This window comes from Neovison vison, chromosome 12 (genome assembly GCF_020171115.1).
Source record: "Neovison vison isolate M4711 chromosome 12, ASM_NN_V1, whole genome shotgun sequence".
Classification (NCBI taxonomy): Eukaryota; Metazoa; Chordata; class Mammalia; order Carnivora; family Mustelidae; genus Neogale; species Neogale vison.
This window is the reverse complement of record NC_058102.1, coordinates 7,486,815-7,630,993: the sequence shown is the minus strand read 5'-3', so window position 1 is coordinate 7,630,993 and position 144,179 is coordinate 7,486,815. Positions and strand designations below refer to the sequence as shown.

The following is a 144,179-nucleotide window of genomic DNA, read 5'->3' as shown; positions in this document are numbered from 1 at the left end:
GGTGATTATCAGCATACCGCCAATTTGTTTCAGCCATGCCTGCCTACTTATTTTATTTTAAATATTTTATGTATTTATTTGACAGAGATCACAAGTAAGCAGAGGAGCAGGCAGAGAGGAGGAAGCAGGCTCCCTGCCGAGCAGAGAGCCCAATGTGGGGCTTGATCCCAGGACCCCGAGATCATGACCTGAGCCGAAGGCAGAGGCTTAACCCACTGAGCCACCCAGGCACCCCTGCCTACTAATTTTAAAGCAAATCTCAGGACACATTCCAGTTCACTCTTAGACTTCTGCATGTATCTCTGATAGATAAGGATTCAATCTTTTAGTAGATTTTAGTTGTTTTTCTATGATGGTGTTTTTTAAACATAACCACAGTGTAATTATCACACCTAAAAATAATTAGCATTCTATTATGTGGTCACAGGTGTTCACATTTTCTTCACTATCCCATACATGATCTCTTTTTAAACTTGGTTGGTTACAATCAGGATCCAAATAGGTCCATATATTGCATTGGTCTGATATGTCTCTTTAGACTATTGATCTATAACATTCCCTATCTTCACCCTTATCCTCTCCTCCTTTAAAGTTTTTTTTCTTTTTTAAGATTTTATTTATTTATTTGACAGACAGAGATCAGAGAGTAGACAGAGATCAGAGAGTAGGCAGAGAGGCCGGCAGAGAGAGAAAGCAGGTCTCTGCTGAGCAGAGAGCCTGATGTGGGGCTTGATCCCAGGACCCTGGGATCATGACCTGAGCTGGAGGCAGAGGCTTTAACCCACTGAGCCACCAGGCACCCTTAAAGGTTTTTTTAAAGAAACCAAATCACAGGTACGTGGGTGGCTCAGTTGATTAAGTGTCTGCCCAGGGCTCAGGTCATGATCTCAGACTCCTGGGATGGAGCCCCATGTCCAACTCCCTGCTCAGAGGGGAATCTGCTTCTCCTTCTGCCTCTGCCCTTCCTCCCTGCTCATGCCCGCAGCCACTCTGTCTCTCTCTCAAATAAATAAAATGTTTTAAAAAAAGAAGAAAGAAACCAAATCATTTGTCTTTTAGAAGTTCCCATATCCTGGGTTTTGCTGATGACACGATGGTGTCATGAACTTCCCACGGTGTCACGTAAGGTCTGGTTGTCTCTCTGTGTGACTGCTCTGCTATCTTCAGCCAGATCCTTCCAGTATAAAGGTCCCCGCTAGCCTTTCACCCGTCACCCCCTCAACATTGCAGCCCCAGTCAGTGGTGAAGAGAAATCCTCATGAGGGGCAGGACCTGGAGACTATTTCATTGTTTACATGGTCTGAGCTTAGAAGTAACTGGAAATTGGACTCCTGTGCAACATAGGCCTGGAAGATGGGTGACAGGAGATCTGGGGAAGGGGTTCCGGGAATGGACTCCTCAGCATGGGCTCTGTGGGCGTTTCTGGGTCCCATGAGCATGTGAATGCTCTCCGAAGGCCGTCTGCCACAGACAAGGCTCTCAGGAATCAGGAGGACAAATGACACATTCTGTGGATGTCAGTCAGCCTCTCTCCCTGGCCACGCTGGTGTTTCTCCACTGGGTCTGCGTGGCAGTGATCGGGGACATGAACCAAACAAATAGCAAGGACGTCCCCTTCTCAAACTGACCTGGCTAGTGCATTCCTCAGTGTTTCTCCTCCCAACAGCAGAGACCAACCCTGATGTCCTCTGCCCCCTGCCCCCGTACAAAGGACCAACCAGCCACCTGTTGGACTCCTCAGAAGGAGATAGCAGTTTGCCCTCACTGGAAGAAATATGCATTCTGGATAAGGTTTATCCTCCCTGCCTGCAGTGTTTCTGCCAGCGCCACCGTCCATGGACTTTTGGAACGCCTTAGGCACTCTCGTGGTGTTCCACACAACAATACTTATGATCAAGGGGATCATTTCCTAGCAGCAGAATTGCAGCTGTGAGCATGTGTGCATAGAATGCCCTAATTTTTTCTAAAGATTTTATTTATTTATTAGAGAGAGAGAGAGAAAGGGTGAGTTGGGGGAGAGCGGAAGGGAGAGGGACAAGCAGACTCCCCACAAGCACAGAGCCCGACGAGGGGCTCAATCCTATGACCCTGAGATCATGACCTGAGCCAATATCAAGAGGCAGATGCTTAACCAACTGAGCCAGTCAGGTACCCCCAGAATTCACTAATATGACTGTGTACCCCATCACACAGAACCAGCTGGCCTGATAGAATGGCAGAATGGCCCCTACTGATGCCTGTTCTGGCATCCGTCGAAAACTCCCCGAGAGGATGGTGTCTGTCTTACACGATACTCTGGACCTGTGAACTAGGCACGGTGCCGTTCAAAATTCTGGAACAGGAGTGGCTGTGCGCATCACTACATCTGCTTCTCATTCCTCCTCCCACAACTTTCAGCTGGATGGGAGGTCTTAGCTCCCAAGGGAGGAGAGCGAACATCAGGGGACGTGGCTAGGGCTCCGCTGAATTAGAGTATGGACATTTCGCATTTCTCAGTTGGTGAACAAAGAGCTTACTCTGCTAGCCCGGATGACTCACCTCAGTTGCCAGACCAAACTGTTGGTTATAGCGCGGGCAGCAAAGCGACGTCCGGAACCTAGAGGATCCCACGTGGCACCTCTTATTACTTGCATGTGCAGGATTAAAAATTAATGGGATATCAAAGGAACCCTGATAAATCAGAACCCCTGAGAACTCAGAGCTTTGAAAAATGAAGTTTGGATGGGGCGCCTGGGTGGCTCAGTGGGTTAAAGCCTCTGCCTTTGGCTTGGGTCATGATCTCAGGGTCCTGGGATAGAGGCGAGCATTGGGCTCTCTGATCAGTGGGGAGCCTGCTTCCCCCTTCTTTCTATCTGCCTGCTTCTCTGCTTACTTGTGATCTCTGTCTGTCAAATAAATAAATAAAATCTTTAAAAAAAAAATATTCACCACCACTTTGTGAACAGCTACAGACCTGCTACGGAACACTGGGGCACTTCCCACCACAGCTGTGTCCTTTAGAGATCATCCTAGCGTTCTATCAGACCAGCAGCTCAAGATTGGGATGTGGGATGTGCTAGGATCAGTGTCAAAGTGATTGAGATTCTTTAGGACTATATTGTGATAGAAAGCAGGAGAGCTAACGTAGCCCTGGGGTAACACAGGGAATGTGGCCTGCTGTTCATCACAGATGAATACAATTTGCTTTTCAGTCACCATTGAAAACTGTGCATTTGCCAGATTAATAGCTGGTACCGAGTACCAGAGGCTGTGTTGTTGTATTACAGTAAAAACGCTGCGTCTGGCACAGCAGCTGTGATTAGAGTTACCGTTTGGTCAAGTTATGGTAGTCCACTGTCATGATCCATCTGGCTTTTGCAAGGGCTAGTCCCGTGAATTAAACATGATCCTAATCTTTTCCATTCCACCCAGGCTGTAGGAATGCTTCTGATGTGCTGTGTTGACCAAAAGAAGGACTCAGACAGTTTCAGGGACTTCTACCTGGTCTTTCCAAACACAGGGGTTCTTACTGTCTAGGTCAAGGAATAAATGGGTGGGTTCTGCTGGCCGATAAGTAGATCCATTCTGATCGCTCCAAGATTTGGGAAATGGCGAGAGGACCATTAACTCCATTTACTGCCAGCTTCCAAATGCCCCGGGGCGGCGATGGCACTTGGGTCTCCTGGGATCGACATCAACTCAAACCTGTATCTAAGAGCCGTCGAAAAAGCTGGGCATTCCTCTGTTCATTTATTCTGATAAGTGACTAAAAGTCTTTTTGGAGAAGTTGGGGAGCCTCTGGTGTATATACTTGTTGTGACCCTACAGGGTCCTTCCTAGAGGAACCCTGGCCTGCTCTTCCCTTGATGGGTTCCGCTGTAAGAACCAGTTCCTGTCCACCCAATAGGTGAGAAATGTAGATTTTCCAACCTCATAGCTGACCTCAGCCATCTGCCAAAGCCATCCATCACCACAGATCTCTGTGCTAAAGGCCATCTGATTGCCTGCCATTCGCATTTTCTTCCCTATGATGGTCATTGTGTCTGTCTTGCCTCTGATGACGAAATGCTACCCCCGGCCTCTGCTAGTCAGACTCCTATCATCCATACTGACATTGAGGAGCCCAGGACCACAGCGGCATTTCCTTTGTCGGCCCAGGCCCACAGCACGGCTACTGCTGTTCTTCTGCAGTGCTGACCTCTGACTCTGAGCTGCTTCAGTGAAGACAGTGTCTTCCAGAGATGGTAGCCTGCCGATTCTTGGGTTTTGCATAATAAATCCATTTTTTAAAAAGATTATTTATTTATTTGACAGAGACACAGCAAGAGAGGGAACACAAGCAGGGGGAGTTGGAGAGGGAGAAGCAGGCTTCCCGAGAAGCAGGGAGCCTGATACGGGGCTCGATCCTAGGACGCTGGGATCATGACCTGAGCCGAAGGCAGACACTTAATAACTGAGCCACCCAGGTGCCCCACATAATAAATCCATTCTAAAATACCTCCCTCAGCTTTTTGAGGCTTCTCTCCACTCTGCCCAGGCAAGTCCAACATTTCTACCCAATTTACTGTAAGATGTCTTTGTTCCAAGCTTTGAGGGGCTGTTCTGGAGACTGTTAGAACTGGAGTTCCAGGAATCCTTGCCAGAATACTAAATCCTGAATCGCGAGAGTGTTTCCCAGATCAGTAAAGTCTCCCCTTACAGCGTTATAACCCACCCCTCCCTGATCCATTGCTCTCCAGACATGTTCCCAGGCATGGCCTTGTTCCTTCTGGAACAGATTAGCGATGTCCTGAAGCTCTTTTGTAAGACTTGACTCTGGTTTTTGGTCCGGAAACCTTGAGGGCAGGAAAGGGCAGACCTCAAAGAGGGCAGGTATCCTTATACAAGACAATTGCATCTAGTGAGGCCTTTAGGAGGTCTCCAGGTAATGGAGGCTGTGTTCCTCTCACGAAAGAGAGGGGCCTGGTGCTGTTGTCCTACGTGGTGAATCTGGGTATTTAGGATTCTCTGCTGAATCTGCTCCATTGTCACATCCCGGTCTTAGAGCTCCACTCCCTCCCTCCCCAGTCCCTAGCAGAGAGACTTGCAGGAACTGTGAATTTTATAAGTAAAACGTGGGGTCTGATTTCAGCATTGTCTGTTCTCTGGCTGCAGGAGATGAGGGTCTCTTTAGACACTACCATGAGGATTTCTGGTTTTCTTTCTTTTTTTTTTTTTTTTGGTGGGCAGCAAAGCAAGGTTCATGGAGCCATAGCAAAGTTGTAGTACAAAGCTCTCAAGGAGGAAGGGGCCCCAAGGGGGTTGCCCAGATTTCTGGTTTTCATATCGTGCTTTGAGTTGCTAGTGGACTGAGTTGAGCCCATTATTTTCTTCCTTCTGGGCTTTAATGGCCGTTAAGACAGTCAACCAGCTTCATAATCCTTATAATGACCATTGCCCTCTTGTTTTTCAAGTTATTGATTTGTCTTGGGCTCTGGCGAATCTTCTCCCTGTACCCCATTCTAACCTACCCAAAGTTAAGAGTCCTGCTAACGCACGGGTACGGCACCCTTGGGACGCTCCCATCCCACGTAACATCAATAACACTGTCCCTCCACACCTGGAGGACACGTGATCCGGTTCCAAAATCCCATTCGGAGAGCTTACTTCCTGGAACCACATCTGGTAACCTCTTATTTTAGATCCCATCAAATGCAGACCCTTAAGCAGGGATTTGAGGGCAGACAGTTTATTTTGTGAAAATGATCCCAGGAGGTCCCAGTAGAGGGTAGCATACAGGGTGTGGTTGATATATGGGTACAGGAACGTGCCATTACCCCTGTGAGCAACCAGGACCCCGTCTCAGGCTCCCTTTAGGAGGTGTGCAGGGCTTTCCTCTGGACTGTTTCTCTCTAGGCGTAAGGAAGCCCGGCATTTGTCCAGTAATGCCCACCTCCCAAGGTGGATGCTGCTGAGGGCTGCTCTTAGGACTGTTCATTTCCTGGCATTTACATAGTGTCCGCGATCAGACTGGACATGTTCCCTGTGATCAGAGAATGTGCTTCGGGCCGAGAGTCTTGGGTGCTTGCCCTGGGAAACCTTGGGGTGCTCAGGAACGATGAGTGCTTCAAGGACCTGATCAGGTTCTGCCAGTGCTGAAGTCTAGGTCCCAGGCCCCGGAGGGCCCCTCCCCTGGGTTGTCACACAGCCCACAGGCCCTGCATGATCTGCCCTTGCCTACCCCACCGTCCTCATTTTGTGTGCTCTCCTTTTCACTCGTGCTGATCTGTTTCTCTGTTCATGAATCCCTTTATTTGTTTCTAGGCAGGAAAACGGGAACCAAACTGGTTATTTTGACCCGGAGAAACTAATGTAGGAGATTAGCTAAACAGATATTGAAAGACTGGAAAGGCAGGAGAGGAACACTGAGACCGAGACAGGAGACAAGGCCAGGCTGTGCTGCGTGACGACCTTGAGGGAACAAGGGAGAAAGTATTTGGGGAACCACCCAGACAGCATCTTGGCCGTGCATGGCCTATGAACGGTTCCTGTTTTCCCTTCTTGTTTCCGTTCTATCTTCGACTTTATTCTACAAGCATTTTACTCACCAGAGCTGTCCAGTCCCTGTGCCCAGAGTAGGCCATGCAGGGATGCATGCCTGACCTGTGTCTCCAAAGAACCATCTGATCTTGCCCTGAACAAGACTTGAACCTTGTGGATATGGATTTTGGGAATCTTGGTTTACCCTCTGCTCTGTTGACATTGAGCTTCGCTGTGAGCTCAGACAAGCCATGCAGTACCATACCACAGGGCCTTTGCCTGTGACACCTGTGATGTCCCTGTGCCCTGGTACATGGCTTCTCCTGTTCCTTCTTCCTGTCGTACCAAACTCCCACTCCTCCTCAAGACCTAACTGAACTATCCCTCCTTCTTTCCCTATGCAGGACTGTGGCTTCATCTGTGGAATTTACATATGCGCACACACATCTATTAGACCTTGTATTACAACTTTTTTTTTTTAATCTGTTTTTCTCCTGGGGCGCCTGGGTGGCTCAGTAGGTTAAGCCTTGGCCTTCGGCTCAGGTCATGGTCTCAGGGTCCTGGGATCGAGCCCCGCATCAGGCTCTCTGCTCAGCAGGGAGTCTGCTTCCCTCTCTCACTCTGCCTGCCTCTCTGCCTGCTATGATCTCTCTCTCTCTGTCAAATAAATAAATAAAATCTTTAAAAAAAAAATGTTTTTCTCCTACCCAGAGTATGACCTCCTTTGGGGCCTCATTCATCCCTGTATCTTCATTCATTCATGCAATGAATCTTTTTTGAGTCCCTGACTATCCCAGGCGTGGGAGCAGCTCCGTCAATGTCTGCTGGAGGGATGAATGAACTGGTGTGTGGTTGCTATCCCGATGGGTGCTATGTTGCTAGGTGACAGCCTTTAGTGATGATTAGCGAGAAGGGGGAGAAAAGGCTATTGAGTGAGATGAGAGTAGACACAGCTTCCTACTGGATCGGGGAGACTTCGTGGTCCACGGAAAGGCCACACTTGGCCCTGCCAGTGTGGCAGGGGTGAGGCAGGGCTTCTGACCGTGGGTGGAGAGAGAAGGGACAGGGGGAGGCTTTCCAGGATACGCACGTCATCTGAAAAATTCCTATGAGGCTATCTTTCCTTCCTCCTTCACATAGGGAATCACTGCAGTAAAAGTTTTCTTTTTTCTTTCTTTCTTTGAGAGAGAGCAAGCAAGCATGAGAGGGGAGAAGGTCAGACTCCCCATGGAGCTGGGAGCCCGATGGGGGACTTGATCCCTGGAGTCCAGGATCATGTCCTGAGCCGAAGGCAGTTGCTTAACCAACTGAGCCACCCAGGCGCCCTGCATTAAAAGTTTTCTTAATGAGAGTAAAGAGGAAACTGAATGGGACGGCTTCTGCGCAAGCGTCCGCACAGATGACAGCAGGAGCCGGTCAGGACCGTGTGAGTGAGAGAAGTGGGCTGGGAGACCGTGGCTGTGTCTGGAGCGGCGGCTGCTCGGCACAAAGGGATGGCCACCCACAGGATGTGTCAGATCCACGGTGCAAGATCTTTGACATTTTCAGGAGAGGCCACCAGGCCAGCTTGTACTGTGAAGTCTCCTGATTTTTCAGTATCGAAAAAAACCCGAGATTTTACAAAGCCAGGAGTTTTTGGCTCCGTTGTCGTCTGGCCTAATCTGGATCTTTCCTACGAGACCCAGCCTGGAGAGCACCTTCCTGGGGAGCATTTCCGTCATATCACTGGTTCAGGAGTCTCTCCGCTCGGCAGCTTCTGCAGCATGCCCGCCGGGTTCAGTGCCTCCCTAGCTCTGTTCTTGCCCCCATGACCTCTGTCCACAGCCGGCTCCCCCTCTAGTCTGGGAGCACTCTGAGGGTAGTAAGAGTGCTGTGTGTGTCTCTGCATTTGGCACATGAAAGAACAAGACATGTGCGTAAGTGAAGCCTATGGGGGAACAGGCCTTAGGTAAGTGAAAGACAGCGTGTGGATTTGGTAGACAAGTGGGTAGGGTACCGAAGGCTGAGCTAGGACCTTAGAGTCAGAGCTGAATTTAGTAGAAAGAAGCATCCCTAACCATGAGTTGGGAGGCCTGGAGGAAGGTAATGAGCTCACCATCCCTCAAGGTATCTGAACAGAGATGAGCTGATGGGCCACTGAAGATGCTGGAAAGAGGGGAGCTTTACGGGGTGACAAGCTGCGCTGGATGGTTACCTGTTCCCTCCGCTTCCGTCATATCACTGATTTGTGTTCCGTAGAGCGAGATTGAACAAACCGTTAACCCAGGCCATAGAGGCATTCAGGTGGTTGGGAGCTGAGCCTGTGCCTCCAGGCAGACCTGATTTTGAATCTGGGCTCTACCACTTTGCTGCGCCAAAGTGGGCAAGATGCTCACCCTCTCTGAGCCCAAGTGACTTAGTGTCTATGGCCCTGGAATGCTTTCTTCACTTCTTCCCCGCAGGGCTCTGACCCACGCAGCAGAGACAAAGGCTACCTCCGAAATGGACAGCAGGCACTCAGTGACAGCTAGCAGTGAAGGTAAAGGTGGCTCCTGGTTAAAGCCATTCTTCAAACGCCCTGGGAAGGTGGGGTGTTGTCCTACCCCACAGTGAGTCCAATACCACCAGGGTCTTTTCCTGTTTTGTAAAAGAAAACCACTGGGAAGCACCAGAAGAAGCTGTTAGCTTACCTCTGAAGGCTAATGCTTTTGGAAAAATCCCCATCCTTAGGCATCAGAATCACTTCCAGTAGGGAGATGCCCACACTCCAAGGGGCATATGGAATCCGAGTAGATCAGAGAACCTGCCGATTTGGGTCTTCTCTCTCCACACTCCGGGCCAGAGAGTCACTGAGATGAAGGGTGGGTGGGATCACCTCCATTATTTAAATCATTTCTTACTCGGTCTCCCTTCTCTGCATCTGCCAAGCCCATACACCAGAATCCTCATCTGTTACTTTACTCTTATGAACCTGGGCAAACCAGAACGTAACCCAGGGCTTTGGTTAGTTGTGCTGAGAACTTGACTTAGGCCTGGACCTCGGTCCAGCCTTCCTCCTCTCCCTGCTTGCAATGAAGACAGCTGGGTCCCCAGTGCATCCCAGCAGGTAGAAGTAGGCAAGCTGCAAGAGTGTGGGACCAGCCACCTGCACGTTGCTCACTCATCACAGGCAGAACAGAAAGGGAATGGGCACCTGCCAGTCATTTTAAAGTGATACCACTTACCATAAAGTGATTGTCGAGCTCTAACCCTCACGTTAGCCCCTCTACCCATCAGGGAGAGCAAGCAAGGGAGAGAAGGAAAGGCTAGAATTGTCCATTGTGGGCATTTGCATGGAAGCACCCTCTTTATGGTGGCTTAAAACACTTCTGGCCACACACACTTGCTAGGAGACCACCCACGTGGAGGGTTTAGTGCAGTTCCTGGCACGTGGTGAGCCTTCAAAACAGTTAATTTCAGGGGCATCGGCCAGGCTCAGTCAGGGGAGCCTGTGACTCTTAATCTTGGGGTTGTGAGTTCAGGCCCCGTGTTAGGTATAGAGATAACTGAAAAATGATAAAATCTTGTAAAAATGTTAATTGTAGGGCACCTGGGTGGCTCAAGTGGTTAAGTGTCCGACTCTTGATTTCAGCTCAGGTCATGATCTCAGGGTTGTGAGATCGATCCCCACATTGGGCTCTACGCTGCCCCTCTCCGCCCTCAAAAAAATAATAAAAATGTTAATTGTAGCAAATAACAGTAGCCAACAACAAAAATAATAAATACACAGAATAAAAATATTAACAGTATGAAAATAGTATGATATAAAGAGTTACCAAAGTCGGACTTCACTCCAGGTGTTGGGTGCTATTAGAATCTGCTGAAACTACAATACTCCTATGATTCTACTGATGTGCATGTATTGAGTTCTTACTGTATATGTATGATTATGTCCCTGATGTTCATTTTATAGATAAGAAAAATGAAGCTTAGTGGTGCCTGGGTGGCTCAGTGGGTTAAGCCGCTGCCTTCGGCTCGGGTCATGATCTCAGGGTCCTGGGATCGAGTCCTGAGTCGGGCTCTCTGCTCATCAGGGAGCCTGCTTCCCTCTCTCTCTCTGCCTGCCTCTCCGTCTACTTGTGATTTCTCTGTCAAATAAATAAATAAAATCTTAAAAAAAAAGAAAAAGAAAAATGAAGCTTAGGGAAAGTTAAATAAGTAGCCAGACATACTGCTAGTGAATTTACAAACCCATGTAATCTGGCTCGAGAACCATTCTCTTGAGTATTATGCTCGACTTAGTCACTGATGTTGGGTCATTTCACTTATCCAAATAATGGTTGGTAACTGATCATTCCAATAATTGGTAACTCTGGAACCCAGCCAGAAGAGGTGTACCTAGCTTAAGTTTTTTTTTTCTTTTTAAGATTGTATTTATTTCGGGGCGCCTGGGTGGCTCAGGGGGTTAAGCCTCTACCTTCGGCTCGGGTCATGATTTTACAGCCCTGGGATCGAGCCCCGCATCAGGCTCTCTGCTCTGTGGGGAGACTGCTTCCTCCTTTCTCTCTGCCTCCCTCTCTGCTTACTTGTGATCTCTCTCTCTGCCAAATAAATAAATAAATAAAATCTTTAAAAAAAAAAAAAAGATTGTATTTATTTATTTGACACAGAGAGAGACAGTGAGAGAGGGAACACAAGCAGGGGAAGTGGGAGAGGGAGAAGCAGGCTTCCTGCAGAGTAGGGAGCCTACTGCGGGGCTCCATCCCAAGATCCTGGGATAATGGCTTGAGCCAAAGGCAGACGCTTAATGACTGAGCCACCCAGGGGCCCCTAGCTAGCTTCATCTTGAATCGGAATCAGGAACTGGTGCAGAAACTGGGTAATAATGCATTGATCCAGGTGACAGCAACGCCCAGGGCGGGTATGGGCTGCAGGCATGGCCAGATGGCCCAGGGTAGACACGGCTCTCCCATTTCTTGTCTCTGCTTGTCCCTCTTTCTCTTTGCATGTTTGTTTCATTCCCTTTGGCCACAGCCAGACCATCTCTACCTGATGGGAAAGGCAGATCACAACCTAAAAGAAGAACCCTGTCCCTCCTAGTGTCCCTACAGCAAGGTAGGCTACACACCCATTTGACCGGTCACTCCGGACAGGAGATGGAGCGCCACTATTGTCCAAACCTTGACTATGGGCTCAGCCCCACAGTTAGGTGATGGTCAAGGCCCTGTGGGCGGGCATCCCACCGTGGGATGTGCTGGGTCGGTTTGGCAGTGGAAAGAGAGGTGTTAGGAAAACAAAAGCAGGCCTCCACTATAGGGAGGTCTACAACTAACAGAATATTTCAACGCAGTGCGGTAGGTATTGGGTGTTGTAGGTTTGGACTGTAGGGACCTGTCATTTCTCGCTGGGGTTGAAAGAAGCCTGTCTGGCTGGTGTGGCCTGGCACCTAGGGCTAGGTGGCTGAACAGCATCCAGGGTCGCTCCCCTGCTCCCTGGGGGCCCGCCTCCCCGGGAGTCCCCAGCTGCCCTAGCTCAACACAGTGCCAAAGGCAATGGATGGGACATCAGCAAGCAAGCCGTGGAGAGCAGCCGGGGTTAAAGATCACCCCTGGGCTCATGGCTGAACCTCTCCTTGGACGCACCGTGCCCCTCCTTCTAATTCCCCCTCTTCCTGCTGGCCGTTTCTGCATTTGCAGGGAGGAAGACAAAAGAGAAAGAACTGGATGTAGACAGGGAAGCATGACCCTTGACAGACACAGAGTGGTCATTTCCCTGTGGATTTTTTTGAGGGGGAGGGGATTTCATGGTCAGAGTTCACAAAATGCCAAACACAACCTCAAACTCCTGCCACTTAAGCCAGCCTGGGTGGGTTGGTGTCAGGAGACCAAACTGCTGCACGGTTGCCTTGGCAACCAAATTTGTTAGTGATAAAACCTCAGAGCCACAGCGGAGGGAAAGCTACAATCTACAACACTTTCACGGATTTATCTAGTCAAGCAAAATCCCGGGTGAGGAGGGGCTCTCTGGGAAGGAGCTAGGTGATTCCCTTTGATAAGAGGACCTGGGGGTGCTGAGAGCATCCATTCACCAGTGCAGCAAAGAAATAACCCCTGTGGGGTGCCTGGGTGGCTCAGTGGGTTAAGCCTGCCTTTGGCTCTTAGGATCCTGAGATCGAGGCCTGGGATTGGGTTCTCTGCTCAGCAGGGAGACTGCTTCCTCCTCTCTCTCTGCCAGCCTCTCTGCCTACTTGTGATCTCTCTCTCTCTGTGTCAAATAAATAAATAAAATCTTAAAAAAAAGAAAGAAAGAAAGAAAGAAAGACCCTTATGACCGCATGAGCTCCTGCCTAGAGTGGCAGAGCCCTTCACTCTGGAGCACTGGGGATGCCAGAGTTTTGTCGGTTCTGGACTGACCGCTTCCCGGGGTACAGGCAAGACTTGGGGCCTTTCTGCACTAGAATCGAGTGCTATGCCCTCGTGGGCTTGCTGGGTCACAATGACCAGAACGATCTCTACCCTTTGGGTGTTTGTTCCCTGTTTTTTTCATCAGACCTCTGCTGTCTTCTGTTTCATGCTCTGGGACTCTCCATCCCTCCCACAGCTCTCCTCACCTGTCCACTTTTTAAATAAAAAAGAGCTCTGTAGGGCTGTCCGGGTGTCTCAGTCAGTGAAGAGTCTGCTTCAGCTCAGGTCGTGATCTCAGGGTCCTGGGATCGAGCCCCACATCGGGCTCCTTGCTCAGTGGGGAGTCTGCTTCTCCCTCTTTCTCTGCCCTTCCCGCCTGCTTGTGCTCTCTCTCTCTTAGATAAGTAAATAAATAATCTTTTTTTAAAATGCTCTATAACATGGGAATGGGGAATCACTTATAATCACAACCGTTTGATTCAATGATTTTTTTGTGCAGTGCTGGATAACATTGTCCCTATAATTTTTTTTATCTGTCCAGGAAGCAGATGAACATTAACCTCCAATATGGGAAGCCTCTTTCCCATCTGTCCCTGCCCACATCTGACGTCAATTCTGCTCTGTGTCATTGCAAGGGAAAAAGATCCTGCCTGGGCTGAATTCTAACATTGGCTGTGCGTAGGTCACAGCCATCAACTAATGTGCTGCCATGTGGTTTGGGATAAGCCCACCATACGTGTGGACCCCAGAAATTCTCCCCCAAATGTTCTGGCCCCTAATTCAGATTATTATGGCAGCTGTGATTTCTTTCCCTAAAACTTATTTTTTTTATGTCTTGGTTTTCATTGTAAAGCTAATATTATATTGCAAGGGACACCTGGGTGGCTCAGTTGGTTAAGCAGCTGCCTTCGGCTCAGGTCATGATCCCAGCGTCCTGGGATCGAGTCCCACATCGGGCTCCTTGCTCAGCAGGGAGCCTGCTTCTCCCTCTGCCTCTGCCTGCCATTCTGTCTGCCTGTGCTCGCTCTCTCTCCCTCTCTCTCTCTGATAAATAAATAAAATGTTTAAAAAATATATTATATTGCAAAATTTGGTAACAGAGCTGTAAACTTTTCTGTATTTCCTTAAGAGACTTTCTTTCCCTTTAATTGGTATATATTTTTTTAAGATTTATTTATTTATTTGAGAGAGAGAGAGTGTCCATGCATACCCATGGGGGGAGGAGTCACAGAGGGAGAGGGAGAGAGAATCCCAGGAGGAATCCTGGCTGAATGAGGAGCCCAGCAGGGGGGCTTGATCTCATGACTCTGAGATCTTGACTGAGGCAAAATCAAGAGTCGGATGCTTAAACCCATGGCACCACCCAGGTGCAGGGTATTTCATTTTTTTAAATATGATTGCAATCATATCATATATGTAATTTTATACTTTTTTTGCACTTGACATTTCATAAAAGCATTTTACTTAGAAAAATAAAAGAAAGTAAGCCTTTTTGCAAAACAAGCTTTTACATACATAAACACATGTAATGGTGACCACTTTGGGTTCACAACCACACTTATATTTTTTTATTTGTATTTTTATTTTTTTAAGATTTTATTTATTTATTTGAGAGAGAATGAGAAAGAGAGAGAGAGCATGAGATGGGGGAGGGTCAGAGGGAGAAGCAGACTCCCTGCTGAGCAGGGAGCAGGATGCAGGACTCTATCCTGGGACTCTAGGATCACGATTGTGACCTGAGCCGAAGGCAGTCGCTTAACCAACTGAACCACCCAGGCACATATTTTTATTTTTTAAAGACTTTATTTATTTACTTATTTATTTAATTGACACAGAGAGACACAGCGAGAAAGGGAACACAAGCAGGGGGAGAGAGAGGGGGAAAAGCAGGCTTCCCGCCAAGCAGGCAGGCAGCCCCATGCGGGGCTCAATCCCACGATCCTGGGACCATGGCCTGTGTAGAAGGCAGACACTTAACCAAATGAGCCACCCAGGCACCCCTCAATGTAATAATTTAATTTTTAACATAGATGTGAAGGGTTTACTAAACAGAAATTATAAGGCAATGGAAGCAACCAAAAGTTAACAATTAGAGAATGGCTAATTACATAATAGTACATACACTATCTTGACTGCACACAGAGGAGCTATTACAAATGAGAATCATAGGGACAATGTTGCAACATGAAAAACCACCACTGCTACATGATATGGAAAAAGCAGAACTAGAAATTTCATGTACCCCTATAATGTTTGCTACAATGCTGCAATGCTTGGCACCCAAAAACTATTCAATAAATGGTTGATAGTATTAATTTTTGTCATAATGTTAAAAAAAAAAAACAAAACTAAATGTATGCCTATGGAGAAGAGCATCAAGGGACCACACCAAAAATAATTGATTTTTGTGCTGAAGGGGTGGGATTTTGTTCGTATTCTCTTCCTTTTTTTTTTTTTAACAAATTATATTTTCTAAAGAAAAATTTGATAGTGCAAAGCCAAGAACCCCATACAAAATAGAATAAAAAAATGGACAGAAGGGGGGGGCTTAGTGGGTTAAAGCCTCTGCCTTCTGTTCAGGTCATGTTCCCAGGGTCCTGGGATCGAGCCCCACATCAGGCTCTCTGCTCAGCGGGGAGTCTGCTTCCTCCTCTCTGTCTCTGCCTGCCTCTCTGCCTACTTGTGATCTCTGTCTGTCAAATAAATAAAAATAAAATTTTAAAAAATGGACAGAGGATAGACAAGTGCTTCTCATAATGAAAAAAATAAATGAATCAAACAAATGGAGAAATGTTCAGTCTCCCTCATAATGAGAGAAACGTACGTCATAATTAGCCTGACACATCCTTCTACATCTGTCAGATTGGCAAAGTCCAAAGAATTTGATAACGCCACTGTGTTGCAAGAAGGTAGGGAAACAGGTGCTCTGATACCTTGCTTGTGAAACTGTAAGATGGTACAAGTCGCAGTTAGCAATCTGGCACTATGTATTAAAACTTAAAATGGACATGTCCTTGAGGCACTAATTGTCCTTCTAGGAATCGGTCCTATGACCTACTTACATGTATGCAAAATAATGTGAAACAGTCTCTATATTGCAGCATTGATATAATATCAAATTCTTGGAAATAATCCAGATGTCTCCTAAAAGGAGATGTGTATAAATAGTTCACGTGAGAGGTACCTGGCTGGCTCAGTTGGTAGAATGCATGATTCTTAATCTCAGGGTTGTGAGTTCAAGCCCCAGGTTGATTGTAGAGATTACTTAAAAATAAATAAGTAGGGGCGCCTGGGTGGCTCAGTTGGTTAAGCAGCTGCCTTCGGCTAAGGTCATGATCCCAGTGTCCTGGGATCGAGTCCCACATCGGGCTCCTTGCTCAGCAGGGAGCCTGCTTCTCCCTCTGTCTCTGCCTGCCACTCTGTCTGCCTGTGCTCGCTCTCGCTCCCTCTCTCTCTCTGACAAATAAATATATATAAATAAATAAGTAGGGGCGCCTGGGTGGCTCAGTGGGTTAAGCCTCTGCCTTCAGCTCAGGTCATGGTCTCAGGGTCCTGGGATCAAGTCCCGCATCGGGCTCTCTGCTCAGCAGGGAGCCTGCTTCCCCCTTTCTCTCTGCCTGCTGCTCTGCCTACTTGTTATCCCTCCCTCTCTGTCAAATAAATAAATAAAATCTTTAATAAATAAATAGTTCAAAAGAAGGAGTCTTCTGTAGGCTTTTAAAAAGGGGCTAAGTGTATTACCGTGAACAGGATTCAATATATTGTGTTAGTAAGTACCTGGAGCGAGGTGTAGAACAGTGTATCCAGGATGTTTCCCTTCATGTAAATAAGAAAGGAGAGCGTCTGTTACACACTGACTATCCCCACAAAGATGCACAGAAGTTTCCGCAGTGGCACCTGGTGTGGAGGGTGGGATAGGGGTTGCTAAGAACCAGTGAGAAGGAGGCTTTGCATTTAAACCTTTTTTATACCTCTTGGATTTGGAACTTTGTACACATAACAAAACACTAACTAAATAAAATAATGTTTTTTTTGTTTTTATCTAAAAAGATGCGAGAATGTTATCACTATTTTAGAACTCAATAAAATCATAGCCCTTTGGGGGCACCTGAATGGCTTAGTTGGTTGAGCCTCCAGCTCTTAGTTTTGGCTCAGGTCATGATCTTGGGGTTCTGGGATCCCCCCAGTCAGGCTCCACACTTGGCAGGGAGTCTGCTTAAGGATTCTCTCTCCCTTTCCCTCTGCCTCTTGCTCTGCTTGCTTTTTCTATGTCTCTCTCCCTCACTCGCTTTCTCAAATAAATAAATAAATAACCACCCCCCCCAAAGATTATTTATTTATTTATTTATCTGATAGACAGAGATCACAAGTAGGCAGAGAGGCAGGCAGAGAAAGAGAGGGAGATGCAGGCTTCCCGCCAAGCAGAGAGCCTGATGCGGACCTCTATCCCAGGACCATGACCTCAGCTGAAGGCAGAGGCTTTAACCCTCTGAGCCACCCAGGCGCCCCAATAAATAAATACTTTAAAAAAAGAAACCCTCATAGCTCAGGGCACCTGGGTGGCTCAGTAGGCTGACCCTCTGCCTTCAGCTCGGGGTTCCAGTCGAAGACAGAGGGGAGCTTGCTTCCCCCTCTCTCTCTGCCTGCTTCTCTGCCTACTTGTGATCTATCGCTCTGTCAAGTAAATAAAATCTAAAAAAAACCAAAAACTCATAGCTCTACAAGGTTTCTTAATTCAGACTTGCAGTGGACACCTGGATCCCTGCGATGGAAGTGGGAGGGTCTTTTTTTTTTTTTTTTAAAGATTGTATTTTTTTATTTGACAGACAGAGATCACAGGCAGAGAGAGGAAGGGAAGCACGCTCCCTGCTGAGCAGAGAGCCGGATACGGGGCTCCATTCCAGGACCCTGGGATCAGGGCCTGAGCTGAGGGCAGAGGCTTTAACCCACTGAGCCTCCCAGGCGCCCCGGAAGTGGAAGAGTCTTGAGGTCTCAGTTCTGATCCTGCCTCTGCCTCAATGGGCGCAGTGATGGGTTTCTTTGTGAGCCTGCCTTTCTCATCAGTGGAGTTGGATTAGGTAATCCTTAGAGTGACTTTTGCCCTGTGAGTACCTTTGAAAATATTTTATAGTTTACGGAAAAGAAGATACCATGCTCAAACATTTGCTAAAGTGAACGTTTTATTGAAGTAAAGTGCACGAACTTACAGTGTACAGCCTGACAAACGAACAGGCACCTGAGACACCCAGCACCTGGTGGATGGTAGGACGTCACTAGGACTCCTGCAGACCCCTCCCAGGCCACCACCATGCTCCAAGGCCACCATTATCCGGACCCCATGGGTTAAGTTAGTCTGGCCAAGGACAGTTCCAGGCAAATCATTCCGGCACCCTACAACTGTTTGCACTTTTCTTCCCAGTCTTTTCAAAATGTAAATCCCCACGAAGTTTGCCAGAATCTAGTCGACACCCCCGTGTGCTTTCATCCACTGCCGATTCTTTGCCATTTCGAACCTCATGGTAAGTAACCATTAATACTGTTTTCCTTTCTGCTGCCCTTCATGATGTTAAAGGAAAAATGCCATTTCAGATGTTTCTAGACAAATCACACGCAAGCAAAGTAAACACGTGGGTGAACTGCCTGGAATTCACTCTCATCAGATAAGGGAAAAATCCAGGCTGTCTTCTGGTGTCTGCACTCACATAGCCTGGGGCGTGTGTCCTGCTCCCTGGGCTGTGGCTCCCCGGCCCTGCATTCGCTGGGTGGAACCTGGGGGTTAGCTGGCTTCCGGGGCGCTCCAGCTTTTGCGGAGAGGGGAGAGGCAGGAGGACCCGGAGCCCCAGGCCAGAGAGGGGGCCTGCCCTCCCTGCTGCCCCCACAGCGAGTGTGAATGAGTGACTTTCAAGTCAGATTCCCCAGTTTCCAACTTGGCTGCCATGTTGTAACTTCTCCCTGTACGTCCACCTCGCTTCTGTTGCAGTGTCTAAGGCCAATGGATATTTTTAAAAAGTTTGCCTGCGAGGACACAAAGCTGCAACCCTGGGCTTGAATGGAATGGATGGGATCTGGGGACTAGGGGGCGTGTTTCCGAGCCCCTGCCTGCTCCCCCACCCCACCCCCACTGCCAGGAGCTGGTGTCATTAGTGATTTATGGCCAGCGGGGCCCAGCTGTTGGGGTGGCCAGGGCAGCTGCTCAAGGTTAAGCGGGACTTCTGTGCGGGATACCAGCCCTGGGATGGCCCAGTGCAGTTGTTCCCTCTCGGGGTCAAGGGGGTGATCATGTTGCCAGGCTGGAAGCCAGGACAAGCTGAGGGAAGGCTGCAGGCTCCCCGCCCCCAACCACACTCACCCCCCCTACAGCTGAGGCCCAAAGCTCTGCTCTCAGTCTGAACCCTCCTGGTGGCCCGTTTGATTCCGGGCTGGCTGACCTGAACGGATGTTTAGGCGCCTGGCCCAGCCCTGTGGGAACCTGGTTTGTGGGAGCTGCTCCCCATTGCTGGAGCTGCCCCCACTGTCACCGAACACGGGCATACATCAGGGCAAGGGCTGAGAGCCAGAGGGGACATCCAGCTCTTCCTAGAACCCCGACTGTGCCCAGGCCCCATGCCACATGCTTTACTTGCATGTTCTGATCTAACTCGCAACAAGCCAGTGAGGTTGATTTTACTAATATTTTACTAATGCTTCCCTCCGGAAAACCAAGGTTCAGAGAGGTTAAGGAAACTGACCAAGCTCACACAGCTGGCTGTCTCTCTCTGGGGCTTGAACTTCTCTCTCTCTCTTTTTTAAAATGAGAATTTATTGCTATTATTCAACATTTTAGTTATTGATTTTTTTTTTTTTTTTTACGTAAACTCAGTGCTCCACGTGGGACTTGAACTCGTGACCCTGAGACTGAGACTCGAGTGCTCTCTAGACTGAGCCCACCACCGTCAGGCAGTTTGCACAGGCTAGTATTTATTCAGTCTCCTCCTCTACCTAAGGCCATCCGGGCTCTCCGCACTTGGGAGTGGAGGAGGCAGGCTCAGTGTCTTTCCTAATGCCACTTGGGCAATGAGCAGCAGAGTTGAGATTGTCCCGGGTGTGCGGGATACCAAACTCCATGCTCGTTTTCCCACTGTTTCAACCTAACTACACCTCCCCCCTGCTTCGGGGAGGCTTCCTAAGAGCCCACCGTTGACGTTTCGGCTAAAGGTGCAGGCCGACTCCTGCCCATTCTGCTGCCTTTGACAAACTTGATCTCCCTTTTCCAGAACACTCTCCTCTCTTGGTCTGAGCTGGTCCACACTACATGGGTTCCTTTTACTCCATTGGCTGTTCCTACTTAGCCTCATTTCCTAAAGCCCCCTCCTTTCCCTTCCTCCGATGAGCAAGAGGTTCAGGACTCCTTCCTGAATTTTCTTTTTTTTTTTTTAAGATTTTATTTATTTATTTGACAGAGAGAGATCACAAGTAGGCAGAGAGACAGGCAGAGAGAGAGAGGAAGGGAAGCAGGCTCCCTGCTGAGCAGAGAGCCCGATGTGGGGCTCGATCCCAGGACCCTGAGATCATGACCTGAGCCGAAGGCAGCGGCTTAACCCACTGAGCCACCCAGGTGCCCCATCCTTCCTGAATTTTCTTATCCCTCTATGCATCTTTCCAGTGAAAGATCAGCCCACCCCCACCCGCAGCTCCATAACTTATGACTTACTTCTCTTCATTCCTTTTAATGCCACGTTTTGTTTATCCACTCATCTATATTATTTTTAGGGGGGTGGTGAGGGTCGGAGGGAGATAGAGAAATCTTAACCAGGCTCCAGGCCCAGCACAGAGCCCAATAAGGGGCTCAATCTCATGACCTGGAGATCATGACTTGAGTGGAAAGTAAGAGTGGGATGCTTAACCCACTAAGCCCCCCAGACACCCCTATCCATTCATCTGTTGATGGATATTCGTGTTGTTTCTACTTTTTAGCTATTATGAACAATGCTGCTAAGAATATTCATGTATAGGGGCACCTGGGTGGCTCAGTGGGTTAAAGCCTCTGCCTTCAGCTCATGTCATGATTCCAGGGTCCTGGAATCGAGCCCTGCATCGGGCTCTCTGCTCAGCGGGGAATCTACTTCCCCCTCTCTCTCTGCCTGTCTCTCTGCCTACTTGTGATCTCTCTGTCAAATAAATAAATAAATAAGTCTTTAATTAAAAAAAAAAAAGGAGAGAATATTCATGTGTAAAATTTTGTGAGGACTGATATTTTCATTTCTCTTGAATATATACCTAGAAGTGGAATTCCTGGGTCATGTGGCAAGTCCATGGTGTGTGTGTGTGTGTGTATATATTTTTAATTCAGGGAGTATGTTTTATTTTATTTTTTTCAAGTTATCTCTATACCCAGTGTGGGGCTTGAACTCGCAACCCTGAGATCAAGAGTGACACATTCTACTGACAGCCAACCAGGTGCCCCAGCAACTCTTATGTTTAACTTCTGGAAGAACCACCCAACTGTTTTACACAGCGCTGCACCATTTTACATTCCTACCATCAGTCTGTGAAGGTTGCAATTCGTCCACATACCACCAACACTTGTTTGTCTGATTATAGCCATCCTAGCCATCCTGGTGGGTGTGAAGTGGTATCTCATTGTGTTGTTGGTTTTTTTTTTTTTAAGATTTTATTTATTGGGGCGCCTGGGTGGCTTGGTGGGTTGGGCCGCTGCCTTCGGCTCAGGTCATGATCTCGGGGTCCTGGGATCGAGTCCCGCATCGGGCTCTCTGCTCAGCAGGGAGCCTGCTTCCTCCTCTCTCTGTCTACTTGTAATCTCTCTCTGTCAAATAAATAAATAAAATCTTTTAAAAAAAAAAAAGATTTTATTTATTTATTTGAGAGAATGAGAGAGAGAGAGCATGAGAGGAGAGAGGTAAGCAGGAGAAGCAGACTCCCTGCTGAGCAGGGAGCCTGATATGTGACTTAATCCCTGGACTCCAGGTTCATGACCTGAGCCAAACGCAGTGCTTAACCAACTGAGCCATCCAGGCGTCCCTTGTTTTGTTTTGTTTTTAAGATTTTCATTGTGGTTTTGATTGGCATTTCCCTAATGTTGAGAATGCTTGTGCTCATTGTCGATTTGTACATCTTCCTTTTTTTTTTTTTTTTAAAGATTTTTTTACTTTTTAGTAATCTCTACACCCAGTGTGGGGCTTGAACTCACAACCCTGAGATCAAGAGTTGCACACGCACTGACTGAGCCAGTCAGGTGCCATTGTACGTCTTCTTTAGAGAAATATCTACTCAAATCCTTTGTTCATTTTGAAATTAAATCATTTGGCTTATTATTGAGTTATAAATGTTCTTTATATATTCTGGATACAAGAGATACAATTTTTTTTCCCATTTGGTGGGATATCTTTTCACTTTCTTGATGGTGTCCTTTAGAACATAAGTTTTACATTTTTTATGAAGTCCACTTTATTTGCTTTTCTTTGATTCTTTTGCTCTTAATGTCATATCTAAGAAACTGTTTCCTAACCTGAGGTCATGAAGATGTCCTCCTATATTTTCTTCTGAGAGTTCTTTTTTTAGTTTTAGCCCTTACATTTAGGTTTATGACCCATTCTGAGTTAATTGCTCCGTGCAGTATGAGGTAAGGGTCAAACTTCAATATTTTGCATGTGCATGTCCATTTGTCCTAGCCCAGTTGTCCTAGAACCATTTCCTTTTTTTTTTTTTAAGATTTTATTTATTTATTTGATAGAGACAGAAAGAGCACAAGCAGGGGGAGGGGCACCAGGAGAGGGAGAAACAGACACCCGCTGAGCAGGGACCCCAACATAAGGTATGATTTGGAGACTCCAGGCTCCTGATCTGAGCCAAAGACAGACGCTTAACCAACTGAGCCACCCAGGTGCCCTGGATTATTTTCTTAATTTCATTTTTGGGGGCGCCTGGGTGGCTCAGTGGGGTAAAGCCTCTGCCTTCGGCTCAGGTCATGATCCCAGGGTCCTGGGATCGAGTCCCGCATCGGGCTCTCTGCTCAGCAGGGAGCCTGCTTCCTCCTCTCTCTCTGCCTGCCTCTCTGCCTACTTGCGATCTCTGTCTGTCAAATAAATATAAAAAATCTTTAAAAAAAAAAAATTTCATTTTTGGAATGTTCCTTGCTGGCATATGGAAATACAATTGATTTTCATATATTGATCTGGTATCCTACAACCTTGTGAAACTCATTTATTAGTTCTAATAGTTTTTTCATGGGTTCCTTAGGATTTTCTATATATGAGATCGTCTCATATGTAAAAAGAGAATAGTTTTTACTTATTTCATTCTAATCTGGGTAACTTTTATTTCTTTTTCTCACCTGATTACCCTAGCTAGAACCTCCAAAACAATGTTACAGAGAAGTGGTGAGGGGTGCCCGGGTGGCTCAGTGGGCTAAGCCTCTGCCCTTGGCTCAGGTCAGGATATCAAGGTCCTGGGTTGGGCTCTGTGCTCAGCAGGGAGCCTGCTTCCCCCTCTCTCTCTGCCTGCCTCTCTGCCTACCTGTGATCTCTCTCCCTCTCTGTGTCAAATAAATAAATAAAATCTTCAAAAAAAAAAAAGAGAGAGAGAGAGAAGTGGTGACAGTGGACATCTTTGTCTTCTTAATCTTAGGGGAACATCATTCAGTTTTTCACCATTGAGTTTGATGTCAGCTAGGGGTTTTTCATAGATTCCCTTATTCAGGTTGTGGAAGTTCCCTTCTATTCTTAGTTTGTTGAGTATTTTTGTCATGAAATGGGTGTTGGCTTTTATCAAATGGTTTTTTCTGAATCTACTGAGATGATCATATGGGGGGGGGTTTTGCCTTTTATTCTATTATGTTAATTGATTTTGAGTATGTGTTAAGGTCCCTAAGACCACCTTCAGAATCGATGACTCACAAGAAGAACTCATAGGACTCAGCATATAGTCATACTCACAACTAAGTTTTATTATAGTGAAAGGATACAGAGCAAAATCAGCAAAGGGAAGCAGCACATGGGGCAAAGTCCAGAGGAAATCAGCCCCAAGCTTCCAGAGTCCTCTCCCAATAGAGTCAACGTAGGAACCGCCTAGTTCCTCCAACAAGTCACGACAGAGTGAGTGAAATGTTGTCTGCCAGGGAAGTTCATTCGACGATTTCATTGGCCAAGATTTTTAATAGGGGCGGGCCATGTAGGCACCCTCTGCTTAGCATGTGCCAAAATTCTGACTCTGGAAGGAAAGCAGGTATTTAACATGTACCACACTGTTTGTACAAACAGTGTAGTCACAGTGAACCACTCTTACCAGTCCTGAAATCCATGTTCCCAGATGCCGGCTAAGGGCCAGCCTCCTAAGCAGGTACTTCTAAGGAAAGAAGTCTCAAGCTCATGGTGTTAACTCTCTTCTGCAGAAGACATTAAACCAGCCTCGTACTCCTGGGATAGGCCCCACTTAATCATGACGTATAACCCTTTTTATATATTGTTGAATTCAGTTTCCAGTATTTTGTTCAGGATTTTTGCATCTAAGTTCATAAATGATATTACTCCGTATTTTTCTTTTCTTGTGATCCCCTTGCTTGGTTTTGGTATCTGAGTAATAATGGCCTCATACAATGATTGGGAAGTGCTCCTTCCTCTTCCATTTCTTGGAAGGGTTTGTGGAAGACTGGTGTATGAGTTTCCTATTGCTGCTGTAAAAAATTACCACAAACTTAGCGGCTTTTTTTTTTAAGGATTTCTTTCTTTCTTTCTTTGACAGACACCAAGAAAGGGAACACAGGAGAGGGAGAAGCACACTTCCTGCTGAGCAGGGAGCCCAATGTGGGGCTCAATCCCAGGACCCTGGGATCCTGACCTGAGCCGAAGTCAGACACTTAACCGCCTGAGCCACCCAGGCACCCCAAACTTATTGGTTTAAAATAACACATATGTATTCTTTTACATTCCTGGAGATTTAAAATCCAAAATGAGTCCAAAGAGCTAACATCAAGGTGTAGCAGCTCTGGTTCCTTCTGGATGCTCTAGGAGAGAATTTATTCCTTTCCTCTTTCAGTTTCTAGAAGCTGGTTATTGCTGTTTCCTCCATTCTCAATGCTAGCCGAGAAGTAGGTTCTCTTTTGGGCTCTGCTTCCTTCCTCACATGGTGCTCTAACTCTGACTCTTCCATCCTCCTCTAAGGACCTTTGGGATAACGTTGGGCCCATTCCAATAATCCAAAATGATCCTACCAATTCAAGATTCTTAATTACATCTGCCATGTGAATTAGCATTCTTAGGCTCTTCAGATTAAGACATGGGTATCTTGGGGCACCTGGGTGGCTCAGTAGGTTAAAGCCTCTGCCTTGGGCTCTGGCCATGATCCCAGGGTCCTGGGATCCAGCCCCACATCAGGCTCTTTGCTCAGCGGGGAGCCTGCTTCCTCCTCTCTCTCTGCCTGCCTCTCTGCCTACTTGTGATCTGTCAAATAAATAAATAAATAAAATTTAAAAAAAAAAAAAGACATGGGTATCTTTGGAGGACCATTCTTCAACCTACCACAATTAGTTTAATTCTTTGAATGTTTGGTACAATTCACCAATGAAGCTATCTGGGACTGGGCTTTTCTTTGTGGGATTTTTTTTTTTTTTAAGATTTTATTTATTTATTTGACAGAGGGAGAGACAGAGATCACAAGTAGGCAGAGAGGCAGGCAGAGAGTGAGAAGGAAGTAGGCTCCCCACTGAGCAGAGAGCCCAATGTGGGCCTGGATCCCAGGACCTTGAGATCATGACCTGAGCTGAAGGCAGAGACTTAACCCAATGAGCCACATAGGCGCGCCTGTGGGATGTTTTTAATTATTAATTTGATGTCTTTACTGTTACAGACCTATTTATAGTTTCAGTTTCTTCTTCAGTCAGTTTTTTTTTTAAAGATTTTATTTATTTATTTATTTGACAGACAGAGATCACAAGTAGGCAGAGAGGCAGGTAGAGAGAGGGGGGTGGAGGGAAGCAAGCTTCCTGCTGAGCAGAGAGCCCGATGCGGGGCTCAATCCCAGGACCCCGAGATCATGACCCGAGCTGAAGGCAGAGGCTTTAACCCACTGAGCCACCCAAGTGCCCCTTCAGTCAGTTTTTTTTGTGTTTTCCTAGAATTTATCCATTTCATTTAAAATCTCTAATTTGTTGGAGGAAAGTTGTTCATAATATCCTCCTTTCCCCCTTTTTTTTGTATTCAGCTTTATTGAGATATAATTAACAAATAAAATCTTACACATTTAAGGTGTAGAGCTTGACAATTTGATAGATGTATACCCTGGGAAACGATTACCACAGTCAGGTTAACATATCCATCACCTCTGAGAGTTGCCCCTTTTGTGTGTGTCCTAAAGACACTTACAGTCTACACTTCTAGCAGATTTCAAGTATACAACACAGTGTTATTAACTGTAGCCACCATGCTATACAGTATCCCCAGCGTTTATTCATCTTATAACTGAAAGCTTGTGCCCTCTGAGCAGCATTTCCCTATATACTTTCCTTTTATAATCTTTTTTATTTCTCTAAGTTTTGTGTCTATGTCCCCTCATTTGTTTCTGAATTTTGTAATTTTAATCTCCTCTCCTTTTTCTGGGTCAGTCTAACCAAAAGGTTATTACTTCTGTTGATCTTTTCAAAGAACCAACTTTGAGTTTCATTGATTTTCTCCTTGTTTTTTTCTCTTTTTTAAAAAAGATTTTATTTATTTATTTGACAGAGAGATAGAGGGAACACAAGTAGACAGAGCGACAGATAGAAGGAGAGGGAGAAGCAGGCTCTCCATTGAGCAGGGAGCCCAATGTGGGGCTCAGTCCCAGGATCCCGCGATCATGACCTGAGCTGAAGGCAGCCACTTAACCGACTGAGCCATCCAGGTGCCCCTGGTTTTTTTTCTCTTCTTTACTTCATTTATTTCTGCTCTGACATTTATTATTTCCTTCCTGCTTCTCACTTTGGGTTTAGTGTGCTTTTCCCCCTCTACTTTCTTTTTTTTTTTTTTTTAAAGATTTTATTTATTTATTTGACAGAGAGAGATCACAAGTAGGCAGAGGCAGGCAGAGAGAGAGGAGGAAGCAGGCTCCCCGCTGAGCAGAGAGCCCGATGCGGGACTCCATCCCAGGACCCTGAGACCATGACCCGAGCTGAAGGCAGAGGCTTAACCCACTGAGCCACCCCGGTGCTCCAGTCTAGGTCTTTTAAATGGCTTCATGAGATTCCAGAGTCTGGCTATTCCTTAAATTTTAAATACCCTCTTATCTACAGTTGTTTTCCAATTTGTTACTGTTACAAACAATGCCAGCCCTCCAGGTGTATCTTTGTGTGCTCATGGGAGTCTCTAAAATAGACTCCTAGTGGTGAAATTGTTAGGTTGTATTACTTTTTAATTGGAAACAATGTTATTACAAAATAAGAAAGGGACCATGGGATGGAAAATGGGGCTGACACCACAGACACATTCTAGAAGATTCTCACGTGTGGGGAAGTTTAGCCTTGGGGTAGCAAGATGATACTGAATAATAAACTAGAATTATCATTTATTAAGAGCTAATCATGTGCCTGGCTCTCCACTTCCTTACATGCAAATCCATATCTCATCTTCATAAAAATGCTCTACTATATGGTCTCCCATTATGTTAGCGCCCAGGAAAGAGACACTGTGTTAAAATAAATTGCCGGGGTGCCTGGGTGGCTCAGTGGGTTAAGCCTCTGCCTTCGGCTCAGGTCATGATCTCAGGGTCCTGGGATCAAGCCCCGCATCAGGCTCTCTGCTCCACGGGGAGCCTGCTTCCTCCTCTCTCTCTCTGCCTGCCTCTCTGCCTCCCTGTGATCTCTGTCTGTCAAATAAATAAATAAAATCTTTAAAAAAAAATAATAAAATAAAATAAAATAAATTGCCAACAAAAGTCACGTGGCTCGTAAGGGTATAGTCTGGATTTGCACCTGGGAATCTTGACTCCCTTTTTAAGTGTAAGCCCTGTATCTGGTTGTTGAAGAGCTGGGAGTCTGGAGACACTATTGGTGGGAATGGGTCAAAGGCAGACCAAGAACACAGTGTCTACTTCCTAGGTGAGAATAGCTCTGAATAGCTCTGGGAGCTTTTGTTTGTTTGTTTGTTTTTAATTAAGTATTTATTTATATGACACACAGAGAGCACAAGCACAGGGAACAGCAGGCAGAGGATGAGGGAGAAGCAGGCTCCCTGCAGAGCAAGGAGCCTGATGTAGGACTTGATCCCAGGACTCTGGGATCATGACCTGAGTTGAAGGCAGACATTTAACGGACTGAGCCGTCCAGATGCCCAGCTCTGAGAGTTTTGAAATTAATTAGCACCCATGATGCCTTGAAATTAATAATTTTTTAAAAATCTACATATACTCATGCATTGTCAGTTGCTTTATAATTAACAGCCTCTATCATTTTTTCCATTTAATATACCTTTTAGATGGACATGTTATCCAGGATAAAAACCACATCTCTCCCCGTCCTGCATTAACTGTGGCCCCGTGTCTAAGCTCTTGTGGGTGGGATATTAAGTAGAGATGCTGTCTGGTGGCTTCTAGGAACAGAGAGTAAGAGACTGTGGGTGTCCCCTTTGCCTCCTCCTTCATCTCTCCCCAAACTTCTGCCATGCACTATAGATACTATCTTGGTGCTCGAGGACAGAGGCCACCCATTATCAAAGGGGCATGGGCCAGAGAGCTAACAGCAGCCTGAACAAGGAATTCAATGTAGCTGAGCTTCTATTCCTGCCCCTAGCTGCATGCATCTAGTATTTTCTATTCTATTCTAACTCCTTAAAATGAAAAATCGGAAAAAAAAAAAAAACGAAAAAACGAAAAATTGGCTGTAACCCACTTGACTTCACAACACATTCATGGGTCATCAGCTCCAGCAGCCCTTGGAAGGCAAGTTCCAAACAAGGCAGGAATATTGGAGAACTAGTTGGGAAAATTCTGTCTTCCTGTGTTTTGGGTGCTGTTTGCTGCTTTTTAGATCTTACTGGAGGGGGGCACAGGCTGAAGTTCCCCAATCTTTGGCAGAGATAGAAAGAAAGATACTCCACTGGTGGTTCATAGTCCAAGTTGTCCAAGAGTTCCAGAGCGTGGAGATGACTTTCACAGCTGAAAGAAGCCATCGGTTTTGGTATTTCAAACCTGAGCAGCTATAGGGAGTGGCACGGGAGCAGTAGCAAGAGATTAGACTAACTTTCTCCCAGAGGCCATGAGCCTGAAGGCAAAAACAGGATTAAAGGATGCTGCTTTCCCACCCTATTTCAGGAGGAATGAAGATGGCTGCCATTAGGCTCAACGCAGAGGCTCATTTGTAAGAAACCCAAGTACCCAGGCTTAAAAGTTTTATCTAGATGAGATCTCTGGCTGTGGTCATTTGCACTTGAAGCAAATAGCCTGAAAGCCATTTAAGTGTTTGAAAGAATTATATCTGCAAAGAAACCACTAGCTCGGCTTGCAAACATCTGTGACACTCACCCCTTGATTCTATGCAGGACACCAGAAAGAAGAGCTAGCGGCTGTCACATGAAGTCCACACAGGAACTAATTCTACTCTCAGAGAAGGGACTCTTCCCTGTCCCCACTCAGAAGACACTATGGATTGCAGTAGACCATCATCTGCTGTGTGTTTCATAGCCTTTAATTTTCAGAAGGGTCGTTTGGGTGTGTATGTGGGATTATCTTGTTCCTACGCCACTGACGTGTATTTAAATGAGAGTTCGACTTTAGTTTGTAAGTTGCACCGACTTCTGGAGCTTGTGAATGGTTACAGACTTTGAGCGGGGTGCAGTGAGATTTGGGGGTTCTCTACTGGGCACAGGTGAGTGTGCTCTATATATGGAAAGAAGGAAGTATATAGGGTGACCATGGGTCATACTGCCCAAACTGGAACACTTCTTTATATTATCTCTTCATATATTAATGTAAGTATGCACGCATGTTTATTTTAATCGTGTTATTGAGGTATACTCGGCAAATTAAAAAATTGCACATATTTCAGTATACAAATTGAAGAGTTTTGATGTTTGTGTATGTCCATGAAACTGTCTCCACGATGAAGATAAGAAACATATCTGTACCCCTTCCCAAAACTCCTTGTGTCCCTTGGTAAACTTTCTCTCCTGGCTCTACCTGTACCCCACCTCTCCAGGCAACTACCGATCTCTCTCTGTCACCGTTTGTTAGCCTGCATTTTTTAGAATATTATGTAAATTTTACATAGATCTATATATAAACACTGTATACTCTTTTTTTGTCTGGCTTCTTTCATGCAGCATAATTGAGATTCATTTTTGTTGTATTCTCAGCAGTTTATTCCTTTATATTGCTGAGCAGTGGTTTTTTCTTACTTTTTTTCATTTAAATTCAATTAATTAACATATAATGTATTATTGGCTTCAGAGGTAGAGAACAGTGACTCATCAGTCTTGTATAATACCCAGTGCTCTTTACCTACGTCACGTGCCCTCCTCAGTGCCCATCCCCCAGTGACCCCATCCCCCACCCCTCCAGCAACCCTCAGTTTGTTTCCTGTGATTAAGAGTCTCTTGTGGTTTCTCTGATTTTGTCTTGTTTTATTTTTTCCTCTCTCCCCCTATGATCCTGTTTTGTTTCTTAAATTCCACATATGAATGAGATCATATGATCATTGTTTTTCTTTGATTGACTTACTTCGCTTAGTATAATACCCTCTACTTCCATTCCCTCCATTGCAAATAGCAAGATTTCCTTTTTTTTTTTGATGGCTGAGTCGTACTCCAGCTGAGTCGTGTTCTACTGTGCGGCTGTACCAGTTTGTTTATCCAGTCACCTGCTGGGGTACCATCCTCCGGTTTCCAGTTTCCACAGTAAAGCTGCTCTGAATAGTCAGTATTTGTATGGACATTTATGCCTTCTTTTCTCTTTGTAAATACCTCAAGTTTTGGTTTTTCCCTTTTCTTTTGTTATGGTAAAATATACATATCATAAAATTCACCATTTTAACCATTTTTAAGTGTTTGGTGGCATTAAGTACATTCACATTATTGTGCTCTTGTAGCCATTCCCAGAATTTTTCATCATCCCAAATAGAAACTCTGTACCCTTGGGCACCTGGGTGGCTCAGTGGGTTAAAGCCTCTGCCTTTGGCTCAGGTCATGATCCCAGGGTCCTGGGATCGAGCCCGGCATCACCGTATGGGGTTCTCTGGTCAGCAGGGAGCCTGCTTTCCTTCCTCTGTCTCTGCCTGCCTCACTGCCTACTTGTGATCTCTGTTTGTCAAATAAATAAATAAAATCTTAAACAAACAAACCTCTGTACCCATTAAATACAAGCAGAACCATACAGTATCTGTCCTTTGTGTCTGGTTTCTTTCCCTAAGCATAATGTTTTCAAGGTTCATCTATGTTGTAGCATGAATTAGTACTTCATTCTTTTTTATGGCTGAATAATACTCCATTGCACATATATTCTACATTTTGTTTATCTATCAATTGGTCATGGACAATTGGTCATTTCCCTCTTTTGGCTATTATGAAAAATGCTGCTATGAATATGGGTGTAGAAGTAATCTGTGTCCCTGCTTTCAATTCTTTTGGGTATGTACCTAGGATAGAATTTCTGGATCATATATTTCTATGTTGAATTTTTTGAGGAATGACCAGTTTTTCTCCCTTTTTTCACTTTTGAGTGAAAAGGAATGTTGTCAATAATTATGTGGGATAACAGTGTAAATCATGACTATCCTGTGCAAATCAAAATGTACAATCATCTTTCATATGCATGGACAAAGGGGTAGGACATGGCAGAGAAAAGTATTGGTTTCCCAATCTATGTTTTCCACTTTCTGTAAAATTTAGGTTTGCACATGACCACTCAGAATGAAGGCCATATTTCCAAGGTTGCCTTGCAGCAATGTGTAACTGTGTAAACTACATTCTGGCCAAGGGGATATGTAATGGCAGGTGCAGTTTCTGGGGAGAGCTCTTATTTATTATTTTTTAAAGATTTTATTTATTTATTTGACAGATCGAGATCCCAAGTAGGCAGAGAGGCAGGCAGGCAGAGAGAGAGGGGGAAGCAGGCTCCCTGCCAAGCAGAGAGCCCGATGCGGGGCTTGATCCCAGGACCCTGAGACCATGACCCAAGCCAAAGGCAGAGACTTGAACCCATTGAGCCACCCAGGCGCTCTTACAGGGGAGAGCTCTTACAGGGAGGGGCATGCCCCCTTCTCTCATTTCTTCCTTTTCCAGGCTAAAGTGGAAATGTGATGGCTGCTAGTCCTTGGAGCAGAGATAACTTGGGAAAGGAAAATGCATGCACAAGGCAGGGCAAGAAGGTGGAAGGAAGGAGGCTGGGCCTCTGATGCCCGCTGGAGTCCCTAACACCAGTCCTGGGCCACCTGCCTCTGGACTTTTACTGGAGAAAGAAATAAATTCTTTTTTTTTTTTTTAAGATTTTATTTATATATTTGACAGAGAGATCACAAGTAGGCAGAGAGGCAGGCGGGGGGGGGGGGGGAAGCAGGCTCCCTGCTGAGCAGAGAGCCCGATGTGGGACTCAATCCCAGGACCCTGAGATCATGACCTGAGCAGAAGGCAGAGGCTTGACCCACTGAGTCACCCAGGTGCCCTAGAAAGAGAGAAATCCTTGTTTTATTTGTTTCAAGGTTTTCTACTCTTAATTTTCCCAAATACTCTTATCTTAGTAACTAGTCCGAGATTGTTTTAAGGGTCTAAATGTTAACTGATCATAGAGTAAGTGTGGAAATCCAACTCAGTCTCTGGCTTTCTTTGCTTTGTTCCACTCCAGGCTATCCTGAGTTTCCTCACCCTTCACACGTCTTCTGTGCCTTTTCTCCTTGGCTTTTTGCTCCCACTTTCATGGCAAAAAAAGCCCCTCAGCATCGACACTCAGAGCCCACTCCCTGCAGCCGCTTGTTCTCCCCAGCACCCAGGGACCTGCTGGCCTTCCTTGGCCCTGCAGCCGCAGAAGCAGAGGCGCCCGGTTCCTCCTCACCTCCTATGCCTCTGGCCCTGTAGCCTTTCCCTGCTGGCTCTTCGCCGCAATTCCTCAGTCTCCTCAAACCACCACCTGCTTCCCTGTCACACTCAGAGAACTTGGGCATCGGGGCCCCAGGACGGGCAGCTAGGGCAAGCCTATGGGCCAGAGGGCTGGTAGTGCTCGTGATTGACATGGGATCCAGATGAAGCTCTCCCACGATCATGCCAGTCTCCGCAGCTCAGACATCACCTTCTCGTTGCCGCCTTGCCCCACTCCCCCCCAACCCCCACCCCCCGCCCGCAAACCTCTGCCTTTCAGAAGCGTGGAGCCTCCTGGTGCTTCTTATCTCTTCCTCCTTCTCAGCCTCACCTTAATCATGCTACATTTCCTACAGGCAGTGGGCCCCACTTTTTTTCTTTTTACTACCTCTCCGGCATCTTTGACTCCTGGGCACCCAGTCCCCCACCTCCTGCCTCCTCTAGGGCAGGAGTCAGCAAACTTTTCTATAAAGGGCAAGATAACAAATATTTCAGGCTCTGCTGGCCTTTCTTCCTTTGTAGCTAGAAAACTCTACGAAGACAATCAGTAAATGAATGGGTGGGATTAGGTTCCAATAAATTTTGATTTACAAAAACCCCCGGCAGCAGGCCTCTGTAGTTCGCTGCCCCCTGCTCTGGGGCATTGTTTCACGAATTATTCCTGACTCCTCCTGGATTTTAATTTCTTCCTCTATGCCAGTTTCTTCTTCACAATCTGCAAACAGGTTCAAATTTCTGCATCTGAATGGGGAAATCCCTGAAAGGGGAGGAAGAGTTGGGGCAAGGGAACTCAGGACAGTTTGTGGCTGAATTTAAAGAAGGCAAGAGACTGAACGTGATTTCAGTGAACCTCTATCAGGAGCAAGTCCTTGTTTGTGGAATCTAAAAAACAAAACAAATGCACTAACACACAAAAAGCAATATAGACCCATAAATACAGAGAACGATCTGGTGGTTGGCAGAGGCAAGGAGAGTGAAGACGTAGGCAGAAGCGGGGCAAGGGAGTGGGAGGTACAGGCTTCCAGTAATGGAACCGATAATTCACAGGGATGAAAGGTTCAGCATAAGGAATATAGTCAGTGGTATGGTATAGTGTTGCGTGGCGACAGATGGTCCCTACATTTGTAGTGAGCACAGTATAACATACAGACTATATTGTAACCCTGAAATTAAGGTAACGTTGTGCATCAACCATACTTTTAATAGAAGACAGAGGGGTGTCTATCCGGGAGGCTCTGTCAGTTAAGGGTCTGATTTTGGCTCAGGTCTTGATCTCAGGGTCCCAGGATTGAGTCTTGCACTGGGCTCTGCACTTAGCAGAGCAAGGAGTCTGCTTCTCCCTCTTCCTCTGCCCTTCCCCCATCTGTGCATTCTAGCTCTCTCTCAAATAAGTAAATAAAATCTTTTTAAAAATAAAAGAGAGAGAGAGAAAAGGAAAGAAAGAGAACTTAATTCTCACATCTAAATCATAAAAATGGTAAGAAACCAGCTCTTTTACCAACCAGAGTAGTTTCCAGGCCACACTAAAGACCTGGGTCTCATAGGGTTAGGTTTGCCCGTCAGAAATGGGAAGTACAAAATAACAATGTCTTAAACAAGATAAATAAAAGCTGAGAGACACAGCCTTCGGAGGGAATGGGTCTCCACAATGTCAGGGATCCTGGCTCCTTCTGTCCTTTTGCTGCACTATTCGTACCCACCATTCCCAAGGTCACCTCATGGTACAAAATGGCTGCTTGAATTCCAGCCGCTAGTTCTCTTTTTCTAGTCAGCAGGCAGAAGAAAAAGGTAAAGAGGTGAGCCCTTCCCACAGTGGGGGACAGCCTCTATAATGGTGCCCGGTTTTCCCTTCCTCCCAGTATTCACATCTTTGTGTAATCCTCTCTCCCCAAGCCTTGACTAGACTTACTTGCTTGTACGGAATAGACTACAGAAGTAGTAGGATGTTACTTTCAAGATGAGTCCAGGGGTGCCTGGGTGGCTCAGTGGGTTAAAGCCTCTATCTTCAGCTCAGGTCATGATCTCAGGGTACTGGGATTGAGCCCGGCATTGGGCTCTCTGCTCAGCAGGGAGCCTACTTCCTCCTCTCTCTGCCTACTTGTGATCTCTCTCTGTGTCAAACAAATAAAATAAAATTTAAAAAAAAAAAAAAAAAGATGAGTCCATAAAAAAATGGTGGCTCTGTCTTGGGTGTTTTCTTTCACTCTCTCTCTCTCTCTTTTTTTAAGATTTTATTTATTTCTTTGACAGACAGAGATCACAAATAGGCAGAGAGGCAGGCAGAGAGAGAGAGGAGGAAACAGGCTCTCCGTGGAGCAGAGAGCCCAACACGGGGCCGGATCCCAAGACCCTGGGACAACGACCCGAGCCGAAGGCAGAGGCTTTAACCCACTGAGCCACACAGGCGCCCCCTCTTTCGCCATCTCTTGATGGCCCACTTTGGGGCATTCCAGCTGCTACGTCATGAGGCAGCCCTGCACAGAGCCCCATGTTAGTAAATTTGGAAATGGATCCTTCCTTTGTGACCTCAAGAGCCACATGAGTGAGCTCAGAAGCAAACCCTCCTCGTGGAGCCTTTAGGTGATGGCAGCCCCCGCTGATACCTTGATTACAGCCTCGCCCGAAAGAACCACGCTGCCGGATTCCTAACCCACAGAAACTTCAAGAAACTAATGTCTGTTGTTTTCAGGCACTTAGCTTTGGGGTAGTTTTTTTATGCAGCAATGGATGATTACAACATCCCTTTTTATTTTTTTTTTATTTTTTTTTAAAAGATTTTATTTATTTGACAGAGAGAGATCACAAGTAGACAGAGAGGCAGGCAGAGAGAGAGGGAAGCAGGCTCCCTGCTGAGCAGAGAGCCCGATGCGGGACTCGATCCCAGGACCCTGAGATCATGACCTGAGCCGAAGGCAGCGGCCTAACCCACTGAGCCACCCAGGCCTTCACCAAACCTAGGGACATCCGATTGGTTGAAACTTACTCTATGACCACACCTAGTTGCAAGTGGTGCTGGAGATCTAGTCTTTAGGGGGAGGGTGGCCAAGGCCTGGCTCAAAATGGAGAGTTCTACAGAAAGAAGAAATATTGGAGGCTACCTACAGTCTCTGCCAACCCCTAGAACATGACAGTGACCAGAGGAATGGGTTGAGATGATTAGCTTAAGCAAATTCTAGAACTAATCACTCACTAGGAAAATGACTTTTTCATTCTGGGGTCAGAGTCCCAAGATTCTCATAGGCTGCCTGGGGAGGTACAAAGACCCAAACAAAACCAGGTTTCTGGCTGGAAGAAGGAAGGGGGACCTGAACACTGGGAAATTAACAAACAGCATCCTCCCAGACGGAATATAAAAGGTGATGACTTTCTTCTCACTCTCCATGATCTCCAGAGGAGACAGAGACAACAGACTGATACCACTTTGCCCTACAATCTCTTTATCCAGCCCAGACCCCACTCTCAGGTTGAGAGCCCACATACCCAACTTGCTTGCTGCCATCAGCTCACGGTCCTTCCACATGTCCCCCTGTGTGCATTTGTCAGGGCTACTCCCGCAGAATACCATGGGCTGAGAGGCTTAAACAACAGAAATTTATTTTCTCACAGTTGTGGAGGCTAGAAGTCCAAGATCAAGGTGTTGGCAGGTTTGATGTCTTTTGAGAGTGCTCCATTTTGCAGGGAACCACTCCGAACAGTTTTCATAACATCACATGTATGTTGCTGTTGGTTTTCTACACCCAAAACCGGGTCTCCAGCTCTCTGGACACCCACTGGGTGTCCAACAATTCTATTCAATTCTGACACTAACCACCCAGAGTTAGCATCAGATGCCATGAATTAAGGGTTGGGTCCCCTGAGAGAGCGCCCCTACTTCAGAAGCCAATCACGGGGTGCCTGGATGGCTCAGTGGGTTATTGCTTCTGCCTTTGGCTCAGGTTATGATCCCAGGGTCCTGGGACATGGGATCGAGGCCTGCATGGGACTCTCTGCTCAGCAGGGAGCCTGCATCTGCCCCTGCCCCCCTGCCTGACTCTCGGCTTACTCGTGATCTCTCTCTGTCAAATGAATAAATAAAAATAAAACCTTAAAAAAAAAAAAAAGGAGACAATCACAATTCCCAGGCCGCCTTTACTTTTTGTTTGAGGCTATAAATTGGGGGTTCCCACGACCCCCTCCTCAGGTTCAGTAAATTGCTAGAATGGCTCAGGTAGGAAGGCCGCTTTACATCCTGTTACCTGTTTGTTATGAAGGATGCGGCTCAGGGACAGGCAAATGGGAGAAGTGCATACGGCAGATGTAGGAGGACCGCCTGGAAGCTTCCATGCCCTGTCTGGGTGTGCTACCTTCCCAGCACCTTGACGTGTTTGCCAATCCAGAAGCTCTACAAGCCTCATAGTTTAGCATTTTTATGGAAATTCCGTCACAGAGGCATGACTGATTAAATTATTGGACTATTGAGATTAACTCACTCTCCAATCCCTTCCTCCTCCCCAGGGGTGGGGGATGGGGTAGACCTGAAAGTTCCAACGGTCCAATCACAGGGTTGGATCCTTGGGCAGGGGAGGATCCTAAGGCTATCTAGGGGCTTGGGGTGCGCCAAGAATCACCTCATTTGCATAAACACAGGTGTGGTTGAAAGGGGCTAATTGTGAATAACAAAAGAGGGTCTTCTCACCTCATCACTCAGGAAATTCCAAGGATTTTAGGAGCTCTGTGCCAGGAACTGGGGACAAAGACCAAATACATATTTCTTATTTCAGAGTAACCCAATTGCCTTCTCTGTGTCCTCAAAACAGGGCTTTTTTTTTTTTTTTTTTTTTCCTGTGTACCCGAATCCCTGGTATCTGTTTCTCTTATTAGAACACTAGTCATATAAGATTAGGGCCCCACCCTACAGTCTCATTTTAACTTAATCACCTCTTTGAAGATCTTGTCTCCCAATATAGCTACGTTCTGAGATACAGGGAATAAGGACTTTCTGAATTTTGGGAGGGACACTGTTGAGCCCATAATATCGTCTTTATTTATTTATTTATTTTAAAAGATTTATTTATTTATTTATTTGACAGACAGAGATCACAAGTAGGCAGAGAGGCAGGTAGAGAGAGAGAGGCGAAGCAGGCTCCCTGCCAAGCAGGGAGCCCTATGTGGGGCTTGATCCCAGGACCCCGAGATCATGACTTGAGCCGAAAGCAGAGGCTTTAACCCACTGAGCCACCCAGGCGCCCCTATGATCTTTTTTTAAAAAAGTTTTTTTAAAAATATTTTATTTATTTGACAGAAAGAGATCACAAGTAGGCAGAGAGGCAGGCAGAGAGAGAGGAGGAAGCAGGCTCCCCGCTGAGCAGAGAGCCCAATGCGGTGCTTGGATCCCAGGACCCTGAGATCGTGACCTGAGCCACCTAGGCGCCCCAATTCCTTTTTTTAAATTTAATTTAATTTAATTTTTTTCAGTGTTCCAAAATTCATTGTTTGTGCACCACAACCAGTGCTCCATGCAATACGTGCGCTCCACAATACCCACCACCAGGCTCACACCCCCTACCCCCGCCAAAACCCTCCAGAAATCTTCACCTGCATTTGTTCACAGACTCATTCAGCAAACATATGTAGGGATGGCACGCACAGCCTGGTCGGGAATAGAGAGAGTGGTGTTGGAGGGCCGGGGCCTGAGATGTGGGGATCTGAGCATCTTTTTTTTTTTAAAGATTTTTTTTATTTATTTGACAGAGAGAGATCACAAGTAGACAGAGAGGCAGGCAGAGGGAGAGGAGGAAGCAGGCTCCCTGCTGAGCCGAGAGCCCGATGCGGGACTCGATCCCAAGACCCTGAGATCATGACCCGAGCTGAAGGCAGCGGCTTAACCCACTGAGCCACCCAGGCGCCCCGGATCTGAGCATCTTAAAGGTAGAGGAGGAAGACCCAGAAAATGAGCCAAAAGGAGAAAAGGCCTCCCCTTCCTGGTCTGTGGCCGCCTCCCCTTTCCCCCCCAACCCCGTTCCCCTCTCACTTCTCTGGTTCTTCTTCGAGCCTTCTCTGTAAGTGAGACCCTTTCTCTCTTTGAGCCCCCCTCTGCCCCTTGAGACTCCCCATCTCCATCCCTCCTTGGCAGGAGAGCAGTGCCGTACCAGCTCGCTTCTGGCGCATTCCCATTGGATGTCAGTGGAGCCTTCCTCTGCTTGGGCATCTACTGCTTTCCAAGACGACTGGGAGCAAGAGGGAGCTCCGAGCTCTCACAGGGCTGTAACGTGGTAGGCATTTCCTCTTCAGTTTGAAAGCTCTGTATCAGAAGGAACTGTAGCTGTTTTGTTCCTCAGTTACCAAAGTGCAAACTCACCTTATCACCATAGAATTTCTTTTCTTCCAACTCCATACTGTCCAGCTGTATGAAAAACGCAATTTCCTCCTATTGATAGGATTTTACCCTGTTCTTGAGAAGTGATAAAGATTTCCTAGTCTTTTGGCCCCAACAATGCGTATGCTCTCCTCCTGGGGATTATTTTTCCTAAAAATAATTGTGTGAAAATGCCCCCATCTAAGCTACCAGGGAGGAATGACCCCATTAAGAACTAGATCTTCTCTGATTCTCTAGTTTCTCCTCTAATCTTGGGAGGGTTTGCTCCCTTCTGCCGTACTACTGAAACTGGAAGAAGGGAAAGGCACCAGATGGATACGGGTAGGGGCATTTGGGTAGTGGGGACGGGAACGAGTTGTCTTCGGAAGCTTTGTCTTTGCTCTGTGAGGTAGGAAGTGAGGCCATCTACTGAGAGTGAAAGAGGAAGGTGAGGGGAGCACACAGCTCAGCCAAAGAAGGTTAGCAATCGTCCTGAGGAGAGTGGGCAAGAGAGCTGGCTGGAGATGCTCGGTAATGTTCTCAGCATTGTTGAAGGCTCAGGGAGAGAAGTGACCTTGAATTTTAAGTTATACCAGTTTGTGTCTGCCCTGTATGGCTGCCTGCTACATCATTGCCTCCACTCCCTATCTCCTTCCATTAACCAGTCAGTCAACCACCAACCTCATAGATTCAATGGCCTAAATATTCCTCAAACCCATTTTCTGTCCCCATACAACAGCTTCCTCACTGTACTCTCTGGTCCTCTTCTCTCTATCAGGGTGACTTTCCAAAATGCTTTCCAAATTCTCAAATTTTATTGTGTCACTCCCCTACTTACAGCCCTCTAACGGTTCCTTGTCCCCCATGGGCTTCATTCTAAGAGCAGTAGGAGGACTTTGGAGGGCTTTGAGCTGTAGAGTGACATGATTCAGTTTAGATTTCTGGAAGTTCACTCTGGCTGTTGTGTGGAGAATGGGTCTGAAATGGAGCAAGAGTAGAAGCAGGGAAACCAGTGAAGTCTTGTAATATGGACGAAATAGTGGCTTAGACCATGTGCTGGGAATGGGGATGGAAGTAAGTGGAGGGATCTGAGACATGTTTTGTTTTGTTTCATTTTTTAAGGTTTTATTTATTTATTTGACAGAGGGAGAGACACAGGGAGAGAAGGAACACAAGCAGGGGAAGTGGGAAAGTGTGAAGCAGGCTTCCCGCTGAGCAGGCACATTGCGGGGCTGGATCCCAGGACCTTGGAATCTTGACCTGAGCTGAAGGCAGCCACTTAAGGACTGAGCCACCCAGGTGCCCCGAGACACATTTTTAAAATAGGATTGATCACCTTCGCCAACAGTTTGGATGTAGAGTGCACGGGAGAGGGAAGTGTTATAAAAACCCTCTACTCCTAGGGACTGCCTAATTCCTTGGCTACTGGTACCCTTCACCCTTCCCTTCTCATGACCATGCCTCTCCAATTTTCATGGCTCTGCATTCACTGACAGCTCCTTAAATGGGTGTGCTTTTCCAAGGTCCATGACCTTCTTCCATTCCGTCTTTATTAGTTCCTTTACCCTTTAGCTGCAACTCTGAACTATATGTTGACATTTTCCATGCCTACATCCCTGTTCTTGACCCATTATCATGCCCCATGTCAGTATTTCTATCCGGAATAGGCGCCTAAATTTAACATGTCCAAAATGGAACCTGTTCTTTGGCCATCAAGTATGCCCCCAATTCTGTACTCTTGACCTCAATGCTTTCACCGTTTCCCCAAACATTCCTCACTATGTACTAGCATGTCATCATCTTCACCTTTCTCTCCATTCCCCCTAGATGCTGTGAGCCAACAAAGTCCATGGTCTTCAAATATGCATCCCATTCACTGTTTCCATCCATTTCCAAAGCCACTGATTTATTCAACCCTTCATTATCTTTTGCTTGGACTATTCTGACCTCCACAAACTACTCCTTCTCTAGCTTTTATCCTCCAGGTTTCTGATGCTTACAATTAATATTTCCCCAGGGTTGTTCCACATATGGCTTGGTCAAAGTTCAGGTGATATCACCAGAAACCATTCTTCTACCTCCTTCCTGCTCTGCTTCCTCTGTGTGCTGACTCCATTCCTTCATTCTTACGTTCCATTCTCTTCATGCTGCCAGAACTCTGACCTTTCTCATTCAAGTCCACATTAAAGACCTAAAATGGAGCCTCACTGGCTCTGACTGGCCATGTGTGTGTCGCGAACCTCCACTTGAACAAATCGGTGTTTAAGAGTGCAGTATGTTCTCATTGGCTTAGGATGAGGTCACATGCACCCTTGGTAAGGGGGTAGAAGTTTCTCCCAAAGCATAATGGTTGAGTCAAGAAAGATTGGTTCCCTAAAAGCAAAACCAGGGTACCATGATCACAAGAAGGCAGATGTGATGCTGGGCATCATCTGCTCCAAGGTTCCTCTTCCCCTCTCCTTTTTCTTGTTGGGTGGTACCACCCCCAATTTAGCCACTTGAGGTAATCCTTGGCACATCCATTAAGTCCCACCAAATCCCAAATCCAATCCACTTTTCCTTTCTGTCCCCAACAATCCATTGTTAGAAACTATCCTATATGTTCTTAAGTATTTGTTTCCTCCAACACTTAACAGGTTTCCCTGGCCTTTTAACTTTGGATTTTGCCACATGATATGCCCTGGCCAATGGGATATGAGCATACGGGAACTTTGTCACACTCATCCAGAGGTTTGTTTTTTTTTTTTTTTTTTTTTAATATTTTTATTTATTTATTTGACAGACACGGGCCACAAATAGGCAGAGAGGCAGGCAGAGAGAGAGGGAGGCAGGCTCCCCGCTTAGCAGAGAGCCCGATGTGGGGCTCGATCCCAGGACCCTGAGATCACGACCTGAGCCGAAGGCAGCGGCTTAACCCACTGAGCCACCCAGGCGCCCCCTCATCCAGAGTTTTAAATGCAGATGTGGGGTTCGGCTGGGGTACTTCTGCTCTAGTCCCTCACTGTAAAAAAAGGTCCCAGACAGTGGCTATTGCTTCAGCCTGGACTCCAAAATGAAAAGATACGGGTAGCTGAGTCTAGCAGAAAGATAATCAACCTGAACCTATTATATGAACAAAAAAATAAGTATAGATTGCCATAAGCAGTAAAATTTTAAAGCTGTTTCTTATGCAGCATAACTTAGAGGAAGCTAAGTTGTGCACAGACTTTGTACATAGACTTCAGTTCAGGTCCGTAATATTTCTACCTGGATCACTGCACCCAATCTTTCCTGACTCTCGCTGCAACTTCCTCCTAGTTATCTTCCTGTCTCCTGGCCTCCTCCCGTCTATTCTCCACTTTGCTGTCACAGGGATCTTTCTACAGGGCAAATCTGACTACATGATTTCCTATCTCTCCACTATTTTCAGGATAAAATTCAAACTCCTTGAACCCAGCTTTTCAAGAACGTCTCTGGATCTCCGGCCGTATCTACCTTCCTTCCTCGCGCATCTACCCCTGGCCCCAGTCTCACTGAACCCCTTTGCAGTGACTAAAGTCATGATTTTAAGGTAGCAGGAACTTTACCCACCCTGCTGGCCCTGCCTGTTACTCATTGAGGGGCCACTCAGTTGTCACATCTTCTACGGAGGAACCCCCTGCCCAAAGTAGATTTAAGTCTCCTTTCCCTCCTCTGTGTTCCCACAGTGCCCTGTGCCCCCCTCCCCTTCTCATGAGGCTCATTAATCTCACTCTTTCCTGGCCCCAAAGTTCCACGAGGTCAAGGACAGGGTCTGGTTTGTCTCTGTGTTGCGTGGGCTTGGTGGTATCTTGCACAAAGCGTCTGGTGATGCTTGAAAGATAACTAAAGGCAAGAATGAATGCACGTGTTGGATACTCTGCTACCTATTCCTCCAAGATTCTACTTCCGCTACCAAGATTCCCCAATCTTCCAAACTGCTGCCGGACTTATCTTCCTATAAACGAGATTTGATCATTTGATTTCCCTGCTGAAAAATGTCTCTACTGGCTCCTCTTTTTTTTTTTTTTTTAAATTTATTTATTTGACAGACGGAGATCACAAGCAGGCAGAGAGGCAGCTGGAGAGAGAGAGAGAGGAGGAAGCAGGCTCCGTGCGTCCTCTCTGCGGAGCAGAGAGCCCGATGCGGGTCTCGATTGCAGGACCCTGGGATCATGACCCGAGCTGAAGGCAGAGGCTTTAACCCACTGAGCCCCCCAGGCACCCCTCCTGGTTCTTCTTTGTTCTTACTCCATCATGATCTAGTTTCTATCCACTCCTTTGACCTTGGGCACTATTCAAATACCGATGAGGCCCAAATTCCAGCCCAGAACGCTCTCTACTTTTAGATATAAAACTGCCTATTTTACTTACCTACTCCTGTGTCTTGGAGAGACCTTAAACTAGAGGAGTCAGATGCCCGTTTTCCTCCTCGAATCTTCTTCCTCTCCCTCTCAGTAAATAGCATTGTCCACCACTGAGTTGCCCAAACCTGGCAGCTGGGAGTCGCCTTTAAGAAGTGGGTTAAGGGCACCTGGGTGGCTCAGTGGGTTAAAGCCTCTGCCTTCGGCTCAGGTCATGATCTCAGGGCCCTGGGATCGATCCCTGAATCGGGCTCTCTGCTCAGTGGGGAGCCTGCTTCCTCCTCTCTCTCTCTGCCTGCCTCTCTGCCTACTTGTGATCTCTGTCTGTCTGTCAAATAAATAAATAAAATCTTAAAAAAAGAGAAGTGGGTTAAGAGGGGCCCCTGGGTGGCTTGATCAGTTAAGCAACCCACTCTTGGTTGGTTGGCTGGATCTCAGGGTCCTAAGATCGAGCCCTGTGTGAGGCTCCACACTCAGCCGGGAGACTGCTTGGGATTCTTTCCCTCTCCCTCTGCCCCTCCTCCCACTTTCTTTCTCTCTCTCTTTCTGTTTCAGGAATAAATAAAATAAATCTTTAAAGAGAAAGAGAGAGAGAGAGAGAGAGAGATGGGTTAAGAGCTCGAGTGTGGCAGACAGATAAATGGCTTCAAAGGCTGGTCTACCGCGTAGTGCGTGTGTGTCCGCAAGCAAGTTCCTCTCAGACTTGAAATCTGCAGACGCTTGTCATGGCCACACCCTCCTCCCCAGGTCACTGAACGACGGAATCACTCCAAGTGCTGGGCGAGTACTACTGCCGTGTAAGTACTTACCAAATATTCGTCTTTTTTAAAAAAGAATTATTTATTTATTTATTTGACAGAGAGAGATCACAAGCAGGCAGAGAGGCAGGCAGAGAGAGAGGAGGAAGCAGGCTCCCTGCTGAGCAGAGAGCCCAATGCGGGACTTGATCCCGGGACCCTGAGATCATGACCTGAGCCGAAGGCAGCGGCTTAACCCACTGAGCCACCCAGGCGCCCCTCAAACATTGGTCTTTGCTATGATAATGACCCTCCCCCTCCTTCAGCCATCATCCAACCACTAACTTTGTAGATTCTACATTCTCAACGTCTCTTGAATCTGTCCCATCCTTTCTGTCCCCACTGCCGCCCTCCAAAGCCAGCCTCTGGTCCTCTCTTGTCTAATGACGACCGGAGCTTCCTCACTAGTCTTCTTGACTCCACTCCTGCCCTCGTTCGATCCTTTCTCTGTAGTCCTAGTGTGGCTTTTTCTGAAAACAGACTCAGCTCGTGTCGACTTCCGGCTGAGCAGAACTTCTTTCAGTTCCTCAAATGGACAGAACTCGACTCTCCCTCCACAAATGCCGTTTCCTCTGCCGGGACCTCTGCTCTCTGCCAGCCACCTCCACGGGCTGCCTCCCTCTTCTCGTCGTTCTGCTTCCCACACAAATGTCAGGCTGCCTGCTCACCTCTGAGGGCTGTGGCTCAATGTCCCCTGTCCTAGCAGTCATCACATGTTACCACAATGATGGCTTTAGTGACCGTCTCCTGTCACTGGACTGGGAGCACCACAAGGCAGGGTCTCTATGTGGGTCACCACCATATCTCTAGGAATTAGCACAGGTCTGCTCCATAATAGAAACTCCATACATTTTTAAATTATCTAAGTGACTTTTTTTTATTTTTAAAGATTTTTGATTATTATTATTTTTTATTTGACAGAGATCACAAGTAGGCAGAGAGGCAGGCAGAGATAGAGAGAGAGAGGGAAGCAGGCTCCCCGCTGAGCAGAGAGCCCGATACAGGGCTCAATCCCAGGACTCCGAGATCATGACCTGAGCGGAAGGCAGAGGCTCAATCCACTGAGCCACCCAGGTGCCCCCCTCTAACTTACTTTTAATAGGTAATACATGTGGGGTGCCTGGGTGGCTCAGTGGGTTAAGCCTCTGCCTGGAGCTCAGGTCATGATCCCAGGGTCCTAAGATCAAACCCCATGTTGGGCTCGCTGCTCTATGCGGAGCCTACTTCTCCCTCTCTCCTCTGCTCATGCTCTCTCTCACACTCTCTCTTTCTAATAAGTAAATAAGTCTTTTTTTTTTTTAAGATTTTATTTGTTTATTTGACAGACAGAGCTCACAAGTAGACAGAGAGGCAGGCAGAGAGAGAGAGAGAGAGGGAAGCAGGCTCCCTGCTGAGCAGAGAGCCCGATGTGGGACTCGATCCGAGGACCCTGAGATCATGACCTGAGCCGAAGGCAGCGGCTTAACCCACTGAGCCACCCAGGCGCCCATCTAATAAGTAAATAAGTCTTTAAAAAAAAATAATACATGTAACTAGTAGAAAATTCAAAAGGTACAAAGGAACATACAGTAAAAAATATCTCCTTCCGCCCTCATTCCCCAAACATCCACTATTCCTATTTTCTTGAGGATCCTTCCAAGATATTCTATGCAAATACAAGTATATATGCATATTCACTATGGTTTTGGTAGTATATTATACACCATATAGGACACCTGCCTATTATTTCTCTTAATATATCTTGCGGGATGCCTGGGTGGCTCATTCAGTTAATCGTCTGCCTTTGTCTCAGGTTGTGATCCCAAGGTCTTGGGACCGAGTCCCACATGGGGCTCCTTGCTTGACGAGGAGCCTGCTTCTCCTTCTGCCTTCCTCTCCCCCTGCTTGTGGTCTCTCTCTCTGACAAATAAATAAAATCATATTTAAAAAAAGAAAAAGAAAACAACGTACCTTGGAAGACAGTCCTTTTCAGTCTACATAAAACTTTTTAAAAAATCTGCGTTAGGGGTGCCTGGTTGGCTCTTGGGTTAAGCCTCTGCCTTCAGCTCTGCCTTGATCTCAGGGTTCTGGGATCGAGCCCTGCATTGGGCTCTCTGCTCAGTGGGGAGCCTGCTTCCCCCACTCTCTCTCTGCCTGCCTCTCTGCCTACTTGAGATCTCTATCTCTGTTAAATAAATAAAATCTTTTTTTTTTTTTTTAAAGATTTTATTTATTTATTTGACAGAGAGAGATTACAAGTAGGCAGAGAGGCAGGCAGAGAGAGAGAGGAGGGAGCAGGCTCCCTGCTGAGCAGAGAGCCCGATGCGGGACTCGATCCCAGGACCCCGAGATCGTGACCCGAGCCGAAGGCAGTGGCTTAACCCACTGAGCCACCCAGGCGCCCCTAAATAAATAAAATCTTAAAAAAAAAAAAAAATCTGCATTAGTGTTCCCTTGTAAATTTGTATCATAAATTACTTAAACAGGGGCACCTGGGTGGCTCAGTGGGTTAAGCCACTGCCTTCAGCATGGGTCATGGTCTCAGGGTCCTGGGATCGAGCCCCACATCGGGCTCTGCTTAGCAGGGAGCCTGCTTCCCCCTGCCTCTCTGCCTACTTGTGATCTCTCCCCTTCTGTCAAATAAATAGATAAAATAAATAAATAAATTACGTAAACAGTCCTCAGCCACTGGGGATTGAAGCTGTTTTCAATCTTTTGTTCTTATAAACAGTGTTACCCCGACTATCCTTGACTGGGTCATTCACACATGAGCCCTGATTCCCCCTCTCCCTCTGCCCCTCCCCACCACTCATGTTTTTTTTTTTCTCTCTCTCTCAAATAAATAAATAAAATCTTAAAAATAAATAAATATATAAGTAAATAAAATTAAGAAATCTGACAATACCAAATGTTGTCAGTCAAGTGGGATGACAGGAACTCTCAAGCACTTCTGGCGGGAGTGTGAATTGGTTAAGCTGCTCAGAAAACCTGGGACTGTTGAATCCCTAAATCCCAGAAATTCCAATCCTAGGACTTACACATCTTGAGAGAGCCTTGCCCATGTACTTCAGTTCAGGGCAGAACTATTCCTCATAGAATAAAAATGAAAAGCCTTCAAAGGTCCATCCATAGTAAAATGGAAAAATAAATTGTGATTTATTAAGACAGTGCAAAACTCTACAGCAACAGAACCAGCAAATCACACCTTCAGGCAGCAGCATGGCCTAACAACGTGGAGCTGAACAAATACGTCACAAAAGAAGAGAATGGTTTCCTTTATGTAAAGGTGAAAAATGGACAAAACTATTCTACAGTGTCTGGTGATGCGCACACAGGAGGGAAAACTATATTAGAAAGGGAAGGAAACGGTGGTGACTGAAGTCAGTGTAGTGATTCTGCTTCTGAGAAGCAATGGATATGCAATAGGAGAGGCCACAGCAGCGATGGGCAGAGCTGCTAACAATCGGCTAGATTTCATTTCGTGGCCTGCCTGATGATTACACACTTGTTGGCTTTGTCTTTAAAATGTGTATATAAGGGTACCTGGGTCGCTCAGTGGGTTAAGCCACTGCCTTTGGCTCAGGTCACGGTCTTAGGGTCCTGGGATCGAGCCCCACATTGGGCTCTCTGCTCAGCAGGAAGCCTGCTTCCCTTCCTCTCTCTCTGCCTGCTCCTCTGCCTGCTTGTGATCTGTCTGTCCAATAAATAAATAAAACCTTTAATTTAAAAAAATTTGTGGCTTAGGGGCGCCTGGGTGGCTCAGTGGGTTAAAGCCTCTGCCTTCAGCTCAGGTCACGATCCCGGGGTCCTGGGATCGAGCCCCGCTTCGGGCTCTCTGCTCAGCAGGGAGCCTGCTTCCTTCTCTCTCTCTCTGCCTACTTGTGATCTCTGTCTGTCAAATAAATAAAACCTTTTAAAAAAAAATTTGTGGCTTAAACAATACAGACATTCATTATTTCACAGTTTATACAAGTTAGGAGTCCAGGCATTGCTTAGGTGGGTCCTCAGCTCAGGGTCTCCCAGGGCTGCCATCACGATGCCGTCTGGGCTGTGTTTCATCTGGAGGCTTGAATGGGGAAGAATCTGCTTCCGCGCTCATTCATAGGATTGGCAGAATTCATTTCCTTGTAGTGGTATGACTGAGGGCCCCAGCTTTGTTGTTGGCTATTGGCCTGTAGTTCCTAGAGACCACTCACAGTTTCTTGCCATTTGGCTTCCTCAACATGGCTGCCTACTCCATCAAGCCAGCAAGGAGAACCTCTTACTCTGATTCTCTAATAGGCTAAGTCTTGATGGAGTCTCATATGACACAACATGATCTGGGAGTGATATCCTATCACCTTTCCCACTGCTATTGGTTAGAAGAAGTCATAGATTCTACCCACACATAAGGGGAGGGGATTACACAGAGGCAGGAACATCAGGAGGGGGGAATTTGGGGGAATCACCTTAGGGTTTGTCAGCCACCACTGTTTATTGTTTGATGAGGTTTTTCATCCACTTTCTCTCCTATTTTTTTCCCCTTAACCACATGCAAAAGCTCTGTGGATTAAATAAATTAACCCTTTGTTTACCAAACCACCAACTCTTTTTAAATTTTTACGTATTGATTTTTTTAAAGATTTTATTTATTTGAAAGAGAAAATGAGAGAGAAAGAGAGAGCGAGCGAGAGCAAGAGCACAAGAGAGGGGAGGGTCAGAGGGAGAAGCAGACTCCCTGCTGAGCACAGAGCCCAATTCAGCACTTGATCCTGGAACTCCAGGATCATGGCCTGAGCTGAAGGCAGTCGCTTAGCCAACTGAGCCACCCAGGCACCCTATTTGTTGATTTTTTAAAAAATAATCTCTATACCCAATGTGGGCCTCGAGCTCACAAATCTTGAAATTGTTCTTTGATTTATGCCAAGAGCAGTCAGAATAGTAGTGCAAAGAATAAACCTGCAATGAGGCCGCTGGTCGGAGGTCAAGGCAAGTATTCTACTGATGTCTGATGCAGATGCACCTGAAGTCCATGGGGAGGAGATGTTTTTCAGATTGGCGGTGTGTGGAAACTGGGTTTGCTACATTGTATGCCTGTAATGACCTCAATACCCCAGGACATCAGTTGTCACCAGGTGATGTCACACGTTTAGCTCCCCAGTAAGCCACAACACCAGATCACCTGTGCCCATAGTGTAGGGTCTGGGCTTTATGGCATTTTCTGTGCCTCCCTTTACCTATGCCTGGATTACAGGGACAATGGGTTTTTCAATTGTTTCATGTTGGACTTTTTGTTTTTGTTTGCTTTTTTGTTTGGTTTGGTTTGGTTTGGTTTACCAGGATAGCCGCTCTCAGTCATTCAAGACTCCACTCCCGGGCGCCTGGGTGGCTCAGTGGGTTAAGCCGCTGCCTTCGGCTCAGGTCATGATCTCAGGGTCCTGGGATCGAGTCCCGCATCGGGCTCTCTGCTCAGCAGGGAGCCTGCTTCCTCCTCTCTCTCTGCCTGCCTCTCTGCCTACTTGTGATCTCTTTCTGTCAAGTAAATAAATAAAATCTTAAAAAAAAAAAAGACTCCACTCCCAAGCTGTCTCCTAGAAGGACACCGGAATTTCCAGGCCAAGGTCGTTGTATCATCATCTTTGTGTAAATTGTAATTGTGAGTATTGTAATTGATTCTGTATTTACATTCCTGTCTCTTTCACTCAATAGCAATACCCTCCAGGGCAAGGACTACATCTGATTTCCCTATAGATCTGTATGTCCATCCGTCCGGGGGAGATGTCCGTATGGGTGTCCCACAAGCACATTACCATGTCCAAAGCTGAACACATCTAAAGCACCTGACTGAGTGCTCATATAACACCCAAGACTCTATCATTGCCTCTTGAATATTAGATTATAATTTCCTGTTTATGAGACTATCTCTACCACTAGACAGTGAGAAACTGAGGGCAGAAATTGTGTGAATTTTATTTAATTTTGCATTGCTGGAGCCCAGCACAGTGCCTCCATATAGGAGCTATTCAGTAAATGTTCAATGATCTGAACTGGATATCTCTATCTTCAGGACAAGGTACCGTGGGAGTATCTAGGAAATTCTTAGGACACATTTGTTACGTTAGATTCTAGGAAAGATGCTTCTCCCAAAGCCCTCTGCCCGCCCTCCTTCTCTGGCAGGCTTAGATTAACAGTGAGAGCCAATAGTTTGTCACATAGCAACAATAGTAAAGAATGAGCTACCGCCGAATAGAGCAGACGCTTGCCTGCCGCAGAGAGCAGAGCAGAGCTATTTTGAGATCCTTTAGGTAGAGTCACAGTCTGATAGGCCCACACATTGTGGCGATAGTTACCATCAGCTTAGGGGTACGAGGCATTGAAAACATCTGATTTGCATGTCTGTCTTTTCTGCCATCCTTTGAAGAACGCTTTTAGAATATAAAGGACCAAATTTTAGGTCACGGTTTTCTTTTCTTGAAGTCAATCAGATTTTTATTTTTAATACTGCTAACCTATTTTAATATTCCAATGAATTGCTGTCATTCTAATTTGTAGATCAAACGACCACAAGTTCCAAATAAAAAGCAGGTCTCAGTCCAGCCTTCCCAACATGGCACACATGGTCCTTTGTGGCCTGGCCAGGCCACTCTTTCAGCATCCTCTGCTGCCTGGGTCCTCTCATTAGCATGTGCTCCAGCCTCCGTAAGCAGCACCCAGGCACCGATGTGACAAAGTATTTCGCTCATGAATTATCCATCCTGTTTGCCTTAAGAGAGCCTCCACTACTCTGTCTGGTAACTACTGATCCAACGAGGTTTCTCTCCAACTGGATGGTGTGCCCAGCGGGTGAGAATAGTGTCTCTTCCATCTTGGAATCCACAGTTCCCAGCAAAGTGCTGGGCACAGAGAAGATGCTCAGGAAAGGCTGGTTCAGGGTGTCAAGACTGCAGGTTCTTGCTCACTGGTAGTTAGGCTCTGCTAGCCCACTTCAGTCCTTATGGTGGGGCACCATGCCTAACGACATGGAAAGTTACAAAATCTATGGCTGCTTTTATGGCTTTGGCACTCTGTGTTCTAATTTTACAGAAAAGATTTTTGTGATGGGGCGCCTGGGTGGCTCAGTCGTGTCTGACATCTTGATCTCAGCTCAGGTCCTCATCTTAGGGTCATGAGTTCAAGCCCCACGTTGTGCCCCGCATTGGGCACGGAGCATACTTTAAAAAAAAAAAAATTGTGAATGTGTGTGTTTGAGTATGGGTTTATATAGAGAATTTCCTTCTTCCTTTATTCATTCATTCAACAGACATTCATTGGCTTTGAATCCTGCAGCAGCTCCTGTGCTAGGTACCAGAGGCATGAGAAAGCGTGAGACCCACTTTCTGCCCTGAGGGTTAAGTGGTAAGAGGCCTGTATGGGCTGTTGGAAAACCTGAGTTCAAGACTTCCCTTTGGGCACCTGGGTGGCTCAGTGGGTTAAGCCGCTGCCTTCGGCTCGGGTCATGATCTCGGGGTCCTGGGATCGAGTCCCGCATCGGGCTCTCTGCTCGGCAGGGAGCCTGCTTCCCTCTCTCTCTCTCTCTCTGCCTGCCTCTCCATCTACTTGTGATTTCTCTCTGTCAAATAAATAAATAAAATCTTAAAAAAAAAAAAAAAAGACTTCCCTTTGCCTCAGTTTGGGGTCTCATGAAGGACATTTTATTTGCTTTAGAGCCTTGGTTTCCTAGATCATTAATGAATACAAGCACTTATTCTCCTTCTGTTATAAAAATCTGTTATAAAGAATCCAAGATATTCATGATTCCAGGAGAGAGGAAGATTGGCCGGTACCCGATGCACAGGTGAGATAGACTGTCTTTTTCAGGGCCAGATAGATGGTGTCCTTGTCGCTGCAGCAGAAAAGAAGGTTGGGCAAGGAGGCCGACTCACTGAGACCAGCCTGGCAAATCAGGGGTGTCTATTCATTTGTTCAAGACGGTTGAGTTGAATTCCTACCATGCATTAGGTCCTGAGTTAGGAGCCGGGAGAGAGAGAGATGGACAACATGGTCACCCTACCGGCTGTCACCGGGAAAGGCCAATAAGGACTATAACACAGGGCGAAACACAGGCAATTCGGAAGTATAGGATTCTTGCCATGGGATGGCATCTGCAGTCAGGATTTGAGGGCATCAGGAAGGCCATTACAGGAAAAGGGATGTGTAAGTTGAGACCTGGAAGGTGATTGGGAATTAGGTGGCAAAAAGGGGGGTAGGGTAGTGACTGTTTCAGACAGAAGGAATATCTGTGAAGAGAAAACACATCACAAGCAGCACAGAAGTGATTCCGTTTTGCTGCAAGGAGGGAGTTTGAGAGAAATGGGGCAGGTAGACAAGGGCCATTTCTTACACCTTACAAAGAAACACATTTCTTTGCTAATGGCAAAGAGGAATCATTTAGGCTTTTTTTCTTTTTTAAGATTTTATTTATTTATTTGACAGAGGGAAAGAGAAATCAAGAGTAGGCAGAGGCAGGCAGAGAGAGAGGAAGGGAAGCAGGCTCCCCGCTGAGCAGAGAGCCCAATGCGGAGCTCTATCCCAGGACCCTGATATCTTGACCTGAGCCGAAGGCAGAGGCTTAACCCATTGAGCCACCCAAGCGCCACCCCCGCCTTTTTAAGAAATTTTATTTATTTGAGAGAAAGACACACAGTGAGAACGGGAACACAAGCAGGAGGAGTGGGAGAGGGAGAAGTGGGCTTTCCGCAGAGCAGGGATCCTGACGTGGTGCTCAGGATCCCAGGACCTTGGGATCATGACCTAAGCCGAAGGCAGACGCTTAACGACTGAGCCACCCAGGCGCCCCCCCCAAAAAATATTTTTTTTTTAAGATTTTATTTATTTATTTGACAGAGAGAAATCACAAGCAGACGGAGAGGCAGGCAGAGAGAGAGAGAGAGGGAAGCAGGCTCCCTGCTGAGCAGAGAGCCCGATTCGGGACTCGATCCCAGGACCCTGAGATCATGACCTGAGCCGAAGGCAGCGGCCTAACCCACTGAGCCACGCAGGCGCCCCCAAAAAATAGATTTTGAGAGAGAGAGAGAGAGAGTGCGTGGGTGAGAGTGTGCATAGCAGGGAGGGGCAGAGGGAGAGGAGCAGAGAATCCCAAGCAGACTCCAAGCTGAGCCTGGAGCCTGACACCAGACTCTATCTCATGATGCTACGATCATGACTTGAGCCGAGATGAAGAGTGCGACCCGTAACTGACTGAGCCACCCAGGCGCCCTGCTTTTAACCATTTTTAAGTGCACAGTTTAATGGCATTAGGTCCATTCACACACCTATGCAACCATCACCACCATCCGGCTCCAGAATTTTCTAATTTCACCAAACTGAAACTCTCTACCTGTTAAATGGCATCTTCCCATTCTTTTCAGCCCCTGGCAACCACCATTCTTTCTGTCTCTGTGAATCTGAGTACTTTCATAAGCGTATATAAGTGGGATCATAATCCATAGTTGGGGTTTCTCATCGTTGTTACTGTTTTTAACATTCACTTAGAGACCGGCTGGGCCTGTTGGTTTATTAACCTTTGGGAGTGGGGAGAGGAACTATTATAATGCTGCAAGAAATGTTCTCATGGGGCGCCTGCGTGGCTCAGTGGGTTAATGCCTCTGCCTTCAGCTCGGGTCATGATCCCAGGGTCCTGGGATCAAGCCCCACGTTGGGCTCTCTGCTCAGTGGGGAGCCTCCTTCCCTTCCTCTCTCTCTGCCTGCCTCTCTGCCTACTTGTGATCTCTGTCTGTCAAATAAATAAAATCTTAAAAAAAATGTTTTCATATCCATCTCTGTACACTTGCAGAATTCATCCTAGAGATATTGGGATTTTCAAAATCTTTAAGTGTAATACTATGAACCTAAAACATGTGTTCCAAGCTCTTTCCCCATTAACATTGTATATAAACACCAATTCTCCACATCCTTGCCAATATTGGCTACTAAAATTTTTTTCTTTTCTTTTTTTTTTTTTAAAGATTTTATTTATTTGACAGAGAGAGATTACAAGTAGGCAGAGAGGCAGGCAGAGAGAGAGAGGAGGAAGCAGGCTCCCTGCTGAGCAGAGAGCCCGATGCGGGACTCGATCCCAGGACCCTGAGCCGAAGGCAGTGGCTTAACCCACTGAGGCACCCAGGCGCCCCCTAAAATTTTTTTCAAGAACAGATTTTATTAAATGTATGATATAGATAAAAATGTGTTCTCGTAAACGCTGACAACATTTTGGAAGAGTGTGTAAATCAATAATTACTTGCAATGGATATGCAGCCACTTTCACAGCCAGTCCCCACTCCTATTTGCAGAAGGAACCCAAGTTCCTGAGGCATTCTTCCCTTGATGACAAGTGCTCTAAACAAACTCTGTTGGGTCACACCTAGAATAGCACTTTTTTTTTTTTTAATTTTATTTATTTATTTGACAGACAGAGATCACAAGTACGCAGAGAGGCAGGCAGAGAGAGAGAGAGGAGGAAGCAGGCTCCCTGCTGAGCAGAGAGCCTGATGCAGGGCTCAATCCCAGGACCCTGAGATCATGACCTGAGCCAAAGGCAGAGGCTTTAACCCACTGAGCCACCCAGGTGCCCCTAGAATAGCCCTTTTTAATCTAATTTTAGAATGAATGACTGGAGGGGCGCCTGGGTGGCTCAGTGGGTTAAAGCCTCTGCCTTCAGCTCAGGTCATGATCTCAGGGTCCTGGGATTGAGCCCCGCATCGGGCTCTCTGCTCAGCAGGGAGCCTGCTTCCCCCTTTCTCTGCCTGCTGCTCTGCCAACTTGTGATCTCTGTCAAATAACTAAATAAAATCTTTAAAAAAAAATGAATGAATGACTGGAAACAGCTAAGGTGACACTATGTATCAGACATTGCGGGTAAACATTATTCCTAAATTATCATGTTTAATCTTCACAGTAAAGTAGGTCCAATCAAGAAATCCATTTTACAGATTGGGAGCCTGCCCACCTCACACAGCTGGTAAGTGACACAGCCAGAATTTAACCCCAGGCCTGGTAGCCTTCAGTGCCCATGTTCTTACCTCCCAGTCTCTGCTCTCTTCTGTGGCTCCCTTTCCCACCCCCCTCGCACCTACTAGTTTGTGACTAACAATTCCTTCTTCATGCACACCCTTAATCCACACATAGCACTGCACAACTGGGGCAAATTTTCATTTGGTTAAGGTATATATAATCCAGGGTGATCATTCCATTTTGCTTTTTTGAAACTGTCTGAAGTCTCATTTTTTAAAAAAAGATTTCATTTATTTATTTGACAGAGAGAGACATCACAAGTAGGTAGAGAGGCAGGCAGGGGCGGGGAAGGGGAAGAGCAGGCTCCCTGAGAACCCTATGTGGGGCTCAATCCCAGGACCCTGAGATCATAACCTGAGCCACCCAGGCACCTCCCACCCTTTTTTTTAAAGATTTTATTTGACAGAAAGTCAGCGAGAGAGGGAACACAAGCAGGGGAAGCGGGAGAGGGAGAAGCAGGAGTCCCATCGAGCAGGGGGCCCAAGGCCGGGCAGATGCTTAACAACTGACCAACCCAGGAGCCACTGAAGTCTCATCTTGATTGCATTCGTGGGACCCTTGCTCATTTCTCCAGCCCTCTTCAATGCTGCTGATTTCCAGGTCCTGGGTGAACACCGCGAGGCACAAATCCCGGGAAGGAGCAGGAGGCATGAGAACTCTGTTTACTGTGGAGCCTTCCCTCTGGGCATGTCCATGTCTCCTGATTCTCCTTTTTGCAGAATTTTCTCATGAGATGGTCCTCAGATCTTCTTGGATAGGCTTCCTTTACCTAGTCCTAAGGTACTTTTGGCCAGGCAGGCCAGTTATGTTTGAATGCTGCTTAAATTCAGGTTGGATCCTTGGCAAAACGAGGCAAATCTTTTTCCGAAGGTCAGAAACTCTTCAAAAAGTTGGGTGAGCAACCTTCCAGAAGAAAACTACCAGTGAAGTTTCCAGGTGTTGTCCACATCTCTTTCCTATGTCCTCTTTACTGCAAAGGTGGGTATAAACTATCAGAAATAACTGAATCATTCCTGAAGGCCCATTTTGACCTTAGTCGCACATGCCGAATCCATCCAAAAACAACTTTCTTAAAGCACCTTTTCAATTTACCTGCTTTTCTACTTTGATTGTGGTGAATTAGGCCTGAACTTCACAGGACAGAGCTCATCGTTGTTGGTAACCCGAGTTGCTCCACGGATATCTTCTCTGCTAGCTTCTCACTCTCACCATTCACTTTAAAGAGCAAACCACCACCACCACCAAAGTGAATTCAACAATAAGCACACACCAACTAAGGAGCAATGAGATTTGAAATATGTGAAAAAGCTTTTAACTATCTCCATAGATACTGGTTTGGGGGTTTCCTTGGGGAACACTAACAACCTTGCCACCTCCTCAAGTACCAATTTACCCAAGGCCAAACACAGCGGAATCCCATAATGTGTAGGAATGTGAAAGCATGCTGGCGAGGCCCTCCTCTGCAAAACTATGTTTTGCACACACTTTATTTATATTCAAGAATTTTCCTCCGTAGTTACATTTTGCTTTTGTCCAGGCTTAGATTATCTTTAGCACATTACGTTTTTGCCCTTTTCCGTATCTGCATGATCTTTAAGGCACTACCTAAACGTACCTCTTTTATTGAACTAGCCTACTGGGGGTGGGTGAAAAGTACCAGCATAAAATGTCCTCAGATCTCAGCTGTATTCAGAAAAATAATTCGTCTTCCTTGGTGAAAGAGGTACCTGGTAGGGGCAAGTGGACACGTGGTAGGCTAGAAGCGAATTTAGGTCTGGTCCTACAGCGTCTTCCCACCACTGTGATTTTTGTTTCCTGATTATCAAAATAATATATGCTTATTGTAAAACAAAGTGTAAAATTTGGAGAAAAGGGAAACAATTCATAATCAGTGTGAATTTTTGGATGTGAACCATTCCCTCTGGGAGAGAGATGGAGAGAGGACGCACTGGGTCTCTCACCAGAAACACTGGCCGACGACGGGGTACCCCCTGCCTGGTTCAATCCACTGGGGTTCGGAAGACTGGCCGCCCGAGGACCCGGGACGCAGGGCCATCCCCACGGCGCTCCTATTCGGCCACCTGCGCTGTGACCTGGCGCCTTCCCCAGTGCAGCTCCCGGGCTCCGTCACTCCCCGTTCCCACCGGTCCCCTACGCAGAGACCCAACCCAGGGACCTTCCCCCGCAAGTGTCCACCGACTGAAAATAGATCCCAGTCGGCCCCCGAGCCCCCCCCCTCCTGCCGCCAAGTCCTCCCCTTTAAAGGGAGCCACCGGGTGACGCCGGGGGAGTTTGCGGAAGCGCCAACCGTGTTGGGGCCTTGGGCGGATCCCGTGATTGGAACGGGCCCCGCCCCCGGGTCCTCTTCCCCCATTGTGTGAGCGGCTCGGGCCCAGGCCCCGCCCCCTCGCCACCTCCCTCCGGAGGCCCAACCCCTCCCCTTTTTTTCACCCCCCCTTGGCTCATTTCCGGCCGCCGCTGCTACCGCTAGCCTGTAAGGAGGATTCGGCAGAGGGAAGAAACAACAGCCGCCATCTTGTTTGTGTGCTAGGCTGGGGGGGAGAGAGGGCGAGAGGGAGCGGGCGAGAGTGGGCAAGCGGGACGCCGGGCTGAGTGCGAACTGCGGGAGCCAGAGTGCGGAGGCGAGCCGGGCCGAAGAGAGGCGGCAGGGGCCGAGACAGTGGCAGGGGGCCCGGGGCGCACGGGCTGAGGCGACCCCAGCCCCCTCCCGTCCGCACACACCCCCACCGCGGCCCGGCAGCCGGGCCGGCGTCGACGCCTAGGGGGGACCATTACATAACCCCGCGCCCCGCGGCGCCTTCGCCCGCCGCCGAGGGCGGCCCCGAGCGGAGCCCCGGGGGGCGGGCGCTCCCGGCACCTGGCCGCCGGGGGTGGGGGCCGTAGCGGCGGCCGTATTTATTTCTGTGCCGCGGGAGAGGAGGGCGAAGGAGGAGAGCGCGGCGCGAGGAGAGGCCGCCTGCGCCGCCCGCCGGAGCGGGGCCTCCTCGGTGGGCTCGGCGTCGGCGCGGGCGGGCGGCGCTGCTCGGCCCGGCCCCCTCGGCCCTCTGGACCAGCGAGCTCCGCGCCCGGCGTCCTCGCCGCGCCTCCGCCGCCCGCCGCGCGATGTGAGGCGGCGGCGCCAGCCTGGCTCTCGGCTCGGGCGAGCTCTCTGCGGCCATTAGGGGCCGGTGCGGCGGCGGCGCGGAGCGCGGCGGCAGGAGGAGGGCTCGGAGGGTGGGGGCGCAGGTCCGGGAGGGGGCACCGGGAGGAGGTGAGTGTCTCTCGTCGCCTCCTCCTCTCCCCCCTTTTCGCCCCCGCCTCCTTGTGGCGATGAGAAGGAGGAGGACAGCGCCGAGGAGGAAGAGGCTGATGGCGGCGGCGGAGCTCCGAGAGACCTCGGCTGGGCAGGGGCCGGCCGTGGCGGGCCGGGGACTGCGCCTCTAGAGCCGCGAGTTCTCGGGAATTCGCCGCAGCGGACGCGCTCGGCGGATTTGTGTTCCTGTGCCCTCCTCCGGGCCTGGGCCCAGGCCCGGCCCCTCGCACTTGCCCCTACCTTTATCGAGTCGGCATCCCTCTCCAGCCACCGCGACCCAGCGAAGAGAAAAAGGAACTTCCCCCACCCCTTTCGGGGGCCGGCGGAGCCCCCCGAGCCCACCCCAGGGAACGGGGCGGGGAGCCCTGGCCCAAGAAGAGATTTCCCGAGGATTCTCGTTTTCCTCGCCTGTATCTCCGAAAGAATTAAAAATGGCCGAGAATGTGGTGGAACCGGGGCCGCCTTCAGCCAAGCGGCCTAAACTCTCATCTCCGGCCCTCTCGGCGTCGGCCAGCGATGGCACAGGTTAGTCCCGGGAGCCCTGGCCTTCCACATCCCCCTTAATCTTTTTTTGCTCCGTGCACCCTTCTTCTTCCATATTTTCTTCCTTTTTCTTTCTTCTTAGTTCTCAGCTTCTTCATTAATTTCAAAGGTGTTTGAATGAGCTGGTCGAAGACGTCCAGTAGCCCAACCATTTTCTTTGCTTCCTAATACATTCGTTGCAACACTATGTCATATAGATGTGTGTTCTGGAATTAGAGCTCTTGAGTGGTGCTATGGAAATAGCCTTTATTGTTGCTCCCATGCAGTTTAATTTTTGAAATGCCAGTACATTTGTGTGTAAGGGCTTTTTTAATGCAATTTTGCTTTGAATTTTTTGTTGTTGAGAAATGAGGAATTGCGAATCCTTTCTCCTCTATTGCACTTACTCTGTTTTCTCTACTTTCCACTCTTCCTTTTCAAGGTTTTCTCCTTTTTGAACAGGATTTTCCGTTGAGGATGAGAGTATAAAAAAAAAATCTCGATTTTATTTATGTGTATGTGTGACCCAAGATTTCAGGTTTGACATTAGGTTTAACGTCAAACCTGAAATTTGGTTCGAATTATTTTACCTCCCATTCCTAGCTCCCCCCCCTTTTTTTATTTGCCTTAAGAATCAATATGGAGCGCAGTTCATTTTACATCTTCCATTTCTTTGGTGTGAGACTAAAATGTCTGAAACTCTGGGGTTTTAGGTTGGGGGAGAGCAGAGGCATTTTCTTTGCAGTTTGTACTCACTTTCGGCGCGGGGGGGGGGGGCAGTGGAGATAACCAATTGTGTGAAGTTATGTACTTGGAAATCAAAATTAGGAGTTGTAAGGGTCCCAGTCATGAACTGCAAACGTAAACTGATCGTACAAAAGTTTCAAATGTGCATTAGGTTCTGTATTAGTGTGGTTTTGCTTTTTTATGTTTTAAACATACTTGGGGAATCCATATTTCAGCTTAAAAAAGCTCAGCCATTCTTAACTTCACTCAGTTGTGGACCAACTCTTTTGTCAAGGGAAATTCAGGGAGACTTCCCTCCATCATTCCCTCCTTATAATTAGTTTGGTGCTGTCCTGATGGCCACCGACCTTCTCTTTTGCTCTCGTAGTTGTTTGAGGTGCCAGGATAATGAAGAGGGAAGAATGGCTGGCCATCTGACAGTCCACAAGATGTTCCCCCTTACTACGGAGCATCTCTTTAACTCAACGTCATCCCTCCATCTGCCAGTGAGAGTGCATAATGGAGTTAAATGTACCCTATGAGTTTGTAGAGAACTTCTAAAGTATGTTTCTAAGTAGGCTTCCTCTCGGTGAAAATGTAAGGATGTGTGGCAAATGCTTTGGATTCTTTGCTTTTATAAGAAAAATGTGTCATGAGTTTAAGATAACCTGCAGATTGAAGATTTTTGCAGTTTTCTACTTCAGACTTGTAAAATTGGCCATGCAAGAACTTTGATCTATTCTTATTCCTTGAACTTTCTGTATTCCTCACAGGTTGTTTTTTTTTTTTCTCTTACTTGCCTTTTTTCCTCAGGACTGTTAAACACGTATCGAGTATCCTATTTCTTTGCACTTACTAAAATGTTCCGAAGGATTTTCAGATCACCTTTAGACATATTTCTGTCTGTATGTTTTTGTTACTTTAATTTTTGTGTACTGTAGTAATGAATTTTACATTTGAGTTCAGTAGTCACTTGGGATGTTGTATAAAAAACTTGAATGTGTCACTTTGATGACCCCTGATTTGAGCAGCTTAGTCTTAGAGAAATGCAAGGCCTGAAAGGAAAGCTGCGCTTTCTTGTTCAGGTACCTCTGTTCAGGTGCACTACTGCTTTCCTATTTGATCTGTGTACTTAGCAACTTGAGCTAACTCATTTTAGTAGTGTCTCACCTGTCTAGTACACAAAACCTGCTTCGCTCCTTGAACTATCTTTGGATAATTAAGAGAGTCCTAAATGTATCAAGTGGGTTTTTAGAGTAAAAAACTCTCGACCTTGAGATGAACTCAATTTTAGTACTAAGGGTTTATCTTAGTATTAGTTACCTTTCTCTAAATTTTGTGATGAGAGTCGATCCCCCTGCCCCAATTAAGATTGTACTCTAGGAATTTTTTGGTGTCAATTTTTAATCCTAATCAGTCTGGGTTTTGGCCGGGGAGCGCGGGGGATGGAGGGAGAGAGTGAGGGAGTTATAAAGAAAATACTGTCCCATTGTGAACTTAATTGAAGTTGGTGATCCCCCCCCCCAGCCAACAGTGTGTAGTATAAGTTGGCAGGGAACTTTAAACAGACACACCTCACTTCTTAAAACTTGAAGTTTTCAAAACATTGGTACTTTTTGACTTTTGAGTTATTACCTGGATATTTTATAAATGTGAAAGTAAGTTGTTTTTTGGTGATTAAGAATTTTATCCAGAACTGGGTCAAAATGATCCCAATGTGCTAGCCATCAGAAACTTTTTATTTTATTTCTGTAATGATTAGGTCTTGCTATTTTAGTAGTGTAAGCGGACCTGCCGCGAGTGTTGGCATGTGCCCGTTTTACAGGAAGGAAAACTGGAACCCAGCTGGTTGATATACTAATGTGTTAACAAATTAACGTTTAAATTCCAACTTGTGGATTTTTACGGTTAGCCACTGATGGCAGAATAAAAATGACTTCTTTATGAGAAGTCAAGGATTCTTCTAAAACATTCCGGATTGATTCAAATAACTTGAGTTAAGTTAAAGTTTATGTGTTGGAATGGGAAGACACATTTTTTTAGCTTTTGCATCTTTGTGTTCCTGTTTCAGTATTTGTACTTGACTCATTGAAAATTTTATTTAACTTGGTATGGTTAGATCAGAACTATTTGATAAATCAAATGACTGCGTGTCCTCCACCCAAAAAAAGATGGTGAAAGCCTTTTGTAAAAATATTTTGGTAAAGTTACTGACCAGGAAAGTTAACAGGTAAGTCCTGAAAATATTTTTTGAACCTATTTCTAGTAATCTGAGTGATGGACTTGATGAGGATGATACAGTTGCTTTCATTGTTCACTGGGTATGTTCTATAATCGCTTTGTAAACACTTAATGCTATATGCACTGAACGAACAGACTCTGGAAAGATGGCAGATATTGTGAGGATCTGGCATGTTAAATAAGGATCTTTCTGGTCTTGGTAGCAGTTTTGTAGTCCTACTGTGTACTCATGTCAGAATTGGCTTGGATTTTATGCCTGTTATTCATTTCAAAGGAACAGATAGGGCAGATAGTATATGTAATATTTAATATATATAATATTTCATTTTGACCACTAGATTAATGCACATAATAGGGAAGTGGCAAGGATTTTTTTTTTTTAATGTCATTTATATTTTCTCAAAACACTACTGTGGATTAATGGTTTATTATCCTAACCAGAATATTTTTGGTGGAGGCCATTTCTTTTCAGCTCTTAAGCCTATGATACTGTGTTTTAATTTTAATTTTTAAGGCGTGCATGTTTATATTAGAGTTCTCCTGGGGTTTTTCAGTTATGGCTCCTTGGTCCAATGAGGTATTGCTGACCTCAGTGTTCTGTTGCAAAACATTTTATTAAGTGCCTTGAACTCTGGCAGTTGCCTATTCTCAAGGCTTTGGAAGTTCATTTATAGGTCTTCAAGAAGGCTATATGTGATTGATAGTGAGATAAAGTGACTTTTGTTAAATTGTAAACAGCATACGTGTTACATACAGTATGGGTGCCCTTTTCCAGCAGAAATTCTTTTTTTTTTTTTTAAGATTTTATTCATTTATTTGACAGAGAGAAATCAATCACAAGTAGACGGAGAGGCAGGCAGAGAGAGAGAGAGGGAAGCAGGCTCCCTGCTGAGCAGAGAGCCCGATGCGGACTCCATCCCAGGACCCTGAGATCATGACCTGAACCGAAGGCAGCGGCTTAACCCACTGAGCCACCCAGGTCCCCCATCCAGCAGAAACTCTTGTCTGTCACAGATGTAAGGAATGTATTGGCATTCCAGTGAATGTATAATGGAGAGGAAGGAAACAGTTTCTGCTTTTGGTTGCCTTTTTGCATTATTTTCTGTTTTACTTTGCTTTTCCACCTTCTCCTTAGTCTGTTCTATAAAAAGCGAGAAAAATTGAAACAAGAAGTTGAAAATAAGTGCCGGGTGGTGTTTGTAGGGATATTAAGTGGTAAATAGGAAAGGGGAAAAAAGAGTAGGAAGAACGTTGCACAGTCAAGTGGGAGTGTAAAATACCTCTTTCTGGTATATTTACAAAAACAGCTCAGGAGCTGTTCTGCCAATTCATAGCAGCCAACAATTAATAGAAAAGTAAGATTTGCTTGTTTCGTGTGTATTTGGTGATTTTAGGGCTTCTTTTTCGAGAATTTCTGAAGTTGAATTTTTTAGTGTGGCAGACCTATTAGAGAAATTAATGGGCAGGTTAAAACTTAAATTATACCAAGTGTACAAATTTTTAAAACATTGAATTTTGCAGATGATTTTTTTTCATGTGATGGGTGTTAGTTTTCTTGTGAAATTTTGGTAGGAAATTTTTTATTGCTTAATTCTCCTAGGTTTAAGGGAATGAATTTTAAGGTGTTAAGCTTCTTCTGAACAGTTAAGATATCCTTTGTTTTAAGATACAGATCTTATTTTATAAATGCTTCAAAAAGCATTTAGGAGTAATTTAATGGAGAGGGAGAAAGAAAAACTAAAACTCCTGAAAAAAAGTGAATGCTTAAGAAAAGGGGTTTTTGGAGAGACTAGATTTCTGATCCCAGATGTGACTTTATTATAAACTGTGAACCTTGGGCCAGTTACTTAACCTCTTTTTCTCAGCTTCCTCACCTGTATTACCCACCTTACAGGATTATGATGAGGAATAAAAGAAAATTCTCTTTGTCAAATGTGTAGGATGGAGTGCTTGCTGCAGTGTAGTAATGTGCTCATTTGTGTTGATGGTTTTCAACCTTACTGGCTAAATATATAGCAACGACAAAGCAGTGGTAAAGATTTTTTAGTGGATTTATAGATAGATTAGGTAAAGAGAAAGCCAAGTTCATGTAGTTCAGAGAGTAGTAGTCTTTTTTTTTTTTTTTTTAAGATTTTATTTATTTGTCACAGAGAGATACTACAAGTAGGCAGAGAGGCTGGCAGAGAGAGGGGGGGAGGCAGCTCCCTGCTGAGCAGAGAGCCCGATTTGGGGCTCGATCCCAGGACTCTGAGATCATGCATGACCTGAGCCCAAGGCACCGGCTTAACCCATTGAGCCACCCAGGTGCCCCCAGAGAGTAGTAGTCTCAGAAGTAAAGCTTATGATACAGTTAGTCAATCTGCTCAAAGATTAACTTTCTGAACAGTGTAAGAATACAGTAGCTCAGAGTAAAAGTAGAAGTACTCTATGTCCTTTCATACAGGGTGTTTTGTATATGTAAGTAATTAAAATGGAAATGAAGTATTAAAAGCATAGTGAGAAATCAGAAAGATTGTTCTTACTAGAAATGCTCAAGTTAGAATGGCTTTTTGCTAAAGAACTGTGTGATTAAACACTATTTTTTTCTATTTTCTGTTTGCTTATCCCTGGGTCTTAAAAGAGTTTCTTAAAATGGAAGGGGGAGAAGAAAAGGACAGTGCAGTGCTTTTCAAATTTTTTTGACCACACCCAGTAAGAACTACATTTTACATGGAGAACTAGATCCCCTACCTCAGCAAGTGGACAAACTACTTCCCTTACTACCTGTAACAGCCCCTACCTTCAGCAAGTGGACAAACTACTTCCCTTACTACCTGTAACATACCCTGATGTTTTCTATTATTTTTTTTTTAAGTTCTGTTGGTGACTCACCATATTGATTTCATGACCCGCTATTGGCTTGTGACCCACAATTTGAAATACTGGCTTAGAAGAGTTGACAACTTGGCATTCATCTGTATTGGACCAACATTTTCTGTATACTAGGCATTTCTCCTCAGTGCAGGGAATACTCTGTTAATCAAGACAGACATGGACCCTTCCTTTCCGTACGTAGCTCATAGATAAGGGGATGAGAGTGATATTTAAGACTGACCAGCATTATGTTTGTGAAGTACCATGTACAGAGAGAGACACAGGAGGGCCTATAAGCTGTAACTACTGTTCCTCTGGTGGCTGTCTTTGAAGAATTGGTGTCTGATCTTGAGATCTGAAGGATAGAATATAGGATTAGTAAGAGTGCGCCCAGGCTGGGAACAAGAGTATGGCCTGTTCAGGAAACCTATTAATTTCCTTCTGACCTGGGTGGAGGGGTGGAATAGCCAGAGATACAACCATATAGGTAAGCATAGAGCCAGTTATGCTTGGCTTACAATTCTTCTTGGAGTTTAGACTTTTCCATTTTAGCTCTTTTAAAAAAGATATTTATTTATTTATTTATTTTTGCCAGAAAACACTTGGATTAACATGTGCACAGTGGGGGAGGAGCAGGCTCCCCGCTGAGCAGGGAGCCCAATGCAGAGCTTGGTCCCAGGACCTGGGGAATCATGACCTGAGCCAAAGGCAGATGCTTAACCCACTGAGCCGCCCATTTTAGCTCTTTTTTCTTTTTTTTTAAGATTTTATTTATTTATTCATGAGAGAAGCAGAGGCAGAGGGAGAAGCAAGCTTCTCCAAGTAGCAGGGAGCCCATGTGCGATTCGATCCCAGGACCCCAGGATCATGACCTGAGCCGAAGGCAAATGATTAACCATCTGAGCCACCCAGGTTCCTTGTTTTAGCTCCTTTATTTTTGTTTGTTTGTTTTGTTTTAGCTCCTTTAAATGGTTGGGACATAATTACATCTTGATGATTGACTAAAGTGAGGAATGCTTTGGAAAGGAACAGGGAAAAATACGAAGTAGGGAGACCAGAGAGATGGCTGTTTTAGGATTCCAGCTGTGATGAGGGTGGCCTGAATTAGTAGATGGAAAGCTGTGAAAAGATTTGAGGAAAGTGGGTGACCAGCAGAACTTAGTGATTAATTACACGTTAGGATGTTGTGATAGAGGAATCAAGGGTAATTCCCAAGTTTCAAGTTTGGGCAGCTGGATTGGTGAGGTTGCCATTTTCTAAGATAGCAAACATAGGAAGTGAAGTATTGGTGTCTGGATGGTGGTGGGGGGAGGGGTTGTGATGAGTTAAATTTTAAGCATTTTGAAATTGTGTGATTCCCCTGAGTCGAGTAGTCACTGTTTTCATTTGGTGTGTCTCTCTCTTATTTCAGCCAATAAACGTCAATTATCAAACATCAATTGCTAAACACTTGGAATTGTAAAAATGAATCAAGGTTGTACTTTCTGCTCTTAAAGCATTTAGGATCTGATGGGGTTGGTATACATGTCCGCACAATTTTCCTGTGAGTCGTAGTCTGATAAGTGTTTTTAAAAAGTTGGGATAAAGGTAGAGGATAGGGATTTTTTCTGACAGTGTGAGGTTGGAGAACTGAGGGAAAACTTCAGAAAGTGTATTTGAACAGAGGTAGGAGAACTTGAAGATAACTTAAAGAAGTAGAGAAAGTTGGAAGAGTATTTGTGTTTCAGGTGGAACAAATACAGGCGGTTCTAATGTGACTGGAACGCAGACTACGGTGTTATGTTTTCATGTGAGACAGGTGGAAAACGATTTTGGTGTCCTGTTATGAAAAGACAGAAATATAGTAAGGAGTTTGACATTTTTTACCATCAGGATAAAGCTTTTATGAGCAAGAGAATGACATGGTCAGGAAAAGGGGGAAGACTAATTCTAGTGACACAGTACAGGTTCAGTAGCAAGGAGAGCACCTAATGGCAGGAAGACTAGGGGTATGTCATTTATCTTTTGAAGTGCACTGCCATTTGCCTTGGAAGTTTTTGGTAGAGTGTAATTATTGATGTGGGTTGTTTATTTTTTTAAGGTCCAGTTTTGTTTACCAGTAGTCGTAAATGTGGAGAATACAGGAGAGAACTCAGAAACCATTCATTCTCTCCTTTTTCTTTACAGATACGCAATCTTTAGGAATTTTTTTGGTTTTGTTTTTTGGAGAGATTATATGATAGCTCTAGCACGTAGGATCCCCTATGGGCATTTCATTCCCACAGGACAAACCCCAGTCAAACAGATGAATCTTAGACTCACTTCCAAGATGTTACCAGTATTCAAAATCAAGAAATGATAGTGGTGGTTAAATTAACATGCAGTTTAGGTCTAATATGAGCATGTCATTGAGTTGATTTTTAAAGTGGGATTTTTGATAAATAATAGTGTCCTTACCTTTTAGTTAATTTCATGCCAAGAAGTGTCACCATATTAATAAATTGATGAAGAGCAAGGCATGTAGTCAATATAAAACTTCTAAAAGTGGACGGGAGGTCACACATTGGATCACTTATAACACTTCATCTTTGTTTAAATTTTGAGACCTAACTTAAATATGTTGGGGTTAAGAGTCCACTCCAAGTCAGTCACTTGCCAGAGTATAGGTACACCTTTTGATGTCATGGTTGCAGGACAATGTTAAGAATGCATATTTTGAAATTTGCTTGCACCTCTGCCCTTTGACTTCTTTGGATTTCAAAATTCAACACTTGCTGACATGCATAGCTGTGTGATCCTCTATAATCTAATATTGATCATCGTCTTCATTCCAGATTTGTAAATAACTCACAGATTGTTTCCAGTTGTCTTGAAAAGTATTAGAAGCCATATCTGTTTATCCAGCATGGATATTTCATTTAATTTTCTTAGTTCTTAGTTTTTTGTTTTTGTTTTTGTTACTAATTTTCTTAGTTTTTGAAAAGTAGCTTTGAAGTGTTTGTGCATCTTTCCTTTCTTGATAGATGGGTTGTTTGTGATTAGATTAGTTCTACATCTGCAGAGTATCGAAATACAATTTTTTTTTTAAAGATTTTATTTATTTACTTGACACAGAGAGAGATCACAGGTAGGCAGAGAGAGAGAGAATGGAAGGGAAGCAGGCTCCCTGCTGAGCAGAGAGCCTGATGGCAGGGCTCAATCCCAGGACCCTGGGATCACAACCTGAGCCTAAGGCAGAGGCTTTAATCCACTGAGCCACCCAGGCACCCCTCGAAATACAATTTTTAAATAAAGCGTTGAATGAAGGTTAGGAAAGCTGTTTCATTCTAATTAATCCATGAAGTCTGCAAATTTAACTCATTTTAAAGGCTGCAATGTTTTAAAATGTCCTGCCTTTTTTTTTTTTTAAGATTTTATTTATTATATTTGACAGACAGAGATCACAAGTAGGCAGAAACCCAGGGAGAGGGGAGAAGGAAGCAGGCTCTCTGCTGAGCAGAGAGCCCAATGTGGGGCTCCATCCCAGGTCTCTGGGATCATGGCCTGAACCGAAGGCAGAGGCTTTAACCCACTGAGCCACCCAGGTATCCCAAATGTCCTGCTTCTTAAACACCTAGACAGCTGAGTTAATGTAGAAAGTGTCCTAAACCAATTAAGAATGAGATATCTTTGTTATATTGCCAATGTCTAGCCAGACTGTTAACAGATTTATTGAAGTTATATAGATTTGACTTTCATTACCATCCTTACTTTTTAAAATCCCACATCCCTCGCTTGGAATAGGGGCTCTGAGCATCTGATCTCTACCCACCTCATCACTCACTCTGTTCTCCCTACTTTGAATTCTTAACAGTTGCTGAACTGGAGCTTTAGGTGGTACACATCCCATTTCCTCTCTCCATCCTTCACCTGTCCCCGTCCTACTTATCCTCTGGCCTCACTGCTGGGTTAGAGGAAAGAAAGGTTTTGAGATCTGGAATGTTCTTTTTTTTTTTTTTTTTTTTTTTTTTAAGATTTTTATTTATTTGACAGATCACAAATAGGCAGAGAGGCAGGCAGAGAGAGAGAGGAGGAGGAGGCAGGCTCCCTGCTGAGCAGAGAGCCCGATGTGAGGCTCGATCCCAGGACCCTGGGATCATGACCCAAGCCCAAGGCAGAGGCTTTAACCACTGAGCCACCCAGGCACCCCTGGAATGTTCTTTTTTTAAAGCATTTTAATGCCATAGAGAGAACTAAATGAAAGGAGAATCAGGGGCGCCTGGGTAGTTCAGTTGGTTAAGTGTCTGCCTTCCTCTCAGTTCATAATCCCAGGGTGCCTGCTTCTCCCTCTCCCACTCCCTCTGCTGCTGCCCCTGCTTGTGTTTTTTCTCTCTTGCTCTGTCAGATAAACTCTTAAAAATAAGAGAGAGAGACACACACACTCAGTGGGTAAATTCTGTCTTCTGTTAAGTGCATACTTGAGAATTGACTAGTTTTGGAATAGTATGGATATTAGTATGGGTATTTTGCTTATGTGCACAGTTTAAAAGCAGAACTGAGTTTTTATTTGACTTCAGTTTACCTGAAGCAAAAAAATAAGCCTGTTACAAACAAATAATGTTTGGGCCTGGTAAATGGGAAAAAAATGTATAACTGGGAAGAGGTGCCATTCAGTAGAATTAGATTTTGAGCCAAAATTATTTCAAGTGTCACATCCTAATTAGAAACTTAAAAAAAAAAGCCTATTATTTATGCTCATAGCACAGTGTGCAGTGTGGGATTGTATTGTTAAGAATTCTAATTTTGAAGGTTATGCTTCATTTATGTATTTCATGGTAGGTAGTATTTATCTAGTTTCTCATATATTGTGGAAGCATCATTTTTGGAAAGGCTAAGTGATGTGAGTATTCATTTTACAAGAGATTACATGGCTAAATTGTATAGCAATATAGAAAACACCAAGGGTGACCTACAAAATCAGTATGTAATAATGAAAGGATGTTTTGACTCAGTGCTGGTTTCCCACATAATTCAATCCAATTTTGTTTTTGTTTAGGTTGTCACATTTCTAATATCTGGTCCATTGGATATACCTCATGTATTCTAAACTTTGAAAATCACATTTAAATCTGTCCTGTTAGTCACATTTGTATCACTGTATTTGGATTGAATGTACACTCAGGTGAAGAAACATTTTACTCAAAGTTATTTTGTACTTGAGCATCATTAAAGGTATTTGGGAACTTTTCAACCAACTATTTGGTAGAAACTGTCCGTTAGTGATGTTGATTGGTTGATAATTTCTTAAAAGTAAGCAGGAAATACCTTATTGTACATAGTGTGAGTTTATTCAGCAGTTGTCTGTGATACTGTTTTGTGATAATTTGCTGTAGGATAGTCTAAAAGGTAATAGAAAAAATTTCTAACCATATTTAGATGTATAAATTTCTAGCCATAGAGAAGGGAGGCAATTAAGCAAATATTTAGGAGCTTGCTTTAATATCTAGAAAAGATACTTGCTGTCTTTTCCTTTCTTACCTCCTACCCCTCAGTCCACTGCAGTCTGGCATTTGCTGTTCACAACTCCAGTGAACCACTCTTACCTGAATTAGTAAATATTTCCTAGTATCTACATTTAGTCAATTCTCTCTGGAGCATGGAACATCACTAACATTTCTTTCTTGGAACCTGATTTCCAGGACAGTATTCCTTGTGGATGGGCTGGGGAATATTGGGTTTTAACATCCTTTGATGGTTTAAGATTATTGTCCCTTAAACACTTGTATATCTCATGGTCCCCCTAATGTCCAGTGGTGACTTTTTTCTTACATCATCATGTATTCCTCTAGATTTCCTATCTGGATAGCAGAACCACTATATACTCTTAAGTCAAGCAGCCCAGAAACTTAGGAGTCATCCTTGTCTTTTTTCTTAACCCACCACCTGTAGTCAGAAAGAGTTCTTTTGATTGACATTTTGGTGCCTGCCTGTGCTCATCTAATACATGTGTTCCAGGATCAACTGCTAGTTTTTGTCACTTCTCCAGCAGCAGTCCCTTAACCAGTCTCTCTGACTCCAACACGTCCGTCCAGTTCATCCTTTATCTTGTTTGCCTGAGTGGGCTCTAAGAAATACAGATTTGTTCATATCATATTATTGCTTAACGTTCTTCAGTAGACCAATTTTCTCTTTATGACAGATTTTTTTTTTTTTTTTTTTATTTGAGAGAGAGAGACAGTGAGAGAGCATGAGCGAGGAGAAGGTCAGAGGGAGAAGCAGACTCCCCATGGAGCTGGGAGCCCGATGTGGGACTCGATCCCGGGACTCCAGGATCACGCCCTGAGCCGGAGGCAGTCGTTTAACCAACTGTGCCACCCAGGCGTCCCCCAATTTTCTCTTTATAATAAAAATTCCAAACTCTTAGCTTAGGGGATCTTCTAGGTTTCTCATGTTTGATGAACATCTAAATTTTATTCAGCAAATGTGAACTAATTACTATGAAGGGCAAGTTGAGATAGGGGTCTGAGAAGATGATTTATTTGAACCTTCATTGTTTCTCCTTTCTTTGAAGGAAGTGGAAGAATTTGAAAAGCTAAGTAACAAGCATGAAATTGAGGCTGGTCAGTACTAAAACTCACCATCCTGTAGGATTTCCTAAATATGACATTAAATTTTTAAGTTATTTTTTTCCCTTGCATCTTCATACATTTTGCTTTTAGTTTGGGACTTGCTTTTCTACTAGTTTTAGACCAAGGGTTTCATTTGTTGTCTAGGACAAAATTGTAGCTAAGGACTCACATTGGAAGTTATCCTGGCCCATCCCTCTGGACAGGAGGTTCTGAAATTTCTCATCAGGCATTCAGATTCTCTGTCACTTAGCCAGGGACATCAGAATCTTCTGTGTAGTTTACCTTTTTCAGTAAACACTGTTCCTGTCCCTAAAAACAGAACAACAATAATAAAACTCCATGAAGGAAGTAGAGAAAGTTTTACTGTCTCTTGATGGAAGGGCGACTTGAACTCACAGTTTCTAAATGAGGTCAGCTTACAGATTTGGGTTTGACTCCCTGTGTAGTGCTAAGGTATAGATAACAGTGATAGCTGATGGCATTTAGGAATCATAAATGTCCAGAGCTTTGAGGCACAAAGTAGCTTAGGGGTAATAATGACTGTTAATATTAGATGAAATAATAGGGTCTGTTTGATCAAAGTATATATTGACTTTTTTATGTAGTTTTCCAAATTAGTATAGCTGTTGAAATGTTTTAAGTAGGGGTGCTGCGTGGCTCAGTGGGTTAAGCCTCTGCCTTCGGCTCAGGTCATGATCTCAGGGTCTTGGCATGGAGCCCTGCATTGGGCTTTCCAGTCAGTGGGGAGCCTGCTTCCCTTCCTCTTTCTCTGCCTTCCTCGCTGCCTATTTGTAATCTCTGTCTGTCAAATAAATATATAAAATCTTTTAAAAAAATGTTTTAAGAAGAGATAAGAGAACTCTTATAAAGTTATAAATACCAATCAAATATAAATACAGTATGCAATTTTAGAATTGCTGTAAAACATTATTTAATTCTATGAGCATATGGTAGATCGTGTGAGAAATGTAAATATTAAATGCAACCCTTGGGATGCCTGGGTAGCTCAGTCAGTTAAACGTCCAACTTTTGATTTCGGCTCAGATCATGATCTTGGGGTTGTGGGGTTGAGCCCCACATTCTGCTTCCCTGCTCAGCAGAGAGTCTGCTTGAGAATCTTTGTCTGTGCCCCTCCCGTGTGCACATATGCGAGCTCCCTCTCTCTCAAATCTTAAAAAAAAAGAAATGCAACCCTTATCCTTCAGATACTCATAATTTGGTAACGGAGTAAGATGCACACAAACATTTAGCCATAACAAAAGGTAGAAGGGAGTGCCTAGTTGAGATTGAGAGCCATCTTGGGAAACAGGAATGTTGGGATCAATCTTTGAGTTGGAACCTGAGTGGATCTCTTCTAGTAGTAACTACATTTTAGGTCTATTGAAAATACAGGATTACCATTAACAAAAAACCAAAACTTTTATTTTCAGGGTCTATCCATGTAAACCCTCCTGTCTGGCTTCCTCATGGAGCTAAACTTTTTAATGTGTTGGGAAATGTTTTGCATAAACATGAAGGAGCAATCAGATGGAGCATATTTGTGACTATAATGCAGGTTAAATTAAAATCCTCAAGATTCTAGGGTCTCCAGGGGGACTATATTCCTAAAGTTGACTTCTCCTCAGTGAATTCTGTGTGTGTGGCTCTTATCTACTACAGATACTGTTGAGAAGGGTTAGTGGGAATAATACAATTCTTGAAGTGCCAGCAACAATCCCTTGTTGAAAGTGCCTGATAAAAGTTTGTTCTCATTGTTACAAGATTGTTTGTCTCCTAATAGGGTAATGATTCCATTGACTAATAATAGATAAAACATTTTTATGGTGCTTAATATGTGTCAGGCACTATTCTACAAATAACTTATGAAGTAGGTACTTTTTGTTATACAGAGGTGGAATCTAGGCTCTTTTGTGTGTTCTTCAGAATCCTCTTGTCAGGTTCCCTGAAAAACTGTTAGGATTTTGATTGGCATTGCACTGAATGTGTAATTTTTCTTGTATTATTCCTTTGGCTGGATTGACCAGTACAATTAGAAGTGTTTGTCATGGTTATCTTTGTGTTGTTCTGATGCTAGAGACTTTGATGTTGGTCCGTTAATGCATTATTTGCTGTCAGTTTCTGGGTTTTGGAAGGAACCTTTTCTTTTTTTTTTTTTAAAATCACTTTAAGGAAGTTCCCATCACTTTTTTTTTTTTAGATTTTATTTATTTATTTGACAGAGACAGATCACAAGTAGGCAGAGAGGCAGGCAGAGAGAGAGAGGAGGAGGCAGGCTCCCTGCTGAGCACAGAGCCCGATGCGGGACTCGATCCCAGGACCCTGAGATCATGACCTGAGCCGAAGGCAGCGGCTTAACCCACTGGGCCACCCAGGCGCCCCTGGGTATTGAATTTTATACAGTGTTTTTCTTTTAGCTTTTTTTTTTTTTTTTTAAGATTTTATTTATTTATTTGACAGAGAGAGATCGCAAGTAGGCAGAGAGGCAGGCAGAGAGAGAGGAGGAAGCAGGCTCCCCGCTGAGCAGAGAGCCCGATGCGGGACTCGATCCCAGGACCCCGAGATCATGACCTGAGCCGAAGGCAGCGGCTTAACCCACTGAGCCACCCAGGCGCCCTTTCTTTTAGCTTTTGAGATGAACCTTACATTTCCATTCTCCTTTGTTAATACGGTGGATGGCGTTTATAGATATTCTAGGCTTCTTTTTTTTTTTTTTTTAAGATTTTATTTATTTATTTGTCAGAGAGAGTGAGCGAGAGCGAGCACAGGCAGACAGAGTGGAAGGCAGAGTCAGAGGGAGAAGCAGGCTCCCCGCAGAGCAAGGAGCCCGATGCGGGACTCGATCCCAGGACTCTGGGATCATGACCTGAGCCGAAGGCAGCTGCTTAACCAACTGAGCCACCCAGGCGTCCCGATATTCTAGGCTTCTTTTTTTTTTTTTTTTTTTTTTTTTTTTAAAGATTTTTTATTTATTTGTCAGAGAGGGAGAGCGAGCGAGCACAGGCAGACAGAATGGCAGGCAGAGGCAGAAGCAGGCTCCCCGCCGAGCAAGGAGCCCGATGTGGGACTCGATCCCAGGACGCTGGGATCATGACCTGGGCCGAAGGCAGCTGCTTAACCAACTGAGCCACCCAGGCGTCCAATGCAGATCCCTCCACCCTGGATTCCTGACATTATCCCAACTTGATCATTACAGTACATTTTAAGACACTGATGAATTTGACTTGTAGGGTTTTGTTTTGGGGTTTTTGTTTTCAGTTTTTGCTTCTTATGTTCATGATTTTCTTTTCTTGTTCTGGCCATGTGATTGTTAGAGTATTCTGTTTTCTAGAAGTGTGTATGAGTTTGAACTTTTGCTTGGAAAGTTCAGTGGGCGGGGGGTGCCTGGGTGGCTCAGTTGGGCAACTGTCTTCCACTCAGGTCATGATTCTGGAGTCACGGGATCAAGTCCCACCTTGGGCTCCCAGCTCCATGGGGAAGTCTGCTTCTCCCTCAGACCTTCTCCCCTCTCATCCCCCCTCTCTCTCAACACTGTCTTTCCCTCTCTCAAAAAAAAAAATCTTCAAAAAAAAAAAAAAGTTCAGTGGGAAATGCCTGTAAAAAAACATTTAGATATGGTGTTTTCCTCATGGGAAGATAAACCATTGATTAAGACAGAGACTCACTCTTTCTTTCAAGATTAATTCATTTGAGAGAGAGAGGGAGAGTGCAGAGAAACAAGAGGAGGGGCATCGGGACAGGGAGGGAGAATCCCTAATTGTATTTGAGGATTATTCAGACTTTCTATGTCTCCTTCTTTTAAACTTATTTAAATGGGAAATTTCAACTTAATAGAATAGTTAAAAGGAATTCCCATGTGCCTGTTACTTCAAGTTATTTTTGCACACACATACATGCTCCCCTACTTTCCTTTTTTGCTGGAGTGTTTATAGCAAATCCCAGACCAGTCGTTTCACCAGAAATACTTCTTATGTATCTCTTAGTTTAAAGGATTTGTTTTAACATAGTAACTCCGCTATTACCACACCCACCAAAATCAATAATTTAATATTACCCACCACTCAGTCATATTTAATTTTACTGATTTTTTTCTTTTAAATTTTATTTATTTATTTATTTATTTGAGAGAGATAGAGTGGCGCCTGGGGAGGGGCAGAAGGAGAGGGGGTGAACAGAGAATCTCAAGCGGACTTCCTGCTGAGTGCAGAGCCCAACGTGGGGCTCAGTCCGATGACCCTGAGATCATGACCAGAGCCAAAACCAAGAGTCGATGTCAACTGACGAGCCACCCAGGTGCCCCTTCCTGATTGTTTTCTTAAAAATGGGTTTTCTTATAGTTGGTTTGCAGGTTTGCAAGGTATATCTAGTTGTTGGATCTCTCTAATAACAACTCCCATTCCCTTATATTTGTCTTTTTATGTCATTGATTTGTTTTTTTGCAGAAAGTGGGACGTTTACCCTACAGAATTTGTTTGATTAAGGTTTCATTAATAATTTCTCAGGAACGTATCCATTTTTGTCTCTAATTTTTTTGTGTGAGGCTGATTAGCTGTATTGCTTTCTGTTTTTTTCTTTCTTCCTTAACCTTCCAGAAATTTATTTTTTATTACTCTTCTTCAAAGAACCACCTTCTTCTGGTTTTGTTGGTACCATCTCAGTTGTATCCCTGTTTTTCTCCTTTTTTTTTCTTTTTTTTTTTTTTTTTAAGATTTTATTTATTTATTTGACAGAGAGAGATCACAAGTAGGCAGAGAGGCAGGCAAAGAGAGAAAGGGGGAAGCAGGCTCTCCGTGCCCGGAGCAGAGAGCCGGATGCGGGGCTGGATCCCAGGACCCTGGGATCATGACCTGAGCCGAAGGCAGAGGCTTTAACCCACTGAGCCACTCAGGCGCCCCATGTTTTTCTCTTCTTTTGTTAGTTACTTTTATCTTTGATGATCTTGCTACTATTTTTTTCTAATATAACTTGGCTACTTAATTCAATTTTTATCTTTACTTTTTACTTAAGTTTTGAAATGTATTGTTACTTTTCTTTTGTGATTTCCTCTTGTCACTTATGTATATGTATGCTTTTCAAATTTCTAAATGAGGGGGCGCCTGGGTGGCTTAGTGAGTTAAAACCTCTGCCTTCGGCTCAGGTCATGATCTCAGGGTCCTGGGATCGAGTCCCACATTTGGCCTCTCTGCTCAGCAGGGAGCTTGCTTCCCTCTCTCTCTCTCTCTGTCTGCCTGCCTCTCTGCCTACTTGTGATCTCTGTCAAATGAATAAATAAAAAATCTTAAAAAAAATAAAATTTCTAAATGAGCAGAGTTTTTTTTTACTTAAATGCTCAATGCAAACTATGCAGATGATGGGATATATCCTTGTATACTGTAGGGGAAAAGTAGAATGCAAAATTGTTCATAAAATATGTATGATTTTAGTTTAGTGAATTATGTAAGTGGAAACAGTGAAGGAAATATATCCACATATTAAGCAGTTGTTTTTTCAGTAGTGATTCAGAAAAAAAAATTTTTTTTCTTTTAAGATTTTATTTATTTATTTGTCAGAGCACAAAGCAGGAGGAGTGGCAGGCTGAGGGGGAAGCAGTCTCCCCACTGAGTAAGGGAGCCTGTTGTGGGACTCTATCCCAGGATCCTGGGCGGAAGGGAAATTTTACTCGAGACTTTATTTGTATTCCAAAATGCCTAAGATACATTTTGTAGGAGCACAAAATGATTTTTCAAAAGAAAAGAATATTATAAAAATCTGGACTCTGAATCATGCCCAGAGATCCTGGGATGTAATACAGAGCAAATTGTGTGGGGTGTGTGTGTGTGTGTGTGTGTGTGTGTTTGTGTGTGTGTGTGTATTAGAACTTCCCATTCTTTTTTTTTTTTTTAATAGATTTTATTTTTTTATATGACAGAATGAGGGAGCACAAGCAGGGGGAGTGGCAGAGGAAGAGAGAGAAGCAGGCTCCCCACTGAGCAGGGAGCCCATGTGGGGCTCCATCCCCTAGAGCATGACCTGAACTGAAGGTGGATGCTTAACCAACTGATCCACCTAGGTTTCCCAATTCAGAGCAATTACAATATGACCAGATGCTTAAGTGTGTCGGACATTAGGCAGGGAGTTGGTGTGTAAGTGGTGAAACTTGTCCTTCCCAAATACAGAGTATGGATGCAGGGGTAGGGTGAGGGGTGGTCTTTGAAAGAGGTAGTATGGAGGAGGGGAGAGAGACAGACATACAGGTAATTTCAGTGCCATGATAGAATGCTCTTAAGAACAGAAAGGGCACATAGAGGAAGAGTTGGGCTTCGGAAACAAGATTAAATTGGACCCAAGTAGATCATTACTAAGTGGTATTTTGTCTTCAAGGGATGGACTATCTTTTAATAGTATAATCAGTTGATTCAAGTGTATCTAATTATTAAATACCCAATAGTGCCAAGATTTGAGAAACCCTGAGTTAATCCATAACTTGCATTCTCTTTTTGGGAGGATTGGGGTGATTTGTATGTTGTTGAAGGAACTAGGTAGGCATGGTTTTATATCCTATTCCAGTGAGATTTTGGTTAATGAAAGCTATCTGTAGGCTGAGGTCAGGTGAAAGTGAATTCACTCAGATCAGGCACTTTGATGGCAGGCACTTTGATAGGCACTTAGTAAGGAATGGTAGATAGCCCCTGTCATGGAGTTCACGGTTAACGTTCTTGGAATGATAAATCTTTCCGTCAGTTGTCTTCACTTGATCTTGGCCAAAAGGCTGAGAAGCCATCAGTTGTCTTTATTATTATAATATTTTAAGTCTTGTATTTCATTCTGAACTTAGTTTGTGTATAGATAAGTTATTTTAACCTCTTCTGAGGAATTCTGGAATATTGAATGGTTGTATATCTTTTTTTTTCATGAACAGCAGTACAAACTGGGCAACTCATATAATGGGGTTGTGCTAACATTTAATCCTTTTTCCTTTGGTCCTACTTTAGGTACAGTTCATAGATGTTTAAACTTGTTGGCATAGCCAAATATTCTCTAATTTTTAAATACATATGTAAAAATTTTTAGCATAATATGAAAGACTATAATACATATGGTATCCCATGGATTGAAGTTTGGAAATATTTAATGCTTATCAAGAACTAAACAGAGAAATTTGTGATTTTGATGGTCAGACTAACTATCTTTTCTCTTTGCTTTCAGATTTTGGCTCTCTATTTGACTTGGAGCATGACTTACCAGATGAATTAATCAACTCTACAGAATTGGGACTGACCAATGGTGGTGATATTAATCAGCTTCAGACAAGTCTTGGCATAGTACAAGATGCAGCCTCTAAACATAAACAGCTGTCAGAATTGCTACGGTCTGGTAGTTCCCCTAACCTCAATATGGGGGTTGGTGGCCCAGGCCAAGGCATGGCCAGCCAGCCCCAACAGAACAGTCCTGGATTAGGTTTGATAAATAGCATGGTTAAAAGCCCAATGGCACAGGCAGGCTTGACTTCTCCCAACATGGGGATGGGCACTAGTGGACCAAATCAGGGTCCTACGCCATCTGCAGCAGGTATGATGAACAGTCCGGTAAATCAGCCTGCCCTGGGAATGAACACAGGGATGAATGCTGGCATGAATCCTGGAATGTTGAATGCAGGCAATGGACAGGGGATGATGCCTAATCAAGTCATGAACGGTTCAATTGGAGCAGGCCGGGGCCGGCCTAATATGCAGTACCCAAACCCAGGCATGGGAAATGCTGGCAATTTAATGCCCGAGCCACTGCAGCAAGGCTCTCCTCAGATGGGAGGACAGACGGCATTGAGAGGCCCTCAGCCCATTAAGGTAAGTGCAGTTTGTGGTTGTATGCACGGTCAGGATGTTTTTGATTGTTCCCATGATGGAGGGAGGGCTTGAGGTCAGTTTCTCATCTATTCTTTACCGTTCCTGCTTAATCTTCTTCGATGGTGTACCATTTCTCACATATATGCCAAGGATCTGTGTTGGCACGAATTTTATGAAGCTCTTACATTAATTTTAAGTAAAACCATTTTTTCACAGTTCAGTGATATGGTATACCTTCAGTTTGTTCCAGCTGATTGCTAGCTAATTCCTGTTTTCTCGGTATTAGAAGTAGTATTGGAATATTTTCACAAATCCTAGAGTATTTTTTAATTCCTTTCTAAGCCCACTTGAGCCTTCATAGCCTACTTGTAAAAATACAGTTTTGAGCTAGCTGGCTTTATACCATCTTCAGAGAGATACCACATATTCCACTACTTGGAATATCCCTGGTTTTCAAGAGGTGTTTATTCTAAAAGATTTATTAAATGTTATTTTTTTTCTCCTTAGTTGATGGACATTAAGATGCATTCATTTACTCAGAAACCTCAAATAACATTCCAACTGTTTAGTTACCATAATTTTGGTCATTGTTGGAAAGGCTTTTCTTTTTCAAAAAGCCTACTATTTTAGCTTTATTAACTAACACACACTAAACACATTTTTCAATTGCTTTTTTTAAAATATTTTATTTATTTATTTGACAGAGATCACAAGTAGGCAGAGAGGCAGGCAGAGAGAGGGAGGAGGAAGCAGGCTCCCCGCTGAGCAGAGAGCCCGATGCCGGGCTCGATCCCAGGACCCTGGGATCATGACCTGAGCCACCCAGGCGCCCCACATTTTTCAAAACTTTTAAAGTGGGTTTTTTTTTTTTTAAAGATTTTATTTATTTATTTGAGAGAGAGAGACAGTGAGAGAGAGCACGAGCGAGGAGAAGGTCAGAGAGCGAAGCAGACTCCCCATGGAACTGGGAGCCTGATGTGGGACTCGATCCCGGGACTCCAGGATCACGCCCTGAGCCGAAGGCAGTCGTCCAACCAACTGAGCCACCCAGGCGTCCCTAAAGTGTGTTTTTGATGTATAAAATTAAGATGTTATAAGTCTGTATTTGATGTGTATTCCTTCATATTTTTCCTGCATATCTATTTCTTTATTTTTTGAAGTGGTATCCCTACAATTGCCAGCACCTGTCATATAGTTAGTAAATATTTGTTGAATGAAAAAGATGACTTTGCTTGGAAGGTGATATTGAAGATGGTTAAGATTTTCATAAGCAGTTAAGAGCAAGCTCTCTGTGTAAGCTCAATTACTGAGTAGGCATTGGGACTTTGTGTTCCTGAGAATCATGATGATGAGAGAGTTCAGGGGTGAAATTAAAGACAGTGGGAGGAGATGCGCCTGGGTGGCTCAGTCGGTTAAGCATCTGATTCTTGATCTCAGCAGCTGAGGTTTTGATCTTAGGGTCGTGAGTTCAGGTGCCATGTTGGGCTCTACACTGGGCATGGAGCCTACTTAAAAAAAGGAGATGAGGGACGCCTGGGTGGCTCAGTTGGTTGGACGATTGCCTTCAGCTCAGGTCCTGATCCCGGAGTTCCGGGATCGAGTCCCGCATTGGGCTCCCAGCTCCACGAGGAGTCTGCTTCTCCCTCTGACTTTCTCTCTCATGCTCTCTCTCACTATCTCTCTCTCTAATAAATAAATAAAATCTTAAAAAAAAAGAAAAGAAAAGAAATGTTTCCCCTTTAAAAAAAAAAAAGATGAATAAGGAGTGGGGAGACTGAGGTCATATTCATAACTGAAAGCCCTTAATTTTTAAATTTAATTAATTAATTTATTTGCTACACAGTAAAGAATATTGACCTCTTAGGGAAAGATTCTGTTATCTTTCCTACCTCCTCTGTAGATTTTTCCCTTTATGGCACTTTAATGTTGCTGTGTTGATACGGTTAAGTTTGAATATTTGGAGTGGAAACCAGAATCAAGAAGGTAAAATATGTAGGGGTGCCTGGGTGGCTCAATGGGTTAAGCCTCTGCCTTCGGCTCAGGTCATGATCCCAGGGTCCTGGGATCGAGTCCCACATTGGGCTCTCTGCTCAGCAGGGAGCCTGCTTCCCCCTCTCACTCTGTCTGCCTCTCTGCCTACTTGTGATCTGTCAAATAAATAAATAAAATCTTTAAAAAAAAAAAAAGGTAAAATATTTATTAGGTACCTCTTCTGGGTTCTAGAACATAGCTGTGAAGAGTCCCTGCCCTCCTGTTGTTTACGTTCCAGCGGGGAGTGGTGGGGTGACAGATGAAACCTTCCCTGACACTGACCAGATACTTACTGAGCCTAGCTTTGGTGTTGAATGAAGATAGAACTGTGAATAAACTTACTTCATAGACCTTACTTTCTAGTGTGTACGTAAGCTACAGGCTTACATATTCCAGGTATAGGGTGGGAAGAGAAATTTGAAAGGAAAGGCTCAGGGGCACCTGGCTCACTTAGTTGAGCATGTGACACTTGATCTCTGGTTGAGCCCCACATTGTGTGTAGAGATTACTTAAAATCTTTAAAAAAAAAAAAAAAGAGTCATAGTGGGGTACTATGTATTTATAATCTGAAACACAAATTTCAGGGTGCTTGGGTGGCTCAGTCGTGAAGCATCTGCCTTCTGCTCTGGTCACGACCTGGGTTGGTGCCCTACACCGGGCTGCCCGCCTCTCCCATTCCCCCTGCATGTGGTCCCTCTCTTGCTGTATCTTTCTCTGTAAATAAATAAGGTCTTTTTTAAAAAACAAAACACAAATTTCTCATATCAGCATTGTTACAGGGACTGGATATATAGCAGTGTATAAAACAGACAAAAATAACCTTTGTAGTGCCTCTTTTCATGGGATGGAGGAATTCAAATACAAAAATATTATTACTAAAATATTTTGTGGTTTTAAATGAGTCCTGTCTATATTTTTAAAGTTGATACTCGTAAAGTACTTAAAGCGCTTCCTAACATATAAGAACTCTAAATGCGGGCGCCTGGGTGGCTCAGTGGGTTAAGTCTCTGCCTTGGGCTCAGGTCATGATCTCAGGCTCTTTTCTCAGCAGGGAGCCTGCCTCCTCCTTTCACTCTGCCTGCCTCTCTGCCTACTTGTGATCTCTGTCTAAATCTTTAAATTAAAAAAAAAAAAAAAAGGTCTTCAAAAAAAAAAAAACTCTAAATGCTTATTTAGTAAACGAGTTTTGGGGAATAATGTAGGTTTAGGATGAGATACCCAATTAATATACAACCAAGTACTTTTATAAAACGAGTTTTCTCTTTATAGCAGGGGGAAAAAAACTATATTTTTTTTTACTGGAGATTAAAATAAAGTTGAGTCAAGGTGTTAAAATTATTGGATAGCAATTCCCTTTCTGTGGGCCCAGGTCCTAAAATTACCTCAAAGAGCTGATTATATTCATTACTTTTCTTCCAAAATTCCTAAGAGTTCTAATGATATTTAAGAATCCGGAATTAAGAAAATTTTCAGTGAGACTTGAAGATTTGAACCCTCTTGGCAAATGGCAGTGACTTTTGTGCACAGTTCTTTTTATGGAGGAATCTGTGGCCCAGCGTGTGCTCGTGGGTTGTGACATTACTGCTTAAACCGTGTTCTTCCAAGGCCCAACGGTGGTTTATGGGGAAAAACTTGGGTCATATCCCCCTTTAAGCTGGTGTTTGATTTTAGAGTTAGCATAAGATGAAGACAGGGGTTTATGTCTTAAAGTTATTTCTGACTGATTAGTTCAGGAGGTGCCATGAACGGCCGGAGAGTGCCGACTTTGCGTCCTGTGCCTGGGTTAGTTTCTGGGCTCTTCGCACAGTCATCGTCCTCTTCAGCTGCATGTTGCCAAGCTTCTTGGTGAAATTCTTTCACTCTCCAGTAACGTCACAAGACATAATCTACCTCCTTAAAAATGCTGGTGACAAAAGAAATAAACATTTTTGAAAATCCTTTCCCTAATATATGAAGAAAGAGATGAAATTAATCATCATAGTTAATGGTGTGGACGGTGGAGTTTTACTGCCCAGGTTAACAATGAACTCAGTTACTCACATGAAGCTATAGTAACTTGGGCAACTTGCTTGCTGTACCTCAGATTTCCCATCTGTAGGATGGAAGTAGTAAAAGTGGGTAACCTACCTGATGGAATTATTGGGAAACTAAATAATTAATAGACGTAAGCCCTTTGTGAGTGGTATATTTTAAGGACTTACCTGTAGAGTAGTAATAGTAGTGGGAGCATGTGCTTAGTATTATTGTAGTTTCGTTTTTGTGAAGTTGTTAAAACATTTTTATGGGGAGAGGGAGAAATCGAATCTAGATCACGTAAGTTAAGCTATAATCTTCTAGAGGCATAGCTCTTGGCTATAACAGGAGATGAAACAATATACCACATGAACAGCTGTTGGCTGGAGGATATGGGGATGCCCACTAGTAGAGACTTCAGTGGATTAATATTCTATAAATTTTGGTGGAAGATTAACTTTCTTTGGAACTAAGGACTTTTTATTCAGGCAGTGTTCATTAATATTCTGGATGCCCTCCTCTTAGAAAATACCAAAAAAAAAAAAAAAATCTAGGGGTTCCTGGGTGGCTCAGTCAGTTAAGCATCTGCCTTTGGCTCAGGTTGTGATCTTGGAGTCCTGGGATCAAGTCCCACACTGGGGCTCCCTGCTCAGGGGGGAGTCTGCTTTTCCCTGTCCTTCTGTCCCTCCTCCTGCTTGTGTGCATACTTTTTCTCCCTCCCTCTCTGAAATAAAATCTTAAAAAATAAAGAGAAGAGTATCTGTTCTGTTAAAGAGCTTGTTATGATTTTTTTAACTTTTTTTTTTTTTTTTAAAGATTTTATTTTATTTGACACAAGTAGGCAGAGAGGCAGAAGCAGGCTCCCTGCTAAGCAAAGAGCCCAATGTGGGGCTCGATCCCAGGACCCTGGGATCATGAGATCATGACCTGAGCTGGAGGCAGAGGCTTAACCCACTGAACCACCCAGGCAGCCCATGTTATGGGGCTTGTTATGATTAAAAAGAGACAAGATCCAGAATTTTATTAAATAACAGCAGATAGTATAGTTGTATCTAAATTAGCGTTAGCTCCAACAGTTAAGGAGCTGCTGAATTAATATGCTAGGGTCATTAATTCTAACAGCAGCCCTATGGTTTTATGTTATACAGGTGAGGGAACAGTCAGGAAATGGGTATTACAGAGAACTCTTGTCTTTTTGAATTAAAAGTGCCTGTTGTTGATCACTGTATAATGTCATTCTGTTGTTATGATACATGTATTAATAGAACTTACACAGGTAAAAACATACAGTTGCCTTTATGTTTCTTGCAGCTGCAGTCACCTCCTCACTTACTTGTAACCTTATATAGGGGTGATCATTGCTAGACTAAGACCTGTAAGAGCAGGAACCCTGCCTGTTTTCTATAATTCAGTTTTCATGATTGCTGGGCCGTTCACAGACACAGCCTTGGAACATCCTTTTGTTTTGTTTTTAAGATTTTATTTATTTATTTGAGGGAGTGAGAGGAGGGGGTGAGGAGGAGGGAGGAATCCCAAGAGGACTCCACACTGAGCACAGAGCCAGATGTGGGGCTCAGTCCCATGAGTTGCAAGATCGTGAACCAAAACCAAGAGTCACACTGAACCAACCAGGCACCCTATCTCTTTTTTTTTCTTTATAAGATTTTTTTTAAAAGATTTTATTTATTTATTTGGCAGAGTTCACAAGTAGGTAGAGAGGCAGGAAAGAGAGAGGGGGAAGCAGGCTCCCCACCAAGCATAGAGCCCAATGCGAGCCTCGATCCCAGGACCCTGAGATCACAACCCGAGCTGAAGGCAGAGCTTTAACCCAGGTGCCCCTCTTTTTTCTTTTTTAAAAGATTTTTAAAATTTATTTTAGACAGTACAAGCCAGGGAAAGGGGCAGAGGAGGAAGGAGAAGCGGACTCCCCGCTGATCAGGGAAGGGCGAAGCTGGACTCCATCCCAGGACCCTGGGATCATGAGCTCAGCCAAAGGTTATGCTTAACTGACTGAGCCACAAATCGCTGCCAGTCACCTCATCTTAGAGCATTTTTATGTATTACTTTTTACTTCTTATTTTGTAGTCCTGGATCTGGGGGATGGCAGATCCTAACCTTCCTTTCCTCTGACTCTGGTTACCTCACATGCTGTGAAGAATTGTGTTACTTGGCATCTGTATAGATTGGTATCCAAATTTTGTATGAATTGTGACTGATGAAATTGATATTTTTTTAGTCTGGGGGTGCCTGGGTGGGCAGAAGCCTCTGCCTTCAGCTCAGGTCATGATCCCAGGGTCCTGGGATTCAGCCCCAGGTCGGGCTCTCTGCTCAGTGGGGAGCCTGCTTCTCTGTGATCTGATCAGTGGGGAGCTTCCTCTCTTTTTGCCTGCCTCTCTGCCTACTTGTGATCTCTGTCAAATAAATAAAATCTAATAAATAAATAAATAAATAATAAAATAAAGTCTGAACTTCATTCAAATGAATATTGGCTTTAGGAATAATTCCCATTTTCCTTCTTCCCTTTTCCCTTTTTACAATTTTTTGAGGTGGTAGGAACAGTAATGTCATTTTTGGAGTGCTTCTCTTAAAATTAACATTAGTTCGTGATCATCTTTGCCATATGATGTTAAAGAGTATTTAGCCTATAAAATTTTAAAGTCTCAGAGCAGTGAATGATCTGTTTTAGAACTTGAATCAGCCAGGAGTGAAGCAGGTAGGAAGGACCACTTGGGATGGTGGGTATTAAGTTTAAGGAGGAAGAATCCATTTTGAGAGAAAGACTAATCTTAAATTCTTTAATCTGACAGATTTGAAAGAAGAGGGTCTTATACCCAAATTTACCATCTAGATGGATGTGGTTTTACGTTTGTAATAACAGTTTGAGGGATAGTCTCAATGGGTGATGAGGCCTGCTAAACTAAGGCATTGGTATAGGAGTAAGGTGAATGATCTGAAAAGTAATGTTTAAGATTTGCTGTAGGTTCTAAGAGATCCCTAGTCCTTCTTGTTTATCATTGTACCCTCAGTTACATTGTACCTCAGTTATGTAGTATCTGGCATCTAACTTGGATACAGATATATAACATTGGCATTTATTAAATCTGATAGGTAGTAGGAAATGTCTGATTATAGTTAATTTTGTTTTTATTATTTGATGGATCTTGAGTCACACACAAGGTATTGTTTTGAGTTACTGTGGTATCTTCAAATCTTACTAAGGGATTTTTTTTTTCCACTATGCTAAATATTCCCAAACAATTATTTTCTTTATATTTGAGGTACTACTTTTCTTTTTTCTATGTATTTGCCAATGATAACCCCTGTCGGGTGTTTTCTGGATTCCTGTGCTCCATAAGTTTCTTCTTTTAATATATTGAGAACTTAGAAAAAACCTATAGAGACAATTTTTTTTAAGGATTATTTATTTGATAGAGAAGAGGGTGCAGAGTGAGGAGGATGCTCCCTGAGCAGGGCCCATGGCCCACCCCGTCCCCCCACCCCGACACAGGGCTCGCTCCCAGGACTCTGGGATTATGATCTGAGTCGAAGGCAGACGCCCCTATAGAGTCAGATTTTAAGAAAGAAAGAAAAGGTAGTCTCCCTGAGGTGTTTTTTGTTTACGTTGACTAGAACTGTTGTGGCTTCCTGGTCCTCTCTGCCTTTTCCATTTAGGTGGTTCTTTGTATCCTTGGGGTGCAGGTGGGTGGTGGGTAGTTGGACGTCAAGGATCACTTGAGATACAGAAAAGGGAAACAAGATCAAATAATGAACTACAGTGTAGTGGAAATTAAGCACAGTATATTCCCTTCCTGTTATATTTGGTGGGGGAGTGCTGGAGGCTGGTGATACTGGCAGGATAGGGATGTGGAGATGGGGAGATTGGTTGTCTTCTGTCAAACATTGGCCCCAGAACCCTGAGGAAGACAGAAAAGCCAGAAGTCTGAGAGTCTTTGTGGGTCAAAGTGATGAGAAGTGTTAGGAATGCGTTAGTGCCACTGATGAGCAGTCATTGCAGTCTGTGTATGTGAGACCAGTAGTCCACCTTGGAGTTTCTAGGTAATGCATTGTAACTGGGAACGCGAACATCAGGAACTGGTTGAAACCCAGTTGGAATCAGATAAGGCAGTGCCTGTGTGAACAATGTGAACGACCAGATTCTACTGTGGTATATTTGAGTAGAGATATTATGCTTACTAAGAGACATCAAGGTAGCTTACAAATCACTGTGTTTTATTTTCATAAATAAGGACTCCTAAAAACTTATTTTATTGTCTGCTGGCCTTTTATGGTCTGTCCTGCAGATTCTGTGTCAGAGAATTCATTTTATGTCCGTCATGAGTTTCCATGCTGATAAGAAACATAGCCAACTGAAATGTAACTCCCCCAGATGTAAGCTCATGTATTATTGGACCTATATATTCATATAAATAATAGTACTTTAAAAGCATTGGAGGACCAGCGCTTGCAGCCATGCTTGAAACTACCAGAAGAAATTTGAACTTGTGTTTAAGCCTGTTTCTGTATTTGATCGTCCTCACAGTCTTATTGGCCAGATTCATTTAGGAAATTCCAGTTATTGGAGACTGAAGCAGTAAGTTTTTTACTCTGGATGCTCCCCATTCAGACTGCCCCATTCTTGTATGCTCTCTCCAAACCTTGCCACTTCCCTCAGGCTTATTCCCTCAGTTACTGAACTCCTAGTCTCTGATCTCATCTGGAAACTGTCACAGTTCTTTAGTTTTTCATTATGGGCAAACCTTTGAAGATGTCATATTTCTATAAATCCTATGTGTATATATACTGTGTATTATTTATTTATTATTAATATTATTATTTTTTAAAGATCTTATTTATTTGACAGAAATCACAAGTAGGCAGAGAGAGAGGAAGGGAAGCAGGCTCCCTGCTGAGCAGAGAGCCCAACTCGGGGCTCCATCCCAGGACCCTGGGATCATGACCTGAGCCGAAGGCAGAGGCTTTAACCCACTGAGCCACCCAGGCGCCCCAATACTGCGTATAATTTAAAGAATAGTTTTATTCACTGAAGTTAATGAGTTTATTTTGTGACTCTTATATTTCTGTTTTCCTGAGTCAAGAAGTTCTTTTGTTGATCAGGATAAGGGCAGTGGGGCTACAAAGATAAATGAACTAAGGTTCTTTCTCTTAATGCGCATGGTCCGGGGGGAATAGAAGAGGCATGCATTTTATTTTTTCACCTCTGTTGTAGTATAAATGCACAAACATTTTTTAGGGCAGAAAAAGCTCTTTAGTGGTCTGGAACAGTAGATGCTTCACAGACATGGTAACTTCTGAAATGTATCTTAGAGGACGAGTAGAGTCTGTAGCTGCTGCTTAGTTGATGGTTGAACCACTAAGTAAGCAACAGAAAATGAAAATTGGACTGCTTCTTGGTGAACTTAGTATCTTATTTCTTTACAGGTTATGGGTCAGAAATCAGACAGGAAGGGAGGGTGTGCCACTGCCTAGTTATAGGGAAAAGGGAAGTCTTTAAGGCAGATGATAGAGATTTAAGAAGAAAGTTGCTCTTCAGATTTGCAAGTTAATGGGTACAGGCTACAGAAGGATAGCATGGCTTCGTGAACATCATGAAGGCTCTGGGTAGAAAATAGAATAGACAGAAGGCAAGAAAACCTGTTGGACACAGCCTGCACAAGCTGTGATGAGGGGCTTGAATTAAGACAGTGACAGCGGACAGGGAACAGTTTAGGGTTCGTGTGTGTGTCTGGAGATAGAATTTGAAGGCCCCTCTGGTAGACCTGGATCTGTCTGAGAAGACTAGAAATCTAGTATGACTCCTTTTAATTGGGTAGTAGTACTAGGCACCTTAGTTTCTATGCTGAGAGCTTTGCAGTATGTTTTTAATAGGTGGTGGTTGGCTTCTGGTGGATTCTTCTATGGAAGAACAGGATTGTAAGTTGCATCATTGCTATCAGTAAAACATTTGGCTTCTGAATAATTAATACTCTGTTCATTGAGTTTATAACTATCCAGTATGATCGCTCCAGATTGCCTGTCCTAAGTACAGACAAAAATTGACTTTTTTAAGTATATAGGGGTTACAGAGAAACTCAGATTTACTTTAGGAGCCAAGCAGGTAATTGAATAAAGCAGGTAGGTTTGAGACTGCAGGGAATGATGTGGACTCTGAAGTTTGCATGTTCTGTCTAAGGGATTCAGATATCAAAAGTTTTAAAATCACTGTGCCACTGTATCCCTAAATGAAAAAAGGACATATCCCCTAAATTACCTGTTTTCTACCTTTTATATGAACAAAATGCTGGAATAAGCATTCAGATGCCCTTGACATGTGATAATCTCTAACACAGAGATTAGGTCATTTATTGAGTTGAATTTAATTTATTAAGCCATATTTTGTACATTAAACAAAAATGCATCTACTTCATTCAAGTGAAGGTGAATGATAAACCCTTGATTTTTAGATCCAGCTTAATGAAGATGCTTACAAGTTTTCTTTTTCTTTTTCTTTTTTTTTTTTTTTTAATTTTATTTATTTATTTGACAGAGAAATCACAAGTAGATGGAGAGGCAGGCAGAGAGAGAGAGGGAAGCAGGCTCCCTGCTGAGCAGAGAGCCCGATGCGGGACTTGATCCCAGGACCCTGAGATCATGACCCGAGCTGAAGGCAGCGGCTTAACCCACTGAGCCACCCAGGCGCCCCTGCTTACAAGTTTTCTAAAACACATTTATCAAATATTTACAGAAAATAGCTCTGTAGACTTATTCCACCTGAGCTGAAGTCCCTAAATATTTTTTTTTAAGGTTTTATTTATTTATTTTGACAGAGAAATCACAAGTAGGCAGAGAGGCAGACAGAGAAGGGGGAAAGCAGGCTCCCCGCCGAGCGGAGAACCTGATGCAGGGCTTGATCCCAGGACCCTGAGATCATGACCTGGGCTGAAGACAGAGGCTTAACCCACTAAGTCACCCAGGCACCCCTGAAGCCCCTAAATCTTAATCTTTTTAAATAATTTCTTTATAAAGTTTTTATTTATGTATTTGCGATAGAAAGCAAGTGAGAGGACTAGAGAGAACAGCGTACAAGTGGGGGGAGGAGCAGAGGGAGAAGCAGACTCCCCACCAAGCAGGGAGCCCAACTTGGAGCACAATCCCAGGACCTCAGGATCATGATCTGAGCCGAAGGCAGATGCTTAACCAACTGAGCCATCTAGATGCCCCTATAAATCTTGATCTTGAAAATATGAGTATTTCCATGAACATACTTTTCTAGTCTGTTTATAACAGCAGAGAACTACTTTTAAAATTGTCTCTGTAAATTAGGAAGTGGAAAAGGAATGGTCATGTTCTGTTAATGCAGGGAATAAGATTTAATTTCTTGTCTGTTTTTATTTATTCTTAGATGGGAATGATGAACAACCCTAATCCTTACGGTTCACCATACACTCAGAATTCTGGACAGCAGATTGGAGCCAGTGGCCTTGGTCTCCAGATTCAGACGAAGTCTGTGCTACCAAATAACTTATCTCCATTTGCCATGGACAAAAAGGCAGTTCCTGGTGGAGGAATGCCCAACATGGTGGGTAGCAATCTATCAAAGATTTGTCTTTAAAGTAGCATTTTGACAGAAGTACTGTGTTAAACTTTCATGCTGTCTGCTATACACACTAGGAGTTAATGGATGGACACTGTGATCTAGCTTGTTCCTTCCTTCCATTTCCCGTGGGTTTTTGTTTCTTACAGTATTGTTCAGTCAGAGTGCTTGGCCAAATGGGAGCAAGTGGGGCTGCTACAACGAAAATTTTGTGGCCTGTTCTGTTGATTATCTTCTGCTTGTGAGCATTTCTATGGAATGGAAAGTAGAACCTTTCTCCTCTTGGGAAGGACTCCGGCAAAGCATTCGGACTCTCAATGACTGTATCTACTGATTTGTATCTGATAGTACCATACGAAAGTAACCTCCCTCAAAGTTACACGTTGTTTTAAACCGTGATTTTTGTTTCGGGAAATCTCCAAAGCTGCTAACATTGCTATTTTTATTTCTTTTTTTGGTGCCAGGAGGGATTTTACTAAAGCACGGGCATGGGACCCATGGGCAGAAAGAGCTGCTGCTTGCTATTTTGCTAAAGTAAAACGATTTCTAGGTGTAAATTTGTTAAGTAGTCCATGTTCACCTTTGGAAAAAATTGTCCTGTAGAAATGCTACTTCTCTTCAGATTTTTAATTTTTTTATTTGTGTTATATAGTCACTGAATTGCCTGTATTTCAAATACTTAAATTACTAGAGATAATAAAAATGAATAAAACAAGGCATCTCTGTCCCCAGAAATGTTACTTTTTTCACTGGGGAAGAAAAGGGGCTTTCTTCGATAATTACAAAAACTAATTTTTCACCCACCTAAAAGGATCCTGCTAGGTCTCCCGAGGAGTTCTTCATTGTTAATGTGTTTCAGAACCTGAGTTGGACATTCTCTTCACTATAGACTCCTTGCCTTTTCCTCTCCCACCTTAGCTTATCATGTTGTTCTCTTTACTTTTGCTTTATATCCTATATATACTTTGACTGTATTACTTGATAATGTAGCTTTGTTTTCTTACTGAGCTTCTTGATGGTAGGAACCATTGTTTTTATTTTACCTTAGAATCCCCTGTGGCACATGGTAGACTGTCCTTAAAGGTTTTAATTGAAAATGTCTAGGTCTGTATTTATTAAAGAGCACACTGTGACACCTATGTTAAATGTATCTTTGTTGTTTTATCCCTTAGGGTCAACAGCAGGCCCCACAGGTCCAGCAACCAGGCCTTGTGACTCCAGTAGCCCAAGGGATGGGTTCTGGAGCGCACACAGCTGACCCAGAGAAGCGCAAGCTCATCCAGCAGCAGCTGGTTCTCCTTTTGCACGCTCACAAGTGCCAGCGCAGGGAGCAGGCTAATGGGGAGGTGAGGCAGTGCAATCTTCCCCACTGTCGCACAATGAAGAACGTCCTAAACCACATGACACACTGCCAGTCAGGCAAGTCCTGCCAAGGTGAGTGGGCTCAAAGGGTTTCTGTGCTCAGCAATTGACCTTCAGAGTCCAAGAGAAGAGAGAAAATGTGATCTCTATTTTGAAACTCCTTTACAGTAATGTCTTACTCCATATTAGGATATAATAAAATTCAGTATTATTTTGTCAGTATCTAGGGTTGTGGTAGAAATTTTGAAGGTTATCCCTTTTGTGGTGATCCTTACTGACTTTGATTTGCCCCAGCATAATATACTTTAAATATTATTGAGGATTTGCAGTCAGGCAAATACTAAAACAGTGTTACCCAACTTAGTATATTTTATATATTTGTGGAGTCATTAGAAATCTGTTTTTATAGAGTAAAGTAGATTGCACACCTTGCTGAAAAATATGGGCTCTGGAGCCGGGTTGCTTAAGTTTGAATCCCACTTTGAGTAGTCTGACTTTATGCAAATTGGTTTACCAGGTTTTGACTTTTTTCTCAACTGTAAAATGTGAGTGATTATAGTACCCTATAGGAATATTAGGAAGATGAAATGAGTTAACATTTTAGCACTTGTTAAGTGCTATCAATAAGTTAGCTGATAATTAATGTAAAAAAAAAACCTATAAACTGCATTAATGGTTGAAAAAATTATTTTTGTTCTTTTTAGTGGCACACTGTGCATCTTCTCGACAAATCATTTCACACTGGAAGAATTGTACGAGACATGATTGTCCTGTGTGTCTTCCCCTTAAAAATGCTGGAGATAAGAGAAATCAACAGTGTAAGTGATTAAATCTTTTGAGAAGCTTTTGTACTAAGAACATTCTTAGACTCTTACCAGTGCACTTTGGTGGGATTTAGAGTACTTTTTGATTATGTGACATTCCTGTGCTAGGTTGTTTCCACTCCTTTTAATTTCATATTAATGAGATTAGAATTAGTCTTCTATTACCTAAAGATCCAGAAACTGTTAATAGTCGTTCTGTATAAAAACCGTGAATTCATGCTTCATTTTTACATTTATGAAAACTTGAAAGACAATGACATTGGGTAAATTACTCTTTTATACTTGTCTAAATACCTAGACAGTTTGAAATTTAAAGAAAAAGGAAAAAAGTTTGAGATTATTTTTATAAACTTGGGATGATGAGCTTTTCTTAGAGAAAGACAAAAGGAGAAAGATTTGAGTGCAACTACCACACCTCCTCTAGAAACAAAACATTAAGGAATTACGGCTGAAAAGTAAAATTTAGAAATATGTGTGCAGCATGTGAAGAAGGAATTAAGTACCATAAATTGATGAAGTCATAAGTAACCCAGGAGAAAATTGGGATAAGGAAATAATAATAATTATTTAATAGAGGGAAGACATACCAGAAAGTTCACTATTAAAAAAGGAAATAAGGTGCTGTTTCTCTCGCATCACATTAGAAGAAATAATGCTCCCTGGTGTCGGTATTTGTGTGGCTCTGAGTCATGGATACACTGTTGGTGGGAACACCGATACAGCCAATAGGGAGGCTTTTGAGTATTCTGGAGTGAAAGTCTTTCATGCCAGTGACCCTCTTTTGACCATTCAGTTCTGCATCTGGACATTTTTTTCAGGGAAATAATGAAAAACAAGAGGCATGTACTGAGATGTTTCATAATCACATAAAAATAAATTTATGTCTTTTAAATTCATGATGGGTTGGTCTGTTTTTCTTACATCTTTAACATTATAATCCCCTTTTCTTTGTCTTCTCTAGCAATTCTGACTGGAGCACCAGTTGGACTTGGAAATACTAGCTCTCTCGGGGTGGGTCAGCAGTCTACCCCCAGCCTAAGCACTGTCAGTCAGATTGATCCCAGCTCTATAGAAAGGGCCTATGCAGCTCTTGGGCTGCCTTATCAAGTAAATCAGATGCCGACACAGCCCCAGGTGCAAGCAAAGAACCAGCAGAATCAGCAGTCCGGGCAGTCACCCCAAGGCATGCGGCCCATGAGCAACATGAGTAAGTTTGTGTCCTCCCTTGTGACAGGTGTGATGTTGGTTATATGTAAATGGCATGCAAAATGCAGAATTACCTCCTTAGGTTTAGTCTATGTGTGTGTGTCTGTGTCTTCCCACTCTTAATTTTTTTTGTTACGTGACTAATTGTTTAAGGTATTTTTATTTAATTTTTTATTTATTTATTTTACAGAGCATAAGCCAGGGGGAACAGCAGGTGGAGGGAGAGGGAGAAGCAGACTCCCCACTGAGCAGGGAGCCTGATGCGGGGCTAGCTCCCAGGACCCTGGAATCATGACCTAAGCTGAAGGCAGACACATAACTGACTGAACCACCCAGGCGCCCCCCATGATTAGTTCTTAAAGTAATTTTTTTAAAGATTGTAGTATAAAAGCCTCATTATAGTCAGTATACCTGAGGCAACTGCTAGTGATTTATATCCTCCTTAATCCTTACAAGCATATGTGAACTTGGATTTCTAGAACTGGGATCTTGTGTGTTATTCTATAACTATTTCTTTAATGTAGTTAGGACATCTTTCACTTTACTTACCTACTGTATCCTTTTTAATGGTTGAAGAGTAATTCATTGTACAGAATAATCTTTTACACATGGACATTTAGATTTCCCCCCTCCCCATCTTAAACCACACAAATTGTTGTGGGGGCACCTGGGTGGCTCAGTTGGTTAAGTATGTGCGGTTGGCTCAGGTCATGATCCCAGGGTCTTGGATCAAGGCATGCGTCACGCTACCTGCTCAATGAGGAGCCTGCTTCTACCTCTCCTCCCTGCGAGAGTTCTCTCTCAATATCTTCTTTTGCTTTCTTAAGGGGAAAAAAAAAAAACCATCTTAAAAAAAAGAAAATTGTTGTATTTTGGTTTAAAATATATAGAAATGAGTGTGGTTAGTTTGTGGGGGGGTTGTTTTGTTTTTAAGATTTTATTTATTTGACACAGAGAAAGAGAGCACAAGTACGCAGAGGGGCTGGCAGAGGGAGAAGGAGAAGCAGGCTCCCCACTGAGCAGGGAGCCTGATGTGGGGCTCGATCCCAGGACCGTGAGCCGAAGGCAGTCGCTTAACTGACTGAGCCACCCAGGCGCCTGAATGTGGTTATTGTTAATACAGAGACCCATATTCTCACTGAAGTGGTGTGCCTTTTGAAATAGCTTATTGAATGTATGTGTTTACTTAACTTCTCCTATGATATGACTGAGAAGGAAGGGGAAAAGTGAGCAGTGTTCTAGTACCTAATTTGGGGCAAATTGTTGCCCTCTGTGTGTAGTGAAGTGAAGGAGGTTTGCATTTAGATCGTATCCCTTTGCGGTTACGCAGTTAACATTTAAGCCATTTTGTTTAAATAGTTAAGTAAGTAAATCCACTGGTGAGTCAGTGACTTTTAATACTTTTCCTCTTTATTCTAAAATTGTCCTTGGTGATGAGATCTTCTGTGACTAGAAAACTGTCTGGGGGCGTCTGGGTGGCGCAATCAGTTCAGCATCTGACTCTTCGTTTTGGCCCAGGTCATGATCTCAGGGTCCTTGGATCGAACCCCATAGTTGGGCTCTGCTCAGTGCAGATTGTTTCTCCCTGTCCGTCTGCCCCTCTCACTTGTGCTGTGGTCTGTCTCTCCCCTCAAAATAAATAAATCTTAACAACAACAAAAAAGGTCTGGTTCTGTATAATCCACCATATTTTTTCCTGTGAAGTCCGTTGTCATACTTCTGTTAATATTTGTAATAAGCTTTATTTCTGCCCATTACTGCTAAATGAGGAAACAAAATTGGGCACACTACTCTTACAAAAATGTAATCTTGCTGATTTTTGTGCTTTTTAACTCAAATATACATCATTCTTTGATGAGCATTGCTAATTTATTAAATAATTATTGAGGGTCTAGTTTAAAAAACTAGACCAGGAACTGGGGTAAAGAACTAACTAATCCTGCCCTTTTGTGCTCGTTTTCTTTTCTTTTATTTTTTAAAATGTATTTTATTTATTTGACAGAGACATTCAGAATCATTTGAAAGTTAGCTTCTTGAGATTTCTTTTTCCCTTTTCTTGGGTGTCTATGTTTTAGGATTGAAGATTAAGTTTCCATCTCTTGCTTGTTAACTCAGTTATTAATAGTAATAATCATCATGAGCCAAAACTTCTAGAATACCTCATTTCTTTCTTCTTCTATGTTCAATCCCATCTTAAAAACTGGTGTGAAAACAAACTCCTCTTTTTGGTGTGTTACATCCTCATGGTTTTTATCTATTAGGCCCAAGCCAGATGGGCAAAGGCTTATATATGAAGTGTTATTTCTTTTATACCAAAGCCCCTTTATTTATTTATTTTTTAAATTTTTTCAGTGTTCCAAGATTCATTGTTTATGCACCATACTCAGTGCCAAAGCTCTTTTAGAAGTAAATAGTCCTGGGCACCTGGGTGGCTCAGTTGGTTAAGCCACTGCCTTCAGCTCAGGTCATGATCCTGGAGTCCTGGGATCGAGTCCCGCATCAGGCTCCCAGTCCCAGTTCCACGAGGAGTCTGCTTCTCCCTCTGACCTTCTCCCTTCTCATGTTCTCACTGTCTCTCCCTCAAATAATTAAATAAAGTCTTTTTTTTTTAAAAGGGAAGTGAGTTGTAAAAGTAAATAGTCCTGGGGTGCCTGGGTGGCTCAGTGGACTAAGCCTTAGGCTCAGGTCATGATCTCGGGGTCCTGGGATCGAGGCCTGCATCGGGCTCTCTGTTTAGCAGGGAGCCTGCTTCTCCCCCTTCCCCACCTGCTGCTCTTCTTACTTGTGATCTCTCTCTCTGTCAAATAAATAAATAAAATCTTTTAAAAAGGTGGGGGTGTAAGTAGTCCTATGTGTTTATGTTGAAGGGTGCCCTCTCTCTTTTCATTTTCTTTTTATGAGTTCTCTAAAACTTAAATAATAAAAGAAATGCATCTCAAAATGGAATCCCCCGGACTAGGGCATGTAATGTTCTCCACAGTCTTACCTTTTTCTTTTCTTTTTTGAGAGAGAGGGAGGGAGAGAATCTCAAGAAGGCCCCGTGCTGGGTGTGGGGGAGAGTTCAGTCTTGCAACCCTGAGATAATGACCTTAGCGGAAATCAAGAGTCCGACGCTTAAGCAACTGAGCCACACAGGCACCCTCTCTGCAGTCCTTTTTTTTTTTTTTTTTTTTTTAAAGATTTTATATATTTATTTGACAGAGACAGCAAGAGAGGGAACACAGCAGGGGGAGTGGGCGAGGTAGAAGCAGGCCCCTTGCTGAGCAGGGAGCCCAATGCAGGGCTCCATCCCAGGACCCCAGGATCATGACCTGAGCTAAAGGGGAGGCTTAACAACTGAACCTCCCAGGCGCATCCCCACCCCCTACTGTCTTTAAGAGGGTTTTAGGAAAGTATAGAAAGTATTCTATTGCATGTTATGAACATGTGACCTCTTTTTCACTTCACACCAAAATCTTAACCAATTTATTTGTTGTCGTTTTTTTTTTTTTTTTAAGATTTTATTTATTTATTTGACAGAGAGAGACCACAGTAGACAGAGAGGCAGGCAGAGAGAGAGAGAGGGAAGCAGGCTCCCTGCTGAGCAGAGAACCCGATGTGGGACTCAATCCCAGGACCCTGAGATCATGACCTGAGCCGAAGGCAGCGGCTTAACACACGGAGCCACCCAGGCGCCCCTTTGTTGTCGTTTTAAAGATTGACTGTATTTGAACTGTATTTTCTTACCTTTCTCCCCCCCTCAAAAAGATTTTATTTTATTTATTTATTTATTTGACAGGCAGAGATCACAAGTAGGCAGAGAGGCAGGCAGAGAGGGAGAGGCGGAAACAGGCTCCCTGGGATCGTGACCTGAGCCGAAGGCAGAGGCTTTAACCCATTCAGCCACCCAAGCACCCCTTTCTTACCTTTTTGATGTCTCATAATTTTGAAATACTAAGCCAGACTCTTCACTTCCGTTTTTTTTTTTAATTTGTTTGTTTGTTTTTCCCCCACTAATGTTCTTTATTTCAGGACACTTTATTTAGGTTTGAACCTGATATGATACACTATATCCACAAATAGAACCATGTTGTGTCCTCCCAACAGTGTAAGATTTTTATTACATTTATAAACAAAAGCAATTTACTATATTTCCATATACTCAGCAACTTAAAATTATTGGACTCCCAAGTGGTTAGTGCCATGAGGTCTCAGCCATATTATTTTAACCCTAAAGTATTGTTGGGGACCCTGCCAAGAGGGCAGAGTGGATAGATGATCAGAAATCCAGGGGAATACTTCGTTAGGAAATTTGGGACATAAAAAATTTTTTTGTATCCTCCTTTACAGCAGTTTAAAATACTCTAGGTTACTTATTCATAATTGTTGCAGACTTAAGGTAAAAGTATTATTTAATATGAATATACTTTTGTCCTTCTAAAGTACTTTTTTAAAAAAGATCCTATTTATTTATTTGACAGCCAGCGATCACAAGTAGGCAGAGAGAGGGGGGAGGAGCAGGCTCTCTGCTCAGCAGAGAGCCGGATGCGGGGCTTGATCCCAGAACCCTGAGATCATGACCTGAGCCAAAGACAGAGGCTTTAACTCACTGAGCCACCCAGACGCCCCAGTATACTTTTTCCCTTCTAAATTTTAGTTTGGAGTTTTCAAAACCTACCTTAAAGTTGTAATATTCCAGTAAAGACTATATACATACCTTTTACCTAGATTTTTTTTGTTCTCAGCATTTTTGCCACATTTGCTTTGTTTCTGAGTATTCTTGAGCTGTCCTGACATTTGACTGCTGTTTCAGCATGTTTCCTAATAAAAAGGATATTCTTCTCCGTGACCACAACGCTGTTGTGATGTGTACAAAATCTAACATTTGTTAGTAACGTCATCTAATGTACAGTCTGTATTTTAATTTCTCCAGTTGTCCCCCAGAGTCATTTGGGGGGATTTTAGTTTGTTTTTTGAGCCACCAAGGCACCCCAAAAAGGTGGATTGTTTATTTATTTTTAAAGATTTTATTTATTTATTTGACAGAGCAAGATCACAAGTAGGCAGAGAGACAGGCAGAGAGAGAGGAAGGGAAGCAAGCTCCCTGCTGAGCAGAGAGCCCGATGCGGGACTTGATCCCAGGACCCTGGGACCATGACCTGAGCTGAAGGCAGAGGCTTTAACCTGGCTTTAACCTTTTTTCTTTTGAGAAAAAGTAGTATTTGTGTTTATGGGTCTATGTCATACCATCATTCCCTGAGGTTTGTAGTTGTGGGTAGGAAGAAGCACCTAAGCAGGCCTTTTTACTAGTTCTTTTGAGCAGACTAAGGTCCTCCAAAAAGACTCGGGTATTATGGGTGTTTCTCCTGCTGTGGCTCAACCGGCTGTAATGCTGGAGCATTCTCAGTTACAAATTTCAGGTACCTTTGATTGATGGGGACATTTAAGTAAATGAGAAACAGCATTCATTCAGCTGTGCCGTGTGCTGGGGAAAAAAATAATATGAAAGGGGCATGGCCCCTATTTTGAAACATCTCTAGTTTGGATAGGCAAGGAAGCAGTTAAGCAGACAAAAACTACAAGATCTCTGTTAGTACATATCCAGTTAGAGAAATTCTGTAGCCAGAAGGTGGACTCCCTTCTGGAGCCCTAAATTACAGCTTTTTTGTATAAGACTTCTTGACCATATTTGACCACATTCGTATAGTTCTTGCTGAGTTCCCTTTCTCTGTAAAGGTTAGTATGGGATTCCTCCTAGGGCTTAGAAAACAAAACTATATTCTTCTTTTATTTTTAGAGGGGAAGAAGGGGCAAAGAAAGGGAAAGGGGGAGAAAGAATCTTAAACAGGCTCCATGCCCAGTAGGGACCTAGATCACACTACCCTGAAATCATGACCTGAGCCAATATCAAGAGTCAGATGCAAGGCACTTGGGTGACTGACTGAGTTGGCCAAGTGTCTGCCTTGCCTGGGGCTTGGGTTGTGATCTCCAGGTTCTGGGATTGGCCCACGTCAGGCTCTCTGCTGCTCCCCAATTCGTGTGTGCTCTCTCTCACTCGGTGTCAAATAAATAAAAGCTTAAAAAAAAAAAAGTTGGACCCTTAACTGACTGAGCCACCCAGGTGCCCCAACAAAAATATATCTTTAATGATTTTTAGGTGTTGTGATTCCTTCCTCCCCCTTCTGACTTCATCTCTGGCAGTACCAGTACTGTTTGACTTACTCATTTTTGTATTCTCAAGTGAATGTTCGGTCTTGGAATTTTTTTTTTTAACCTCCTCTCAGGATCTTAAATATTAACCTATATAAGGGTATTCCTTCTCAAGTTATGATTGAGCTATAACTTGGAGTCAGGGCTGAGTATTAAATGGACCTGGGGATTCATAGAGAATGTTTTGCTATGTTTTCATGTGCCATTAAAAGACAGTAAGCAAGGGGCGCCTGGGTGGCTCAGTGGGTTAAAGCCTCTGCCTTCAGCTCAGGTCATGGTCTCAGGGTCCTGGGATCGAGCCCCACGTCGGGCTCTCTGCTCGGCAGGGAGCCTGCTTTCCCCCCTCTCTCTCTGTCTGCCTCTCTGCCTCCTTGTGCTCTCTGTCTGTCAAATTAAAAAAAAAAAAAGACAGTAAGCAAATGCGTGCAGGGTCATCACTTTTTCTTGTACCCTTTCATGCTTCTGCCATTGATAAAGCAAATCAATATTATGGGTGCCTAATTTCTCTAAACGCTCTAAAAAGGAGTGTTTAGGGGCGCCTGGGTGGCTCAGTGGGTGTGGGTTAAAGCCTCTGCCTTCGGCTCAGGACGTTGATCCCGGGGTCCTGGGATCGAGCCTCGCATTGGGCTCTCTGCTTGGTGGGGAGCCTGCTTCCCTTCCTCTCTCTCTGCCTGACTTTCTGCCTGCTTGTGATCTCTGTCAAATAAATAAAATTTTTTAAAAAAAGTGTTTACACATGGAGTATTTACACGTACAAATACAGAATTACGGATAGTACAATTCTGTTTTAAAAGACGACTTCAGGCAACTACATTTCAGAGCTGGGCCGATGTCAGAAGCAAATTTCTGCCTAAGTATTTAGGAAGCATGGAGAAGGAAAGCACCAGCATTTTTCTTCATTAAATGTTATTTACAGGTTTGGCCAATTATTCCCATTATAGTGGGAAGTTTTATTTGTTTCCTTGTTTTTAACTAAAATATCTTGAGGTATGTTGATAGAATTGTAAAAGTTGTAGGGTTTTTTTGGTTTTTGCTTTTACCACATGAAAATCTTATTTGTATGTGAATATTGCTTTTAGTTGTTTCTGTTTTTAAAGAAATGAGCTATTCATTAAAATTGCCAATTGAAGAGGTAATATATACACATAGAACTATTCAGGTCAGTTTTTGAAGGAGAATTCAAATGTTTAACCAAAACACCGTCTTTCCTTTCCCCCTCTCCAGTGATCATCACACTTATGTTCCTTACATCCTTACATAAGTTGTGCTTATGAAATTATATGCATATATAGTTGTTACCTACACAGTTTTGGTTCTGATTTTTTTTGCTTTTAACGCCATTTTACCCAGTGTCTGTCCATACATTTATGAGTACACCTATAAGACAACATACCGGAAATAGAAATACCAAGTCAAAGAGTGTGTGTGGATTTTTTTAATTTGTCAGCATTTGCCAAAGAGCCCTAGTTTTGTTTTTTTTTTTCCTGGTTTGTCATTTTGTCTCTTTGCTTATGGTGATTATTTATTACTCAGGTTTCTAAATGTCCTTATGGATTCTGGGTTTTGGGTCTTTGAAAGGACAGAAATTTCTTGTGATATATTCTAGTACTTTTATAGCTTTTCTTTCTTTTGTTCTTTTTGTTAACTGATATTTAAAATAAATTTTTTTGTTTGTCTTGACTTAGGTGCTAGTCCTTTGGGAGTAAATGGAGGTGTAGGGGTTCAAACGTCGAATCTTCTCTCTGACTCAATGTTGCATTCAGCCATAAATTCTCAAAAGTAAGTTTTTTCTTGGTGGGCGCCCTGTGTTTTAAGCACTTGTTAGATTTCTTTGATTTTTGTTTCCTTGATTTGAAGCTATCCTTGATGAATGACGACAAATATTGTATTTGAGTCCATGCTTTTGGCTTTCTACAATATTATTTGAAATTATATCAATTATCTGGCGGTAACCTATACCTTCCCTGGATATAGTAAGAAGTTGCAAGTATGCAGCTGCTTTAAAAATGAGCTTCCTCTGTCCCAGAGGTAAGAATTAATCCATTATCCAGTGATTCCCTGGGATAAGTTATGTCAAAGTAGCAGTTTAGTGTTAACAACGTAACACCTAAGTCATCTAGACTTCATCCTCCCCTCCAGAGGATCAGGCGTTGTGAGTTAACTTCTGCCTCACACAGGTACAAACACATACTATTTCTCTCAGATTTCTTTATTTAAAGACTTGTCATAGTGTGTTGGACCATTTGTACTCATCATTGTCCCCTCTAAATGAAGTCTTTCTCCTACTTTATTCACTAAATCTATATCACAATTCCATTTTAAAGCCCAATGATGAGTGAAAATGCCAGTGTGGCCTCCCTGGGTCCTATGCCAACAGCAGCTCAACCATCCAATACTGGAATTCGGAAACAATGGCATGAAGATATTACTCAGGATCTTCGAAATCATCTTGTTCACAAACTGTATGTCTTATTCATAAAAACTGAGCATGTCTTATTTATAAAGAGTTACCATGTCAACATGCTTCCAATCCTGCCAGGCACTTAACCACAAGAGGGGTATTATTGATTTTTCTGTAGCCTGGCTGTTGCCGCTAATGCTTCTGCTCCTGTAGCTTTCTTGCTTCCTGTTCTCTGCTTCTCAGCCTTTTCCACCATCATTCGTAGGAAGCTTTCAGCTTTAACAGTGTATATACTATTCTACCTAGTGATGGTTTTTAGTATATTAACTAAGAATTATTTTAATGTCCCTGCCTTTGCATATTTCAAATTTGAGAAACAAAACCACGTCTCAGTGCATTTGAGTATGGTAGTGGTAACAGTGTTTTCTTGCATCCCTAATAAAGCTCTTAAGATGTTGAATGGTGGCAGCTCTCTGTGGTCTTCCGGACCTCTAAAAACGCATGTCAGCAGTTTGTGCGATATCTCTGCACTGTTGTTGTGGAGTTGATAAATGCCAGGCATTTAGCTTCTTTAAAGAAGCTTCGTTACTTCTTGTCAGAGGAAAGAGGGGAAGGGATAGAGAGCATTAAAATGTAATGTGCCCAATATCATAAAAGTAGAGTTTGGACTTCACTCATTACAGAGCTTACACTGTGAGTGATGTCCAGCATTTTTTTTTCTGAGAAAGCAGGTTTTTTTCCATTTCTCCTCCACTTAATAGAAGGGTTTCCTTCATTCCATCCATATTTTATACTGGTTTAGAACCATGTGTCCTCTCTTTTATCTAAACTTACTTTTATCTTACATTAGCCTACCAAGTATATTTTAAGTTTCATTTAGGAATTCAAAAATTCCTATTAGTGGAATTTGACAACAAGGAGAAAACTCCCGAGATTTTAACAAAATGAGTTAAAAAAGAACAAAATGGTCTGACTTTGTGATACTCAAATTGTGTAACTATCGTTATCTCATATCAGAAATTTGGGATTGATTATCTGGCTTGACATTAAGAGTATTATATGCTTATGAATTTGTTATCAACTCAAATATACTTCTAAACTTCCATTTCTTTCTCTTCCATTTAGTTTTTCCAAATCTTGCACAACTGAATGTGAGATACCCAAATAATAAAATGAATGACTGGAGGGGCACCTGGGTGGCCCACTCATTAAGGGTCTGCCTTTGGCTCAGGTCATGATCCCAGGGTCCGGAGATTGAGCTCCTCATCTGGCTCTGGAAGCCCACTTCTCCCTCTCATACTTCCTCTGCTTGTGTTCCCTCTCTCACTGTGTCTCTCTGTCAAATAAATAAGAACTTTAAAAAAAAAAAAATTAATGACTGGAAAAGATTTGTCAGATCTTCAGGAACACTAGTGCCAAGCATTTTGTAGGGAATTGTTAGAAAGGAAAAGACTTTGAATTGGGTGGAATCATTATGCATCTTTGCCCCTTCCACTTCATGTTTTTTATCTTACAAGATTTTATAGTGATTATTAGGTTTTATTTATTTAGTTTTTGAGGGAGAGAGAGAATCCTTAAGCAGCTCCCATGCTCAGAGCGTGGAGCCCGATGTGGGTCTCGATCCTGTGTCCCTGAGATCATGACCTGATCTGAAACCAAGAGTCGGATGCTTAATTTGACTCAGCCACCCAGGTGCCCCATTAGGTTTTATTTTACTAAGCTGAACAAATTGAGGAGAATAGAAGGGTCTGAAGGCGGTTGGTTCTTGACACTATGACAAAGGTCAGCTTTTCCTCACTAACTTTATGCAAATAGCATGGTATAATTTTTTTGGTCCTATGTTAGAGTGACAGGAGCCAGAGGGGAATTTTGCAGTGTCATTTCTTACGTTCTGATCGGGGAAACCTTTTGTTTACCTCAGAGACCATTTCATTTGGGCCCATATTATTTCCTATTTGAGTACATCCCACCCCTTTTTATTTTACTTAATAGGCACATGGTATAAAAATGAGAAAATAACTAATGAGGAAAAAGTTCAAAGTATTGTGTAATTCGGTGATGAGAATGAGAAGTTGACATGATGTAATAGTGGTAGAATTTTCTCTTTCTAGTGTTCAAGCCATATTTCCTACTCCGGATCCTGCTGCTTTAAAAGACCGACGGATGGAAAACTTAGTTGCATACGCCCGGAAAGTGGAAGGGGACATGTATGAATCTGCAAATAATCGAGTGAGCATTTGTTTTTCTATATAAAGTCAAAAATGGACCTGTCTGCTTGTGTATTCTTCTTTGTAACATATACAAATAACAGTGTACGTCAGAGGATACCCTTTAGCTTTCCTGTCTTACTCTCCCTGTGCACAGTCAAGATAACAAAGCAATTTTCTTAAAGCGTATGTCATCAAGAATCCTACATTTTTCCTCTTTGTAATACAGTGCACTTGTGTGGCACTTTATCTGGGTTGTCCTTCTGTCAGCTTACAAAGTGGTTGAGCTGTTACCAGCTCTGTGCTGTGTTCACAGGAGTATGGTGAATCAGCTGCTTCGTGTGTACATCTCAAGTAGCAGTCCAGGTTCTCTGCATCATTTGAATTTTGTTCTCTAAATTGGCAGTTTTTCAGAATATAGCATGCTCGTTCCACGGGCTGCAGATTGCCAGCATGTGTTCTGTAGACCTGCGTAATGAGAAGTCATGCTCTACTATGCAGGTTCATAATAAAGCCGCTTTTCACGTGATGGTTTCAAACATGAACTCACACCCAGAACGATTGAGGAAAGTGGATTAGGTGGTGCTTATCAGAGGGGAGGGGTGTGCAATGGGGGAGACAGGTGATGGGGATTCAGGAATGCACTTGTGATGAGCACCGGGTGCCGTATGAAGTGTTACGTTGCTGTATTGTACACCTGAAACTAATAATAAATGTATGCTAACTAACTGAAATTAAAATAAAAACTTGAAAATAGTTTAGATTTTTCCCCTTTGGGTTTCTCCGTCCCTCTTTAAATGAAGAGAATATCTGTTCTTTATTCATTTTTTCTGTTACCTAATGGGAGTTTCCCTTTCTTCCTTATCTCTATTTTATTTCCAATATTCACAAAGGCGGAATACTACCACCTGCTCGCTGAGAAGATTTATAAGATCCAGAAAGAACTAGAAGAAAAACGAAGGACTAGACTACAGAAACAAAACATGCTGCCCAGTGCTGCAGGCATGGTGCCAGTTTCTATGAATCCAGGGCCTAATATGGGACAGCCACAACCAGGAATGACTGCCAGTAAGTGCTTTTTGTACAGTTATTTTGGGGAGAAGTTGGTAATAAAATGGTTTCTAACCAAAGTCATTAATTTTCATTGCTTGTGTGCCTATTCTAGAGTTTCTGAACCACCCCTTTCTTTGCAAAGAAATTAATTCATCCCTTAGTAAAAGAAGGAACTAAATAGTATATTTAAGATTTCTGGTGATAGTAAATACTTAACAAGTCTTGATAGAAGCCCAGGATACTCTTCTCTTAAAGCGACGCCTAGAAAATGATAGTCTGCAGGTTTATACTGACTTGAATTTGGTAGGCATCCAATAAATGTAGGCCAAGCAGGTTCAAAGTCCCCACCAGCCTTCATACATCCTAAACATGAAATAAATGTTACTTAACATTGTCGCACTTTCTTCTTGACACAAGACGTTTGAGGGCTAAGAAATTTTTTTTTTTTTTTTTTTAACACAAGGGTTTAAAATTCATCTTGATAGTTTTGGTATTCTGGTTATAAGAGCCTTCTCAACCTAATGAATTAACCAGATATCCAAGAGCGTTATACATTCCCTTATTCATTCACTGACTTATTACTGGATTTCAAGCAGTGAAATGAGTTTTATACACATGGTGAAGAACAACACAGGCTAGTTTGAATGATGTGAGAAAGGCTGTGAGAGGGTCAGGCTCGTGTTGCTTGAGGCAGGGAGCGCGGACTACCTGTAGACGCGCCATCTGAGCCTGCAAGCACCAGCTCGTACATCAGGATTTTAGGTGGGCTGAGAAATTCATCTCCCTCAGGCCTTGAAGTAGTAAAGTGGTGAATTCCTGGTTGCCACTGGCCTTTAACAGGCACATTTGTTAAATGCAGTGTGCTGGATGCATGTTCTCCCAGGGCACGGTGTGAGAAGCGTTGAGAAGAGCGACCGTGTTTCTGGCAGAGGAAGGGTATACGTAAAGGTCCACTGGCAAAGGAAAAGCAGCATTTTTTTGTCTTTGGTTTTTTAAGATTTATTTGAAAGACAGCCCACGCAAGAGAGAGGGGTAGAGAGAGAAGCAGACAAGCGTGCATCCCCCAACAACCCCCCCCTGATTGGGAAGCCTGATGAGGGGCTCTATCCCAGGATCCTGGGATCGTGGCCTGAGCCGAAGCCAGGTGCTTAACCAACTGACCCTTCCAGACACCCAAGCAGCCGGGGTTTTTTTGTTGTTGTTCTCCTACCTACCTCCTAGTAGTAGGTAGGAGAGGAGTAGGTAGGGAGGAGAACAAATATTCAGAAACCATCAAGACTAGAATTGAGTAGACTACTTAGGTGCTGATGGTCTAAATCAGGATTGGGTATAGAGACAAGTGGGCCAACCTGAGATACTTGAGTGTGTTAGAGTTTTCTGAAGTTCTTTAGATGTTTGAGCCAAGTCTAAAGTCTGCAGATACTAAATTGTGGTCTTCACAGTAGAGGGAAAGCAGTATGGTATATTGATGCAGACAGCAACAGACATTAATGGAACTGAGTAGTCTCTATCCCTGCCTTATCCCATATGCAGATTAATTATAGAAGAATCAAAAGTTTTAAATTTTAAAAAATTAAAAGTAGTACATAGAATGTATTGAAGAAAATATAAAATGAAATGAGAAACATCTTTAGATACTACCTAGAAGTTGTGAAGAAAAAAATGACAACAGAAGATACCATAAACAATTTTTAATATTAAAGGTGCTAACTTCCTTAGTGTATGACTCGGGGAAAAAGATGAAACATGGGAAAAGAAAATGAAAGAACAAGTAAAATCAGTGTGACCTTTTTGGGGTCTTTAGTATATGTGCTGCCGAAGCGAGCACCTTTTTGGGGTCTTTAAAGGTTAAAGTGGATATTGAAGACTGTACAGTAATTTGGCTCTGGATTACGCTATCGGTGAAAATTAAAATGTTTTTTTCATTCCCTTAAATCCAGTCATTACATTTCTAGAAATTTGATTTTTAAGTAATGTACAGTTGCACAGAAATATTCACAATAACATAATTTTTACTATAGAAACATCCTAAAAGTGGCCCCAGTATTATATTGCTAAAGTAGCCATACAGCTGCACACTAGAATATTTTAATTGAGGCTTCTCCAGAGCATTCCCTTTTTACCCAAGCAGCTGGAAGATGGAACAGATTTGACCAACCATCTGGAGCCCTCTACTTAAAGGTGAAGGGCTAGGTGTGGTTGCTAAAGGAACCACTAGAAGGGAATTCCACCTGCCCTGGTGAGCAGGCAGCACACCCTGAGGGGCAGCTCCGTATACAGAGATACATAATCAGGAAGAATTCATCCTGTGGGCCTCATGTGGATAAAAAAGTGCAAGGGAAATTCATTATAGAAAACATAAATGTTCATAGGAAAACTGAAAACAAAAAGGATGGGAAACAAAGTGGGAAGGGTGCCTGGAGGGCTCAGTCGGTTGAGCATCTGTCTTTTGCTCAGGTCATGATCCCAGGGTCTTGGGATTGAGCTCTGCCTCTGGCTTCTTGCTCAGCAGGGAATCTGCTTCTCCCTCTCCCCGCCTGTGTTCTCTCATTCTGTCAAATAGCTAAATCTTTAAAAAAAAAAAAAAAAAAAAGGAATACAAACCGGGAGAGTTGACAGAGTTTAAAACCAGATTTGCAATTAAAAAAAAAAAAAAAAAAAAACCACAGAAGATAATTAAAACAGCTTTATTTAAAAAGGTACAAAATATGGGGAGCCTGGCTGGTTCAGTCAGTGGAAGCATGTGACTCTTGATTTCAGGGTTGTGACTTTAAGCCCCGCATTGAGCTGTAGAGCTTACATTAAGAAAAAAATTAGTAGAGAGATAACAGATGCATAGAAAAAAAGATTTGAGAGATAATGTTAGATACTATTGCCCATTTTACCAGTGAGGAGCTGAGGTAAAGAGGTGGCCTGACTTGCTATGGTCACACTGTTAGTGAATGGCAGAGCCAAGAATCAAACCCAGGCATTTTGTCTTCACAGTCAGCTCTAAACCATGAAGGTAGGTTAAATACAATTGTAATTAAAAACTAATAAAAGGGGCCGCCTGGGTGGCTCAGTTGGTTAAGCAACTGCCTCTGGTTCAGGCCATGATCCCGGAGTCCTGGGATCAAGTCCTGCATCAGGCTTCCTGCGTGGCGGGGAGTCTGCTTCTTGCTCTGACCCTCCTCTCAAATAAATAAAATATATTTTTAAAAAAATCTGGGGGAAAAAAAAGGCTCATGGGTGGCTCAGTGGGTTAAGCCTCTGCCTCTGGCTCAGGTCATGATCACAGGGTCCTGGGATCAAGTGGGATTGGGCTCCTTGCTCAGCAGCAAGCCTGCTTCTCCCTTTGTTTGACACTCCCCTTGTTTGTGCACTCTCTTTGTCTCTCTCTCACACAAGTAAAATCTTTATTAAAAAAATTTTTTAGGGTTCCTGGGTGGCTCAGTGGGTTAAGCCTCTGCCTTCGGCTCAGGTCATGATCTTAGGGTCCTGGCATCAAGCCCTGCTTCAGGCTCTCTGCTCAGTGGGGAGCCTGCTCCCCCCACCCCCTGTCTGCCTCTCAGCCTACTTATGATCTCTGTCAAATAATTAAATAAAGTCTTAAAAAAAATAAACTACAGAGGTTTTTATCTTACATTCTATAATTTTTATGTATTGAGCATAGGTTATACACATAATTTTATAAATCTTGTATAATTATGGATAAAAGAGTATGTGAATAAATGTTCAGAATTCTCTCCAGTGTTCAATTTGTGTTTTAGTTTATTAAGAACAATACTTGGGACGCCTGGGTGGCTTAGTCGGTTGGGCATCTGCCTTGGGCTCCTGTCATGATCCCAGAGTCCTAGAATCAAGTCCCGCATATGGCTCCTTGCCCAGCGGGGACCCTGCTTCTCCCTCTCCCTCTTCCTGCTTGTGCACGCGCATGCTCGCTGACAAATCTTTAAAAAAAAAAAAAAGAAAGGGAACAATATTAGTGGTAAATCCTAGTGGATTTAGTTAGTTGAATTTTACTAAAGCACTTAGTTGTGTGATGATTTTTATTGTTAATATAGCATACTTGCGGAAGTGACAAGGAATTTTTTGATTTTTCCATTGTGTGGTAGGCTTCTCTTTAGAGCATAGTCTGCCACCAGCAAATCTGAGGTCCTTGATACATAGAGCAGTATAATACGTGAATTATTTAAGGTTAGTGTTCACAGTGGGTGTATGCACCTAAAAACACATGGGGTACACGTCAAATTTGGTCACTGAACAAAATCTGTGGCTGTCTCTTGGAGGTATTCTGCTGCATTCCAACCAAAGATTCCAGATTAGTCAAACAGTAGCATATTAAATGCTATAGTAGTCTCTCCCTCTCTCTCTCTCTTTTTTTAATTTAAGATGCTATATTATTTTCCTGTCAATACTGAAGGAAAGCAAAATACTATAATCATTCGGAGGCTTTTCTTATATTTTAGAACTAACATTTTCTTCAGGTTTCTAAGTTCATTGCTTCATTCTTTGGAGAGTCCGGCTGAATTTTTCATGACATTACTAAAGATACTTTGTGAGGTTTTTCTTTTTTTTTCCTTTTCTCTCCTTCATTCTATCAACCCTTCCCCTTTTTAATGGAAATGCCAGTGGCTAAAAGATGGTTTTCCAGGGGCATCTGGGTGGCTCAAGTCGGTTAAGGGTCCGACTTTGGCTCAGGTCATGATTCTAGGGTCCTGTGATGGAGCCCTGTGTTGGGCTCTCTACTCAGTGGGGAGTCTGCTTCTCCCTCTCCCTCTGCCCCTCCCCCTGTTCATGCATGCTCTCTCAAAAATAAATGAGTAAATCTTAAAAAGTAGAAGGATTTTCTAACCATTTCTCTGTTCCACTCTAGATGGCCCTCTACCTGACCCCTCTATGATCCGTGGCAGTGTGCCAAACCAGATGATGGCCCGGATAACTCCACAGCCTGGTAAGTTGTAAAAGCAATCCATGTAATCCATGTATCTAACCATGGCTTTTGTTTTTCCCGAAAGTAACCTCGACGTCCTACATGGGGCCTAAACTCACAACCTTGAGATCAAGAGTCCCCTACTCTACCAACTAGGCCAGCCAGGTGCCCCAACCATGGCTTTTTAAAACAGAGTCTCTGTGTACTACAGGATTATTCTTGCCACCTTGCTTCCTGCCTCGGACCAGCAGCATGTATCGTAATTAACCAGCTTGAGAAATCGAGCACATTTTGGAGTTGGAGTCCAGGGAGGGAGGGGAAAGGTATTGAGTACAAGTTGGCTGGCAGTTCAGGTGGCAAAGACATGAAGCATCCATTTAAAAACAACTGGTCGGGGCGCCTGGGTGGCTCAGTGGATTAAAGCCTCTGCCTTTGGCTCAGGTCATGATCCTGGGGTCCTGGGATCGAGCTCCGCATCGGGTTCTCTGCTCAGCAGGGAGCCTGCCCCCCTCCAACTCTTTCTGCCTACTTATGAACTGTCTGTCAAATAAAGAAAATCTTTTTAAAAACAAATAAATTAAATAAATAAAAACAACTGGTCAAGGGGTGCTTGGGTGGCTCGGTCAGTTAAGCATCTGCCTTAGCCTCAGGTCATGATCCCAGGTCCTGGGATTGGGCCCTACTTTGGGCTCCCTGTTTGGTGGGGAGTCTGCCTCTCCCTCTTCATCTGTACACCACACCCCTCACCCCCCACCCCCCGCCAACTTGGGCTCTCTTTCTCAAATAATTAAATAAATAAAATCTTTTTAAAAATAATAAGTAAAAACATCTGGTCAAGGTGGATTTTACTCTAGATTACTAGATTTTATTCAGAGAACAATATATTAATTAACTGTGTCCTTCATTCACAGTTGAAAACAGGTTCCTTTAATTATCCTGATAAAATGTTACAGAATCAGAATTTATTCTTTAATTCTCCAGTTCCATGAAGTATTCAGACCTAATATTTTGTACTTACAGGTTTGAATCAGTTTGGCCAGATGAGTATGCCCCAGCCCCCAATTGGACCCCGACAGACCTCTCCTCTTCAGCACCATGGACAGTTAGCTCAGCCTGGAACTCTCAACCCAGTAAGTGTGTCCTCTTTGAGTAATCATTTTGGCCTTTACCTAAATCTTTTTGTTTGTTTGTTTGTTTCTGCTTTGTAAACAAACCTTACAGTTGCTTAAACAGCGAACAGTACGTGATTAGGTACGTTATTAGTGATTAACGTTGATTTTTGTCTGTAATTCTATTTGGCCCTTATGGTACACATGATAAATAATTATATATGTGTTTTAACGAGGAGAATAAGTAGTTATTTTTTTAAAGTGGAGTAGGAGAAAACTAAGCCATATACCACAGTTAGGCAGTAAATACTAGAATCCCTAATTTGCATCCATCTCTTTTACCAATAAATTGTATTTAGAAATTTATCCTACAAAATTCATCACTCAGGTACCAAAACGATGTAATTTGGAGAAAATTCATGTTAGGATCTCATATTATTTACTCTGTTTTGAAAAAGGCTGTATCCTGAATGTACGGTCAGGGATTCATTATGGTTCAATTACGGTACATTTGTAAATTGGAATATTCTGTAACCAGTAATTTCAGACTTAACATGGTGGCATAAAACAGATTTACAGCTTTAAATGAAAAACCCAAGTTTTTGAAGTATATATATTAGAAGATCCAAGATAGTGAAGAACTCTGTTGATTATAATCAATATAAAATAAACACTAAGAAACCCATGGTCCTCTTACAAGAAGAAAGCTGATAAGAATGACAGTCCGCCTTTCCCTGGAGTCTCAATATTTAGTAGCCTGCATACTTTGATGGTCGCTGCTCTTCTGTAATGTGCATCAAACATAGAACCTATCTAGGCAGGAAACTGTCTCTTGCAAGAGTGATGTAGGGGCAGTTGATAAGTTCTAGGGACTGGAGAAGAACTCTGAGCATTCACCTCTCCTTATGCAAATTCTAAGGCAGTCCACCTTTCCATGTTAACCCCAACCCTTATGCTTGCAGAATTAGGTAGTGTCTTTAGTCCTTGAGTGCCAGACTGCCATGTTTTAATAATCTTTCTTAGACTATTAAGTATTTGGCCTTTGTTTTTCCATAATTGCTTTATCTGTTAAAGGCCTATGTTTGTTTGCGGAATTTTAGAAATGAAATTTAATAATCCTCAAGATAAAGCACGTTTGCCCTAAGAGTGCCCTCATATCCCCTTCCATTGAATCACTGTCCCCATTAGACAGCTGATACCTTGATTACTGTCACCATGGATTAACCTTACCTGTTTCTCATCTTCATATAAATGGAATTATTCAAATGTACTCTTGTGTCTGGCCTTTTTGGCTCAACATAATGGTTTTAATGTTCATCTGCATTGTTGTTTATGTCCATAATATGTTATTGCTGAGTAGTAGTCCATTTAGTGAGTGTGCCACAATGTATTTATTCTTTCTGTTATTGATGGACATTTTGATTATTTCCAGTTATTGACTTTTTTATGAATAAAGTACTGTAAACACCCCCTCGCTATGAAAGAAATGAAATATTATAATCCTCAAATATTTGTGGACCATGAATGCCACCAAGTTCAGCCACAAATCTTTGTAAGATTTTAATTGTACTGATGATAGCTTCTTTTTTTTGTTTTTTAAAGATTTTATTTATTTATTTGACAGACAGAGATCACAGGTAGGCAGAGAGGCAGGCAGAGAGAGAGGGGGAAGCAGGCTCCCTGCTGAGCAGAGAGCCCAATGCGGGGCTCAATCCCAGAACCCTGAGATCATGACCTGAGCTGAAGGCAGAGGTTTTAACCCACTTGAGCCACCCAGGCACCCCCTGATTATAGATTCTTAACGGTTTGTGCTACTGCAACATCATGACGTGAACACAGACCTTGTGAAGGTGTATTTCACTGTCACTTAACAGTATGCAAAGAGTAGTTACCTCTGTACCTTGTCAGGTGTGTATCGGAATTGGTTTGTCTGTAACCGCCCGTGATTGGTTTAGAGTAGGCTTGGGTCAGCTGTAAGGCTGTTCTCCCTTATCTTTGTATGAAATTCCAGTGTTGTATTTTCTTCCTTTTCTACCCAACTTTCCCCTCAGCAGAGCCATAGCAGTGGTGATTCTAACTGTAGTAGAATAATGAAGCAATTGGTGCTGTGGGTAATGTTTTTTTGTTTTTCCCCCCCATGCAGCCTATGGGCTATGGGCCTCGCATGCAACAGCCTTCCAGCCAGAGCCAGTTCCTTCCCCAGACTCAGTTCTCAGCACAGGGAATGAATGTAACGAATATGCCTTTGGCTCCGTCTGGCGGTCAAGCACCAGTGTCTCAAGTAGGTCTCACAGATGGGTTTTTTCACTTGTTCTTAGGAGTCCTTAAACTTGTCTTGATCTAGGTTTTTACAGGAAAGGGTGGGAGCAAATAATGGGTGAAAATAGAGGGTTTTTAAGTTTTTAATAAAAGCAATTATGTACATGCGGTATTCTGGACATGAAAAGATTATTCTGTGATATAGCAGTGCTGCTAATTGTTACAAACTAAGAAAGAGGTTAAGTTGATCATTGTAACCATTTTTTAATAGTAGCGAACACTTCTTAAAAGGAAATCTTAGAGTTGTAATACAGAAGAACGAACTGTGGCTAAGGAGAACATAGCCAGGCAGAAAATATTGTGTATTCAACTCTCCCATGCCCCTGAAGTGGCTGAGGCCCATGCTGTTGTGGGTTGTTTTGTTTTCGGGGATTTTTGGGTGAATTTTCTTCTAAGTCTACTTAATTAAGTACTACGTTGGTGGATTATGTGAAGTTTTGACACATTTTGAAATGGAAGCATATTGCTGTGTAAATATTTTCTTTTACTGTGTTCTCAAGTGCCATCTTGTTCTGTTTCTCATTTAACAGGCACAAATGTCCAGTTCTTCCTGCCCTGTGAACTCTCCTATAATGCCTCCAGGGTCTCAAGGGAGCCACATTCACTGTCCCGCTCTCCCGCAGTCAGCTCTGCAGCAGAATTCCCCCTCTCCAGCACCTAGTCGCACCCCTACGCCTCACCACACGCCCCCGAGCATAGGGGCTCAGCAGCCACCAGCAACAGCAATTCCAGCCCCTGTTCCTACACCTCCAGCGATGCCAGCCGGGCCACAAACCCAGGCTCTACATCCGCCTCCAAGGCAGACGCCCACACCACCACCAACGCAACTTCCTCCTCAAGTTCAGCCTTCACTTCCTGCTGCTCCTTCAGCTGACCAGCCCCAGCAGCAGCCTCTCTCCCAGCAGAGTACAGCAGCATCTGTTCCCACCCCGACGGCGCCGCTGCTGCCCCCACAGCCTGCAACTCCAGTAAGCAGAGAGTTAGGTTCCCGCAGAACCCTTTCAGATTGTACTGTAGTGTTAAGATTATTTGTACGCCGGTTCTAGTCTGTATTGTGTTGTCTCCCCAGTTAAACTAGAATCTCTTTGCAGTTAGGGACTTTCTTTCCCTTCCTGTTCTTACTATAATTAGTACCTAGCATAGAGGTTGCTCAAAGACTTTGTTTAGGTCTGACGCTGACCGTGGTATGTTTTGCGTTGTGTTCTGAGACTTGAGGGCATATAAGCAGGTGACAAGGGGAAAGAATCCATAGTATGTTCAGCACATCACATAACTTTTTTCTTTTTATTTAAAGAATCTTTGTCAAACAGTCTGAGCTGTAGTATTTGAGAGTAAACGAACAAAACCATAGATTTATGAATGTCTGGTCCTAGCCACAGTTAGAAAATCATGACCTAAGGTGAGAAAAGTATGGGTCTTGAACAGTCCATAGCTTCCTTGTGAGAGGTTCGTCATGTACATAGCAGAAATCTAAGTTCCCATCTAATAGTTGCATCTTTACTAATAGAATTCTTTGTGTCAAGGCTCAGAACTTTCTGCTTGCTTACTGATACCTACATTTTAGTTCTCTTGTCACGTTGGTGAACAGAAAAGTCCATGAGTCATAACTACTTCATAAAACACCATAAGTCAGCAGCTTGTTCATCCCACCCTCTGATAGGTAAGGAACAGTAGAATGCAGAAAGGAAACTTTTGATTAGGGTTCCTGAAAATTCTAACTACTCATAAGGTTTCTTATTAGAAGACCTAGGAGAAGAGATTACTGGTTATCCCATTAGAATGTGGTGATTCAAAACAGCTCCTCAGTGTGGGAGTTCATTATATGTTCTCTACTTTTTCTATACCCTTGCAGATTTTCCCACTGGAAAGTTAAAAAAACAAAACAAAATAGCTAGTCAATCCATCTTTTCTTTCCATTTCTCTCTAAATGTGAGCTTCTCTGAAATAGTCCTCTCTGAGAGCCCAGCCCTCACCCGGGCGCGGGAGGACAGCTAGTGCAAAAACCGCTGGCGTCTGTCGCATGTTCGGTCAGCCAGCCCGTTTTGCACGTCCTCGGTCTTCTGCTCTAACGCACAGTTTACTTCAAGGGAGCGGAGTAGGCCAAGGGCGTGAAAGCGCCATAAATGAATGTAATGAGAGGAGCCTAGATCTGGCTTGATCACGCCGTCCTGTTGTGGAGCTGAAACTCCGGTTGTATAATTGGCAAACTTTTTGTGTGTGTTCCTCTCTTTATGCCCAGCTTTCCCAACCAGCTGTAAGCCTTGAAGGGCAGGTATCAAACCCTCCATCCACTAGTAGCACAGAAGTGAGTTCTCAGACCATTCCTGAGAAGCAGCCTTCACAGGAAGTGAAAATGGAGGCAAAGATGGAAGTGGAGCCACCAGAAGCAGCAGATGTTCAACCAGAGGATGTCACAGAGGTGAGAGCAGGGCAAGGACTGCTGTTGGTGAGGGCGTCCATCTAGAAACCCAAATTAGCATTCAGGTAATTAGGTCTCATTTCGTTGGTTTCCAGATGAGAAAGGGTCTTCAGGTATGTCTACAGGACAGAGTATATAAGATAATGATCTTGTTGCTTCCTGGTGGCAAGTCTTTGGAATACTAAAAACGTTTACCTGTCTTTCAGAGTAAAGCAGAAGACTGTAAAATGGAACCTACAGAAACAGAAGAGAGAGGCACTGAATTAAAAACCGAAACAAAAGAGGAGGAAGACCAGCCAAGTACTTCGGCTACCCAGTCCTCGCCAGCCCCGGGACAGTCAAAGAAGAAGAGTAGGTCTCTTAGGCTCTCTGTTCCTGGAGACAAGGGGGAAAAAAAACCCCAAGACTTGGAATAGAATGGGATAAGGCTTATTGGGTTTGAGAAATTGATTTTAATGTGATTTCATTAAGCCTGGAGCCCATTTTGCCTGGTCTCTGGGTTATTACTAATATTGGAGAAGACTTTTTCTTTTCTGTAGGGGTAGTTCCTTCCTGCAGTCATTGGGGCAGTCGCACCCATCATTTCTTCAGGGTGGGCTGGTTAACGACCTCTCAAAAAAATTCTTTTCCACCAGAGGAGAGAGATTGTTACATATCCTTGAATAAAATGCAGGAATCAATAGCAGTGACCATACTACTGTTTGTTGTTAACCTGGGCACTAGGCACTGTGCCACCTGCATTGTCTCCTCTAAAAACTTGACAGCGTCTCTGAGTTATCGATCCCTGTTTTACAGGCAGGGAAAACCTGAGGCTTAGCAAGGTTAAGTGGCTTGTCCCAGCTTACTCAGCTGGGAAGTGAACCCAGTGGGCTGATTGAGTCTCTGCCCCCAGCCAACTCTTAAATATTAATGCGTCAAGCCCAGCAAACAGCTCTGCTTCACGCGGAGTGTTTCTCTCTTCAGTTAATTCCCACAAAAACTGATATACCAACTACTGTAGGACTAGAACTTCTCCTGGCTATAATGATGCCCTCTGTGGTAGGACTTCTCTCAAGAGAGGAGTCTGCTGGCTCCTCACGTTGGCACATACAAAGTTTTTCTGTTAATATAATGCAGTTTAGAATGTTGGAGTTGAAAAATTATTTGTATTTAAATAAGATTCATATAACTGAAGTGGTATTTTAATATAGGCTGTAAGAAACCCAATCTTATTATTAGAAATCTGTCTTTAAAATAGATAATTTTGCAGGTTCAAATTTTGTTTCTTTTGAGTACAACCAGATATGAAAAACAAAGTATCCTCTCCTGTTTGTTCATTTTTTTTCATGGTCGCCCCCAACATCAAGTGAAAAATATCTAAAGTACTAACAGATATCCCCTCCTGAAGATAAAAATTAATTTGTAAATAGAAGTAAGAAGGCCTGGGCTGAGAGTGTTTTAAAGCCCAAGATTGAACCTTTAATGAATAGCTTCTTAAATAATAGCTTAAATTAAAACCACTTGGAACACATCGTCATATCTTTCCTGATGTTTAGGACATATTAACAACACACTGGGATGAAATTGATCGATCAACTCAGTCCATTTTTTGGCAATAACAATTTAGTTCTCTGTTTAGACTTAAACCTAACATTTGCCATTATAGATGATATGTCCTTCTCAGCTCTAAAACACCAAGCTCAATTTAATGAGGGACTCTTCCCCTCAGGGTTTCGGATTCCTTTAGCGTTTAGATAATACAGGTCTAATTTCTGACTTACTAAATACTGTTAACCATGAATAAGGCCTTACTTCTATTCTTGTTCAACAGCATTGCCTGTCCCTCCCCATTGCTAGTATATTTTGAAATGTTTTTTTGACAGGTCTGTTCATAAATTTTTGGAATGTTGGGGATTCTGTTTCTACTTGGTCAAGACTATCTTAACTGAATTTCTGACTGAAAAATTAGCTGAGTTATGAAGGGTGTTTAAAGTTGACTAGAAATGGTGTTTTGAAGGCGCTACCTGATGCGGACCAGGAATTAGAAATAGGAAGTGTGTCCTAAATGATACCTTCATGGAGATAACGTTGGGCAGATTTGTGGTTTGTGAGATATTCTTATAGCTTCAACTTGAGCATTTCTTCTTTTGCTTAAGTGATAATTAATTTCAAATGTGCTCTTAAGTTTTCAAACCAGAGGAGTTACGACAGGCACTGATGCCAACTTTGGAGGCACTTTACCGACAGGATCCAGAATCCCTTCCCTTTCGTCAACCTGTGGACCCTCAACTTCTTGGAATCCCTGTAAGTATGTGGTGGTACTTTCCTTTTTTTTTTTTTTTTAAATTTATTAACAGCTTTATTCAGATATAATTCACATAATATACAAGACACCCATTTAAACTGAATAATTCAGTGATTTTTGTGTATTAACAGGATTGTGCAACTACGGCTAGTCTGTTTTGCATCATTTTCATCACCCCCAAAAAGAAACCCCATGTCCATAAGTAGTTACTCCCATTTCCTCCCCCATCCAACCACTAGTCTACTTCTGTCTCTATGGATTTGTTTATGGGCATTTCATTAAATGGAATTAAATAGTATGTGTTTATGACTGGCTTCATTCAAGTTTCATCCATATTATAGCATGAACCTGTACGTCGTTCTTTTTGTGGCCCAGAAATATCCCTCTGTATGGCCACATCACATTTTCTTTACCCATTCGTGAGTTCGTAGACATTGGAGTTGTTTGCACTTTGGGGCTGTTGAGGGTAGTGCTGCTGGGAGTGTTCATTCACATGCAAAATTATGTGTGGGTGGATGTTTGTGTTTCATTGGGGTATATACCAAGGAGTGTGATTACTGGGTCACGGGTTTATTTATTTGATAGAAAAGATGGACGAAATTAGCTTCATCAGTTTCTGAAGTTGGCCTTTCTACACTAGGCTGCTGGGAGCCTTCATTTGAGGCTTCTAAGTGATGGTGAATAAGGCACTGGAGTGTTTACGGAGGCAAAGTTCTTAAGAACTTCTTTCTTCTCTAGTTTTCTGTGACCTCAGATCACTGATACCACTGGGCTTTGTTTTCTCATCAGTAGGCCCTTTTTAGTACTAAAACGTTACAACAGGCCATTTGCCTTCTTGGTCTTTAAATGGATCACACATATACTGTAGTAAGGAAGCTGGGCTTTCAGTAGGTCATCAGCCTCCTATCTGGAAAGTCTGCATAGTAGCTCTGTTAATATCTCTGTAGATTAGTGATTTAAAGAAAGAAGTGATAGGGGTGCCTGAGTGGCTCATTTGGTTGAGTAGCTGACTCTGATTTCAGCTCAGGTCATGATCCCAGAGTCCTGGGATCCAGCCCCGTGTGTCGGGCTCTGTGCTCAGTGGGGAGTCTGCTTGAGGATTTTCTTTCCTTCTGCCCTCCCCGAGTTGATACACATGCCCATGTGCTCTCTTTCTCTAAACAAAATCTTTAAAAGAAAGCGAAGGGCATCAGTCAATTTCTTGGATATTACCTCAGGTCAAAGACTCAGCTTTTCTGGAAAACTCATGATTATAATAGGAAGACACACCATCTGCCGTAAAACATACTGAGACTGAGGTAATGTTGCTTGGTGCCACTTAACCTTTCTAGGATTACTTTGATATTGTGAAGAGCCCCATGGACCTTTCTACCATCAAGAGGAAGTTAGACACTGGACAATATCAGGAACCCTGGCAGTATGTGGATGACATTTGGCTTATGTTCAACAATGCCTGGTTGTATAATCGGAAAACATCTCGGGTATACAAGTATTGCTCCAAGCTGTCTGAAGTCTTTGAACAAGAAATTGACCCAGTAATGCAAAGCCTTGGATATTGTTGTGGCAGAAAGGTAAGAAATTTTTCACCGGTAATTCAAAGCTTGACTAATTAGAATCCTAAATCATCAGATTGTAAACTCCCGTGGAATAGGACTTTGAATCATCTTCACCTGTGGGTGCACGGTTCTGGCATGAGCTGGTTTTCCTGTGCATACTAACTCACATGCATTTCATCTTGTCCTACTGAGTTTTTTGCGAAGTGGTTGAAGGACATGACGGCCCCGCCCCGATCACCTCAGAGTGATGAGCAGATACAGTACAGTAGTCCCTCTTTGTCATGGGTTTCCTTCCCATGGTTTCTGTCCACCATGGTCCAGAAACAGATGATGCACCTTCTGACATACTAGCAGGAGGTCAGTTGTAGCTTTTATGCTACTTCGGAACACCTGCGTCGTTGAACTTATTTCATCTCTTCACCTAGGCATCATAGCATCACAAGAAGGGTGGGTACAGTACAGTACAGTAAAGTATTTTGAGAAAGGCCACAATCACATAACTGTGTTTTTAGTATATTTTTATTGTTGTCCTGTTTTATTATTAGTTATTAATCTCTTACCTGTGTCTAATTTATAAGTTACCTTTATCATCGATATGTATGTATAGGAGACAACATGATACTATATTTACAGTTTGGTACTATCCAGGATCTTAGGCATCCACTGGTGTGGTCTTTGCCTGTTGAGAAGTGGGACTGCTGCAGGATAGAAAGAGTGGTGGTAGATTTGTGCGTGCCCTTAGAAACGGAGTTAGCCCATTGTATAAATGAGAACTCAAGAATTCACTGACTTTTGTTTCTGAAATGCTGTTTTGCCTATTCTAGCTTGTTTTTCAGGCCTGTGTACTATTTAACAAATGGTTTCTATTGCAGTTGGAGTTTTCTCCACAGACACTCTGTTGCTATGGCAAACAGTTGTGCACAATCCCTCGGGATGCCACTTACTACAGTTACCAGAACAGGTAAGCTCGACCATGTGTGGACCATGGCCCGCGTATCCGTGTGTCCAGGGACTGCATGCGGATGGACCAGCACACATACATTCATGGTTCATGGGTATCTTGCTTGAAAACAACTGGACAGCACAAGTTCTGGTCTTAGCATTCTGCCTTTGTTTGCAGAATCAGTACAGGAGAAGGTAGCCTTGTGTCGGTTGTCTGGCCCCTTATTTTTAGAAGGCAGGAGCCCAAATCCTTGAGAGGTTAACCAATTTTGTGAGTTGGTGGCATAGATGGCATTATGTCCCAGCTTACCACAGCCTGAGGAATGTCTTTTCTTGTCCATGAAATTGCTGCCATCTCCTTCCCAAAAACTACCCAAAAAGCTTGTACCAAAAGTTTTTAGCCAGCTATATCTTTTGGGAAATGTTTCCTTTTTGTGTGCAGCCTATCACTAAGTTGTACTCAGAGCAAATGAAAATAGGATTTCAGAGTTTTTTCTTTGCCTCTGTTAAGCCAATAAAAAGGAAAATCTCCAAAAAAATAGGTCTGCACCAGACTGTTACTTAAAGTTTATTTTGAATATGATGGTGGATGGTAGAGTTCTAACAAATTAGGAACCTCTGCCTTATTTTTCTCCTGGCCAAACAATGGCTGTAATTATACAGATGGCATTCATTTATCTATCTTAAGCATAATCTGTCTCCTATTTTCAGCCATTAGCCTACAAATATAACTGGGGCTCTGAGACAGTCCTAACAGGACCAGGCAGTTCATGCTCTTCAATCAAACCAGCCTCATGGTGGTTCTTGCTGGACTTGTGTGCTACAGTTGCATTTCTAGCTTTGAAAAAGTCACTTAAACTTTTTGTTTTGTTTACAAAAAGTTAGGTGCACTTCTAATGCTTTGTTGTATCATTAGAATCCATAGTTTTTCACTGTTAATACCTAGGAAAAGTGAATCAAGTTGTTAAAAGCACTTACGTTTTTAAAAAAAAAGGGACAACTTGCATGAAACTTTCCTCATGCAGCAGTCTTGACATCTATGCCATTTTTGGTTTTTTTAACATCAGTGCGCAGTGTTGGTAATCTTTGTACCTAAGGAACGTGGAATCATGCGCCTGCGGGCACCACTGCCTGCCTTTGCCTTTTCAGCGGTCAGTTGGTGGCTGCAATCAGTATTTAAGCACTTGTGCATAGTTGTCGTTGAAAAAATATTTTTTTACGTGGCTTTATTGGGATCAGAAAAATTTTGTGGGTTTTTTTCAGTCGGGGTTGTTTTTAGGTGATTGCTTCCTGGTTTTGTATCCATAGTGGATTTTTATTTGTTACTTATTTTGTTGTTGGAAATGGGGAGAACCGTGTGATTGTTTCAGTAATAGAGCAGCAGTTCTCCTCCTCCAGTACACTTATCCTTCCTCCTTTTGATTATTTTCATCAAGTAGCATTAATTACTAAAATGAAAGAATGTAGGTCTGTGTAAGTGAAACTTTTTTGTTTTATTTGCTGTAATCATTTGCTACTTGTGATCCCATTTGAGATATTTAATGCTAATCTGTGCTTTGCCTTGGCTTTCTGCTTTGTGTTGTCTTGTCTTGCTTTTATGTTTTTTGTTGTCCTGCAATCCCTCATTTCTTCGTTTGTTTTGTGTTTTTTTTTTCTCCCTCATGCTTGTCCGTTGTCTGCACTTGGCTTTGATTGCAAAAAAAACAAAAACCAAAAAAAAACAAAACCAAAACAAAACCAAAACAAAACCAAACTGTGGGGCCCATAAATCTGCATCATTGAATGTCCTTGTCGCCGTTGATGACCTGCTCTCTGCTCCCGTCCCCCTCCTTGGCCTGCTGTGATTGGTGGCTTCGTTGCTTGGCTTGGGCTGTGTTGTGTGAACGGAACAGTTCACCCCAGTATGGCCTTCTTGCCGACAGGTATCATTTCTGTGAGAAGTGTTTCAATGAAATCCAAGGGGAGAGCGTTTCTTTGGGGGATGACCCTTCCCAGCCTCAAACGTAAGTAACTGCATTGTTTTGGAAAGTGCTGTCTTGGTTAGTTGTCAAGTGATTATCCTTAAGCTTCTAGTGGTCTTGGGTTACACTGCCAGTATAGTAGCTGTTTGCCACAGTTGGCTATTTAAATACAAATTAATTAAAGGAAATAAAAGTTCACATTTCAGATGTTCCGTAGACCTCTGTGGGTAGTGGCTGCCATGTTAGTCAGAAAAGATAGAAAACATTCCTGTCACAGCAGAAAGTTTTGTCAACACTGATCTAGGAATACATCAAACTGGATTGGATGGTCATTTTAGATACTTCTTCTATATGGAAACAGCTTCTCTCCTAAAAATTGAAAGGCTGTAGTGCAAGGGAACTTTGTTATTTAACTCTTTCAAATTGGAGGGGAATTGAACAGATAACTTCCTTATAGCCTTCTCGTGTTTGGTTATCATTACTGAAATCATTATAATCGTTGAGCAGCATTCATTTCACATTAGGGGTTTAAGCACTTTTAATTAGAGTAGCCCAGAAGAAAGAGAGGAGGTTGGGCTTTTGCAGTCTCACAGGCTCTTAGTGTGTGTAGCAAATGCCAGGACAAATTTGGAAACATAGCTTAAGTTAGCTAATAGCTCTTCTGATTGCTAAAATGTAGTGTTAGACATTGGGTTTCAGGTGTGTACTGTTTTAAGAAGAAAACTATTTGGTATACTTTTAATATTCGTCAGTTCCTTCTTTATGGTTTAACTTGTAATAAACAGAAGCAGTTCAGAACATTCCAAAAAGTGTGGGATTGTTACACTACTAGTGAAAAATAGGGCTTCTGAGGGAAAACTGGTTAATTTTTCCGAATTAAGTCTTGAAGTTGCACTTTTCCTTCAGTCACCGTTAGACTGCCAATATAGTAGAGTCGGGTGCTAGTCTGGGGGAGCAGATGCTGGGTCCCCTTGAACCTTAAGGAGATTTTCTGACCCTTGGCTAAATAAATCAGGCTGACTAGCTCTAAGTTCCCCTGATGGCAGGAAAGGAAGGCAGCCTTACCATTGGTACAGTTGAGTGGCTTCCCACAAGATCTAAACCTTAGGACCATGAATTTCTTAGACTGAAGTGTATGGAAGTCCCCTTCCAATTCTAGAGGTCTGTAGTGGGCCTGAGAGTCTGAGTTACTGACAGGCTCCTAAGTCCTTAAACACTTTGAAAAGAAAGGACTTTCACCCTTTAGATCTAGACCATATGTAGTAGGAAGGAGTTTAAGTGTAGAGAGAGGTCCTCTTTTCTGTGAGGAGGAGTCGCTGTAGTCAGCGTTGGGCACCCTGAAGTTGATTCTAGGTAGAGAAGGTTAAGACGTTAGCGTCTGTATTTATGAGGCTATGAGCAGTGTGTTGTGCTAGATTTGAGAATGGGAGGCCATGTCAAAGTTTGAAACAGGTAACAATTAGTAACCTGAAATATGTTTTAATATTGAGATTTTTTGTTGTTAATATAAAATGTTGACTAGACTGTCCTAAGAAATGAATATTAACTTTAAAAAAGAATTTAGCTCCTTCCATATACACCATCTTCATAGCTCAGTCTAGGAGCTGTCTGTTATTAAAAGCTATAAATGCTGGGGGCACCTGGCTGTCTCAGTCAGGGGAACATGGGACTCTTGACCCTCAGGGTGGTGAGTTCAGGCCCCATGTTGGGTGTAGAGATTACTCAAAAACTAGATCTTTTAAAAAGAAGAATGGTATAAATACCTAATGATTACTAAGAGTAGTAAACAAGGTTTTTTAAAAAGAACAACAAAGTCCTATATTTCCAGTTGTTAAGTTGCTGGGTTGTTCATTTCCTCTCAGGGGAAATAGATTTATTATAAAGTCCCCAAAACATGGGCATTCCTTTATATAAATGTACATTTTGTGAGAGCCTAGAATGTGCCTATTCAGTGTATCCTCAGTATCTTAGAAGATTTAAATAATCCACTTTTGTAAGATTTGTTCCTTTGGTTAGAATAGTAGTCAGATTGCTCATTTTTATTGCTTTTTCTCATTGTGTCCCTCTTTTCTCCTTAGTACAATAAATAAAGAACAATTTTCCAAGAGAAAAAATGACACACTGGATCCTGAACTGTAAGTGGTGCCTTGCATAGTCCGTTTACTTTGATATTCCCTCTTCCTTGCATTCTCTCTGTTTGCATAGCCAGTGTGGTGTGAGGATAAATCTGTACAACATACGTCCAACACGCGTGCTGGAAATTTGGAAGCGTTACAGTTAATATCATTTACATTTCACTAAATCCCCTGAATAGTTTGGGCCCAAGTGAAGCTCCCTCCTACCTCTGCTGAGTGTCATGTGTTCCTTCCCTGTGCATTTTCAGGCGTCTTCATACTCCCCTACTTTGTAGTGAGGCCACCCAGAAAGTACCAAACAGTCGTAGTACTCTGGACACTCCTAGAATGGGTAGAATAGCGTCAGACTTCTTCCTTTTTTAAAAAAAATAGATTTTATTTATCAGAGAGTGAGCGCACAAGCAGTGGGAGTGGCAGACTGAGGTGGTAGAGGCTCCCGGCTGAGCAAGGAGCCTGATGTGGGACTTGATCCCAGGAGGTCCTGGGTTCATGATCTCAGCTACCCAGCCATCTTCAGTGGCTTTAAGCGGTAGTGATCTTTCACTTTTTACTGCCTACCAACAGTCATATTTTAAATTGTCACATTCAGGGGCACCTGGCCGGCTCGGTAGGTAGAGCATGTGACTCAGGGTTTTAAGTTCAAGCCCCATTGTTGGGTGTAGAAATTACTTAAAAATAAAATTTTTGGTGTGCTGGGTGTCACACTTGGTTAAGTATCTGACTCTTGGGTTCCGCATAGGTCATCATCTTGGGGTCATGCAGTTGGGTTCCACACTCAGCAGGGAGTCTGCTTACATTCTGTATGGTGCTAACCCCCCTAACCCCTAACCTCCTCCCTGCCACCGTGTGCTCCCTCCCTCTCAGATAAAATTGTCACACACTGACTTAATTACTTTTGAATTTTGCTCTGCCTGTAACACTAAAGAGCTTTTTTAAAAAAGATCCATTCTTTGAATGTAATCTTGGCTATCTTAAATTGTCGGGAATAAAGGAAAGTGTTGGACAGTTTTGATTTAGTTGAAGTTCTGGTTTAATCTCAAATTCTTTGGCTTTTCTTTACAGGTTTGTTGAATGTACAGAGTGTGGAAGAAAGATGCATCAGATCTGTGTCCTTCATCATGAAATCATCTGGCCATCTGGGTGAGACATTAGTACTTTTTCTAGAGTTTTTCTTTGTGAACTTTAGCAAGTTTTTATCATTGCAATGATTGTATCATATTTTCAAAGTTACTGTGTGTGATAGTTAAAATTCACTTTTAGGAGCACCTGGATAGCTTACTCTGTTAAAGCATCTGTTGTCAGCTTAGGTCATGATCCTGGGGTCCTGGGATAGACCCCCATGTCAGGCCCCCTGCTGTTCTTTGGGGTTCTGCTCCTTCTCCCTCTGCTGCTCCCCTTGCTTGTACGCCTTGCATTCTCTCTCTTTATCTTTCAAATAAATAAATAAAATCTTTTAAAAATTCTGAAGTTCACTTTAAAACATTAAGCTAGAATCCAAAAATATAGGTCTTTATTCTAATTTGCATGCCTTGTTTTAATCCATATACAAATAGTCTGGTTTTTAAAATTCTTTTGTAATCATTACATATCAAAACTATGTATTTTGGGGGGGCCTGGGTGGCTCAGTGGGTTAAAGCCTCTGCCTTCGGCTCGGGTCATGATCCCAGGGTCCTGGGATCAAGCCCCGCATCGGGCTCTCTGCTCGGTAGGGAGCCTGCTTCCTTTCCTCTCTCTCTCTGCCTGCCTCTGCCTACCTGTGATCTCTGTTTGTCAGATAAATAAATAAAATTTTGGGGGGAAAAAAAAACAATAAGTATTTTTGTAAGATTTATCAGAAGAGTTAAGAAACCTCAGCACCTGGAAACTAACAAAGAGTCATTAGAAGGAATTAAATTTGCCAGATTTTGAGTGCTGCTTATACTGGCTACAGTAGGAAAATTTTAAGATACAGAGGGTGTCCATGGGGCAGCTCTGTTCTTACCTCTGAGGAAATGTCATGCTGTGAATGGTTTACTAAATGGTGAAATGGGTTAGGATTAGATGTTTGGGGGGGGTTGGGCAGTAAGTTATATGGCTATTGTCCAGTGAAAGAGTTTCATAGAAATGACTACAAACAGATTTCTTTTTTTTTTTTTTGAGATTTTATTTATTTATTTGATAGAGAGAAATCACAAGTAGATGGAGAGGCAGGCAGAGAGAGAGAGAGAGGGAAGCAGGCTCCCTGCTGAGCAGAGAGCCCGATGCGAGACTCGATCCCAGGACCCTGAGATCATGACCTGAGCCAAAGGCAGCGGCTTAACCCACTGAGCCACCCAGGCGCCCCTACAAACAGATTTCTATAAACAAGCTGTTTTTGGGTCCCAAGTTCTGTTTCTGAATATTTTCCATGTATTTACTTAAGAACTCACATTATCGGGGCGCCTGGGTGGCTCAGTGGGGTGGGCCGCTGCCTTCGGCTCAGGTCATGATCTCAGCGTCCTGGGATCGAGTCCCACATCGGGCTCTCTGCTCAGCCTGGAGCCTGCTTCCTCCTCTCTCTCTCTCTGTCTGCCTCTCTGCCTACTTGTGATCTCTGTCAAATAAATAAATAAAATATTTAAAAAAAAAAAAAAAAAGAAGAACTCACATTATCAACAACTTTGACAACAGTAAATGGATTTTTGTCCATTGTGACACTTGTCTACTACTGTGGGTCTCTGTTCACTCTCCAGGATGGAGTTGGTACCAGCTCAGTTCAAGGTTGGGGGTGTCTATACATGATCTCAGGGTGCCCGGCTGAAGAATTGGAAGAGCAAGTGACTCTTGATCTCACTCAGGGTCATGAGTTTGAAGCACACCACCACCACCACCCCTGTTGTGGGTAGAGATTACTTAAATGAATAAATAAATACAAAGTTAAAAAAAGATGGGATCTCTGCACTGTCCTGTGCTCTTTAATTGTTGATGCTGGTTTAGGGATCACAGGAAAGAAGTGGCTAATTAACACATTTCTAGAAAATAACATGCAGGGGGAAAATCAGTCATTTGATGTATGTATGGCTTATGTTCAGATATGCCTTTTTAGTGCTCTCAATTTAGAGAGCTGGGTAAGAATAGTTAAAAGGCTTACAGTGATTCTTGCAACTTAAGATCAGTCAGTTGGTTAAGGAACACTTTTTTTTATTCTCATTTTTTCCTTAATGCTTTCTAAATGCTCTTTGTATATTGCTTACTTTGTCATTATTATATATTTAGAAATATTTATCCCAGTTTGTGTTTTGAATTTTAACTTTATATATATACACACACGTATATATGTATATATGTATATGGTAGACTTTGTTACTAGTCTATGTTAACTTGAAATTTTTCTCTAAGCTGTGTAAGCAGAGTCTTGGTTTACATTTTAGATTTGTCTGTGATGGCTGCTTAAAGAAATCTGCACGAACCAGGAAAGAAAATAAGTTTTCTGCTAAAAGTAAGTTTAATCTTAGAAGTAAATCCTGGCAATACTTTCCTGAAACATAGTTAAAATAAACTATTCCAAGGGGCCCGCAGCTGGTTCAGTCTGAAGAGCATGTGACTTTTGATCTCTGGGTGGTGAGTTCAGGCCCCACGTTGGGTATAGAGAATAACGTAAAGGATCAGGATTTGAAATGTGCAAGGTGTGTGTGTGGATTTTTTTCCCTAAATTTCTTCATTTTGGGGGCCACATATAGAAATACTGTCCAAAATTGCCATCCCATGCGTGATTGCCTCGATTTGGTCCATACAATTAGGGTTTCTTGCAGACCTGTCTCGCTTCAGGGACAAGGGGGAGTGATAGCCAAAGATTGTTATCGTACAGTTGAGATTATCACATTATTTGGTATTTGGTTTAATGTTATAGATGCCTTTGCACTCTTTACTGACCTACAGAATGCTTTTTTTCCCCCTATAGTTTCTCATAATACCCAACCAGTGCCATTTTTAAATATGACTGCAATTGAGGCAAAGTGCATGTAGGTGTTCTATTTTTTTAACGTCTGAAATTGGAAAATTTTCCAAAAAGTTGGGTGGAGGGGTGCCTAGGTGGCTCAGTTGGATAAGCGGCTGCCTTTGGCTCAGGTCATGATCCCAGGGTTCTGGGATTGAGTCCTGCATAGGGCTCCCCACTCAGTGAGGAGTCTGCTTCTCCTTCCCTGCCCCCACACTCCTACGCCGTCTCTAGTAAATAAAGTAAATATTTTTTTAAAAAGAAGGTGGGTAGAAGACACATTAAATTGACTACCTTGTCTTTTTCGACGGCACATATACTAAAATTGGAATGATAGAGATTTGCATAGCCCCTATGCAAGGGTGCTACACAAGTTCATGAAGTATTCCAGGTTTTGGGTTTTTTTTGTTGTTGTTGTTTTGTTTTTTTTTGTTTGTTTTTTTTTTTTAATTAAAGATTGTTTTCAAATATGAACCACATTGCTTTACTTTAACAAAATCAGTTATCTTATTTGTGCAGAAAGGATATTTGATATTGAAGCTTAAGACTTTTAACAGTAATAAATTGGCACCTTTGTCACTCGGGGACTTCTCACTGCATTTCTAGGGTTGCCATCTACCAGGCTTGGCACCTTTCTGGAAAACCGTGTGAATGACTTTCTTAGGAGACAAAACCACCCTGAATCAGGAGAAGTCACTGTTCGGGTAGTTCATGCTTCTGACAAAACTGTGGAAGTGAAGCCAGGCATGAAAGCAAGGTATCCAGTAATTTCTCTTTTCCTCTTGTGCTTACTGTAGCTACTGTTGATGATTCTGATCTGAAAGAGATGTTTTTCTCTCCAATCTGCATTGTGTAGGTTTGTAGATAGTGGAGAGATGGCAGAATCCTTTCCATACCGAACCAAAGCCCTCTTTGCCTTTGAAGAGATAGACGGTGTTGACTTGTGCTTCTTTGGCATGCATGTTCAAGAGTATGGCTCTGACTGCCCTCCACCCAACCAGAGGTAGGACTTAACACAGCTGTCTTCCAGTTTGAGTGGGAGTTTGAAGCATCATGGGCAGGAAACTATTTGATGTCCTTGGCTTGGAAGTGGAAATGCAAATTTTCACTGCTCAGTACTGCTGTTCTGTGGTCATAGTAGTAAGGAAGGGGATAGGAACAGCAGCCTGAAATTGGAAGTGGGAAGCAGACTACTTTTCAGCAAATGGGCTTAAATCTAGATTGTGGTAAAGCACCTTGCCTGAGAGGTATGTGAAAGAATGTTAGGGTATGTTGAGAGTTTGTTTCCAGAACAAGAATGCTGCCAGAATACATTTGGATCCATAAATACTAACACAGTGTGCTTCGAGCACTACTGGGTACTGAGTCTGTAATAGAGCCATAGGCTCGCAAAACTCCCCCAAATGGTGCACAGTTTGGTCACTTATTTGTGACCATGTGATGTGCGTTATCAAGGAGGTGAGAAAAGCACAGGAGAGATAGTGTTTTTAGCCACATGAGTAAGAATTCCTTATGTGACTTGACTTGGTTTCTTTCTCCCCACTTGATGCAGGAGAGTTTACATATCATACCTCGACAGTGTTCATTTCTTCCGTCCTAAGTGCTTGAGGACCGCAGTCTATCATGAAATTCTAATTGGATATTTAGAATACGTCAAAAAATTAGGGTAAGCATACTGATAAGTGCTGTCTTTAAAAACAACTTAAACTAATGACCACTATGACATAGGTTGAAGCATGGGTGACTTCCTGCTCCCTTTTCTCAGTGTTGTCATTTGGACAGAAATGGCTGTTGTGACCCTAGTCGGACTCATTCCAGATGAGTTCTGTTTCATTCAGTTAAGCTGTTAGGTACAGTTTGATTGGACGGTTGTTACTCATTTAGGGCCAGAATCCAAAACTAAGATCTGGAGGTACACAAATGAGTCTGATTCCTTACGTTCAAAGAAAACATGTGCTTGAAAATATTCCCACTTCCCCTGGCATGTTCTTCCCTTAACATTTTGCATTCTCTTGAGCTCTTATCGGAGTGGACCGCATAGCTTTGGTTTGGTCTTATTGGAGGGCTGCCTCCAGTAAGAACTACACATTGTGAGACCCACTGTAAGTGCTATGGGTGAGGCCTGGTTCTGGCCTGATGCTGGCTTGTACACTTAGTATTGCCTTAATATTATTTCTCTACTGACCCCACCCTACAGCATTTTTTCTGGAATGGACAGTAAACTTTTCTCTTGAACATTCCCTCTCCGTGTTGTTAGATACACGACAGGGCATATTTGGGCTTGTCCGCCAAGTGAGGGAGATGACTATATCTTCCACTGCCATCCTCCTGACCAGAAGATACCCAAGCCCAAGCGACTGCAGGAGTGGTACAAAAAGATGCTTGACAAGGCCGTGTCTGAGCGAATCGTCCATGACTATAAGGTCAGGAGGACTTGGGGGGCAAAGGACTCATCTGTTGCTCTGTAGTCTGCCATTTGACCATCTTAACAGAAATCTTCTGTTTGTTCTTCCTTTTTCAAAGGAAGAAAAACTCAGTTTTAAAAGAGTCAGATCTACAAATCTCTGTTTTAAAGACGTGATGAAAAACGTATTCTTAATAGCCATTCATGATTAGAGGGCGTCTCATGATAAGAACTTGAACAGATAAGTTTCTTATCTGTTTTTACTCCTGGGGAGAAAGGCAAGAACTGGATGCTCTCCCAGGCAGCAGAGCAGAGCAGCCTTTAGCCGGGCAGTTTCCAGTATTTGTAGTTTGGGTTGTTTTGAACATATTTCTGAGTTGGGGGATGGGGGATGGGCGCAAGGCAGGCATGCCTCACATTGCTCTGCGCGCGGTTATCAGCTGTAGTGAAGGCTGCGGTGTGATTGATCGTGCCTCCCCCGTGCCACTGGTCCTAGCGGGAAGATGTCCCTCCAGTATAAAGGCAGGTAACCTCCCTGTTCTCACAGGCAGAGGAAAGATAGACCCAGAACTACTGACTTCAGACCTTGAGTTTTCACTGTTTAGGTTTAAATGTTTCCCTGGGCCCTCAATAAAATCTCTGCAGCGTTTCTTTCAGAAGATGTTGTAGTCCTTTGTGTTTCTTGTGTCCACTAGCCATGACTGCTTCTGAATGATAAATGCGTCTTTTAAAAAAAAGAAAGAAAAACAAATATCTATTTGTACCGGGGTGTTTTCACAGGATATTTTTAAACAAGCTACTGAGGATCGATTAACAAGTGCAAAGGAGTTGCCTTACTTTGAGGGTGATTTCTGGCCCAACGTTCTGGAAGAGAGCATTAAGGAACTGGAACAGGAGGAGGAAGAGCGAAAGCGAGAGGAAAACACCAGCAATGAGAGCACAGATGTAAGGGCTTTACATTTTCCTTTCCAGCTTCTGCCTTGATTCGAGGGTCTGACCCACGAGCAGCCTTCAACTTTTGACCCGATCTTAGAACTCTCAGGTGTGAAAGTTCTTTAAATTGGTCAGGAAAGAATTGGCTTAGATAAGTTATTAATGTTCTGTTCCAGTGGTTTTCCAGCCTTTCTATTATCAGACCCGTGGATTTCTGGCAGTGAAAAACAGAAGGAGTGAAACCTTGAAAAACTGATAGAAAATTAACTGTTCAGAGCAGGGGGCTGGCCAGAGTGCTTTCTGTAAAGATCCAGGTTGAATATTTCAGGCTCCCCTGCCCCTAGCACTACATTCTCTATGTATAGAGCATTCTGAGCCGTATGAAAACAGGCCTGGGCCAGAGTTTGCCAGCCCCCCGGTCACAATCTGGCTTTGTGTAGGGGTCATCTGAGGAGCTTTTCCTGGTCAGTTACTTCCCCATAGCTTAGCTACCATGGTTTCTGTTGAGTCTGACCTAACGATAGTCACTTTTAAGTAGTAGCCTGATAAACTCACAGCGTTGTAGCTTGAATTCATTGACTGGCTCTTCTCAAGTTGTTTTTTTACAGTAGGCCCATAAAATTCTAGAATGTTCAGTAGCCCACCCTTCCACTCCTTACTCCCTGTTCTCAAATCTGATATAGGATGGATCGATCTGAGTGGTGTCCAAACTGTGGGGCTCGTCTAAGCAAATAGCTAAGGCTACCATGGTCTTACTGAAGGGTCTTAGCGTAGGGAGTCTTCACTGGAAGAAAATTAGCGCACAGACGTTAGTGAACATTAGCTTGCTGTAAAAGCTTAAAAAAGAGGGTCTGTGTGGAAAGCACTGGTAGAATTAGAATCTCTAGTTTCAAAGAAAAGAACCCATGACCATCAGATCACTTCTTAACAAGAGTGTTAACATTTTCTTGTCCCCTCTGCTGACCTGCAGGTGACAAAGGGAGACAGCAAAAATGCTAAAAAGAAAAATAATAAGAAAACCAGCAAAAACAAGAGCAGCCTGAGTAGGGGCAACAAGAAGAAGCCGGGCATGCCCAATGTATCCAACGACCTCTCGCAGAAGCTGTATGCCACAATGGAGAAACACAAAGAGGTAAGATGTAGCCACTGTGGGGACGAAGCAGGGAAAGAGGTCTGAAACACTGCCCCCCGTGGCTAGCATTTAAGATGTGAGCACAGGGGGCGCCTGGGTGGCTCATTGGGTTAAACCGCTGCCTTTGGCTCAGGTCATGATCTCAGGGTCCTGGGATCGAGTCCCGCATCGGGCTCTCTGCTCAGCAGGGAGCCTGCTTCCCTCTCTCTCTCTGCGTGATTTTTCTCTGTCAAATAAATGAATAAAATCTTTTAAAAAAAAAAAAAAAAAGATGTGAGCATGGGACCATTTGAAATTCAGAAGGAAGAAATCATCCGAGGGGTAAGAAGAAAGAAAAGAGGATAGGTAGAGTGGGAGCTAAGAATAGGAAGGGATAAGGTTTCCTTGATTATTTCAGTGCTGTCATATTGTGTCTCTGGCATTAAAAGCATAAGCATAGTTTGTCCAACCCAGTTTGTAATCCTCAGGGTTTCTGAGTTCTGGTGGGTGCCTCATTTTGATGGTATCAGCAATAATTATTAGCTATTTTGAGCAGTATTTCGTGTCATGAGATTCTGGCCTGACAAAGTGGTTGGGAAAGGTCCCTAGAGTGTATGATGATAGGCTTGACTTAAATTTTGCATCTAGTCTTCTGACTTTGTTTAGCCTGAAGCTGTTAGTAGTGGCTATCTATTGGGAATTAAAATCTAAGGTTGTCAGTTTAGCTTAAATTTGGGTATTGTCGTAGCTGGAGGGTAACATACACTGGAAATAATCAAGAGGATTGACACTGCAGGGTTGGTCGTTGTAAAGATTTCATAGGGAGTCACCAGGTGGTTTTATTTCTTTGCCTCTATTTTGAGTGACTCGTTAAAGGGATTCCCCACTGGTTAGACCCAGTGCTTTCCTGTGCATCACATTTCAAAATGCTCTTCCTTGCCTTATGAGCCTTTCTTTGAGCCATAATGTTAAACGCAATATTGTGAGGTCAGACAAACATCACAGTCCTCCCCTGATGCTTTTCACGGTTGGCATCTGTTCAAGAGGTGTCTCTACTCAGTGTGGTCTTCTTGCCCTGTGTTCTTTTTCTAGAAAGGTCTTAATCTCGTTTTACACAAATATTGCTGCCCAAGTACAAGTGTCACTGCCAGTTTATACAGAGTTTCGTCTCTGAGAAACTGGCGGGATGTCGTGGGCAGTGCAGCAGGTGCTCACAGGTTCCTCATCTCTTGAAGGAACCTTTGCGTTTTTCAGCTTAGTAAGAGTTTATAGTTCCATACAGCTAACGCGAAGTCCATGTGCAATGCCGGCTTCCTGTTGCAGCCTTGACACTAACGGTTATGGGAGTTAAGAGTGTTTGTGTCTTTTCAAACTTCGATGAACAAGAATTTTCTTGTTTCTGCAGCTTTTTTCTTTCTCACCCCCCCAAATTTCAGACTTACAGAAAGTTGCAGAGTGGATCCCCTGCTATGCCCCTCACTTAGATTCACCGGTTGTTAACATTTGGCTACATCTTCTTTATCTGCAGTTCAGCCAGCAAGCACCTTCTAAGAAAAAAAGACCTCCTCTCCTTAACCACACTGGGGCTTCACACTCGGGAAGTTGCCCCCGGCGCCACTCTCTAATGTCTGATTGTTAGGCTCCAGTCAAGGATTGTGTGTCCGGTTGAGTTACCATTCTCAGTCCCTGGCTCTCTTGTCATTGGTAACATGGGCGTTTTATTGAAGGTCAAGTTGCAAAGTCGTTTTTGTAGAATGTCCCTCAGTTTGCATTTGTCTGACTTGTTTCCTTGTGATTAGATTCAGAGTCGGCCATGGATTGGATCTTAGAGTGGTCCCTTTTGATATTTGGAAGGGATTATTAAATAAGAGAATAAGGTGTCAATCTTAGGCCCTCTGTCGTCCTCCTCAGTGGAGAGACCAGAGGTTTCGAGCAGCCTTGCAAGCCTCCCTCCTGACTCACCTGTTTGCTGCCATTGACCCAGCGCTGCGCTTACCCCGGAGTCAGACTGCGATGGTCTCTTTCGTAGGTCTTCTTTGTGATCCGTCTCATCGCTGGCCCTGCCGCCAACTCCCTGCCTCCCATTGTCGATCCTGACCCCCTCATCCCGTGCGATCTGATGGACGGGCGGGACGCCTTCCTTACCCTCGCGAGGGACAAGCACCTGGAGTTCTCTTCACTCCGAAGAGCCCAGTGGTCCACCATGTGCATGCTGGTGGAGCTGCACACCCAGAGCCAGGACCGCTTCGTCTACACCTGCAATGAGTGCAAACACCACGTGGAGACGCGCTGGCACTGCACCGTCTGCGAGGTAGGCCCCGGGGGCGGGGGGAAGGGGGGAGGCCTGGGTCCCCGAGACGCAGCAGAACAGACGTTACTACACAGGCCTGTGCTCGGTGCCGGTGGTGAGTCCGAGAGCAGATCGGGAGGGGCTTGGCCTTGGAGTGGTTCTCTCCAAGGCAGCTTTGGGGCCCTAGCAGAATACAGAAAATGTATCTGAATGGCTTCCGTCTGGGAGAGTTGACTGCACCCATTTTCCCCCCAGGATTATGATTTGTGTATCACCTGCTATAACACTAAAAACCATGACCACAAAATGGAGAAACTAGGTCTCGGCTTAGATGACGAGAGCAACAGCCAGCAGGCTGCGGCCACCCAGAGCCCGGGAGACTCTCGCCGCCTGAGCATCCAGCGCTGCATCCAGTCCCTGGTGCACGCCTGCCAGTGCCGCAACGCCAACTGCTCGCTGCCGTCCTGCCAGAAGATGAAGCGCGTGGTGCAGCACACCAAGGGCTGCAAGCGGAAGACCAACGGGGGCTGCCCCATCTGCAAGCAGCTCATCGCCCTCTGCTGCTACCACGCCAAGCACTGCCAGGAGAACAAGTGCCCGGTGCCCTTCTGCCTCAACATCAAGCAGAAGCTCCGGCAGCAGCAGCTGCAGCACCGGCTCCAGCAGGCGCAGATGCTCCGCCGGAGGATGGCCAGCATGCAGCGGACCGGTGTGGTGGGGCAGCAGCAGGGCCTGCCCTCCCCGACTCCCGCCACCCCCACCACGCCCACGGGCCAGCAGCCGGCCACGCCGCAGACGCCGCAGCCCCAGCCCCCCTCGCAGCCCCAGCCTACCCCACCCAACAGCATGCCGCCCTACCTGCCCCGGACTCAGCCTGCTGGCCCTGTGTCCCAGGGTAAGGCGGCGGGCCAGGTGACCCCTCCCACCCCCCCTCAGACTGCTCAGCCACCCCTCCCGGGGCCCCCGCCCGCCGCAGTGGAAATGGCCATGCAGATTCAGAGGGCGGCCGAGACGCAGCGCCAGATGGCCCACGTGCAAATTTTTCAAAGGCCAATCCAGCACCAGATGCCCCAGATGACTCCAATGGCCCCCATGGGTATGAACCCACCCCCGATGACCAGAGGTCCCAGCGGGCATCTGGAGGCAGGGATGGGGCCCGCAGGGATGCAGCAGCAGCCGCAGTGGGTGCAGGGAGGATTGCCTCAGCCCCAGCAGCTACAGCCTGGGATGCCGCGGCCACCAGCCATGATGTCGGTGGCCCAGCATGGCCAGCCCTTGAATATCGCTCCCCAGCCAGGACTGGGCCAGGTCGGTGTGAGCCCTCTCAAACCAGGCACTGTGTCTCAACAAGCCTTACAAAACCTTTTGCGGACTCTCAGGTCTCCCAGCTCTCCCCTCCAGCAGCAACAGGTGCTTAGTATCCTTCACGCCAACCCCCAGCTGTTGGCTGCGTTCATCAAGCAGCGGGCCGCCAAGTACGCCAGCTCGAATCCGCAGCCCCTCCCTGGGCAGCCTGGCATGGCACAGGGCCAGCCGGGGCTGCAGCCGCCTACCCTGCCAGGCCAGCAGGGGGCGCATTCTAACCCGGCCGTGCCGAACATGAACCCCATGCAAGCGGGCGTCCAGCGGGCGGGCCTGCCCCAGCAGCAGCCGCAGCCGCAGCTCCAGCCGCCCATGGGCGGGATGAGCCCCCAGGCGCAGCAGATGAACATGAACCACGGCACCATGCCCTCGCAGTTCCGAGACATCTTGAGGCGGCAGCAGATGATGCAGCAGCAGCAGCAGCAGGGAGCAGGGCCCGGACTCGGCCCCGGGATGGCCAACCACAACCAGTTCCAGCAACCCCAAGGAGTCGGCTATCCCCCGCCGCCGCCGCCCCCCCAGCAGCAGCCGCCGCCGCGGATGCAGCACCACATGCAGCAGATGCAGCAAGGGAGCATGGGGCAGATGGGCCAGCTGCCGCAGGCCTTGGGGGCAGAGGCCGGAGCCAGCCTGCAGGCGTATCAGCAACGACTCCTCCAGCAGCAGATGGGATCCCCTGCCCAGCCCAACCCCATGAGCCCCCAGCAGCATATGCTCCCAAGCCAGGCGCAGTCCCCACACCTCCAAGGCCAGCAGATCCCTTCTTCTCTCTCCAATCAAGTGCGTTCTCCCCAGCCTGTCCCTTCTCCGCGGCCACAGTCCCAGCCCCCCCACTCCAGCCCTTCCCCAAGGATGCAGCCTCAGCCTTCACCACACCACGTTTCCCCACAGACCAGTTCTCCACATCCTGGGCTGGTAGCTGCCCAGGCCAACCCCATGGAACAAGGGCATTTTGCCAGCCCGGACCAGAGTTCAATGCTCTCTCAGCTCGCTAGCAATCCAGGCATGGCAAACCTCCATGGTGCAAGCGCCACGGACCTGGGACTCAGCACCGATAACTCAGACTTGAATTCAAACCTCTCACAGAGTACACTAGACATACACTAGAGACACCTTGTAGTATTTTGGGAGCAAAAAAATTATTTTCTCTTAACAAGACTTTTTGTACTGAAAACAATTTTTTTGAATCTTTCTTAGCCTAAAAGACAATTTTCCGTGGAACACATAAGAACTGTGCAGTAGCTGTTTGTGGTTTAAAGCAAACATGCCAGATGAACCTGAGGGATGATAGAATACAAAGAATATATTTTTGTTATGGCTGGTTACCACCGGCCTTTTGTTTCCCTTGTGTGTGTGGTTCAAGTGTGCACTGGGAGGAGGCTGAGGTCTGTGAAGCCAACCACATGCTCCTGCCTTGCACCTCCGATAGGTTTTATTATTTTTTTTAAATTAATGAAAATATGTAATATTAATAGTTATTATTTACTGGTGCAGATGGTTGACATTTTTCCCTATTTTCCTCACTTTATGGAAGAGTTAGAACATTTCTAAAACCAGAGGACAAAAGGGGTTAATGTTACTTTAAAATTACATTCTATATATATATAAATATATATAAATATATATTAAAATACCAATTTTTTTTCTCTGGGTGCAAAGATGTTCATTCTTTTAAAAATGTAAAAAAAAAAAAAAAAAAAAAATTTCACCTTTCCTCCCCTCAAGTCAACTTTTGTGCTCCAGAAAATTTTCTATTCTGTAAGTCTGAGCGTAAAAACTTCAAGTATTAAAATAATTTGTACATGTAGAGAGAAAAATGACTTTTTCAAAATATACAGGGGCAGCTGCCAAAATTGATGTATTATATATTGTGGTTCTGTTTCTTGAAAGAATTTTTTTCGTTATTTTTACATCTAACAAAGGAAAAAATTAAAAAGAGGGTAAGAAACGATTCCAGTGGGATGATTTTAACATACAAAATGTCCCTGGGGTTTCTTCTTTGCTTGCTTTCTTCCTCCTTACCCTGCCCCTACCCCATACACACACACACACACACACACACACACACACACGCACACACACACGTTTTCTGTAAAACTTGAAAATAGAAAGCAAAAACCCTCAACTGTTGTAAATCATGCAATTAAAGTTGATTACTTATAAATATGAACTTTGGATCACTGTATAGACTGTTAAATTTGATTTCTTATTACCTATTGTTAAATAAACTGTGTGAGACAGACACCTGACCTTGTTTTACTTCTTGCCATCACATCTTTGCCTTAGAATGCATCCAGTTGCGTAAGTGCCTGATACGTGGGATTCAGAGGAAAAAGCAAAAGCACTAGCTTGGAGCCTTCCTAAACTATCACATAAAGTGAGTTCACAAATTTTGATAAATTTCTCCAAAGCTTAGGGGAAAACCCAAGGACCAGCAAAATGTCAGTTTCACCAATTTGACTTGGTATTAATTAGCCAATAACAGCTTTATATAGGACCTTCTTCCATGGCTCCCAGTGGATGGATGACCTCATGGTCTTCTGATCTCTCTCATCTTACAGAGATGAGAATGAGCACCTTAGAGGAATCCTGTATCTGCTCAAGTCAGAAGTAACTCCTTGAAACAGCGGCACTGGATGTTACAGCAACAGTATGTTCCTGTCCTGTTACACTTTGGTTTTGTTACCTGCCAACTAGAAGTCAGTGGGGGATGAGGTTGTAAGAAAGGAAAATGTGTGCTAATAAGACCTGGAAGCCTAAGAGATTACAGCAATGAATCTTAGTATATTGTGCTAGCTAGAATGAAGAATGAATGAAGAGGTTACTGGTCTCCCAACTGAGTACTACTAACAGCTTTGGCATCGTTGGACAGGCCTTGTCTTTGTCCTAGAGCATCACTGCTATGATAAATCTACTAAGGGCTAAAGAAAGATCTTCAAGTAGCTTAGTCCAACACCTATTTGTTCTATTTTACATTGTCTCAACAAAAATAACCAGTATCTTAAGGTGAGGTGAACTTGCACACTAAGCATTAATCAGAGACCATCCCAGAAAACGGGTCAAGTGCCTACCAGTCTCCGGTCAGTGTCCAGCAGATCCGCTTGGAGCACCTCCATCATGTGCCAGACCAAATGGCACGCAAGGACAGGATGCAGCCCTGCAAGAAGATGGAAGGTTGCTTAAGTGAGAGAAAGTGTCGGTGTATGTATAAGCAAGGAACAGATAGGAGTCAGGGAAACCTACTGATGGGGAATTGGGTAAGTTCTGGAAAGGACAGTATTTAAAATGGATCTTGAACGGCTGCCTGGCTGGTTCAGTCACGCAACTCAATCGCAGGGGTGTAAATTCAAGCCCTGCGTGTGGCATAGAATTTACTCAGTTAAAATGGATCTTGGGACGATGAATGGGAAAATGTGAGAAAGAGGAAGGGAACTGCACCAGGAGCGAAGAATCCGATCCTGTCGGGAAACTAGTTTCAGCTACTTGGCCGACACCAGATTACAGAAGAGGGTGAATGCCTGTTAAAAGACCCCTATTTTCTCCATGGTACTAGGGGCCCAGGATTGATCTGAACCCCCAAAAGGGAAAAATACTCAAGAATTCTAACCCCTTTCCAAGCCGTAAATATCCAACTTTCACACCTCTAGCCTCCTTAGCTTAAAAACATGTGGGCTGGGGGCGACTGGGTGGCTCAGTGGTTTAGGCCTCTGCCTTCCGGCTCAGGTCATGATCTCAGGGTCCTGGGATCGAGCCCCACATCGGGCTCTCTGCTCAGCGGGGAGCCTGCTTCCCCCCTCTCTCTCTGCCTGCCTCTCTGCCTACTTGTGATCTCTCTCTGTCTATCAAATAAATAAAAATCTTAAAAAAAAAAAAACGTGGGCTGAAGTGTTCAATCACATTTTCACTACAACGTTGAAGAGAGAAAAGTGGGGGCAGAAGTAAAGAAATGGGGTTGGGGGGGAAGCAGTTGTCATCTAGGTCAAAGGCTGTGATAGGGAGGGGGAAGGTAAGAATCCAGAGGCAGGAATACAAGAAGCTGATTTCAATATTCCTGTGTATTTGAAAATTATCACCATGAAAAGTTGGTTAGAGCTGAAAGGAACCACAACTCTCCAGTTGAGCTATTTATAACACATCGGTCTAGGAAATGGACACGGGGAGGTGAACAATGTTCGGAGTTCATTTACTTAGCTCACTGAAATCCTCAAAAACACCCCCAACTGATGAGTGAGAAGACTGCAGCTCCAGCAACAACTTGCTCCAAGTATAGCAGCCAGGAAATGGGTTACCAGAATGTCAAGGCCTAAGGGGATCCAAAGCCTTTCTTCTGCACACCCTTCATCTCCATTACCGCAGAGAAATCCCTAGTGATGGAAGCAAATTAACACGGAGGACACACGGGCCCTGCGCGAAGCCAATGCAACACACAGACTCAGAATTGAAAGGGGAGAAAGAAACCAAGGAATCTGAAAGGTAAGTTCCTCAGGCTTCTCCTTTTACAAACAAGGAACCTGGTCTCCAGACAGATGGTTTCCTGGAATGTCATGTTCATGATGAGGTCATGCTATTTCAAGAGCACATAAGGCCAGCATCAAAAAGAACAAAATGGTTAGGAATAGATTTAACAACAACAACCAAAAAAAAGCGTAAGATGTATACACTGAAAACTAAAAACACTGAAAGAAATTGAAGACCTAAATAAATGAAAAGACATTGTTCATGGATCAGAAGCCTGGGAAGTCCTCAGTAATTTGTTAGGGAAGAGGTACTCCAAATCCATCTGGAGATTCTATGTAACCCCTTCCAAAATACCTGCTGGCTTTTTGCCTTTTTTTTTTTTTTTTTTTTTTCAGAAATTGAGATGCCAATCCTAAAATGTATATGGAAATGCAAAGGAGCCAAATAGCCAAAACAATCTTTGAAAAAGTGTAAATTTGGAGGACTCATACTTCCAAATTTCAAACTTAAACTTCAAATCTACACTAATCAAGATGAGCAGTAGCATAAGGACAGACATTTAGATCAATGGAACCGAGTCCAGAAATAAAACCATATACTTATGGTCAAGTGATTTTTTTATAAGGATGCCAAGAGAAATCAATGCAGAAGGAAGAGTCTTTACAACAAATGGTGCAGGGACAACTGGATAGCCACAGAACAAAGAAAGAAGTTGGACCTCTACCTCACACCAAATACAAAAATTAACTCAAAATAGATCATCAGACCAAACTGTAAGAGCTAAAACTACAAAAGTCCTAGAAGAAAACAGGTCGAGGTCTTCGTGACCACAGTAATCCATGACTACACAGAACATCTAAAGCACAAGCAACCGGGATAAAAATTGGACTCAAACAGAATTTCAAACTCTTGTCCATCCAAGGATATCAGGAAAGTGAAAAGACACCCCACAGAATGGCATCATGTATTTGTGAATCATATCTGGTAAGAGTCTGTGTATCCAGGCTATATAGAAAATCTGACACTCAACATCAAAAAGACAAATAACCCACGGAAAAATTGGGCAACAGATTTGAAGAGTTGTTTTTCCCCAAAGAGGAGATGCAAATGACCCATAAGCACGTGGAAATGACACCACAAGAAAAACACAGATGTGGGGCGCCTGGGTGGCTCTGATGCTTAAGTGTCTGCCACAGGCTCGGGTCATGATCTCCAGATCCTGAGATCAAGCCCCACATCGGCTCCCGGCTCTGCAGGGAGTCTGCTTCTCCCTCTCTGCCCCTCCCCCTGCTTGTGCTCGCTCGCACGTGCGCGCTCTCTCTCTCTCTCTCAAATGAATAAAAAGATATCTACAAGAAGAAGAGAAAAAGGAGGAGGAGGAGAAGAAAAGTGTAGATCCATGGAAATGAAGACAGATACATGAATGCTTCAGCAAGGCTTGACTTTAAACTTGAGTTTTTCTCTTCTTCGTTCTTGAAGCCTCCTCCTCCCCTGAACTTGTTTTTCTGTAGATCCTTTGTCCCAGGAGCTCCCTTCTTATCAATGTGGACATCTCACTGATCTCAGTGTGTACTTAGTAACGAGACTCAGATGGCTGTTGCCAGAGCTGGTCAGGAGACCATCTTGAAGACACGATGAACGTGGCTGGCAGCACATACCAGATTCCTATCAAAACGGCCCCAATCCTGTATTTTCCTATAAAACCCT

The 144,179-nt window shown here is 43.7% G+C and overlaps 1 protein-coding gene and 1 pseudogene across 1 annotated transcript; both read left to right on the top strand.

Annotated features, from left to right (window-relative positions):
• Window positions 1–58,242: 58,242 nt before the first annotated feature.
• On the top strand, window positions 58,243–140,258 carry EP300 (E1A binding protein p300). Its single transcript, XM_044227352.1, has 31 exons — window positions 58,243–59,221; window positions 78,808–79,445; window positions 90,889–91,065; window positions 92,253–92,514; window positions 93,147–93,260; window positions 94,228–94,473; window positions 102,347–102,440; window positions 102,986–103,123; window positions 105,174–105,291; window positions 106,163–106,337; window positions 111,178–111,255; window positions 112,255–112,364; window positions 114,487–114,624; window positions 115,193–115,630; window positions 116,902–117,081; window positions 117,288–117,432; window positions 119,246–119,364; window positions 120,697–120,936; window positions 121,794–121,882; window positions 123,786–123,866; window positions 125,903–125,959; window positions 127,022–127,099; window positions 129,349–129,416; window positions 130,521–130,671; window positions 130,771–130,917; window positions 131,467–131,580; window positions 132,172–132,337; window positions 133,099–133,263; window positions 134,222–134,383; window positions 136,392–136,673; window positions 136,908–140,258. Exons 1-31 carry the CDS (start codon window positions 59,128–59,130, stop codon window positions 139,119–139,121), a joined length of 7,278 nt encoding a protein of 2,425 aa, XP_044083287.1. The 5' UTR covers window positions 58,243–59,127; the 3' UTR covers window positions 139,122–140,258.
• Window positions 130,212–130,311, top strand: LOC122892823 (annotated as a pseudogene).
• Window positions 140,259–144,179: the final 3,921 nt, after the last annotated feature.

Coding starts and splice junctions, on each gene's coding strand:
- EP300 (XM_044227352.1), top strand. CDS start 59,128: ATGGCCGAGAATGTGGTGGAACCGGGGCCGCCTTCAGCCAAGCGGCCT. Junction 59,222..78,807: donor GTCGGCCAGCGATGGCACAG/GTTAGTCCCGGG, acceptor CTTTGCTTTCAG/ATTTTGGCTCTCTATTTGAC. Junction 132,338..133,098: donor GAATCGTCCATGACTATAAG/GTCAGGAGGACT, acceptor GTGTTTTCACAG/GATATTTTTAAACAAGCTAC.